The sequence below is a fragment of the Schistocerca nitens genome, chromosome 8 (genome assembly GCF_023898315.1).
Source record: "Schistocerca nitens isolate TAMUIC-IGC-003100 chromosome 8, iqSchNite1.1, whole genome shotgun sequence".
NCBI classification, from domain to species: Eukaryota; Metazoa; Arthropoda; class Insecta; order Orthoptera; family Acrididae; genus Schistocerca; species Schistocerca nitens.
Genome location: NC_064621.1, coordinates 378918090 through 379062268, shown reverse-complemented (window position 1 = coordinate 379062268; position 144179 = coordinate 378918090). Strand labels below are relative to the sequence as shown.

At 43.3% G+C, this 144179-nt stretch overlaps 1 protein-coding gene across 1 annotated transcript; it reads left to right on the top strand.

The window, feature by feature from the left end:
* The first annotated feature begins 55159 nt into the window (after positions 1–55159).
* LOC126199051 (uncharacterized) lies at positions 55160–116942 on the top strand. Its single transcript, XM_049935759.1, has 6 exons — positions 55160–55239; positions 87281–87481; positions 96048–96191; positions 105764–106000; positions 111434–111755; positions 116137–116942. The coding sequence occupies exons 2-6, from the start codon at positions 87422–87424 to the stop codon at positions 116181–116183; spliced, it is 810 nt and encodes a 269-aa protein (XP_049791716.1). The 5' UTR covers positions 55160–55239; positions 87281–87421; the 3' UTR covers positions 116184–116942.
* Positions 116943–144179: the final 27237 nt, after the last annotated feature.

The following is a 144179-nucleotide window of genomic DNA, read 5'->3' as shown; positions in this document are numbered from 1 at the left end:
TTTGGCGACATCGCAGTGAACACACATTGGAAGCGTGTAGTCGTCATCGCCATACTGGCGTATCACCCGGCGTGATGGAATGGGGTGCCATTGGTTAAACGTCTCGGTCACCTCTTGTTCGCATTGACGGCACTTTGAACAGTGGACGTTACATTTCAGATGTGTTACGACCCGTGGCTCTACCCATCATTCGATCCCTGCGAAAGCCTACATTTCAGCAGGATAATGCACGACCGCATGTTGCAGGTCCAGTACGGGCCTTTCTGGATACAGAAAATGTTCGACTGCTGCCCTGGCCAGCACATTCTCCAGATCTCTCACCAACTGAAAACGCCTGGTCAATGGTGGCCGAGCAACTGGCTCGTCACAATACGCCAGTCACTACTCTTGATGAACTGTGGTATTGTGTTGAAGCTGCATGCGTAGCTGTACCTGTACACGCCATCCGAGCTGTGTTTGACACAATGCCCAGGCGTATCAAGGCCGTTATTACGACCAGAAGTGGTTGTTCTGGGTACTGATTTCTCAGGATCTATGCACCCAAATTGCGTGAAAATGTAATCACATGTCAGTTCTAGTATAATATAATTGTCCAATGAAGACTCGCGTATCATCTGCATTTCTTCTTTGTGTAGCAATTTTAATGGCCAGTAATGCAATACTACATGTCTTCACGAATTGTTTGCAAATCGTTGGGGTGGACGCTGAGCACCCTTACCTTGGCTGGCCCGTTCCCTGGAAACAGTACACTTTCGTCTGTGGGGGAAACGGAAAGACGCTGTCGGCATGGACATACCCACTAGACCCGATTATTTGCTACATCGGATCACCGCAGCCTGCTAGGATATTTCCATTGAAATACTTGTATGCGTGAACCAGTCGTTCCATACCACACAGGAAGCTAGTATTGCTACTGCCGGCGGTCACTTTGAACTCAGCCAGTGATGGTCAGCTGTCTTGTTACTGGACAGAATCTACATTAGTAGTGTGTGTACTTATGCTGCTCTTTAGTGTGTGCTGGCACAGGTATTGCACAAGTGTCGGTGTGGGAACTTCCCAGAATACGATAACTCGGACACTTTTCACATTAGAACCCCGCCACAAACACCACTGACATTCTCATTTACCCTGCTTTTAGTTTGTTATTGTCAATAGATATTGTTCCATTTAAAAATGCGCAAAAAATAGACTTTATATATATCTTTACAATCTGATGATTGGCTAAAAATACGAGCCTCTGACTACCAATCCATTTTGCGAAAACCGCGCAACAATAGCCCTTCCCGTCTCCGCAATATTTGTGGTGCGAGCTTTAGGTATTCACCCTGTATAAGGAAGAAGTCGCCAACATAAATCACTGTTATACAACAGAATATAACATGATTTATTTGTAAATTACTTCGCAGCGTCGTCTTAGTTACATATTCGTAATTTCCTTTGGGTAAATAGATACAAACTGACAACACACTTGCACCTGGAGGAAAGCCGGCCGTGGTCCGGATTAATAAAATCAGGTATTATTCAAAATGTAACGCACTGCGCATTAAAAGAGGAAAAGATCTATTTCAGTTCGATTACTCTATAGCCGACATATCAGTGGAAACAGTAGCTACGATAAAAAACACAGGAGTAACCAGCTGGAGCGACTTATAAGTGGAGATACATTGTGAGAATGTTAAGAAAACAAACATTGGGGAGCCAAAAGTCATACGATAGCGATATGCACACATACAGATGTCAGTAGTGCCGAGTGTACAAATGTGAAAAGGCAGTGTATAGGCGGAGCTGTCACTTGTACATATGTGATTCATGTGAAAAAGTTTACGACGTAATTACGGCCACGCGACGGGAATTAACAGATTTTGATGGTTCAAATGGATCTAAGCACTATGGTACTTAACATCTGAGGTCATCAGTCCCTTGGAACTACTTAAACCTAACTAACATAAGAACATCACACACATCCATGCCCGAGGCAGGATTCGAACCGGCGACCGTAGCAGGCGTGCGGTTCCGGACTGAAGCGCCTAGAACAACTCGGCCACAACGGCCAGCCATAAACAGATTTTGAACGCGGAATGGTAGTTTCAGCTGGACACTTGGGACATTCCATTTCGGAAGTCGTTAGGAAATTCAGTATTCCGTGATCCACAGTGTCAATAGTGTGTCGAGAATACCAAATTTCAGGCATCGCCTCTCACGACGGATAACGCAGTGGCCGACGGCCTTCACTTAACGACCGAGAACGGCGGCATCTGCATAGACTTGTTAGTGCTAGCAGACAAGGAACAGTGAGTGAAATAACCGCAGAAATCAATGTGGGTTGTACGATAAACGTATCCGTTTTGACATTTGAACGAAATTTGGTGTTAATAGACTATGGCAGCATATGACCGACGCGACTGCCTTTGCTAACAACACGGTGTCGCCCGCGGCGCCTCTCCTCGGCTCGTAGTCGTATCTGTTGGCCCTGGTTGACTGCAAAACGATGGCCTAGTCAGATGAATCTCGATTCCACTTGGTAAGAGCTGATGGTAGGGTACGAGTGGGCGCAGACCCCACGAAGCCATAGACAGACGTTGTCAACGAGGCACTGTGTAAACTGGTAGTGGCTCCGTAATGGCGTATGCTGTGTTTAAACAGAATGTACTGGGTCCTCTGGTCCAAGTGAACCGATTGTCGACCGGTAACGGTTATGTTCGACGGCTTACCGACCATTTTGACCCATTCATGGTGTTGCACAAGGAGCGAACTTGTATTGTTGGCTATGCTCCATGTCACCGGACCACAATTGCTTGCGATTCGTTTGAAGAACATTCTGGACATTTGGATCGAATGAATTGGCCATCTAAATCGCCCGACATGAATCCCATCGACAAAATCGAGAGGTCAGTTGGTGCACTAAATCCTGCACTGAAAACATTTTCGCAATTATGGACGGCTATAGACACAGCATGGCTCAGTATTTCTGCAGGGGACATCCAACGACTTGCCGAGTCTCTACCACGTCGAGTTGCTGCACTGCGCCTGTCAAAAGAAAGTTCAAGGTGAATTAGGAGGTGCCCCATGACTTGTCACCTCAGTAACATTCATCCAAGAAAGAAGTGATCTACAAAACACTCATTCGATGTATTCATAGTATTGTTCATCAGCCTGGTATCCTTACCAAGTAACATTAGCAGAAGAGACAGAGAAGATCAAAACAACCGCGATGTTTTTCCTCACGGAATCGTTTCCTTGGCACAAGAGTTCTACGGAGACGCTTAACAATCTCCAATGGCACCCGCCACAAGGGGGTACACCACAGAGAGGTTAATGGTTGAAACTTCGAGAGCGTACGTTCTATGAAGAGAAAGGCCAAATATTATTTCCTCCATACGACTCTTCACATACCCTACTTTCAAAATGTTCCTAATATTATGCAGATCTGTGCAACACTTTTCTTTCGTTTGTTATTCCATTGTGCCCACTGAGAAGTCCAGCGCCCAGAATTTTTCTTACTAATTACGTAAATTTTGATACTCCTGACGAAGAAATGCTAAGAAATATGAAAGCAGAACGTCGAATGTTTATGTGTCAATTGTGATAGAAAACGATAAAAGAGTTTCCAAGCAGTGTTGTTTGTCAACATGTGGAAAAATATCAGCTTCGAATCACGTAACAATACCTCCAATGAATCCTTGCGGTTGTTGAGACGGAATGGGGTGAAATTTGATAATGTTTCACTCTTATTTACGGATGCAAATCCATACACGGAAAAAACAGCTGACTCTCTGTAAGCTTCCCACACGTGATGCACGTTCAAATGGTTCAAATGGCTCTGAGCACTATGGGACTTAATATCTGAGGTCATCAGTCCCCTAGAACTTAGAACTACTTAAACGTAACTAACCTAAGGATATCACACACATCCATGCCCGAGGCAGGATCCGAACCTGCGACCGCAGCAGTCGCACGATTCCAGACTGAAACGCCTAGAACCGCTCGACCACACCGGCCGGCTGATACACATCACTTGTATAGTACAAAACTGTCATCATGTGATGCTGAAAGGTCCTTCTATCTGTATCGTGCATTGTTCAGAGACAATCGACATCGGTTTGTGATACTAAGCTTGGAGAAAGTTCTCGTAGATCGTTGCAACAGTGGGTTCTATTATTCCACCACTACGCCAGCGTGATTGGTGAGTGAGTTTTTAACATAAGTATTTACAGTCTTGTAATATTGAAAGAAAATATTTTGCATTTTTATGCAAATTTTTTACATTTCTCGAGCCGGCCGCGGTGGTCTCGCGGTTCTAGGCGCGCAGTCCGGAACCGCGCGACTGCTACGGTCGCAGGTTCGAATCCTGCCTCGGGCATGGATGTGTGTGATGTCCTTAGGTTGCTTAGGTTTAAGTAGTTCTGGGTTCTAGGGGACTGATGACCACAGCTGTTAAGTCCCATAGTGCTCAGAGCCATTTTTTTACATTTTTCGTATTACAACATTAAAACTTTTAAAGCTTTTTGCGATGTAAAAGTCCCTTCCCTAATGATAATATATGTTATAAGACAGCAGGGAGTAATTTAGCTACATGGTAAGGAATGGAGTCATAGAGAGCAAAAATTATTTGGGAAGACAGAGGATAGACGTTGTACGACAAATGGGGATGTTGGGTCTGCTACTGTCAGAGGAAGAAATTGGCACACGTGAGGAAATCGTGATGGTATACATCAAACTCATTAGAATCATATACCAGAAAAAAATGAAACATAAGTTATCCTTTGAATTTGTGCGTTACTGTAACTCTTTTGCCCATTTCGTAGCACCTAGTGACATATCGAACATTCATTTTTGGCGCAGGTGACTGCAGCGGCTTCAAAACACAAAAGGTTAATCCCGGCTGGTAGCGAAAAGACTTCCATTCATCTATTTCAGTACCATAATCTACCACCGAATTAGTTTCGTGCTACAGAATTACTAGCTGTGGACTTGTTTCATTTCACGTTCCAAAAGGAACACTTGTTTCACTTCATTTCGTTTGACAAAATTAGACATCAGACTCTGAAACGCCCTGCGATTAATGAGCAATCCCGCAGCAGTGACTGGTCACAGCGTTTCAATTCCCCTGGGTAATTACAAGTGAACTCACGGCCACATTAGAACTTTTTTCGCGTCGCCTGCCGAGTATTCGCAATTGTGACGAATTATGCGCCCGACCCCAGGATGAGCTCAGCTACTCAGCGGCTGCAGGGTGAACGCCTCGGAGCAGGGCCCCTCAAGCGTTGCGCTGCTCGCCAATCAGCGCCTTGCACTCGCCAAGTGTCTGCGGCCTCAGACCCTCCCCTCCACCTCCCCGCCACTCATCAGTCCCCTCACCCCTCCACAAACGGCCATAGCTAATTGGCGCCCAACGGCCGTCCTTGAGCCAATAACAGGAGCGGCCTGCAGCTGCCTGTTGCACAAGCGACTTCAGGGCTCCGGTAATATTTCAATCAACTGTCTTCTCCTGTCAACCGACTACTCAGCGGTCACAGACGCACCGGCGTCGGGGAATTCCGCCGACAACCGACATCGGCCGAAGACAGTGTTCTTTTCAAATCCCATCTTTCCAAAACTGTGCGCCACTACAACTCCCAAACGCACAGATTTGACATGACGCTCGATATAACTGATATCTGTTTTCTTCGGTCTTATCTGGGGACGTTCTCACAAGCAGAACATGGACTGTGAGAAATTTTTAAGTTTACCACAAGGAAGAAGAAGTCTCCGACATCCTGCGGTTGAGAACTATAATAACAGGGATATGTCTCGGAATCTATAACCGGCATTCCTCCCAGAATCGTGGAAACGTCATGCTAACGCGTGCAGATATCTGGGCGAGACAAATTTTGTGATAACTAGGTCACAAAAACAGCATATTAAACCCGTTTTCGAATTAGAAGGCTACTGGTATGTTCAGCCTTGGGGTATAACGATTCTAAATACCACCATGTATAGCAAATTCTCACTTCTTTGTACCGCTGTTTTTTGCAAGGACGCCTTCAACTTGCGTAAGACATTGAGATCTTCTCAGTTTAATGTTTCCGTAGCCTGCATTTTGAACGCTGTAGCTGCCCTGTGCAAAAAGTACTGCCACAATTTTCGAATTTAAAGCTGAAAAAATGTACAGATCAAGAAAAAAGACTCGTAACTTTTTGCAGGCACATAATACGGAAAGAGTTGCAGTAGAGTGTATGTCATACACATCTGTGCGGTAAATGATTTGCAGACGATTAATAAGATTTTGTTTACAAGTATTTGAAAGTAGGAATGTGCAAAACCACTTCCAACTAATACTTGAGTATTGGTCGTGCGTTAGTAATTCTTACCAAGCACATTAGTGGACGACATAGAGGATATTCAGCCAAGAGCTATGCAGTTCGTTATGGGTTGCCTTAACCAGTGTAAGAACATCGCAGAAGTACCGAATACTTCCTACTGGGGCCACTGTTAGGACGGTCTTGCGCATCACTTAAATACGTGGGCTCTACAATATAACAGTGTACTTTACAAGACGAATGTGCAAACTTAATGCATCATCCACAAACATGTCATCGAATAAACTGGCTTAAATTCAGCTGTACCGGTAGTTTATTCAGCTGCGCACCATATACTCGAAAGAAATGAGGAAGTGGGAGTGGCTTGGGGTGGGGAACGGGGGAGGGGTGGGGGGAAGAGGTGGGACGACTGATGCACAAAAGTAAAAAGTAGATGGCTAGCAAAGTATGAACATGTCTAGAAATTCTAATGTTGTAAGAGAAGGAAAGAAACTCAAGCATCTCAATGGGGTGAAGCAAGTTAGAAAATCAATGGTCAAGTTGTGACTGATGGTTCTAAATAACAAAATTACACAGGTTATAGAGGATCCTATGTCAAGTAATTTGATATAAGGTACTTATAGCTGGAAAAGGATGTTTAGTTGCTTATTGATATAAATAACTTCCACTTTTTGGCAAGTATTTAAGCTCAGTAGAGGCTACACCACCTACTAATATGGGTGTTTCAGCAATGGTCGCTACCTGGTACTTCAGAACCTGGAAATCTAACCATTTTATGTATTCCACATACATTGATACGGCAATAAATCTTGAGTGAATTGGAAACTTCTAAAAGAGTGTACTAATTTTTTAAGCAATGTATGTACGTACAGTATAGTTCATGTATTTGATTACAGCCAAGTGACGGCTCGATCATAATTCAGCGTAATCGATAGTGTGATGCGACTCATAGTTAATAGAAACATGTGAAAACTTACTTCCATATACTTCACAAAACTAAAACTCAAACTTCTTGAACAACGAAGAGTTGTTATTGTTGTTGTCTTCAGTCCTGAGACTGGTTTGATGCAGCTCTCCATGCTACTCTATCCTGTGCAAGCTTCTTCATCTCCCAGTGCCTACTGCAACCTACATCCTTCTGAATCTGCTTAGTGTATTCATCTCTTGGTCTCCCTCTACGATTTTTACCCTCCACGCTGCCCTCCAATTCTAAATTTGTAATCCCTTTCTGCCTCAAAACATGTCCTACCAACCGATCCCTTCTTCTAGTCAAGTTGTGCCACAAACTTCTCTTCTCCCCAATCCTATTCAATACCTCCTCATTAATTACGTGATCTACCCACCTTATCTTCAGCATTCTTCTGTAGCACCACATTTCGAATGCTTCTAATCCCTTCTTGTCCAAACTGGTTATCGTCCATGTTTCAGTTCCATACTTGGCTACACTCCATACAAATACTTTCAGAAACGACTTCCTGACACTTAAATCTATACTCGATGTTAACAAATTTCTCTTCTTCAGAAACGATTTCCTTGCCATTGCCAGTCTACATTTTATATCCTCTCTACTTCGACCATCATCAGTTATTTTACTCCCTAAATAGCAAAACTCCTTTACTACTTTAAGTGTCTCATTTCCTAATCTAATCCCCTCAGCACCACCCGATTTAATTTGACTACATTCCATTATCCTCGTTTTGCTTTTGTTGATGTTCATCTTATATCCTCCTTTCAAGACACTGTCCATTCCGTTCAACTGCTCTTCCAAGTCCTTTGCTGTCTCTGACAGAATTACAATGTCATCGGCGAACCTCAAAGTTTTTACTTCTTCTCCATGAATTTTAATACCTACTCCGAATTTTTCTTTTGTTTCCTTTACTGCTTGCTCAATATACAGATTGAATAACATCGGGGAGAGGCTACAACCCTGTCTCACTCCTTTCCCAACCACTGCTTCCTTTTCATGCCCCTCGACTCTTATAACTGCCATCTGGTTTCTGTACAAATTGTAAATAGCCTTTCGCTCCCTGTATTTTACCCCTGCCACCTTCAGAATTTGAAAGAGAGTATTCCAGTTAACGTTGTCAAAAGCTTTCTCTAAGTCTACAAATGCTAGAAACGTAGATTTGCCTTTTCTTAATCTTTCTTCTAAGATAAGTCGTAAGGTTAGTATTGCCTCACGTGTTCCAACATTTCTACGGAATCCAAACTGATCTTCCCCGAGGTCCGCTTCTACCAGTTTTTCCATTCGTCTGTAAAGAATTCGCGTTAGTATTTTGCAGCTGTGACTTATTAAACTGATAGTTCGGTAATTTTCACATCTGTCAACACCTGCTTTCTTTGGGATTGGAATTATTATATTCTTCTTGAAGTCTGTGGGTATTTCGCCTGTCTCATACATCTTGTTCACCAGATGGTAGAGTTTTGTCATGACTGGTTCTCCCAAGGCCATCAGTAGTTCTAATGGAATGTTGTCTACTCCCGGGGCCTTGTTTCGACTCAGGTCTTTCAGTGCTCTGTCAAACTCTTCACGCAGTATCTTATCTCCCATTTCATCTTCATCTACATCCTCTTCCGTTTCCATAATATTGTCCTCAAGTATATCGCCCTTGTATAAACCCTCTATATACTCCTTCCACCTTTCTGCCTTCCCTTCTTTGCTTAGAACTGGGTTCCCGTCTGAGCTCTTGATATTGATGCAAGTGGTTCTCTTTTCTCCAAAGCTCTCTTTAATTTTCCTGTAGGCAGTATCTATCTTACCCCAATGAGACAAGCCTCTACATCCTTACATTTGTCCTCTAGCCATCCCTGCTTAGCCATTTTGCACTTCCTGTCGATCTCATTTTTGAGACGTTTGTATTCCTTTTTGCCTGCTTCATTTACTGCATTTTTATATTTTCTCCTTTCATCAATTAAATTCAATATTTCTTCTGTTACCCAAGAATTTCTATTAGCCCTTGTCTTTTTACCTACTTGATCCTCTGCTGCCTTCACTACTTCATACCTCAGAGCTACCCATTCTTCTTCTACTGTATTTCTTTCCCCCATTCCTGTCAATTGTTCCCTTATGCTCCTCCTGAAACTCTCTACAACCTCTGGTTTTTTCAGTTTCTCCAGGTCCCATCTCCTTAAATTCCCACCTTTTTGCAGTTTCTTCATTTTTAATCTGCAGTTCATAACCAATAGATTGTGGTCAGAACCCACATCTGCCCCTGGAAATGTCTTACAATTTGAAACCTGGTTCCTAAATCTCTGTCTTACCATTATATAATCTATCTGATACCTTTTAGTATCTCCAGGATTCTTCCAGGTATACAACCTTCTTTTATGATTCTTGAACCAAGTGTTAGCTATGATTAAGTTATGCTCTGTGCAAAATGCTACAAGGCGGCTTCCTCTTTCATTTCTTCCCCCCAATCCATATTCACCTACTATGTTTCTTTCTCTCCCTTTTCCTACTGACGAATTCCAGTCACCCATGACTATTAAATTTTCGTCTCCCTTCACTACCTGAATAATTTCCTTTATCTCGTCATACATTTCATCAATTTCTTCATCATGTGCAGAGCTAGTTGGCATATAAACTTGTACTACTGTAGTAGGCATGGGCTTTGTGTCTATCTTGGCCACAATAATGTGGTTGTTAGTGTGCTATATTCCCATGCGACAGCAGTGTCTTTACAAATGAACAATGCCGGTTTTCTGTGTACCCCAAGCACTCCATAGTAACTGATTTGCTTCAGTTCGCGGTTAATTCGGAATAGGACCGCCTCTTCAAATCCAACGACGAGGCTATTGGTTATTAAGGTTCTTACGGATAATATCAAAGTAATATTTTTCACAATTCTGTTGCAACCACGTCCTCCGGTGAACAATAGGAGACATAGTGTACAACAGCAGTGGCAATGTATCTCGAATACGCACGATGTATTGTGCACCATTCGAAGGAGGTGGCCATAAAAGATGTCTATTAGCAAATCATGTACATATCCATCCCACAAGCTGATATAAAATGGTTCCTGTTGTTGTTGCGTGGTATACATTTCGATAAATTTAAGTTAGAATGAAAAGCCAAGGTCGCAATAATATTCGTTTATAAACCAGTGTCGGCTTATGTTAAAACTATCTTCAGAATTTTTGGTCTCCTATTGCTGGTGTTGGCGGCTCCTCGGTTGTCTCGTGATACCACCGAGCCGCCAGGTTACTGTTTCTCCACATACTATGTTATCTAAATTTACGAGAGTTTGGTAACTCCAGGTATCGTGATTAAAACAGGCTTCCTTTGTGAACTATAACAACTGCAGCAAGTTCACCACTGCAATGTTGCGCTGGGTAATTAATTGATAAGAATTAACTGCGATTTCAAAGTCACTTGATCCCATTGCTCAACAATGTTGTTTATATTGAGGATGTTATTTCTTCTCCACCAGTACCATCGGCACTATCTTCTGCGGAGTGTACATTTCGCAGACAAGTTGAAGGGTGCTGATTCTCCCATATCGGCTCTTCGAATACTACTGTGCGCACAGGTCTTTCTCGAGAACTTTAACCAGCGCTCTGTAGCTTGAACTACCGTCTTTCTTCTGAACTGGTGACTGACATGGAACCTTCAGATCCAGTGACGGCGACCTATTTCTCACGATTATAATGACACGTGGAATATTCATTTCCGATCAGTGGTTGCTTACAACAAAACGTACAGCTTACAATCCTCTGTGGTCACTGTGAATCTGGTTGTAATGGTTCGGGATGCCATGTGTTCAACTAAATGCGAAAAGTATGTGGGGAGATAAAGTGCATCGCAGGTAACGCATTCAGTCACAAAAATTCGTGTTTTATTAAATCACACATATAAGTCACCGACCTTAAGACACAAATCATTTAACTCATTATTTTCATCTGTTCTTGTGCGAGGTGAGGCGAAATGTTTGTTCCTGTTGAAAGGTCTCTGTTGGATTCCTTTCATGTTTAATTTCTCAAATTTGTTGTCTTTTATGGAATAAATTCCTCTTCTAAATTTACTGTGGCGTTTCTGACTATCTGGGAGGAGACTGAGTAGTGGAACGTGTTACTTTTACACGTAAACAAGAACGATCTGTCACACTACTACACTTTAAAGCACAGTTTATATGTAATTCTTATATGTAATTCATGTCACACAGTCTCATACGGAACCTACATCCGCTTTCTGTTATATACTGTATATGATAAGATACTGTCATCCCCCTTCCCTTCTGTGTGAGAGGATGAATGATCGAATGCGTTTGTAGTTGCATGCTTGAGGGTAGCAGACAAGGCTGTCTGCTAGAGAACAGTAGGACCAACTTTGGAACAGGTAGCTACGGTTCCTAAAAGCAAAGAGGTTTCTATTCTTAGTATGGTCCGGTCCGTCCCTTGTCAGGTTGGTATAGGAAGCTGCCCCTCTGGCCCCTTCCGTTTGTCTTTGTGAGCGACCCTCAGGGAGCACGCTCGGTGGTAGGCAGTTGGAGAGTAGCAGTCTGGTAGTTGGAGAGTTGCAGTCTGGTAGTAGGCAGTTGGGGAGTTGCAGTCCAGCAGTAAGCAGTTGCAGTCTGGCGGTAGCGAGCGTCTGAAATGGTAAGATCTCCGGCTAAGCGCGTGTCTGCTAAGTCCGTAGGACAATGGATTTGTTAAGTTCAGCCTAACTGAGAATTTAATCACCGTGATTTCAGGTTTAGCTCTAAAATATCTAATGCTATCTTAAATTGCAGCGGAGTGTAATTCTCGTGTCAACTTCAGATTATTTTGCGGTAGTTGCTTTGTCATTACTTTATGAGTAAAGTGGAACCACGTGTTGGTCAGTAACTCTAAGATCAATCTTAAATGCGAATGCTTGTGTGATTATAACGTCTCGTCTTGACAATATTTTGAATATAGCAACTTTTATTTATGTTCAACCCACGTGGCGTGTACTTTGTGAGACCAGTACCACGTGCTTATATAACTGTTTGACCCGTCAGGTTAACAGTAAGACGTTAGTAACCAGTTCGAGGTTTTTCTTTTGTAATTTGCTTTTCGATCTAATTTATTTTTATTATCTAAATTATTGTGGAGTTATACGCTTTCTGTAAACCAAGTTGACCACGTGAAGCATGTAGTGTAATCATCAAAGTAGCCCTCAGCTATTCTTCTTGGGAAGATTTCACAAAGAGTTAATATGAATTTAGTATACCAGTGTGTGGTAATTACATGACGGACAGGATTGTGCTACGAACATTATTTCTTTGACTGAAAATTTGAATCTGTTGGTTGTGGTTAACTTTCTCTCGCATGTGTTTCAATGTTCTTTGTGTGTTGTTTTATGAATGCAGTGTTGTATCCAGTCTCCCAATCTTGACTCCATATTTTATGTGTTCAGTAAGATTCCAATCTCACATTTTCACAATCGTAAATAAGGCACCAGCTCAGTTATAACTCACGGATAATATGCTGAAATTTCAATGAACAATCTTTAAAATAAATTTGCAAATATAATCTGAATTCTTTCTTTTTATTTAAATTCTCCCTTTTTATAAATATATATTACCGGTTGTTGTATGACTGTAAAAGATTATAATCAATGTTAGTCTGATTGGTAATGTGGTAAACCTAGACTAGATACCCAGTCGTGAAACAGTTGCTTAGTAATGCAAGATTAACTTCCCCAGACAGCTCACGGCTTGTAACCCGCTTTCATTATCTATTGGCTAGCAGTAACGCTTCTTCATACCAAAATTAAAGCTAAAACGTTACACTGTTGTGAGGCGGCAGTTATATTGGCTAGGTATGACGTAGCAAATAGAAATTTACATCCTTAAAAAAATGTTGAATCCAGCGAACAGGCAGGTTCCCCTCGTCATAGCTATTTTAGTAACTTCAAAGACTTCTGTTTGCCATTTTTTTTATAAAGTCCGATCTCTGACACAACATAATGTACGTTATTTTTGGTCGCCTTATAGTATGCTGCACGCGTGAAGTGTTTGAAGTGTAGAAACAACTGTGAGCCTTGATTGACGGTATGTGCAATTACGAAGAGGATAAATTAACATTTTGTGGCAGTGAAGCGTTAAAAATGGTCTTCCTGGATCTTTTGGTAAGTTTTTCACTGCTTTTCTTGTTTCTCTTCATATTTTCGGTTGTAGGATTGACGATTTTTGAAATTTAACGTCTAAGCTTTACTAGAGCCACCCTCATAGAATGTCATCTCGCTTAAGAGATGACGTTCTCTTAATCAGAGATAGACAGTGTGATTAATGAAATGCGACATTTTTGTGACAGAAGGCGTTATGAGTCGTGCTTCCTGTGTAGCGATTATTGTCATGTTCACAACTGCATTATATGTATAAAATTAGGATAAAGTACATGGTCTCTGTAGAAAAGTTCTGTTTTAGATTTCTCGTTTTTCTGTTGACACTTGTATAGCGTTAGAGGATTTCCGCAGTAAGCTTCTTAACTTGCTGTAGCTGTCATCAACAGTGAGCCGGTCTGGATGGCAGGCCTCCAGCTAGTCCCACGGAGCTGATGACTGGCGTACGAGGGTTGTGTGCCTTCAGGGGGAGGTGCCACGCAGTCGATAATTGAACCAATTTGTGTCGCAGGATCTGCCGGCCAGCGAGTTATGGACGCAGGGGTTGCAGCCGATGGGGTGCTCACCCTCCTCCAATTTGTGTGGGACGGTGCGCGCACTTCCACCGCCCGTGTGCACTTCACTCGTTGACTTAGTCATAATCCTTTACGGTTCACTGATAATGTGGCTTTAGCTATTGTCACTGCCTTGGTGTACCCTTATCGTTCACATGTACGGTACGGTGTAATATGCACACTCTCGAGAAAGTAAAATATAACTGATAAATTCTCTACCAGATCCGCAGGCGAGGAAGCTAAGTTAGATTGTACGATCTGAAAGTAGCAGGAAGGGCCCCGCGGTGGGGACAAATTCCCGGGAGTCCGCGAGAATGGGAAGTGAAAATGAAGTTATATGGCTCATGATAGTTGCAAGGAAATGGAATTTCATGTTCATGTGAGTCGACATTGTTTTCCAGTGTGAAAATGTTTCCGATACACGTGACATGTTATATCTGTAAACTAGTATAATGAATACAAGATGCCAATGTCTCTCACTTTGGTACTCTTATATTACATTATGGCTGTATATTCCATAATCACGCGCAGTTACTTGATTTACGGCAGTGCCGAATTGACAGATAACGGGATGTGAGGGAGAACGATTTCTGGAGTGAATGTGAGGGTAATATCACGGTAGCGGTCAAACAATATATTTCGTTAAGCAATTACTTGTGGAAATTGCGTACTAAGTGACTTTGGGGTATCCACGAGGTCACTGAGTGTGATTGAGAATAAAATAATGTTAACTGTGGATCAGTCGTTTGTTATTCTGATCAACGCTATAGCAAATCTTCAAAATGAGCCCATTTAACTTCAGCGTAAAGGCGGTAACGACGTAGCTGAGCGCCCATATTCGATGGAAAATTTGTGCCATGTTTAGTACGTGTGTGGCGTGTTCAGTACGTGTCTAACCGCTGCAAGATTTCTTGATACGAATTTTTCCTCTGAGTGCACAGTTCCTGAATACGTGTCTATTCGCCCGTAGCCCCAGTGAACTCTAATGAGGTGATGCCCGTATATCTTGCATGCAAAAGTACAGGTCCACTTCCGCTGATCTACCGATTGTCGAAAGTATGAGTTCATCCCGTACAGCCGGCCACTGTGGCCAAGAGGTTCTAGGGGCTTCAGTCCAGAACCGCGCTCCTGCTATGGTCGCAGGTTCGAATCCTGCCTCGGGCATGGATGTGTGTGATGTCCTTCGGTTAGTTAGGTTTAAATAGTTCTAAGTCTAGGGGACTGACGACCTCAGATGTTAAGTACCATAGTGCTTAGAGCCATTTGAACCATTTTGAACATCCCGCACAACCTGACCCCGAAAAATGCACTGAGGCCCCAACACGCTGGAACCACGTCCTCCGATTACGTCGGCAGTTGTCCTTGAAAGCCAGTCAGTATGTTGGCCACTAGAGTAGAGGAGGCTACACGCCCAAACAGTAAGTCGATCATGCAACCGCTTCATCTGTTACCTCTAAATTATCTCTGATGACCTCACTTAACCTATGTGGGTTTTAATCCGCCTATAAATACGAGTTATAACTATTGTACATGCCTCTCCGAGTAAGTTGAAATGCATCCGTAAAGAGGACAACTTCAAGAAGCTCAGGATCTCGGTTAAGCTGTTGCAGATACCAACGTCCAAATGCAAGCTGAAGTGGATGTCGTCGTCCCAAGACCTATACTCTGGTGAGACGAAAATGTTGAAGCAGGTGTTCAAGAAATACATTAGACACTATTCACTGATTAACACCGAAAGCAGCAGCAATTATTGGCCTGTACACCTTTGCCCAGTTGAAAGCGGTCAGTAGTAAATGAGAGATGATGTGGACGCCTTCACGGTGGGACATGCTCGCGGTATATTCGCTGAGAACTACGACGATAGCCTTCAGCTACATCATAAACAAAGTGCATGTCTCGCAGTTCACTGCATGTTTAGCTATCTCTGTCATGTCTCGTGACGGTCAAGCAGGCGCTACAGCGACACACATTTTTCACTGGCATAAGGCGAACATCAGGAACTCATAACACAGCACACACATCTCAAATCAACTTTGGTATAACGATCTTTGAAGTAGGTACTCTTTGTGAGACCTGAGTTTCTCCCTGGATAAACAGTTTCCAATAACGGCCGGGTGACGCCGTCGGCAGCCGCCGATATTTCGACAGGTGCACGTCCTGTTATTTTCAAGGAGAAAATGCTAGTCTGTCCAAAATAGTTTGCGACAGTAATTATAAATAAAAGGTGGAAGAGGAATCGCGAAAAGGGAAAGTAGGATATTAGGCAGTAGAACATCAGCAAAATATGTAAGCCGAAAAGTAACACGAAAAAATACAATCAAATAGAATAAACTACAAAAGAAATTAGGAAAAAAAGACTAATGATCTATGGGTACATCCAAAGAATGAGTCATAACAAACTAATAAGAGAAATCATTCATCATTTCGAAAAATTAAAAAGCGAATCAACAGTTTTTACCTTTCTGTATAATAATCAAGTTGAAACGGGCACAAATGAGCAAGAAATTTAAGACAGGACTAAATTAAGAAGTGGGAAAGTTTCCAAGACAAAACATTTCCTTAAAGACCGAAAATAGACAGCAAAGGTGCGGAAAGAGAAAGTGGACAGATGAAGTGTCGTAGAAAGTGTGAATATAACGTGATGGCTTCAACCTGGTTCTTAGCTCGCATGTGACGGAAGAAGATGAATTGGGGGAAAAATTTACGTGCAGCAGGAGAAACAATGCTGTCCCTCTACTTGAAATAGTCTCAAGCGTTATTCTTTTGGGAATGGAGAAAGCATTCAAAGCACCTACGAATTTTTTAAGTTCTGCTTTTGTCACCAAAAGGTTACCAAGATAGGTTATAGCGTTTCTTGTATGTGACTTTCGACACAGGCAATGCTTCAAGTGCACGAGAAAGTATGGCCCGATCACTGCCGATGCTGTAACTATGGGTCCACTCTGTAGGTGGACGAAGGCAGAACAACGTGGTTGGTGGATGCTGAATCGACACAGCAGGCCTACGGAGAGCTCCGTAGTGACGAGGCCTGCGTACAGGCGCTGGGGGGAAGTGTCGTTATAAACTGAAGCCTACGCTCACATGTTTTGTAAATATTACGTGGAGTCCGTCCGCGCCCACACTTGTATGGTGACCATTCAAAAAGATCCACTGTCACCTCTGTTTTGGTTAGTATCTGAATGAATTCGACTGAGAAAGCAACAGAAGTTGCGATTTATTTTCGCCTGGCTTTTTAACCATTTGTAACTTTCAGGGATGCGTCATGAGTGGTGAATACTGAGTAAAAACTTTATTTATCTTTTTTCCTTGTTAAAATTTGCTTCTTTTGCCAAAACGCAGTAATGTTTACACGATGCCACATCACTAATATGTTGTGCAGACGCAAGTGCGAGAGAATTCTGAAACTGCAGGTTATTAAGTGAGGAACTGAAGAATAGTAAGGTCATTAGTTTGTGAGAAATCATATCCTCAATACAAAAATATACGTGTAATGACTTACCAAAAGCCACAACATTTTTCGTTTCGCTAGCTATCCAAGGCCATTAAAAATTATATTTTTTCATCAGGAATGTCAGTAGTTGGTGGAACAACATGGTAGATAATGAAGTTTTGCGTAATAACCATTTGAAAAAATACTCTCCTTTTTGCACGCTACCATTTGTCAAAATGTCGTTTCGATATCTCAGACCATTTATGAAACACGAAAAATGTTGTAGATATTTCATTCTGGCTTTATCGCTGGCGCCCGCCGTCTCAAATAAATGTGCTACATCAGATCAATTTTCTCGGAGTTGGTGACAGATAGAGACCTCAACTTGAGCCTAATGAAAAATTCATTATTTAGCTAAATTTCATGCACAGCAACAAATTATGTAATATGCACCAACGCAAAATTATAGCGAACTCTATTTGTCATTGCAAACTTTTTCGAATTTTTTGCAATGTCTTACTTATATGGAAATATCGCAATAACTATGACCATTAATGAAATGATGAGCACGTCATCATGAAGCTGACATACAAAATTATAAGTGACGCAAAAATTAAATTTTTCTTTCCCGAAAAATTTCTGTAAAATCGTTTGAAAAACTGCAGGGCGTGCACCACGATTGTGTCATCGCAGCACTTCGCCGACCGGCGGAAAGTGGCCAAACATTGTCGACTTCCCGCTCCGAACAAACGAATGAATTAGACCAGCGCTTCGGACGAAAATTGCTCACAGTGGATCGGCCACCGTACCTTGTACGGACACTACTCCTTACTCTCCATCTCTGCCCCTCCTAACGCTCTCCAAAGACCTTCAGTCCATTCACTTCAGGGACACATCCGTGAAATGTTGTTTCGATCTGCCCGCTGCTGATCTTTGATATTTTCATCTACAGCTACAGTCGTATGACGAAGGGAATCCACATCCAGTGGGGCGCGGGGTTTCACTGTCGGCGTACAGAGCCAGAGTAACGTGGCTCCGTGCGGCGTTTGCTGACGGGGAGGAAGTCGTGTAGCCATCTGGGAGCGAGACGGGAGAGGGAAGAGGCACGACGCGGGACGTACAAAGCAAAAGCTTATCCGCCGGCCGCGCTTATTGTCAGCCGTGACGCCGCAGCGGCGCGACTCTGCATTGTCACCTCACTTCCACGCCCCCCAACACACGCTGGCAATCTCACTGGTCACGCTTTTCCATTCTGCTGCTGGCCGTATCGCAGTCTGTATGCGTAGGTTGAACATAATACAGCGTGCTGCATTTGTAGAAGTTAGCTTTGCTGTCATGGCACGCACTACTATTTCTGTACATGGAACGAGCACCTAAGTGCATATTTTTCCACCAGTTGTAAACAGCATACTCGAACATTTCACCATATTTATCCACACCGCAGCAATCGTTTGTAGCAAGACGGTGTCTTAATCAAATGGGCTTATCAGCAGTTCGATGATTTCCGATTGCATGTCAATTAATTGTATTTTCCCTGACGTAACAGCCTGTCTGTACAGATTCGTCAGTTCATGAAACACATGATATATAATGATTTGGTTTTTACTTTTTGGGTCAGTGTTCCGACTAGTTTGCGACCGTCTCGAAATCCTGCACTCAATATCCTCAATTACTTTTTGCTGCATACATTCCAATCTCTAACTCAACCAATAACCGTTACTCTGTACACCTACCTCAAGCACTAGGTAAGCTATTCTCTAATGCCTTAGCTCCCCTCCTTCTAATCACTGCTTTCCGTATATTTCTTTCCTCGCCGATTCTGCCGAGAACCTCTTCGTTCCTCATCAGTTTTTCAACATTCTGTATCACCACGCCTCAGACGCTTCAGTTCTCTTCTGTTGCGGTTTTCTCACTGTTTGTGTTTCACTACCATACAATGATGTGCCTCAAATTTACATTCTCAGAAATTTCTTCCGCAGATTAAGGCCTATGTGTATTTTTAGCTGTCTTTTCTGGTTCATCCTATAGATTGTCAGTACAAAAAAAGGATTTGTATAATGTTTTCCCGAAACTGTCTGCTTAGCATTTTATTGCATTTCACACATGGACCGTCCTACAGAAACCACTGCCTTTCCTCCACAAGTAAGTTTTGGGTTACCATTCTGATCTGCATCCAAGCCTCTGAAGCATAAGTGTTAATAATATCAATAAATCCCTAGTCACTTTAGTTACCTCTCATATTTTCCCACATCAAAGCCACGTAGTAACCAGTAGTGAGAACCTGGCGATGCCTTGGAGTTGGCTTGGAAAAATATTGAGGGATTTACATAACATGGTCCGATAACAGACCAGGCTTGATTTTTGTTAGAATATTTTACTTTGTCTAACAGTAAATGACAAGCCCATTGCAACCTACACAGTGTTCCTTCCCAATGCAAAGGAGGCTAAAAAAAAAAAAAAAAAAAAAAAAAAGCTGCGTGTCGCTCAGATCGACGAAAATCGTTGAGTACTAGGAGGAAATGAGGCAGGCTTCAGTAGTTGTCTGAGGGCCCCGTATCAGGAAGCCTAACTCACGTATTGTAATTGTTATTGACACTTTCCCGTGTCATTTTATGATATGGAGGTACTAGCTGTTTGTGGACTACATGAAACAATGAGCTGGCTTATATGGACGAAAGAAAAAGAGACTTAGGTCTCACAGCCAGAAAGGGCAAGCATTTGCCATTTTATACTCTGTTAACAGTTTGGTTGTTAAGCACATACATGCCTTACGGCCTTCAAATCTTCAAAGTCATCGTCCACTACCTGTACAATTTCGTTCCTACTTCCGAGTGTTTTTTACAGATTACCAACAGCTACATATTATATCAACGCCATCTGTGCACCATCCCGAGTTGTGTCCAACTGGTCATTGTAAACGACAGTACGGTAAACCAAAAGCTGACTCAATATGCGTTCGACATAGTCGATACCAAGAATTGTCAATAAGCACCAAAAAAGCGTAAGTGACTACCGTTCAGTAACACGTCAAAGTCTCTATTTATTCGATGGTAATCGAGCTTATAATTACCATTTAAATAAATTTCTGCACCCCATGTATCTACAAATAAAGTTACAATTTCGTAGGGAAATGTCCACAGTATTACATTTAATCTTTCAAATATTGTCCTTCCTACTCAAAGAAGGATCTGTTTGACGGCTCTGCCGTTTACCTCACCAGTGATAAGCTTTTCATGGCTATCGTAACAATTTCTCCCATTCGATGATGCCTTATCTCTACACGATGATCATTCTTAGTAATCCGGAATATAAACTAATATCAGAAGTACCTGTGACGCCAGTATTCCCTCGTGTGATTTATCAAACAATCATGTCGTTTCAGCAACAGTTGAGTCAGGTGCAGTTAGATGGCAACTCTTATCACTTACGAACTCACGGTTGGTACGCATGAATACGAATTAATATTCGCCAGTAGGCTCAGTTGATTCTGAAATATAGTGTCAATAGCATTTTGAGCACACTCAAAGTAGTTTGCACCCGCTAGTGTTTTCAAACTTCGATCCCCTGTGTTTCAACAACTAAGGTAAGTGTCATGTAAAGAAAGAGTTCTAAGTCTCTCTGACGCGGATAGAATTTGAGCGGCAGTGCAGATGGACAAGACTGGGAAAGAAAATCGGTCGTATCCTTATTCTGAAGCTAATAAAACATTTGACTGAGGTGTTGAGGGTAAACTACGTTGGTTACTTTAGCTGGCCTAGGGTTTGAGTCTCGCACATTCACAGTAGGCCTACGTACAAAACGAGATGGAGCAGCTATTGAGAGAGTGAACTCTCTAAATACACGTCCACATAAAGTGATTGACATTTACATGAAATACTCAAATCACAGCAAGTGAATGCTTCGTAAGGGGAAATGAAACGCCCTATCCCGACAGTGTTAAATTTAGTGACTTGGCTTCTCTGTATTTCAGGAACCACTGAAGCCATTGACATGAAACTTTTACAGGACATTAAACTGTATGTTTTGAGTCTACTTAACTGTAATAATTGCATTTCAGCCACAACATTCGAAAATACAATTTTTTTAATAAAACGGTTAAAATTTGATGCACTTTTTTGTACGTTATTCTAAATAATTTTAATTTTACATAATATTATGTTCTTTTAATTCAGTAGACTCATGTATGTTATTACTCCAGGAAAATTTTAATTCTCTACTCGAAGTGGTTTCCGAGATTTATGGAAAAATGCAACAAAAATGTAAATTTTCAGGAACTGCTTGAAAGGTTTCAAAAGAGTGTTACTCACTTAACATATGCATTTTTTTTTTTTATTTTTAGTCACTCAGAAGCACCCTGCACCGTACTGTTTATCATCCTCCTGATCATTTTCCACTTTTTTTTTCTTCTTTTCTTCTTCCTGGACTTCTTAGTGGCCAACTGTGGTGCAAACTCTGCTTTATCAATACGAACCTTATCCATCCGTTCAAGTTCTCTGATGCGGTTTGCTCCAGGATTAATTCCCGTATGCTTTAGTGATTTCACGCTACCAAGGTTGCCATCATTAAAGGCAATAACAGCATCACTGACCCCCCACCTTAGTGTCTTCATTCCAACAAAAACATTTTTTGGTAAGCGAGTCTCTATAAGACTATTGAACGACTTATTGGGATTTTGAGTCTGACCATGCTGACACTTCTTCAGTAATTCAGGATTTGCCAGGTCTCTGTAAATAGATTTTATGATATCCATGACTGCTGCTGGGATGGAATGTTTATGGCTGCATGACCTGTTTGAGTACTGGGCATTGCGGTAATTGCACCATGACTCAGGTCCAGGAGGGCAAAGGTAGTGTACTGGTTTTTCATCAGTTGACTGTCTGTGGAGGAAGGTAGCCCATACTGCCTGCTTCATTTCCAAAAAATCCTCAGTATTATTTCTAATGGCCATCCCATAATTCTGCTGTAGTCCATCAATCATTTTGCCAGTCATTTTTCCCAAGAAAAACGTTAGCACCTCGACATACAACGCGTGTTTATGCTATGAAACGATACGATACTGTTTTCGACACTGCTGCGAAAACACACATATAATTTAACCTGTATAACACAGCAATCCACAGCCTTATATATAAAAAATTACCGATTTTATTAGATCTTGAAGTAATGCACTTAAAAATTTTAACGTTTTCAACCGGTGTGGATTATATTTACAAAAAAGAAATAAAATACTTCCAGTGTGAGTTTATAAGTGATATATACATCATTTTATTTGGAAAATTACAAATTTTATAATGAGTTAAAAATCCGAAAATGTGAAAACAAATTTTGTTTTAATTAAATTTGACACGCCCGGTTTCAGTCACCAATGGCTTGCGTTCTGCCTCCAAGGACATTGTTCTTTACGGGAGGTTAAGTAAGCCCTAATCTTCCTTCCTTGCTCAAAGTTCGAGCCCGTCGCCATAGCCGCCGCACCACCTTATCACAGAATGGGCTTTCTATACAACATAAGTTTAAACGTAATCTGCTTCGTTGCTAGCTTTCTCTGGCGCTGTGGGGCTGAGCTTAAGTTTCTGCACGAATGAGCGCGAAGCGACGTTGACTGTAACGCGTGTCGTCCTCTTTGAACTATAAATACGCATCCGAAGCGAGACTGGAAGGCACAGCAAACACGAGCTGCTGTCAGCAACAAGCAAAACCTATCTCGAACAAAACACTGCTTCATTACTTGCACCTCTACCAATAACCCAATAGTGACTGGGCACCTTTAGCTAGTACTGGCCATCACAAGGTGTTGTCTTTTCCGTCCAGTTCGTTAGGTGCACTGAAATTAAATTTGTATGTTAATGAGTTCAACCTTTGAACATGTGCTTTCATCTGTTTGTCATTGTCATATTCATGGAACAGGTCAGATTTTTTTCACTGCGACATTGAACTTCCGTTTCCAAAATTAAACATGAAGAACTCCTTTTTTATAAACCATGCTGGTTCTAGTTTCCTTTGCAAATAGTCCGCTGTCACGCCGTAATGTGCATCATGGCTTTTAGCAACTTACTATGCTTGCCTAACAAATCTGCTACAAATTTACGAAGTTGAACGGGTAGACCATGGTAGAAATTTTTTTAGGTTTTTTTTAATTGGCTTAAAATGTTACTTAGAGGGTCTATTTTTCAGATTCACTGATATAAAGTGTGCCGGAAATGTTAAAATAGGTTAAAACCGCGATTTACTGTTCGCAGACTCGTGAATCTGACCGCTCGAATGCGACCGATGTAATACTATAATAGTTGCCGCGATAGGGGTCCGGGTAGTTTCGGATAGTACGGTATCACAAAAAATGAAATGATTGTGTGGCATTGTTGGCCGGGAGGCCCCATTTGGGGAAGTTCAGCCGCCTGGTTTAGGTCTTCCTTCAGTCGACGCCACATTTGGCGACTTATGTGCCGCTGATGAGGATGAAATGATGATGAAGACAACACAACACCCCTTCCACAAGCGGAGAAAATCTCCAACCCGGTAGGGAGTCGAACCCGAGCCCGCTACATAGGAGACAAGCACGTTACCATTCAGCTGAGCAGGTGGACGGATAGCATCACAGAGACCATTGGTATCAACTGAAACACTTCCCTCAACACGATTTCTTTTTCGTAACATGATTCGTTTATAGTAAACAATCTGGAAGCTCATGCTTGTCTCGAGTCTGCTTAACTTGTCATTTCGATAGTTTTTATACAAATTAAACCGAGATTGCTTGGAAATGACAAACAAAAGGATTTATACAGATGGAAAAGTTTAGAAAAGTAATCCCAGTCTTGTAAAAAAAACGCTTCGATTGATAAGCGGACTCCAGTTGATCGATATAATTTCGTCAAAATGAGAGTATTTCCACATCGGCGAGGAAAAGGCAAACAGTATGTTGCTTTCATTGCCGATTGAGGATCTGTTCAGTTTCAGTATTAAAAAACACTTCTTCAAACTTTTAAAGCTTGTATTTTCAAAACAAAACTGATCAAGCTGGTGGGAGCTATACCTTAATGAAATACAAATACAATTACATTATCATTTTTGTAACGTGTGAGTCGATTTTTTTCTACTGCAGTACGAAAGATTTTTTCTACATGTTTTAATACCGACTTTTGGTGTACTTTTTCATAACCACTTTTAGCCGAAAAAAAATTGACTTGGGATTCAGAGTGCTCATATTTTTGGAAAAATCTTTTATATATATATATATATATATATATATATATATATATATATATATATATATATATATATATATCCCCACGTACTATGTTATACAGTATCATCAGTTTCAAAGCAGTGTTAGAAACTTTGTTCTGGATTGAAAACAGAAGCGTTCTGAATTCCCACTAACCGTCCTCGCACTCCGAGAAGGCCTTTCGTCGATGTCGTGTAGTAAACTCTGAGTGCAAGTTTCTCACTTACAAATTTACATAATACTATCTGAATCCTGTGGAATAAAGGTCTAACGTCTGTTTTGCTATTTATTTCGTATTTTATTGAAAAAAAATCATGAATATTCTTCCAAAATGGAGCTTCATCCCGATTTGCCTCCTTAAGAGACCAAAAGGAACAGTTATTCTTTTCTAGACGTCGAGAGCTTTTCTCCGTTGTTTGCGGAAAAAAAATAAAAAGTTTGTATTATTAGTAGTATTTATTGATTTCGGTCCTAAATTATCATTCATAAAATGATATGGTATCGCCTCCGTAGCTGCCTGGTCAGCGTGTTACTAACCGTGGACTGGGTGTCTTGTTGTCCTCAAGTTCGTATTGTCATAATTGATATTCCACTATTGAGACGGCTGTATGGGCACGCCTTAAATCCATTAAATTAAGAAAAAGTTGTGCAAGAAATAAGAATGTCGTGTCAGGAAAGAGTACATATTTGGGACTCTAGTACCACACTCTTGTGTGTGTGGTTCATTTGTCCCACTCTGAGGCGCAGGATAGTCGCCGATATGAGACAGATCTGACAATAGTACAATACCAGAGCAGGTACAGGTGTTTCGGAGCACACTGCACAGCGCAAATTGTTCAATATTTGAGCAGGCGACGCCCCCTACGCGACCCCAGATTAGCCCAACGATATCGTCATTTATGATCGCAGGGGAACTCAATAATCTAGACTGGACTTTGATTAGTGGAAACATGTGGCCTAGTTGGATGAACCACGTATCTTGATACACGAGCTGTATGGTCGTGTCCGGATAAAACGCCGTCCAGCCATTTACTTGCTCGACAGATGCACTTACCCAAGGGCGCAGGCCTCTGGGGACAGTTTTATGATATGAGGGACATTCAATTAGGTATCTATGGAGCCTGTGGTAGTAATCTAAGGTACCGTGACAGCTGCGAACTCCCTGAACGCTATTGTGGACCATCTCCATCGCTCCACGCTTGATGTCTTCCCCCGACAGCGACTGAATTCTTCAGCAGGATAACTGTCCGCGTCACAAGAACGGAGTTGTGCTACGATGGAGTTGTGCTACGGTGGAGTTGTGCTATGATGGAGTTGTGCTACGATGGAGTTGTGCTACGATGGAGTTGTGCTACGATGGAGTTGTGCTACGATGGAGTTGTGCTACGATGGAGTTGTGCTACGATGGAGTTGTGCTACAATGGAGTTGTGCTACGGTGGAGTTGTGCTACAATGGAGTTGTGCTACGATGGTTTGGGGACCTTTATTGTGAAGTTTGTGTCTTGGCAACCAAATTCGTCTGATCTGCACCCGATGGAACACATGTCGAATGCTATCGAGCGCCAGCTACGTGTTCACATACTATCGACCTATAAATTACTGGAACTGCATAACTTGTGCGTAGATAATTGATACCACATGGCAAGGAATTGTGGCTCCTATGCTACCGTAGAGTCGCTGCTCTGTTAGGTCCTAAGAGGGGACCAACACGATATCGGTCCTCGTTCTTTGGCACAACAGTAAATTTTAGACCTCTAGCCAGTTTCTGAACGATAGCAGGGCCTCAAGGATGTGGTGAAAGAAATGGAAAGAACGTATAGTTCCATTTTCCTCTGGAACGCAACCTCTGGCAACTGTCAGGCTATTTCATCAGTCTTTTAGCTATTTTTCCATTCTGGAAGAGTGGAGACTGGTTATCCTGAAATAAGAATTACGAACTCTCTCCTGTGCGTCATTTAAGAAAATAACATGATGGCTTCTCGTAACTTGGTTACATTCAGAGTTCCTATGGCTGTGGTACAAACAGGAACAATGTTACATAAAATACATGTTGTAACGATAGTTATCATGATTTGATTTAATGTAGATTTATAATGATCATAAGATAATATTCATATGATGTAAATACATTTAAATATATACAAAAGTAAATACAAAGCAAAAAATTTTTAGGTTATTTCAGTAATACAATGTGCGAGTCTGATTTGGTAGCAGATGTTACAGTTAAACATTGGCAACAAATATACAGACATGTGTGTCTCGGCGTCCGTGTAACTATTGCTATTACTCCTTGAATCGTTTTCTTGATGCCTGACCATGCTTCGTACAACACGCATAAATTCTCAGTGGTTTCCATCTCCTCCCCCTGACCTGCCTGATGCAGCTCGCCACAAATCCGTCGTTTGTTGGCTGTATTGCAATCTCTGCCTTCCCCTGCAGTTTTTATGTCATACAACTCCCTTTAATACCAGTGAAGCTACTTCCTGTTATCTTACCACGTGCACTATCATCCTGTCCCGTCTTCTTGTCAATGTTTTCCATATGTTCCTTTCTTTGCCGATTTTACATAGACCTTCTCATGCTTTCTAATACCAGTCACAGAGTTTTGAACATCTTTTTGCAGCACAGCACCACAAATGCATGAGAAGAGGGCTACCGTGATATTGTTCCGCAAATGAGATGGAGAATTAAGAAGTTGTCAAATGTTCAAATGTGTGTGAATTCCTAAGGGACGAAACTGCTGAGGTCATCGGTCCCTAGACTTACACACTACTTAAACTAACTTAACACTAAGGACAATATTCACATCCATGCCCGAGGGACGATTCGAAACTCCGGCGGCAGGGGCCGCACGATTAGTGACATTGCGCCTCTAAACGCGCGGCCACTCCGCGCGACGAAGTTGTCGAATCATTGTGTACGTCATATGCGGCAGAGTTCTTTTAGGACGAGGGTGTACAAAATCGTGCTCACCGGTGTGAGTATCCCATGCTACTGTAGGTCTTGCTTATGTAAGTAACTTAAGTTTGTAGCATTAATATGTGTGAGATAAAAACTATTCCATGTGATGGCGTTTTCGTAGTAAACAAAGGGAACCCATGGAAATCAAAACATTAAAAGGAAACCACTTCTCAATGTTCTGCAAAATTATATTTATTTGATGACGAACTGACTTTCGGCTTCGCAGGCCATGTTCAAGTGACAACTGAATGTCGCAAACATAGATAAACATGAGTTGCGACTTAAACAGATATTACTTGTACAGACGATACAGAAATGAAAGGTAAACACTATGTCGCTTTGTATTTCCTGTAGAAAAAATACCTGTCTAAGTCGCAAATCATGTTTTGTTTGAGTTTGCGACATTCAGTTGTCAGATATTATTTGTAAAGCCGATAAAAGGATATGTAAACAGTGTGTTATTTCTTTATCATCTATACAATTAATATCTGTGTAAGTCGCGCATCATGTTTATCTAAGTTTGCAGCAATCAGTTGTCACCTGCCTGAGAAGCAAGAATCCGGTTCGTGAGCAAATTAATTTAATTTTGCAGAACATTGGGAAGCGTTTCCCATTCTAATATTATCATGTTATTCTAAGCACCGACGGAAAATTCACTTAATGTTAAAATGAAGTCACTTTCCGAACTTCTCGTATCGTTTCTAATGTTGTCTTCAGTATTAAGATTGTTGTGATGCAACTCTCCATGTTAGTCTATTCTCTGTAAGCGTCCACGTTTCAGTTCCGTAAAAGGCTGCCATCCAGACGAATATGTGCAGAAAAAATTCCTAACGTTTAAATTTGTATTTTGTGTCAACAAATTTAACTTTTTCACAAATTGTTTTCCTTCTACGTGTAGTCTGCATTTCGGCCAGTGTCAGTCATTTTGCCCCCCAACCCATTATCTTCGGTGTCCAGATTCCTTATATAATTCCATCAGTATCACATTATACAGTTAGACTATATTCCATTACGCTTGTTTCACTTTTTTCTTACATTCATCCTGAAACCTCGTTTCAAGGCACTATCCATTCCGTTCACCTACTCTTCAAAATCCTTTGTCGTCTCTTATAGAATGACATTATCATCAAAGATTTCAGTATCTGTTCGCAAACTTTAATATCATTTCCTAGTTTCCTCTTGTTTTCCTCCACTGTTTGCTTAATGTACAGGTTGGATAACATGAGGGGGCAGGCTACCACCCTGTCTCATTCCTTTCCCAATTACTGCCTCCATTTCGTATTCTTTGATTGTTACAAGTGCAATCCAGTTTCAGTACAAGTTCTAGGTAACATTCCACTCTCCGTATTTTAGCCGTGCTACCTTCAGAAATTCAGTTTGTGTGTTCCAGTCAACATTGCTAAGGTTTCCCTAAGTATGGAAATGCTATAAACGTACTTCCGCCTTTTTGGATTTCTCCAGGACGTGGTTACAACCGTTTATTTCACTCTTCTGTAAAAATGAGTGTCAGTATTCCTCAACCATGACTTACTATGTAACTCTGATAAGATGTTAAGTGGAGATAAATATGGGGCAACTGAATTATATTGTAATATTTTTTTAAAATTTCAGTCTAATGTAGAACTGTATTTAAGATGATTACTGGTGTTGTTCTGCTTGTCACTATATTCAGGACCGTTAAAAGAAGTCAAAGAGACGCTAAGTTTGATCTTACGTAACTAAGGTGAAACATAAATACGAATTACATAACAGTTCAACATTGCAGAATAACATGTGAGTGTTGTATCTTGTGCATGCAATACAATGAGTGGAATTGTTAAGGAGTGTGGACAAGCATGTTAGGACTTGTCGACCTTTATACTTGGTCACCGTGATGAAAACGTCATTAAGTTAAAAAAGTAAAGTTATGGCCACTGTTTGTCTTTTCCTTCGGTATATGTGCATACTGGCACATCTAGAATATACACTGAAGTGATAAAAGTCATGGGATTCCTCCCAATATCGTGTCGGACGATCTTTTGCAGGGTGTAGTGCAGCAGCTCAACATGACATGGACTCATCATGTCATTGTTAAGTACACTGTAGAAACATTGATCCCGGCTGCATCTATAATAATAACTCTGTGTTCTGCCTTACGGCAGGCAGGTCTTGTCATTGGGGAAGCCTCGTCAGAGAGGTCCACCGCATGAGCGTCTAGTGAAGTGATTCCAGTGGTGGTTTCCCCTTGCCTTCCACTGATGATGATGAAATAATAATGAGGACAACACAACACTCAGTCCGTGAGCGGAGAAAATCTCCGACCCAGCCTGGAATCGAACCCGGGGCCCTTGGCGTGACAGACCGCCACGCTGACCACTCAGCAACGTAGGCGGACGATGCATCTATAGCCGTCCATAATTGCGAGTGTGTTGCCGGTGCAGCATTTTGTGCACTAACTAATCTCTGGCTTATATTCCACAAATGTTTAATGGGATTTCTGTCGGGCGACTGGGTGACTAAATCATTCACTCGAATTGTACACAAGGCTCATCAAACCAACTGCGAATACTTGTGTCAGGGTGACGTAGCGCATCGTCACCCACAAAAATTACGACGTTGTATAGGAACATGAAATCCATGAATGGCAACAAATGAAGTAGTTCAGTTGGACGAGAGGACCCAGTAAACACAGCCCACACTATTATTGAGCCACCACAAGCTTCCACCATGCCTTGTGACGACTTGGGACCATGGCTTCGTGGGGCCTGTGCCACACTCGAACCTTTCCATCAGCCCCTACCATCTCCAATCGGGACTCATCTGAACAGACCACCGTTTTCTAGTCGACTGAGGTCTAACCGATAAGGTCACGAGTCCAGGAGAGGCGCCACAGGCGATGTGCTGTTAGCAAAGGCACCCGCGTCGGCCGCCTGCTGCCATTGCCCATTAACGCAAAATTTCGGATATGTTCATCGTACGTCCTACTTGGATTTCTGCGGTTATGACGCGCAGTATTGCTTGTCTGTTAGCACTGATAACTACATCCAAAGGTCGCTGATCTCAGTGGTTGAGTGAAGTCCGCCGACAATTGTGTTGTCCATGGTGAGTAGTAATGCCTGAAACTTAGTACTCTCGGCACATTCTTAATATTGCTGATCTCGGAATGTTGAATTCCCTAACGATTGCCCAAAAGAAATATTCCTTGCGTCTAGGTCCAACTATTTTTCCACGTTGAAGGTTTGATAATTCTCGCCGTACAGCCATAATCAAGTCGTAAAACTATTCACATGAATTACAGCTCCGCCAATGCAGTGTCCTTTTATACCTTTTGTACGCGATTCTATCGCCATCTGTATATGTGAATACTGTCATCCCATGACTGTCAATTCACTATAATTTCTTCACTCTTGCATATCTCCAGGGGGCCTTGCTTTTCGAGGCTCGCGGAAATGAAAGCGCGCAGTTCACTTCTGCTGGTGAACTGGTTCCGTTGTGCAGAGCCGGTCCCATCGGCCGTTGTAAACATCGTAGTGGCGTAACTGTTTCACCGTGTATACACTGTTAGATCACAAAAAGCCGTGTTTGTCGGACCCCGTCCGTGAGGCGAACGAAATGATGTAGGCAGTAAATATTTAAAAGAACGGCCGCCAGGATACTGCGCCAACAACATGCATGCGAAAGTAAATAATGCGACTCTGTTGTCAGTAATGCTGTTTTCGTAGAAGTGAAGATAAAGATTTGAGGAGAACCGGACTTTTGCTATTTTGAAACTTCAGTGGCGGCTTTATAATGTAGCTAGGAGCTGTCCGCAGATTTATCCAAATTCTTTGAAAATGTTATTGCCTGTTCTGCATTACACGCTGGGATATCAGAATTACCATGCACAATTTTCTCAATGCCACAATGTAAATAATACCAGCGGACAGATGTCCAGAAATGGGTGGTTTATGTGCATTGCTTGATTACAAGAAGTCGAGCTAAGCCTCTCACCGGTAAAGTTGTAATCGGCCTCACATGCATGTCGTCCAATTTGAAATTAAAAACTCACACCAACAGCAGACGTCCGTAATTATTCTCCTTCACTGAAAAGCTGAGACTGAATTACTTTAAAAAAAAAACAGCAGTCTGCAGTATGAATAATGAAAAAAGAGAAATAAAAAAGAGACGCTTCAGACAAACAACACTGCCGTCTAGAACAAAAGAGTATTCTTGCACTTATATCTTTTTCTCTTTACAGCTTTAGACGATATTTTTCGCAGTCCGTCTCTCGTTTAGCATTTCATTTTGTACGACATCCTTTTCATGTTCATCCCCAAACAAATTTATCATTATTCAGGAAATGTCGAGAACAAACAGTCCATAGCTCTCGATGCACAGAATATTAATCATAATCCTGTTGTTACGTATTTAAGACCAAGAACAACTTTTATTAATTATAATTACACTGCAGGACCTCATTTTACGAAAAACCTCACTGGTCCTGTTTACGTTTTTTCACTACGAGATATCACTCTAGTCGACAGCCCATGGTTTTCCTTGAACTACTCATTCTTCACACCAGAAGGACACACCACTTTCTATCACCAATCGTCTCTTCCCTCCGCGAGTATTACAAATACGGTTGTGTGGCATGGAAGAAAACTCCTACTCATCTTTTTCTACAACACTTTAAAAAAATTTACATACATCAGACTTGATTTGGATGCTCAAAAGAAGTTATCAGCATTTCCGAGCGGACAAAAACTCGCAGCTCAGCAGGAGAACTCGCTCGTCATACTTGTGAAAATACCCGTGTTACCTTACGATAGCGATAAGTCTCTATAATGCAATAAAAGTAGCAGACCAAGTCTTCTTACGGGAAAACAGGACGAGCCACTTCCCTAGGCCAGCAGTATAAACCTTCATAGTATTTGGGTACCATTTCTGAACAAACCATTAAAGATTGAACCTTGAAACTTGGAAAGGAGATTTCTGGTAATTATTGCTTTAATCTAGCGCAATTCAGGTACATTGAAGTTGCAGAGTTAAAATGACATTTGTTTAAAAACAGGTTAAAATATAAAAAAATTAATCTCCTTTTTGAGCCTAGATAGATACACACTTACAAAGCTAGTTGTGCGTCTCTCTGTTCGTTTGTTGTCTTTGAACAAATGCAGGAAAATTCAAATCCCTGCGACACACAGTTCTGGATATAATGGTATCCATGGAACAAAATGCAGTTCTGAGAAAACTTAATTTGAAGCTTTACTTGTGTATTATTTAAAAATTTTCATAACAGTTCTTAAAATTAATATTTTCAAGCATCATATTCGGCATTACGTGAAAAGCACCCATATTTTCTTCTTTAATTCTTGGCTCTTCTTTGCTCTCTCTCCTCTTTTGTATAGTGCTGTGCAGTTCTGTCTGCTTTATGAATTGCTGAAGAATCATATTTCGTAACGCCAGTCTTGTTTTTGCACCTGAATTTACTTCTATACTCCAGTACTTCAGCTTTTCTTGATATGCCATCATTAAAACATAAGAAAGCATCTCATACACCAAATTTTAAAGTTTCATACCTACAAACTTCGTTTTTGGTAGATGATTTCAAACAAACGATTCAAAACTTTCATTGAGATTTTGAGTTTTATGATGCAAGCACTTCTTCAGCAGACCATTATTAGCAAGGTCACTCAGACACAGGTTTCATTGTGTTCAGAACTGCTAGTGATAACAACGAGTGTTTATGCTCATAACTTTCGCCGCAACATAATGCCAACTTTCAGGACCGCTTGGTCAATGTGTTGTGGGTCTTGATCAGTTGATAACTTATAGGAAAAAAATTGCTCATGCAGGTCTTCCCATACTTTCTAAGGCATTGCCACTCCTTGTTATGACTGACCGACAATAATCTGGCATTTTTCTATTTCGGAATTTATGAGATGTCCTTTTTCTCCAAGTTTTTTTCCATCTTAGCACTTGTTGCCTTTTCCCTTAGAAACCTTCTCACCCTCGAGACAAGTCTTTTCTAAACATGCCCTACGCATTCTAGAATGTCAGGGCTATATGGCTTCTGTTCACAAATTGTTGCAAAGACGTTGGTGGCACTATGGCCGAGATACGACGCGCTAGCTTTGACGGAGCGCTGAAAAGGTTTTCGTACTGCAGTCACCTCCACTTGGTCCATTAAAATTTTTTTCACAGATTTGTCTTGCTCCTGGGGTATTTTGACAAACAAACCAACATTTACTCATCACTTCCACATCTAAAACTCTTCAAGTGTCAAAAGTAGTGACAGAAACGATGCCATTGAGAGATGTTTGCCGTCGTTTCTGCCATGAGTCATAAATACAAGACGTTATTTTTGTAGACTTTTCTTCGGTGCTTTTATTTATCGCTTGCTGAATTGCTTGTTTCATTGAAAAGTCACACACGCCACTGACTGCTGAACCATTGATTTTATTATAAATTGAATTTTCGCAAGGGAGACTGAGGAACATCTAACACTGCACAAATACTGTTTCCTATCTGAATACCTTTACCCACTGATCTTAGTCCATATAGATGGTACTATATTATTGTCATATAAATTAGCTGGACCTAAATTAGATGTCATAGTCATTACATCACATTTACACGTGGCACATTGCATAACTGATTGACAATTCCCTTGCGTCGTATGTGAACTGATATATTCACTTAGTATCTTCAGTTATACAGTTTCCAGAGATTTCTGTGTTCTGAAGCTTTTTGTAGCAGCCACACGCAGAATCAGGTTTCACTTTAAAAAATATTCAGATGTGTGTGAATTCCGAAGGGACCAAACTACTGAGGTCATCGGTCCCTAGACTTACACGGTACTTAATCTAACTTAAACTAACTTATACTAAGAACGAAACACACACACACCCATGTCAAGGAGAGGACCCGAACCTCCGGCGGGAGGGGCCGCGCAAACCGCCTTACATCGTGCGGCCACTCCGCGCGGCAGTTTCACTTTCAACTTCCTTCTTGATGCACTTATGGGTTGCTTGTTTTCATCATCAGAAGCACATGTAGACAGCCACTCACTCCTCTTGTTTATTACTTGCATTGTTAACACTTTAGTACTATGAGAACGAAGTCTTTCGCGACGCCACTTATATGTAAAACGTTCTCGGTTTTGTTGCCACATCAGTTCGGAAATGACGCAGCAAGACAACCGATAATGTTTTACATACTTTAGTGCTGATTTCCTCTGAATATTTTCTTTGACGCAAACTTCTTTTACTTTCGACATTTTGCTTGGAAATACTGTGAAAATTACAGTAGCAGTTAATGTGTGCTAATAAAGAAAAGAAACAATGATCATCACGTATCGACAAACGGCTTTGAATTATATCAACTTTGTTACAGGCTGGGAAAACCGCTGAAATATAAATAAAAGATGCCAACATCTCATGGAGGCATCACGAAATCATATGCCTGAAAACTTACAGTGCAGCTGATGTGCAACGTATTGTAAAACTGCCAGTATATCGGAAAATAGTCGTCAGGAAACTGGACAGCAAGAAAAAAAAAAAAAAAAATCGTTTCTATTTCGCGCCCGTCTCCCCTTAAAAGGGTAGATCGATAATATTCACACCTGTCAGCATCTGCCTTCATTTGAATACTGCTGCTCTGGAACACTGCTCTCTCACGATCTCCCAAACCGAGAGTTATCTAGAGTTCTTGGTGAACAGACCCTCATCATATTGAGCTCGGCGCACCCGTTGGTTCCCTAGCTCTTTTTCTAACTTTTTTTTCGGATGGGGGCTGCAGCCCCCGTTTACTTTTGTCCTGCACCAGCGGTAGTACAGCAGCTGCCGACCCCCCGCCGGCCCTAAGCGCCGCGATCGAATTTCACAGCAGATTTCCCCGAACGCCTCGCCTCAAAGGGCCGGCTTTCATCTGTTTCGCGGCGTGTGTTTGCCGTAAGTGCCTAACGACGGCGTCCCGCCTCGCTCCTCAGGTTGTGCGGGATTTAGCGGGCGGGGTCAGCTCCTCGCGCTACAAAGCCGCCCGCCGCCTTGGAGTGGGCCGCGCCGCGGCGCGGGTCTGGCCTTGATCAGCTGTCCTCCTGGCACACCGTCTCTTTCCCAGGGGGCGCGCCAGGGCTGGATCCGGAGCTGCGGGCGTCCGTCGGCGCAGCGTGCCAAACTACAGGGGAGGGTACTGCGCCACAATGCACTCCTTCCTCTGTCTTCTCCACTCAACGTGTGCAGCATTACGATGGGTCCGGTTCCGTCGCGTCCCCGCCGAAGGGCCAAAGATGAGGGTTGCTGGTTTACTCTTTTCATATCCAGCTTTCTCCATCCTGGAAGCCCAAATGGTGGCTTCGCCTACATCTGTGTAGTATGTGAACAAAAGAGCGGACAGCGATGGTGGCGTGGGCGGTGGCCTTCTCCGGAAGAATTCTACGAATACCACGTAGACACTCCTTGCTTCGTAACATGTCTGTTTATTACGTCACAGTCGTTTTGGGTTCTTAATGAACTTACGATGAAAAAAAAAAAAAAAAAACTAATGGACACCGTACCTGACCTGTCCAGTAATAGCGCTGGTCGCTGTTATTAATAGGAGAATCGTCGTACGAACGTCGAAATGGCAGATATTGAGTTAACCGATCACGAAATTGAAAAGCAGCTACAATTGCTTAGTAGTGGAAAGGCGTGTACATCTACATCTACATTTATAATCCGCAAGCCACCCAACGGTGTGTGGCGGAGGGCACTTTACTTAGCACTGTCATTACTTCCCTTTCCTGTTCCAGTCGCGTGTGGTTCGCAGAAAGAACGACTGCCGGAAAACCTCCGTGCACTCTCGAATCTCTCTAATTTCACATGCGCGATCTCCTCGGGGGGTATAAGTAGGGGGAAGCGATGTATTCGATATCTCATCCAGAAACGTACCCTCTCGAAACCTGGACAGCAAGCTACACCGCGATGCAGAGCGCCTCACTTGCAGAGTCTGTCACTTGAGTTTGCTAAACATCTCCGTATGGCTATCACGCTTACTAAATAGCCCTGTGACCAGACGCGTCACTCTTCTTTGGATCTTCTCTATCTCTTCTGTCAACCCGTCCTGGTACGGATCCCACACTGATGTGCAATACTCAAGTATAGGTCGAACGAGTGTTTTATAAGCCACCTCCTTTGTTGATGGACTACATTTTCCAAGGACTCTCCCAATGAATCTCAACCCGGCAGCCGCCTTACCAACAATTAATTTTCTATGATCATTCCACTTCAAATCGTTCCGTACGCATACTCCCAGATATTTCACAGAAGTAACTACTACCAGTGTTTGTTCCGCTATCATATAATCATACAATAAAGGATCCTTCTTTCTATGTATTCGAAATACATTACAATTGTCTATGTTAAGGGTCAGTTGCCACTCCCTGCACCAAGTGCCTTGCCGCTGCAGATCTTCCTGCATTTCATTACAATTTTCTAATGCTGAAACTTCTCTGTATACTACAGCATCATCCGCGAAATGCTGCGTGAAACTTCCGACGCTATCAACTAGGTCATTTATATACACTCCTGGAAATGGAAAAAAGAACACATTGACACCGGTGTGTCAGACCCACCATACTTGCTCCGGACACTGCGAGAGGGCTGTACAAGCAATGATCACACGCACGGCACAGCGGACACACCAGGAACCGCGGTGTTGGCCGTCGAATGGCGCTAGCAGCGCAGCATTTGTGCACCGCCGCCGTCAGTGTCAGCCAGTTTGCCGTGGCATACGGAGCTCCATCGCAGTCTTTAACACTGGTAGCATGCCGCGACAGCGTGGACGCGAACCGTATGTGCAGTTGACGGACTTTGAGGGAGGGCGTATAGTGGGCATGCGGGAGGCCGGGTGGACGTACCGCCGAATTGCTCAACACGTGGGGCGTGAGGTCTCCACAGTACATCGATGTTGTCGCCAGTGGTCGGCGGAAGGTGCACGTGCCCGTCGACCTGGGACCGGACCGCAGCGACGCACGGATGCACGCCAAGACCGTAGGATCCTACGCAGTGCCGTAGGGGACCGCACCGCCACTTCCCAGCAAATTAGGGACACTGTTGCTCCTGGGGTATCGGCGAGGACCATTCGCAACCGTCTCCATGAAGCTGGGCTACGGTCCCGCACACCGTTAGGCCGTCTTCCGCTCACGCCCCAACATCGTGCAGCCCGCCTCCAGTGGTGTCGCGACAGGCGTGAATGGAGGGACGAATGGAGACGTGTCGTCTTCAGCGATGAGAGTCGCTTCTGCCTTGGTGCCAATGATGGTCGTATGCGTGTTTGGCGCCGTGCAGGTGAGCGCCACAATCAGGACTGCATACGACCGAGGCACACAGGGCCAACACCCAGCATCATGGTGTGGGGAGCGATCTCCTACACTGGCCGTACACCACTGGTGATCGTCGAGGGGACACTGAATAGTGCACGGTACATCCAAACCGTCATCGAACCCATCGTTCTACCATTCCTAGACCGGCAAGGGAACTTGCTGTTCCAACAGGACAATGCACGTCCGCATGTATCTCGTGCCACCCAACGTGCTCTAGAAGGTGTAAGTCAACTACCCTGGCCAGCAAGATCTCCGGATCTGTCCCCCATTGAGCATGTTTGGGACTGGATGAAGCGTCGTCTCACGCGGTCTGCACGTCCAGCACGAACGCTGGTCCAACTGAGGCGCCAGGTGGAAATGGCATGGCAAGCCGTTCCACAGGACTACATCCAGCATCTCTACGATCGTCTCCATGGGAGAATAGCAGCCTGCATTGCTGCGAAAGGTGGATATACACTGTACTAGTGCCGACATTGTGCATGCTCTGTTGCCTGTGTCTATGTGCCTGTGGTTCTGTCAGTGTGATCATGTGATGTATCTGACCCCAGGAATGTGTCAATAAAGTTTCCCCTTCCTGGGACAATGAATTCACGGTGTTCTTATTTCAATTTCCAGGAGTGTATATTGTGAAAAGCAATGGTCCCATAACACTCCCCTGTGGCACGCCAGAGGTTACTTTAACGTCTGTAGACGTCTCTCCATTGAGAACAACATGCTGTTTTCTGTTTGCTAAAAACTCTTCAATCCAGCCACACAGCTGGTCTGATATTTCGTAGGTTCTTACTTTGTTTATCAGGCGACACTGCGGAACTGTATCGAAGGCCTACCGGAAGACAAGGAACATGGCATCTACATGGGAGCCTGTATCTAACCTATAAAGGTTGTGCGAAAAATCTTGCTCCCCTTCTAGCAGTAATTTACCGTAGATCGCTTGAGCAACGGAAGGTACCTAACCACTGGAAAAAAGCACAGGTCATTCATGTTTTTAAGAAAGGCCGTCAGACAGATCCACACAAGTACAGACTTATATCGTTGACGTCAATCTATTGTAGAATTGTGCAACATGTTTTATGCTCAGGAATTACGACGTTTTAGGAAAATGAACATCAGCTCTGTAAAAATCAACATGGATTTCTCAGAGATCCTGCGAAACTCAGCTCGCTCTGTTCCTCCATGAGATCCACAGCGCAGTGGACAACGGCGCTCAGTTTGATGTCGTGTTTCTTGATTTCAGTAAGGCACTTGACACCGTCCCGCATCTCCGTTTAATGAAAAATATATATATACGGTTTTAGGGAGTGTCGGATCAGACCTGCGATTCAATTCAAGACTTTCTTGCACATAGAACTCAACACATCGCTCTTAACGGAACAAAATCGACAGATATAAAGGTAATACCCGGAGTACCACAGGGAAGTGTGATAGGACCGCTGCCGTTTACAATATTTACAGGGTGTTACAAAAAGGTACGGCCAAACTTTCAGGAAACATTCCTCACACACAAAGAAAGAAAATATGTTATGTGGACATGTGTCCGGAAACGCTTACTTTCCATGTTAGAGCTCATTTTATTACTTCTCTTCAAATCACATTAATCATGGAATGGAAACACACAGCACCAGAACGTACCAGTGTGACTTTAAATACTTTGTTACAGGAAATGTCCTCCGTTAGCGAGGATACATGCATCCACCCTCTGTCGCATGGAATCCCTGATGCGCTGATGCAGCCCTGGAGAATGGCGTATTGTATGACAGCCGTCCACAATACGAGCATGAAGAGTCTCTACAATTGGTACCGGGGCTGCGTAGATAAGAGCTTTTAAATGCCCCCATAAATGAAAGTCAAGAGGGTTGAGGTCAGGAGAGCGTGGAGGCCATGGAATTGGTCCGCCTCTACCAATCCATCGGTCACCGAATCTGTTGTTGAGAAGCGTACGAACACTTCGACTGAAATGTGCAGGAGCTCCATCGTGCATGAACCACATGTGTCGTACTTGTAAAGGCACATGTTCTAGCAGAACAGGTAGAGTATCCCGTATGAAATCATGATAAGGTGCTCCATTGAGCGTAGGTGGACGACGAAACTAAAATGAGCTCTAACATGGAAATTAAGCGTTTCCGGACACATGTCCACATAACATCTTTTCTTTATTTGTCTGTGAGGAATGTTTCCTGAAAGTTTGGCCGTACCTTTTTGTAACACCATGTATAAAAGATCTAGTAGAAAGCGTTGGATGTTCTTTAAGGCTATTCGCAGATGATGCAGTTGTCTATATCAAAGTAGCAACGCTCTGGCAGTTGCCCCTGAACGTAAATACCGCGCATACATAGGAAAAGACATCTACTACTGTGCAGCTACATTATTGATGAAAAACAGCTGGAGACAGCGTCTGCCGTAAAATATCTAGGCATAATTATCCAGTGCGACCTTAAGTGGAATGAGCACATAAAACAGATAGTGGGAAAAGGAGATACCAGACTGAGATTCATTTGAAGAATCTGAAGGAAATGTAACTCCTCCACGAAGGAGATCTTATAAGGCTCTTGTTCGCCCGATTCTTGAGTATTGTTCATCTATCTTTGATTCCTATCAGATAGAACTGACAGAAGAGCAGCGCGTTTCGTTACGCTATCGTTTAGCTGGCGAGAGCGCGTTACGAAGATGCTAAACAAACTCCACTGGGAGACGTTACAAGAGTGCATCACGTTGTGCATCACGGAGAGATTTACTATTCAAATTTCAGGACAGCACTTCTCAGGAGTCGGATAACATATTACTTCCCCCCACATACATCTCGCGTATTAACCACGAGAAGAAAATTCGAGAAATCATAGGCAATACAGATGCTTACCGACCATTATTCTTTCCCTCGACTATTCGCGAGTGAAACAGGGTTGGAGGGATCAGATAGTGGTACCGAAACTACCCTCCGCCACCCACCATTAGGTGGCTTGCGGAGCATGATGTAGATGTAGATCTCCACAATTCCTATATTGTTTACTAAGTAAGAACCCCTCCAGTTGATAAACCAATGACTTTGACGCGTTTCGGACAATACATATCTTCACAAGTACCTAAGAAAAAGAAATATGACTAGTAGAAAATTTCCAAAGCACTCGAAGGTTCAATTGAATTCGTCAGAATGACTACAAATTTGTTAGATTCTGACATAAAGCTGGAGACTGAGTGAATAAACACAAGCTTCATGCTGATTAAAACTCAAAGTACACGAGTGACCTGACTGTTCTCATTGCTCACTTTCATGGTACTTATAGTTACTAGGCTGATGTCTCACTGTTATTTTAGAGGTTTGTGATGTAATAGCCAAATAATCAAGACCAGTTCCCACTCTTTCGCAATCGCCAGTTTAACAAGCTATATACCAGGTCATATGAAGCAGTTTAGTGACAGGTTGTTTGTGTATTACGGTTATAACTTTTTCCAGATTTCACAGCCTGAGGTTTCAAACTATGACCTTTTGTCTCACACCTTACAAAACGTAATCCATTTTTTTAAACTGCGAAAAACTTCGTCCCCTAACGTACGTTGTGTTAAAAGGGAGCATCTAAAACATATTTACACGGCTTTCATTTGCAAATGAAATATAACGTACAATAAATTACAATAAGACCTTAATTTTGTGAATAAGCGTTTATGAACTTGCTGTTAAGATATTTGCCACTACTACAAATGATGAGAAGTTCTTCCATCAGCTTTACGGCTCGCTCGGCCAACATATCTGAGAGAGGCGCTTCAAGCACGGGTCACTCAGTTTGCCAGAGAGTGTAAAAAGCTTTTAAAGCCTTGGGGCACTTCAGTTTGGATACAGTAGCATGCAGCTCATTGTATGTGTCCTCTAAATAATGCTTATTTGAAAACCAGGGCTTTGCCCATGCAGTTGGGTTGAAGTGACAAGTAGCTTTGAGCTGATCTCTCCGCCTCGGAAGTAGAAAATGAGCAATCACTGCAGAGATTGGCCGTGAATTCCACCTGGCACTGCGAAGGGAAGGTGGCTGCTGCCATTTTCTTAGAGGCAACTTTTTCTCCTCCTGATAGAAATTATGCCCTTCAAAGAGTTGAAAAAGGCATCTGAAATCACCTCTCCATTATGGGTTTTCGTGTGTCAAAGTCTTTTCTGAACCAAAACAGCTTTTTTGTAAGTCTCGATATACTACCAAAACATTGCCAGTGAACTGGTACTTGATACCGTGTTTTTGTCGGGAACAAGTAATCGATTAAGTACCGTAGAAGCAGGTGGAGCCCTATAAACTGGTGCTCTTGTATAAATTCTTGGCTGAACTGTGTCTGGAGCCTATACCACTTTTGAGCCCCATATTGACTGTTGTTGTGTGCGAAATAATCATTTAGACACTCCTCCACGCATGCAAGAGGACTGCAGCCTGGTAAACATATTCTCAGCGACTAGTTTCCACAAGCCAAAATTCCGAAGTGCAGAGTTATTGTGGTATTCCTCATACACACCATCTGATATTCTCTATTAGTTCTCTTCCCATCAAAAAGCAAGCAGAACTCTTCTTCACCAATAAGTTCTTTGAGACGGTCCTGGATCACCCGACAACAAACCCATGATTGCGGTATTGTACGTACATTTATTCCGTCTTTAACAAAGTTTTGAATACCTTTTGATGCTTTTCTTGTTGATTGGGACACTTCTGACACCAAACTGGCTGTATATTTTGTAGGCTGATGCTTTATCTTTCATAGTAGGACAGTTTTCAGCATTAGCACCATAAGTGCTGCTGCAGCTACCGTTGTCTCCTTCAGTACTATTACTGCTGAACTGTTGCACTTGGCTCATTAACTGAGATGATGAGTTTCTTCGACGTTTTGCAGGATGGATCATTTTCATACTAGCCACTTTTCATAGTAGCTACTTACTCAATAATGTAGGCCACTCGGCTTTCTCTTTCAATTCGTTTCAAGTTCTTTGTCTTCACTGCAATGTCAGTTTCCACCCGGTTTCTTAATATCGAAAATGTGAGTAAGATTTTTTTTTTTTTTTGAGACCCTTCATTCCTCCGTTATCTATAATTTTCGAATGCTTTTATGAGTTTGTTAACCTTTGTATAAATTTGTTATACAGGAAGAAAAAGGAAGCTCAGCTTTCTCCAGAGCGTCAGTAATTCTCCTGTTATCTTGTTTATACTGTCAGCTCGCTCTCTGAGTTCGTCGTACAACCCCAAAAACCACCAATGATCAAGGCGCTTTGTACACAATCTCGTTCACGTTCTTTTTCCATCTTTGGTATGTCGGAACGGCGTTTTGCAGTTATTGTCAAATCTCTCGTACCAATATTTCTAGCCGACTGTACTGCTGCTTAGGACAGATTAGTTTTAAACGACATGTTTAAACATGAAAATAGAGTGAATGCTACAAGAAATGATAATTAAGGAAGCACTACTCCTAACAAATGTAATGTATTACTTTCCTCTACCCCATAAATGAAATTATACTGCGTGAGGGAGGTTTCTACGTGGATAGACCAAGATAATCCCAGAAAAAGTAAGTTACAGGCAAAAGTTCACCAAAAGTGTGGTGTGCGTACTGTAAGACCTTCAGTACACACACCATCAGATTATTTGACTTGTCGCTCTAACGAAGTAGGCCAGTGTCAGCAATATGTCTCGTGGTCTTATCGTGGCGTGTTTACCTTCTGCCGTTAGGTCAGACGATAGAAATGCCACTTGCACGCTTAGTGTAGCAGATTGACGGTGACCAACTTTAAACAGAACTTGATTAATTTTCACACACATTTATTAAAATAATAACAAGCGTAAAAATAACTTAACTTGGTTCTGGATGCTATTTACAATTGACAATCTGATGTACCTTTGGTCTTGGTACGTTAATCTTATTCTCACATCTCTGATACTTGACAAAGTGCCTATACATTTCTCTTCATGGCTATGTACAGGAATATAATCTTATTAGGCGCAGACTGAAACTTGACTATAGACTGGTACAGACAGATGCAGATAAATGCAGACTGACTAATCGGAGGTCTGTACACTTGTTATAATACCTCGAGCGTTCAGGTATCACTGCGCGAGTGTGATCTGCGAGGAGAAAAGGTTCTACGTTAGCAGCAATCTCATTGGCTGCGGTACATATTAATACGCGGATCGGCGGAAGCAGAATTTGGTCCGTCTCTAAGACAGCGCCATCTCGTAGTGCGGAGACGGACGAGCGCTGCGCCTGCGCTGTTGTGCTTAGCGGTGCGCGCTCTAGTGGGAAAGTTGTGTATGCGCTGACTACGCGGAACTATGTACACAACAAAAAGCAACGTTAGGAAAGTAGATATTTTGAAAAGAAAGGTACAAGTCTTAACAGTAATGTATGTTTCTCATTTCATACTTCATTGAGCTTGTATTCGTCTACGTACTTTAATAAAATTCTTGAATTGCTTCGTATATGTCTACCTCCACGCATGTAATGCATAAGTACAAATTCAGACACCTACATATGTGGACCGTTCCTGCAAAACCGAACATCTATGAAGATTCAGATTTTGAGTTATATATGAGTTGGTGTATTTTAAAATAAGAGCAATCGATTCCTCTTGTTAAAATTTCACGTAACTTAAGGTACACCGTATTAAACACTCGTGAAATACTGCAAATATTTGCAAAACTTAAAATCTACTAGACATTCTATGTTGCAGCCATTTTAAAGCAAAATTTACAGTGATTTACAGTGTTTGTAATGGTGAAATTCGATTCATTCTATTGGCAACTCTGTTTGTGACCGATCAACAACAGCAAAAGGTGTTCGTTGGCTGACTTCCATTTGTAACAAAGGTACAAGTGCAGAATTTGTTTGTTCTTCAAAGACCAAACATCAGACACAAGCATAAACATCGTATGTTAATACACCGAAGGTAAATTACTCCCTTTATTAGAACTTTATAAACGTGTATGATTATGCTATTTGGTGGTTTTTGCTTTTCAGTTGGGTCTAAAGAAGACAGATCTACATATAACGTTTGTTTAATTGACCGCTACTTATTTTAGATGGATTCAGAATCTGCTATTGAAGCATAAGTACATATAATGTTGCTGTAGAGGTTAGTGCGTGGTTCACTTGTAAATGTATCTCTGCCACAACGATGTGTAGTCCAATGTGCGTGTTTGCGTATCGACAGCCAAAAGACTATCTTCTCTTTTATACGGTAAACGGTACGCAGATGGCTGGGTATCTTATTTATATGCCATCTTCATCCGAAAAGCGCTCGATGATGGTGCAGAAATAGCAGACCGCTGTCGAGAAGGGGTCACGCTCCTAATGCGTCACAGTGTAAAACGGCAAATGTCGGTCGCTGCTACGAGTATAAATAGTCCACGGGCTCATTCAGCTAAGCATTCATGGCTTTGGAGGTTGTGGGTATAAATTGCTTTCACAGCTAGTGAGCAACAGGATAAGGATGTACATATTACGACATAGATACCTGCGTCAGAATCTAACGTCTGTAATCTGTGAAAAGACTTTCAGAGCAATTCGTCGGATGAATCATACATCGACTCCAACTAGGTCAACCTTATGACTCCGGCAGTCTTCACCAAATGCCGTTTTGCAGTTGTGGTAGGGGAGTTCAGCCCCTATCATTTGCATGCCTAAGTTCAGCGAACTATTATCAAACCCGAGGCTCTCATCACTTGCTTAGTATTTACACGAGCTACGAGGGCAGTTCAATAAGTAATGCAACACATTTTTTGTCTCGGCCAATTTTGGTTGAAAAAACCGGAAATTTCTTGTGGAATATTTTCAAACATTCCCGCTTCGTCTCGTATAGTTTCATTGACTTCCGACAGGTGGCAGCCCTGTACGGAACTGTTAAAATGGCGTCTGTAACGGATGTGCGTTGCAAACAACGGGCAGTGATCGAGTTTCTTTTGGCGTAAAACCAGGGCATCTCAGATATTCATAGGTGCTTGCAGAATGTCTACGGTGATCTGGCAGTGGACAAAAGCACGGTGAGTCGTTGGGCAAAGCGTGTGTCATCATCGCCGCAAGGTCAAGCAAGACTGATCTCCCGCGTGCGGGCCGGCCGTGCACAGCTGTGACTCCTGCAATGGCGGAGCGTGCGAACACACTCGTTCGAGATGATCGACGGATCACCATCAAACAACTCAGTGCTCAACTTGACATCTCTGTTGGTAGTGCTGTCACAATTGTTCACCAGTTGGGATATTCAAAGGTTTGTTCCCGCTGGGTCCCTCGTTGTCTAACCGAACACCATAAAGAGCAAAGGAGAACCATCTGTGTGGAATTGCTTGCTCGTCATGTGGCTGAGGGTGACAATTTCTTGTCAAAGATTGTTACAGGCGATGAAACATGGGTTCATCACTTCGAACCTGAAACAAAACGGCAATCAATGGAGTGGCGCCACACCCACTCCCCTACCAAGAAAAAGTTTAAAGCCATACCCTCAGCCGGTAAAGTCATGGTTACAGTCTTCTGGGACGCTGAAGGGGTTATTCTGTTCGATGTCCTTCCCCATGGTGAAACGATCAACTCTGAAGTGTATTGTGCTACTCTTCAGAAATTGAAGAAACGACTTCAGCGTGTTCGTAGGCACAAAAATCAGAACGAACTTCTCCTTCTTCATGACAACGCAAGACCTCACACAAGTCTTCGCACCCGAGAGGAGCTCACAAAACTTCAGTGGACTGTTCTTCCTCATGCACCCTACAGCCCCGATCTCGCACCGTCGGATTTCCATATGTTTGGCCCAATGAAGGACGCAATCCGTGGGAGGCACTACGCGGATGATGAAGAAGTTATTGATGCAGTACGACGTTGGCTCCGACATCGACCAGTGGAATGGTACCGTGCAGGCATACAGGCCCTCATTTCAAGGTGGCGTAAGGCCGTAGCATTGAATGGAGATTACGTTGAAAAATAGTGTTGTGTAGCTAAAAGATTGGGGAATAACCTGGTGTATTTCAATGCTGAATAAAACAACCCCTGTTTCAGAAAAAAATGTGTTGCATTACTTATTGAACTGCCCTCGTAGCATTGCTTTGGTGCTTTTTGACTCTTATCTGTCGAACTCTTTTATTAATCGTTGAAGCGCCGTGGTGAGGAGGTGGGGAAAGTATATATATATATATACACCCATGAACAATTGTATTAAGAGAGAAAATGTAAAATTATGAAAGGGGTCAAAAATCGTGATTTGTTCATACCACATACAGCATTCCTGAAGGCTCAGAAAACCGCAGATAATGTAAAGAAAGGTAGTCAGGCATCACAAGTCAGCCCAGGTTCCATTCTTACTCCGTGGAACTTGAAAATGAAGTAAATGTTGAACTACTCCACGTATATTCACGAAAATCTGAAACATCTCTGGCGCAAATGTGCAAAAGAAGACCATCTGAACTGAAAAGAAGTGTGGGAGCAAGAGTGAAGTGATCGAATACCTGCTCCGACACAGAAGATTCTTTGGCGATTTTCAAAGGCAAATGATCCAGTGGAGTACCGAGAAGAACGGCTTACTGCAGGGCAGCTTACTACATAGCTTTTCTATACATGTGCCAATAACCAGCCACTCCCGGAAGGCACTCAAAATTTATATATACACTTATAGTTGCAAGCAAGCAAAGTTAACACCATCAAAAAGAAAGTATCAGAAGCTGCTACCACTAGCGAAACCAATTCCAACCCAACCCCTGGAAAATGCAAACCCGTATTTTTCACCTGAAGTATTTACAAGTGCCAGATACACTATGTTATTGATCACACCATGGAAGTAATCGTGTTGCAAACGATTGTGCCAGTGTAAAAGTTCCGTAACCGCTATACAAAATACGTTAGTGCTGGTGCAAGAGCACTTATTTCTTGTAACTCTAGTTATGCATTCATTTTGAACAGGCTGAAAAATTTATTCCATAGCTGACAGTCACATGTAGTAACAAGCATTTTTCCAGAGATGTCTGCAGCCGCCTTCCTGCGGTATTGGCTGTCAACATTAACAATGTGTTCCAGTACGGCAACTGCTAAGTCCAGGCAAACTCTGCCGAAAGGCTATGTTGAATACAGCTGATTGCTCATTGTGGACTGAGCTCGATGACGACAGACAACTGTTGCATGTGGACCAAGGGCTCTTAACTGTAGACTTCGGCCACGGGTTACACCGCTACGCTCATCGCTACATCGACTAGCGAAATTGGCTGCCGTAGTTGGAGATAACATATTTGTTGAACGTTGGTTCTCTAGGAAGGATGACGTCACAGTTGCCTCCCACTATGGATGTGGCAAAGTAGTCCAGCTGTTGCAGGCAGTCTCTGTGAACTATCACTGAAGCTCATGTGGCTCCTGGTCCTGCTGCAATGTGTACTACACCGAAGACTGTCGTGATGGAGGGGAGGCATACCTGGCAGGGGTAGTAGCATGGGACACATGAGGATGTTATACCGCCAGAGCAGCGTGTAACCACAAAATACCATGATTCCACAATAGACCGAGTATTAACCTAAAGGAAATATTGCTTGAACATGAAGCATGATTTTCTTGATACAATGATTTACCAATAGCCGTATTTATTGTAGAAAATTATTTTATTTTATGAACGTCTATGTGCTACCAGTTTCGGCATCACACTGATGCCATCTTCAGGAGCCACATGTCATAGTCGTAAAATCGCTATACACGGATGGAGCCATATAATTGGATCCGTGAATCAAATCGTCATGCATCAGTTCTTGGCCTGGCCACCAAGAGCTGTTGCATGACGATTTGATTCACGGATCCAGTTATATAGCTCCTTCCGTGTACAGCGATTTTACGATTATGACTTGTGGGGCCTGAAGATGGCATCAATGTAATGCTGAAACTGGGAGCACATAGAAGTTCATAAAATAAAATAATTTTCTGCAATACATACGGCTGTTGGTAAATCATTGCATCAAGAAGTTCATGCTAGCCGTTGTCTCACGGTCCATAATGGATCAACGAAGATCAAGCATGACTTGGTTGGAAGAAAACATCATGCACAAAATATCTGGCATTATATGGAGCATACAGTGCAAAAGTAAAGACTATAGCTTTAGACTTGTTGTTCTTACTTGTGGTATAACTTCAGCAATCCCAGACAAGTAGGCGTAGTACTCAGTGAATCATTCTGCATCATTACAAGGTGTTAGAGACCAACACTGTCTGACAAGTTGAACTGTCTAGCCAGTATCACTCCCTCTAGCGTGATATGCGAAGCGGCACCAAAGAAGGAAAAACAAATCGTTTACATCTACGCCCCTCCTCCTTTCTAGGTACCAACAAGCCCGCTACTGACTTAAATAAAGGAGAAACTTCCTGTTCACAGCAGAAAGTTTTCGCTAACACGCCATAGCAAAACCAGGACAGAAATGTGGCATGAAAAAAAATGAGAACTTGTGAGAGTAATGAATTGCCTTTAAATTATATGGTCTTAAATATCAACGTCTACGTTATACTCAGCCATTAGAGATTCGCCTTGAAGAAAGTCCCCCAGTAGACTTAACCTAGCGCATCTGTGGTGCTCCTGCATATATTCTAAAATGGTCTGCCCTCCATACCGACAGGGGCGGTACTGCACTCGCATTGGGAATACTGCAGATAGTATGCCCGTCCGACGATCTAGATTTACATTTTGCATTATAGATAGCATATTAATGTACAATACATCATATATTTTGCAAAAAAAAAAAAAAGGGTGGAGTTATTTGTTAAAGAAACTATTCACATGTGAACTTTGCACGATCAGGAGAGCCGATTGTCACTTCTACACTACTACAAACCATATCGACCGCTACTCACAGTACAATTTCGCCGTCAATACTCGTATTTTTCGTGTCACCTCACCATTTCATCTACTTAACATGTCGCTCTTAATCTCCATCTACATCTGTCGCCTACATCTCTACTCTTCAGACCATTGTAAAGTGCATGGCGGAGGTTATTTCTCATTCTACCATTTTTAGAGGTGGCGGGTGTTGCTGTTGTTGGGGAGAAGTGACGAATTAAACCGGATTTATCAGTTTCGTTTCTGTACCCAACTATTCTCGAACACAGGAGGGTTCCTTTAAAAGACCACTGTTGCCTTTCTACACCATCGTTATCCAAATGGACTGGCGTGTCTCCGGTGTCTCCATTCATCACGTAAAGTGAGCCGTGTGGCGCCGGCGGCAGTTGCAGACGGGTGGCTGGTCGCGCCGCAGTAATTGACGGCCAGCGGCAGAAATCTGCTCGCGCCGCCTCGGCCTCCCTCGTAATCGCTTAAAATAGACTCCGTGCCCGCTGCATGTCAAAAGGCACACCAGGACGCGCGTTCCTCCGCTAAATGAGTGTCGCTGTGGCTTCGGGGCAGCAGCAGTGGCCTAACGTGGACAGCGCTACCCAGCCCCCCTTTTCATCTATCCTGTTTGCAGTTTATCCGCTAGTAGAACATGAACTCCAATTTCTTCGTAATCTGATCAGTATTCGATACATTGTTGCATCAATTACAAACGTTTGGAGTCAAAATAATGTAGATGGGGCAGGATCCTACACTAGTACAACTGCTAATCATAAAATTTTCACTATCGCCGCGAGGAAATTAGATTAAGTAATTAACTTTTTTGCTAGCGAGTACATGTCTGCAGTCTCGAAACACTTGAAAGCCCCACGACACAGTACCGTAGCACGCGGCTAGTGCATAAATGGCGCGATTCCTTGTTAGATTGGAGTCTTTTTCTTCTTTTTCCTGCCCTCCGTACCGTGTCTTCACAGGGTCGGCATGTTAATTATTGAATCAGGAAATGTTCGTAATAGAGGGTGACGGAATGCACTTCCTGTCGCCATCGATCCTAGAGGCTCATCCCCCTTCGGGACATACAGGGGTTGGACAAAAGTTTGGAAACACCAGAATCACTACACATTACCATGCGTAATACGGTCTAGTAAACGCTTTGCCATTCAAAAAACGTTCCAAACGTCCCGGGATGGATAAGTACAAGTGCTGAAAGAACCTCAAGGTATACCATTCTTCATGCAAAATAGTGGCAAGTTCAAGTAACGACGATGGAGTTCGATAGCACCCTTCACGCCAAAGACGGCCACAAAGGCTAAATAATATTAAGTTCTGGCGACAGTGGTAGCCAGGGGATGTGCGACAAGTCATCCCCGCGTTCATAAAACGATGCAAGCTACGTGGTCAAGGGGCCCTGTCGTCTCGAAATGCGACATCACTATTGGGGAACAAACATTGTAGCATGTCCTACGGGCCCGGGCTCGCGTCCCGGCTGGGTCGGACATTTTCTCCGCTCAGGGACTGGGTGTTGTGTTGTCTTCATCATCATTTCATCCCCAATCCGCGTAGGTTGCCCAATGTGGCGTCCAATGTAATAAGACCTGCACCAATGTGGCCGAACCTGCCCCGCAAGGGGCCTCCCGGCCAATGACGCCAGACGCTCATTTCCATCTCTATACCATCTAAACTTGGCCAGAAGTTGGAAACAGCGTTAAGTAAAAATCATCCGACAAAATGACTTCCTCCATTACTCCATAGTCCAGATCTTACTACTTCAGCACCACGGTTTCCTCTTACTGATCTTTGTATCAGTGGTGAATGGTTTTGTAATTCCAGTTCGCCCTGTACTTTCCTGCTTCAGGTTCAAATGGCTCTGAGCACTATGGGACTCAACATCTTAGGTCATAAGTCCCCTAGAACTTAGAACTACTTAAACCTAACTAACCTAAGGACATCACACACACCCATGCCCGAGGCAGGATTCGAACCTGCGACCGTAGCAGCCCCGCGGTTCCGGACTGCAGCGCCAGAACCGCACGGCCACCGCGGCCGGCCCTGCTTCAGGAACTCCGTTCGTGTTCTTTTGGTGCTGACAGCTTCTGAGGCTGCGACTTTCAGTCCTACAGTGACTTTTGCAGCTGTCATCCTCCTACTTCTTGTCACAGTCCTCTCCAGTGACCGTTTGAGACGATCAATCAACACATACTTTTGTCTGCATTGTGACGTAGCGGATAAAGCTTTCCCACTTTCTCTGCATGCGATATAAATCTTCTTTGGACATGGAAGCACCGATCACACTAGCAGAAACAATATGCCCACGTCCGATCTAATGCACACACAACTACACAGGACACTGTTCTGGCCACGACTGAGACCTGCGCCGTTTTGTGTACATTGTTCAAGTGGTGTTCGTGGTCAAATACTACAGCGCGAACTGCGATCTTGGCTAGCATCAGCACTGATGTTCAAGCACGCATTTCTCGCGACGTTTCTATATCTTCATCCAACTCCTATTGTGTTCTGCCATGTGGGAATGTGCGAACGTTTTGTAAATGTTCGGAGATCACGTTACAGAGGCGAGAAGTGGGTATCAGTACGGTATTCAAGTAGTCAGGTGTGGGAAACCGACTAGAAACTATGTCCAGGCTGGCCGCTACTCCAACCGTCGTCGTTAATCCGCTAGGTGGATTCGATCATTCATCGACGTCTCTCCCCGAAACCCAGAAACAGCGTGCTAACGCGCGCGGCTATCTGAGCGGTCCCTTGGTAAATGGTAGTATTGTAGGGTAATTCGTTTCCTACCTTTGAATAACTCTACGATAACCCGTGCTGCGTCTGTGGAAATGTACGACAGCGGAGAGCCTGCCCTGACGTGTCCAGTGTGGTCAAATAAGTGTGAATGACGAAGAACGAAGTGGCACCCTACCTGTCTGTGAATAAGTGGGAATCGCATGGGAAGGATTCAAGATGACCGACGTATCGCAATCGACGTGAAAGAGGAAAAGCTGAATATCAGTTATGGGTCGGATTCCTATATTTTGTAGCACCTTTTGGACATTACAAAAATCGCTGTCCCGTATTTCCCCTTCAAAAAGTATGCCGAACCGGGAAACTAATGAAAATGTTACTTGAGAAACATAAGCACTCTGCATTTCGTGCCTCAAAAGCATTGTTCATTCAAGACTTGAAATACTGATATATGATTGTTGGCTGTTTGCTTAAAATATTCAGTTTTGGAGCTTCTACCATCCACTTTGACGCTATATACCGTCTTCAGCTAGGCTTCTCTTTCTTTTCCAGTCCATTTATTAATTAGTTCATTAGTTTCGCGTACGTTAACACACTTTCGGCCACGCTGCAAGACTTCTCCTGCCAGTCTTCCACAAACGTCTTTCTGCGCCAGTCCTGAGTTTTCACTTTGCCTTAGTCTCATCTTTGAATCTAGATTATTATTCTTCTTATTAATCCCGTATTATTAATAATATTATTTTCTTGTCGTATGGGTCCACAGCTTATGTAATTTTCTTAAAAGACATAATCTTGCTCTCAGAATTTTATTTTACGATTGCAATTTCGGCTTTAAGCCACTTTCAAGCATCTACAAAACATAATACAACATAATCAGAACAGTTTACAGTAGGATTAACTGAAGGTACAACCAGTTTTGTAGTTTTTTAATATTCATATACTGTGCTTACAAGATTTTGATATACAGGCGGAGATATATCTCAAAATCTTCTAAGTACTGTATATGAATGTCAAAAAACCTACAAAATTAGTTGTACCTGCGGTTAACACCGCTGTAAATTGTTCTGATTATGTTGTATTATGTTTTGTAGATGCTTTAAAATGGCTTAATGCCGAAATTTCAATTCCAAAATAAAATTGTAACAGCTGAAACCAAGATATAATCGTTGAAAAAATTATTAATATTGTTATTATGATTACTATGCTTATCCCACTTTCAAGAAACAGAGCTCTGAACTAAAATCTAAGAAAGACAATGGCAAATGAACTAGAGCTAACAGTAGTATTTCGTCTTAACCTTACAGTTCAGACAAATTCGATGTTTGATTACGTGTGGAGGTAAAGCAGCACGTTAAGCAAATACAATTTGGTCACAAACTTTTCATAATGTTTCCTTCGACTGCCTATGTCAATTTCTGGTACCCATATGCTCTTGTACTCAAGCGCTGAAATCTTTTTACTTGTAATACAACTTCACAATACTACGTACCATCTCAGGTGCGAATGAAAAAAAGTATTTTCCTCTTCAGAGCTGGGAAAAAAGTGTAATTTCGGCTTGGCGGCTGCAGCGTAAAGCCTGGAAAGTAAACAACTTCTCTTGAATTCAATTTAACTCTGCGAACAAGTCGCCGCGCGATATTTTGAGAGTGGACGACTGACCTGAGTACGGTTGGGATGCCAAATGACGTAATGCGGGAGGGAAAACAAGATTGTAGCTGTTCTGAATTGAATTAGAAAATTACCCTATTTCGGTCTCTACATTCATCCCAGAACATATGATACTAGTCCATGATGACAGTTTTTAAATTACGTTTGCGGACATAATTAAAACGCGACAGGCCAATTTGACGAAGGAGAAACTCCTTAACTAATCTTGCTGACGTAGAGAGCAATATATGTGTACTGTCAGAACAAAGAAATGAATACCGCTACAGTTTCAGAGGAAGGTCTATATGTCCTAGTTTGTATACCCTTATGTGAACTCCAACAGCAAGGCGAAATTTATCCCTCTGTGTGGAATGAGAGGTCAGAACCAACATTTTAATTTGTTTAAATGTTTGTACTAATAATTATTCGGATTCGTTTTGAATTACTTAAATACGTAAAATAATGACAGGAACTTGTTTCATACAAAAATTTGACTGAGAATGGCGAAAATGTCTACTCACTGTGCATCTAGCGTCTTCTCGCCAGAAGGCAGATTGTCAGAATTACTTAAGGTCTAGAAAATCTGAGCCTTTCACTTTTCACAATTATAATACTGTTTCAGTTCAATAGCATTCTTCCATTTGCATAAGCTTTTACACAAAGAAAAACTTGGCGTATCTTATAACCACAAAGAAAATGCCTTTATAAAAATTAAACTCACTTTAAACTGCTGTGTGTACGGCAACAAGAAAGCACCGCAATGAAATCACTCACTTTCAGAGGTTTCCTTTGTAAATAAATTGTTTGACTGCTTCGTCCACTCATACGTAAAATGCTTTAATGTGGCTGGTTTTAATGGCTGGAAGTGTCACTATCTCTCGTCTGCACGCTTCTGTGTTTTGTGCTTTAAACTAAGTGTAATTTACACAATTGTCACCCTCAGTATTTCGTGTTTCTCAGCGTGGAAAAGGCGAGATACGTGAGCGTCCCTGAAAAGAAAGCACAGTGTATTGTTGACTGTCGCTACAGGCGTCGCGAACCCACTACCTCTAGTAAGCTACGTTGCCTTGTGGCAAATGGCCGGCATTTCAACTTTGTTCGCTTCGTCTGTTGCAGTGCTGGCAGAACTGCGGTCCTCTCCAAGCGAACCGATCGCTGTGGGGCACTCTCTGCGCTGCAGACCCCGCATGTGTGAGTAGCCAAATGATCTACGGCATCTTGTAACTATGTGGTCATGTGGATATTCGCGGATATATTGGTGGACATGCGGAGTAATGGATACTTTGTAGATAAAAGACCACATCGAAGGGGACGTCCGCATCTATATCTGCGAATGTCCACAGCTATTGCTGTGTGGTTAAAATTAAGCGATGATGTTAACATTACGATATGACTTATCTATTTAGGGTCAAACGATGGATAGTAATAAATATTATTATTTTAAGTAACTATTATTAACCATTCTAGATGGAGTGCTGGTATGTCACGCTAGAAATGGCAAAATTATTTGGCGGACAGGGTGGACAGCAATCTACGGTTGAAACTGTGTGCCCGACCGAGACTCGAACTCGGGACCTTTGCCTTTCTCGGGCAAGTGTTCTACCATCTGAGCTACCGAAGCACGACTCACGCCCGGTACTCACAGCTTTACTTCTGCCAGTATCTCGTCTCCTACCTTCTAAACTTTACAGAAGCTCTTCTGCGAACCTTGCAGAACTAGCACTCCTGAAAGAAAGGATAATGCGGAGACATGGCTTACCCACAGCCTGGGGGATGTCTCCAGAATGAGATTTTCACTCTGCAGCGGAGTTGTGCGCTGATATGAAACTTCCTGGCAGATTAAAACTGTGTGCCCGACCGAGACTCGAACTCGGGAGCACTTGCCCGCGAAAGGCAAAGGTCCCGAGTTCGAGTCTCGGTCGGGCACACAGTTTTAATCTGCCAGGAAGTTTCATATCAGCGCACACTCCGCTGCAGAGTGAAAATCTCATTCTCAATCTACGGTTGTTTGCTGATGCTGCCGTGGTGTACGCCAAGGTGTCGAAGTTGAATGACTGTTGGAAGATACAAGACGGCTTAGACCAAATTTACATTTGGTGTAATGAATGACAGCTAGCCCCAAATGTGGAAAAATGTAAGTTACTGCGGATGGGTAGAAAGATGAAGCCTGTAATGTTCGGGTACAGTATCACTAGTGTCCTGCTTGACACAGTCAAGTCGTTTTAATGTGTGTGTGTGTGTGTGTATATATAATGTTGCAAAGCGTTATGACGTGGAACGAGCGTGTGGAAAATGTGGTAGGGAAGGCGAATGGTCGACTTCCGTTTATTGGGAGAATTCTAGGAAAGAGTGGTTCACCGGTAAAGGAGACCGCATGGAGCAAGCTGGTGCCTCCTGTTCTTGAGTACGGCTCGAGTGTTTGAGATCCGTACCAGAACGGATTGGAAGAAGACAACGAAGTAATTCAGAGTTGGGCTGCTAGATTTGCTACCGTTACGTTCTAAAACACGTGTTACGGAGATGCTTCGAGAATTCAAGTGGGAATCCCAGAAACCAAGAAGACGTTCCCTTTCGAGAAACACTGCAGTGAAAATTTAGATAACCGGCATCTAAAGCTGGCTTCCGAACGAATCTACTGCCCAACATACATAAATACGAGAAATTAGGGCCCATGTGGAGGCATATAGACATTCGTTTTTCCCTCACTCCATTTGAGAGTGGAACAGGAAAGCAAATGGCTGGTAGTGGGACAGGGTACCCTCAGCCACGCAACGTACGGTGGCTTGCGGAGTATCTTTGTAGATGTAGAACAACAGTGACCTCAAGAGGGTAGATACTTTGTTGATATCTGCAAAGGTTTAAGATAGCAACAGACCCTTTTTAGAGTTTTTCGCAAAATTACATGTACATTCTGTTTTCGTCGTACCAGTTTCTGTTTTTATTTGCATTAACAGCTACCACTAATGCCACAAATTGGCATGAATGGTATCCGTAGAACAATCCTTCGTTTGGAATTTCACTCCGTTCTCTGACTCCTGTTGGAGCTTCACTTACTTATAAATCCGCATTGTACAAAAATAAAAACATTTCTCAACATTTCTCTTAAAAATAATTACAGGTACACATTGTAACGCTTGTTACATTAAGAAGCGTAACATAATCTAATACTGTGTTGAATTAACTTACTTTGATAAACCAACTATAATGAAAACGTTTTCAGTAAGTGACGACAACTGGTATCGACATAATTCAACTTACCAGTATGATACCAGTAGTTTCGCAGAAAGAGTGACAAAATCTCGTTCAGTAATCACGAAATGAAACTATAGCTTATGGTAGACATCAAGAATATGACAGGCTAAATGATATTAAAATGTGGTCGTGTCGGGCCTGTGCGTTCTTAACCAGTGGAGTGTAAGGAATGAGTTCCGATTTCAGCGGCTGTAAATTTAGACCAGGCGTACGTCTACCGTCAGAGCTAGAGCATGCCGAGCGGATTAACGTGATTAATCAAGTATTGATGTCCATGTATGTGAATGCGGACGAAACACTTGCGGTTGAGAAATTTATTCTCTTGTCTGTGTTGACCTCTACTTATTGCGTTTGTCACACATTTATGATGCTAGTGCTCCGAAAGATAAGGAGGGAGTACTCTTCCACAGAAGAGCTTCGTTTTATTATTTAATGCGGCACTTCAACGTGCTCAACAATAGTTTATATTGTAAGTTTTGAATTAGACCCCAAGCAGTTTACCGTCGCCTCTACTTGATTACGCTATTTATTGTTACTCATCGATATAGCGCTTTGATGTACTGCATTGCATTTTGCAATTGATCTCACATTATGTGAATGAGAAAGATGAAGGTTCGAATCTGCAAAACATCCTGTCTATGTAACAATAACACAACGTATCAGATATCGTTCAGGAAGTACAGAGAACGAAATGCAATCAATGAAATGCACCACGTGATACAAATGCAACTGTCACCCAGCGACTAACAATACAACAAACTATTGTCCGATGAAGTGGATGGGTGTTTTGGCCTATAGCGTCTCCCACGACATCTTTACTTTAGTAAAACTAACCAACCTTTCCTCTCGAATTATAGCAGAACTGTTTGAAGATCACTCTAGGATCGTGTTAGTACCAGCGTAGGTCCTCACCTTCTGACAATCCCCTGAAGACCATTTGGACCCCATCACGCGAGCCAGCTCTAGGCAGTCTCCATGACTGGAGATGGGTGTTGTGCACCCATTGATCAGGAGGGCTCCTTAATGCTTTCCATATTTTATGGTAAGTTCTGTGGGACGAAACTGCTGAGGTTACCGGTCCCTAGTCTTACACATTACTTAATCTAGCTTAAACTAACTTACGCTAAGGACAAGACACACAGCCGTGGCCGAGGGAGGACTCGAACCTCCGACGGAGGCAGCCGCGCGAACCGTGGCAAGGAATTTGCCATATGAAGACGCATCACCTCTCTCAGGGCGAAAGAGACTGCTACATGCTATTATAGATTTGTGTCTGTAGTTCAACTGCTCAATAGTGTAAACCTGAGATCGATTATTATTAACACATTATGTTACTGTAACACAACAATGTAGCAACTGAAAACAAGGCCCCAGACGTGGAAGCGTCCAACACGAAAAAAAGAAAGAAAAAGCAAACGCGGAGATTTTCAAATTAAATCTTGTCTCTTCTGTTTCTGAGGAAAGCACCTAATAAACTCCTTGTAACTTGAAGGGAAACTGGCCGGAAATGGGGCAGCAATTAGTCGCGACGATGGTTAAGGAAAAATCCCGGCTTTCTTCTGGAGTGACTGATGATAATTACAAAAGTTCACTTCCATAAAGTACATCCAAAAAGAAACGAACCAGAGGGTGTGAAACGAAAACCGCTGAAAGTCTCATACTGTATTTGTCTCCGGAAGGAGGTGCTGTTTCCAAAGCCCCTCTAGACGGACACGGACACCATCCACATGAAAGAACGAGCACGCAGATGCATCGACCGTCCTCCAGCAATTAGTTGTGTTGGAAACAGCGAAATGGAAGATTAAGAAAAAGAGAAAAGACGTTAGCTGCTTTTCCTGACGGCGGAAGAAGAGTTAGGAACGGAAATCCATCGAAGAATGGCACATGCATTTCCGTTATAGGGTCATGGCGTGGCACGAGCGATTCAAGGAAAGTCGGATGTCGTTGACCGATGACACGCGAGCTGGAACGCGACATCGCGTTACTAAAGCTATTGTCTAGCAGGTGAATGCCTTCATTATTCAAGGCCGGCGAGCCACCAGTAGCAGCTGTTGCCGAAGAGGTCGGACTGACCGCCAGAAGTGTTCACGTCATCATTAAGGAGAGACTGAAATTTAGCAAAGTGCCGACAACCTTGTAGGTGGGGCAACCGCAGCTATGAGTAGTCATATTGAGGTATTAATAACCGCTTCAGCTGTATTTAGTGTTTCACTATTGAATCACTGCCGGTTTCCTGGCAGTAAAAGCCACATTTTCAGGTGAGTGTCTGTATAACAATAAAGCCAAATGGTTCAAATGGCTCTGAGCACTATGGGATTTAATTCTGAGGTCATCAGTCCCCTAGAACTTAGAACTACTTAAACCTAACTAACATAAGGACGTCACACACATCCATGCCCGAGACAGGATTCGAACCTGCGACCGTAGCCGTCGCGCGGTGGCAGACTGTAGCGTCTAGAACCACTCGGCCACCCCGGCCGGCAATAAAGCCAGAAGGAATAACAATCCTGAGATATACACTGGTGTGGTACACTATTTTAAGATTTTTTTTAAAAAAAAGAACGTTAAAAACATTTACGTGATGTATCAGAATGTTAGTACTCACATGACTAAAACATTCGAGAGGAATTTTAAACTACTTAAAATATCATAAAGTTTTAGGGTTTATGCAATGGACTCTGCCGGCAGATCTGTTTCGTTGCCGTAATATGCACATGATGATCCTCTTTTACACTTTAGCTTTAGCATAACTTACGGGCGTTATTAACTAAAAATATGTCAGCTGTCACTATCATATAGATATTATTCGTTGTTCTCATTTACCATTCGTATAATCCCCGCGTCCCCTGTAAGTGGTTCCTTATGGATCGGAGAAGCGGTAAGTGCCCTTTTCAGGTTCTGCTTTTCCGCCGATAGCTATTTACTTGACGGTTCTGCCTATGTAGAATATCCCTCCATTTTGTGGCAACCACTTCTTGGGTTCTTCATTCTGGCCCAGAATGAGGTCTTAATAGTTTTCATTTATTCTCTCCTTACCAATGGATCACTATGGTACGATTTGCTTAGGACCTATCCAATATATTGGAATACGGCTGTTTCATTCCATGACATATCGCCTCTTAGCGGTTCTTTTGTTGTGTCAGACAACGAATGCTGGATAAAAAGATTCCGGGGTTTCCCGCTCTAATGTTTTACTCATGTGAATACTAACATTTTCGTATACTTATGTAAAAGTTTTTAATACTTTTAAAAAAACTTTAAAATCTTAAAATAATCTACCATACCAGTGTACATCTCAGGGTTGTTATTCCTTCTGGCTTTATTGTTATACAGATATTCACCTGAAGATGTTCGTTTTAGTCCCACGAAACCGACAGTGATCCAACAATAAAGGTCTAAATAAAGCTGAAGCGGTTATCAATACCCCTGACTAACAAAGTGCGCCCAGTAGGTGCCTCACAGTCTTCAACTAGCACAGGGAACATGTCGAAAGAGACTCTCTCTCTCTCTTGAACATCTGCAGCACTATGCCAAGGAAAGGACTGGATTGCAGTCACGAGTGGCCGGAGGAGGTGAGACATGTTGTCATCTGTTCGAACCCTAGTCAAAACCACACAGTGGCTAGCGGAAACATGCAGGGTGGACACCACACAAAAAAATTACGCAAGAACACGAAAGAAGACTCTGAGAAGCAAAAGACTCACCTCGGACGAGGGCGTCATGCATTACTTTCGGAACTGGTTCAGGAATTTTAAGAGACGATCTTCCAGCACCTAGTGCCGCATTGCGACCAGTGCTTTAGCAGTGCTGGGGTATTTTTTAAGTAAAAACACCAGTTTACGTTTACATACCTCCGGTTTATGTTTCCTTTTCTATTTTAAAGCTTCTCACAGGTTGAAAATTTACAAGTAAAATTACAGTATGCACCTCAGATGAATTTCGGTGAGGGTTAATGCGAAGTGTCGGGAAACAGTGCTTCACTTGTGTCCTCCCTGCAGTTGCCAATGGTCAGTAGTATTTGCCGTCCGAAGAATATTGCCCTCCTGTAGTAGACTGTCAGCCTAGCTGTGTAGTGTTTGCCGGCCGGAGTGGCCGAGCGGTTCTTGGCGCTACAGTCTGGAACCGCGCGACCGCTACGGTCGCAGGTTCGAATCCTGCCTCGGGCATGGATGTGTGTGATGTCCTTAGGTTAGTTAGGTTTAAGTAGTTCTAAGTTCTAGGGGACTTATGACCACAACAGCTGAGTCCCATAGTGCTCAGAGCCATTTGAACCATTTTTTGTGTAGTGTTTCGTTGTTCACATTCAGTCAGTATATACACTAAAATAGCAGTTAATAGTGCACACTTATTTATATCAATGCTTTATTCATAGTAGTATCTGTGTATACTACAACTATAATGCGTTTTTTATAGTAAAAATCGCATTTTATTCACTTAAAGTTTCGATGCATTGTCTCTTCAGTTTCTAGCTTACGAGAGAATTTGTAGTCTCCTTATAAGTTCCACACGAACTTTAACTTTGCCTCCCTTTTTTTTAATTAACGGCATTGTGCCGAAGGTGAAACTTCTTGTGAAACATGTATACATGCATGAAATACTGACTGAAAGCAAAAAACACACGAAAAACGCCCGCATCTGTCATGTGTTTTAACTGAATAAAACGACGGAGTGTCGCGGCGAAAAGAAAAGAATGTACTCATTTCAACACTTGCAGGCTCAGAATTGATAAGCGGTTCATCCAGCAGCTTCTGTTACCATGACCACACAAATGAAAAAAAAAAATTGATTGTTATTACCCTGGGCGTATCAGTACGTAGAAATGGTACGGTGATTTAACACATTTAAGTCATATTCACGTAAATTAGTCAGTCATACAGTTGGACTGACGGTTTTAGAACGGTGCGTCACATTCTGGAGTAGACCACATCACAGTGCCAATTCGACTCGCTAGTATATTAGTATCGTGCACAATCGTCTCAGCTGGAGAAAGTGCATATTATATTGTTACTGTGCAATCTATTACTAGTATGCTACCTTGATCTGCCAGATTCGTTATAATAACTGAGCCGAGAAATGATCGTGTTCAATATTGTAATATGGACAAATCCTCGTTCACTTAAAGAAATACGAGTTACACTATGTGATGAAAACTGTCTGGGCACTCCCAACAACACACGTTTTTCATATTAGGCGCATTTTCCTGCCACTTCCAGCCAGGTACTCCATATGAGTGACCTCAGTGGTCATTAGACATCGTGAGAGAGCAGAATGGGGCGCTCCGCACAACTCACGAACTTCGAACGTGATCGGGTGATTGAGTGTCACTCGTGGCATACGTCCGTGCGCGAATTTCCACACTCCTAAACATCCTTAGGTTTACTGTTTACGATGTGATAGTGAAGTGGAAACGTGATGGTACACGTACAACGCAAAAGCGTACATGCCGATCTCGTCTGTTGACTGACAGAGACCGCCGACATTTGAAGAGGGTCGTTATGTTTAATAGGCACACATCTTTCCAAACCATCACACAGGGATCCAAACTGCATCAGAATCCACTGAAAGTACTATGACAGTTAGGCGGGAGGTGAGAAATCAATAATTCAAAAAGAGGAAACTGTTATGTAGACAGGAGTGACACCACCGGCAGTCGACCATTGGTGTAAACGCCCAGAAGATAACCCCTACGTCGGTTTGAAACCGGTTGGCGGTATAATAATAATAATAAATGCGATTAAGACTCTTTTTGATTTATTGATTAATCATACTTAGGTTAGTTAGGTTTAAGTAGTTCTAAGTCTAGGGGACTGATGATCCCAGATGTTAAGTCCCATAGTGCTTAGAGCCATTTGAACCATTTGAGCCCCAATTTATAAGTGTAACATTTGAAATGTTGGCTAGGAAACAATTTAAACGAAGACTGCAGAGGAATTAAAACCTATACCGAAAGCGTACGTTTTACAGTAACGGATTTTATCAGTTTTTTCGGATGATGGAACAGATATAGCACGTTCCATCGCTCCTGTGCGTTTCATTCTATTGGCTTAAACTTTACAGTTCTGTTGAATGAAGACTGGTACGCAGTCAGTGGAGAGATTTGGATCTAGTGACCTAGCGATAAATTGCGTGTATGGAATCCGTGCCGTCGAGGGATCGAATTCCGGATGGATCACGTAAATTTTCAGTCTGCCTTTAATTTAGCATTCACTTCACAACGATGTGAGAAGTCACCACAGCATCTTCGGGTTCCACATTAAACTGTAAGTCCCCTTGCCCGGTTGAGTAACAGAGAGCCCAGCGAAGGAATCCTTGATTTCAAAATTAAATATGAAATCTTAAGTACAGCTGAAGGAGTTTCATTTTTAATAAAAATTATACCAGCTAACTTCCCACCACCATCCAATTTTAATACGGATGTACGAAGATGAAATACAGGGCGAGTCAGGAGGAAAGGCATGTGTGTTGACGTGTGATTCATTACTGACCTATTCCGAATGGTTTCCGAGATAGAACACTTTTAGTGTAAATTTTTATTTATTTTCTGTATCATTCATTGTCATTGTTTACTACGTACCACAGTAATATATAGGAGGTTGAGACGAACATTTTGGTACAGGACTCTTGTGGTGTATAAAGTCGAAAAAGTACCTCAAACTGGCCTACAAAAAGTACCTAAGCTACAGCGCATGAGCGTCGCGCGAGAATTTCAATATTCTCGCGATCTCCCCACGCAAACTGCTAGTCCTAGGAAAAAAAAATGAATAGGATCTTTTTTGTGGTAAATTTAATTTCATTTGTGTATTGAGACACATTTTCAACGGTTGTCGAGTTATTAAAGATAAACATACAAAAGTGAAATTAAACGTGTTCTATCTCGGAAACCATTCGCAATAAGGCGTATGTCAATATGAAATTTTTTGTTCAGAATCACTAATACTATCGCGTCTCAAAGCATGTACTTTTCCTTCTGACACACCCTGTATATCGAAATTAGTGGGCAAGTGCTACACACGGGCTGATTTTTGTGAGAACATTATGAATTTTGTACAAAGGTTATACAGAAGTTCCGAAATACGAGTAGTTCGAAAACCTGCTAGCAGATGGCGTCGCGACACGTAGTGCTATAAATAAAGCGCCGCAGCTCACAGCGATCAGGTATACCTCGGATACCTGAAAGCAGGTTGAAATCATGTATTCCTTTGAATAACTTCTCTTTCTGGTACTGGAATACCATAGGTGAGGAAACAGTCCTAGGGCAACAAGATGCAGTTTTCAAATACGACGTAACGTTCCAGAAGGGCCTGAACCATTTGCAAACTCTCCATCTCCTTCCAAATTAGAACTAGTGAGGCAGATCATCTACCGTAGTATCGTTAGCCACCTGACAACTGTGGATACTCCTTGAAAGTATCGCCAGGTTTATGAAATTATTCAGGAAAATCCTAGGTTATCCGTCCAGAGAATTGCAGCAGAGACTGGGTTGAAGCGTTCCGGCAGCAGAAAATACTGAGTCTAGACATATTTCCATTCAAAATTCAAATCCTCTAGACAATACTCTCTACGAGTTGTTCAACAGAGTGCTGATTTTTCGAACAAGATTCTCATAGTGATCGATAATGAAGGATTTCATGCTGGCTGCATCTGGCTCTGAAAACACCCGCTTGTGTGAAGCGAAACCATTGTTATCCCAAAGTTCCTTTGGGCTGCGATATACAGTAGATGCATTACAGCGCCTTTCTTCGTGCGAGAAACTATCATCAGTAATCGTTACGTAGCAATTTTGGAACAATCTGGGGAACGCCCAGGCACCAAGTGCGCTATGCGGGATGGAACCAGACCACAGTGCAACGAACAGGTGTTACGTTTTCTAGATGAATACTTCGGGAGCAGCCAATGCTTTGGATTATTGTAGATTTACTGACGCAGGGACGAATTGGTGTCCATATTCTCAGATATGGCTTGTGACTTTTTGTGGGACTCACTGCAATGTACTGTCTACCAGAACCATCCTACCACGCTGGACGAATCGACGACGTGTGTGACATCGGAATCCATTGTCGTTGAGACACTACGGTATGTGATGGAAAATTTCATTGTTCGTCTGCGCCACCTCTGTAATACGAGTGGTGGAAATTTCGAAAGGACTACGGTATGATTGCAAAGACTAATTGCAAACGACGTGTTTAATTAGGCACGCTGATACTATACGAGCTGCTCAGCATACAACGCCATCAGTTTAGCAGCTTTTCGAACTATTTCGAAACTTCTGTATAACTTCAGTATAAAATTCATACAGCTTTCACAATAAACATAGCATTTGCTGCACTCGTCTATGGTCTTCGACATATTTATTTTTAAATCAAGGATATGCAACTGTAGAACATTACGTACATTCCAGCTGCGGTCAGGTGTCAGTAGTACGTCCTTAAATTGAAATAAGGTGAAGCACATACGCTGAACTGTTAATGAAAATTTGCAGTCCATTATGATGCATTTGCTAGTGAGAACTTGACTTTTCTCCGAAAATAAACATAAACGTCTTTGGAATGAATTTTACTGTGGAGACGATATCTGCAAATATTCACGAAAGATAATACTGCACTGGGATCAGACAATATTCTCCCCCGTTGCGCTGCTGGCCGATGCAAGGCAAGGTATGTTACCAAGCATAGGTATTAAGGTATGGTATAATCGTATAAGCATCACTGTAGCCTACTTCAGTCTGGAAGAACTAAGGCGCTATATAAGATGGGAAGATAAAGTAATGATAGAGAGACGAATAATGCCTCTATCCTGTTTGTGTGCAAAGCGATGGGCAGGAGGATTAAACAAAACCTAATATGGAGAGTTGAAAATCACGACATTCTTCTATAGGGTATACACAGACAGGCCAACAATTAGGAATAAGCAATTCTCACTACGGGTAATTAATTGTTTGCTAGCTTTTTATGCGGATCCTCTTAAAGATTGTGACCGTGCCCTTCTGTCATGTGTACGCGAGCACGAGAAATTGATTGGAAAATGGTTTATCACTGAACAACCTATTTCTAATCATTTCTGAACAACCTATTTCTAATCATACGCAGGGACGATGCGCAACACGACCATACACTGATGTCCTTGCTTTTGTAGGGCTGCTGACGTTTTGCTACACACTCTTGATAAATGTCAGTATAAATGGATTAGAAGCTATATGAGTGCACTGACGTCACCTTCTACAAATGGCCGTCCAGTGGAAGCCAGCGAACGAGGAGCCGCTTTATCTCAGGCGACACCCTACAGGGAGCACAGTGTCTGCTTGACTCTTTAGTTTTAAGAATCACATGCGCTACGCCGGAATTAGAGAACTATTCGGCCAAATGTTTGCAGCGTCACATACTGAGATGTCTTGTGGTTGTAGTAGGCCCACAAACCTGTCCTTATTTGCTCCAACTTTGAACATGGCTGACGTTTGCAGTAACCGTATACACAAATTTGAAAAAATATGTAAAAATCTGCCAACTGGTTGCATAGATTTTCTATGTACCTTGACAAGGTTTCGTCACCTCTAAGGGTGACTTCATCAGAAGGTAAGGTAATTACATGAAGAACAAATTGTCAAAGATGTACAGTGATTTAAGAGCTAAGTTGCTCAAGTCCTACATTAAAATATAAGACATAATGTTCTTCAAAAGTCAAACATTAAAACATAAGTAACACCGGTGCCGGTGTTGTGTGAGGAGAATCCTGTGGCCCTGAGAAACGATACTATTTTGTGAAGAAATAGTACCGGTACTCGTCTTTTGCACTATGCATCCGATATCGCCTTGTATCTTCTTTACTCCGACAGTTTTGCTTAATTTGTTGTTCTAGATGAAAAAAAGTTTATAATTAAATTTACTGCTTGTAATTGTGACATTTATCAGATTGTTGTTGTTATTCATACTGGTTGCTAGTTATTTACTCAGTGTATCTTCAACACGAATTCCTTTATACATACGAAACCTTTTGCGTCTACCGTACCTTCCACCAGATCATCATTTTCCATCACGACAATGTACCAGCACACACCTAAGCAGTTTCGGTCGCAAAATTAATAGAAACAGGATTCCATCCCAACCCATTTCACATCCGACCTATTCTCCAGACTTGGCTCCCTCGGACTACTAATTGTTACCCAATTTGAAGAAATGGCCGGTGGGACAAAGATTTTATTCAAACGAGGACGTGATTGCAGCAACTTGTAACTATTTTGCAGACTTGGACAATTCCTATTATTCGTAAGGGATCAACAAATTAGAACAGCATTGGACGAATTGTATATATGTAAAAAGGAGACTATGTCGAAAAATAAAAAAGGTTTACCATAAACACGTAAGTAGATTTTTATTTTTGCACAGACTTTCCAAACGCCCCTCGTAGACTGCAGCATTATTTAGAGAAAATAAATTCTTTGCTGCTCTTGTATGAATATACTGTACGAGGGTTGGAACTTTAATAGTGGAAACTATATATTTACAGTTCGTATAAAATAGATACGCGTTCCAAAGTATTACTGACCTTCAAAGTAGTCACCAGTATTGTGTAAAACCCGTTGCCAGCGATGTGGAAGTCGTAAGATACTCTTAGCAGTGACAATTGTGCTGACATTTCGAGCGGCGCAATCAATTGCCTGACGAATTTGTAGCAGCTCTGGAGCAAATGCCGTGAAGTGTTTCCGTTGTAAATGTTTTATGATTGACAGTGGCCCAGTGAGCAGCACAAAAGAGACACACACAAAGAACAACCACAGACATAAAAATTTTAAACTAGGATAGCCACAGCTAAAGTACTTATACATAACTGATTGGCCAATCACACAGTATAAAGCCGGTATTAAAACTGTTAAAATATAGAACTGAATGAAATTTCCAATAGTCCGCAATAGCTGTATTTACTGGAGTCGATGGAAGAGACAGTTTTTTTTTTATCGAAACGCAACTTTAAGTTGTAGCGTCTGGTGTACCTGTATATCTGTACGTAAACTTTTATAAATTAATACTTTGGTAATGGAGAAGTCAAGATATCTGATATATTTTAGAGTACTGAATGAATAGTTTTAACCAAGGAAGAAAATATTTTGTATCAGATCAGGAAATTAGGTTTGGACGACATGCACCCCACAAAGCTCAGTGTGTCCTTATATAATTAATAAAATTTGTATTTCGAACCAAAAGATAGTTAATTACAATGCTATGTCATATGATACTGGGGGCTATAGTAGAATGCCGCAGAATAACAGTTGGCGTGGCTGAGCCAAGGTTTTCAGCCTTCTTAAGTTGGTAAAGAGCCTCATTAATGATGAATGTCCAGTCTATAACGGCGGAGAAATGGAATCGGGAATGAGGAACTGATCCTTGACTAAAAAACAATGAAGCAGTAACTAAAATAAAGATATTGGGAGAGTCCCATGTAACGTAGAACAACTGAAAAAATGGGACTGACCTGTGTAAAAATCATGGTGAACCATCATCACATTACCAATTAAAATACATTCCTACGGGCTTGTGTCATACAACGGACGATGAGCCTCGTAAATGTCATCCAGTCTCTAATCGACTTCAATAAATACAACTATTGCGGACTGTTGGACTTTTCATTCAGTTTTACATTTTAATATTTTTAACATCTGTATGTAAACACCTGTAGTGTACTGTATGAAAGGTCAGTCAATTACGCACAGCTGCAAAATATTTACAATCGGCTCTCAGATCCATTCAGCTATCGGTGATCTTTTCTCGTGAGTGCTTTGAAGGAGTATTGTCTTTTAACGTCCCGTCGACATCGATGTCATTAGAGACGGACACAGGGTTGGAAATCGTTCTCCCGAATGTGGGCCCAGTGCGCTAACCACTGCGCCACCTCGCTCGGTGAGTGCTCTGATAACTACTGGCTTGCGGAAAAAATATAGTGTCTTTAACTGTTACAGGTACAAACGAGAAAAGTGAGTAGAGGTCAATTAAACAAGCAAATAATCACTGTAAATATAGGTCCGGAAACCAGTGGTTTCCCCGATATAATATGATATGACCGAGTACGCGAACACCTTGCAACGGATTCCCCGAGCATACAGACTGCAGATATGCACTTGAGGATAAACACATTACTATTAATGATCCATATGGTCACCGTTCATATGAAGGCAGCGCCAGCACCTCTGCTCATCGATTCCTAAACACGTTCAGAAATTCCAGGAGTGTTCCGAATACATTGGCGAAAATCCGCAATGCGCTCTCGGAGTTCATCCAAACTATCTACAGGTCTGAAATACACAAAATATTTTACGTATTCCGAAACAAAAACAAACGTATAAGTTCTTTTCGTGTAAACTGGGAGCTCATGGTGTTGGCGCGTCAGGCACGATACAGCTGTTGTGGATTTTACCAGTACTTAGGTATGTGGCTTGAACAGTTTATCACTTTTTTTAATTTACGTGTCATTTACGGTGTTTCGAAATAAACGCACCGGTCATTTTAAGAGGCTCGGAACACGTATTTATTTGCTACATATATTTGTAAACAGCAAGTGCTAATAGCTAAATTTTCGGGTACAGTATAACTTCGGTTCGTATTGTAAGAGTTTTGGGACATGGTCGTTCATATGTAAAGGAGACCGCATAGGACACTAGTGCGAACTATTCTTGATACAGCTCGAGTGTTTGAGATCCATAGCAGGTAGGATTAAAGGAAGGCATCGAAGCAGTTCAAAGGCGGGCTGCTATATTTGGTTTCGGCAGGTTAGAAAAACACGCAAGTGTTACGGAGATGCTTGGGGAATTCAAGTAGGAATCTTTGGAGGGAAGGAGAAGTTCTTTTTGAGGAAAGCTACTGAAAAAATTTAGAGAATGGCCATTTAGAGCTGACTGAAGAACTAGTCTCCAGTCAGCAACATATATTTTCGCAAGTACCCCGAATATAAGATAGAGAAATTAGGGCTCATACACAGGCATATTAGACAGTCGTTTCTCCTTCGCTGCATATGCGAGTGGAACAGGAAAGGAAATGACTTGTAGCGCTATAGGGTACTCACCATACAGTGGTTTGCAGAGTATGTATGAAGATGTAGAGGTAGATGATAAATTTCCAACTTATGGTTGCGTGAAGGATTTCCCAGTTTTGGAATCCTGAAGAAGCTCACACGTGGATGCCGATTTGCTCTGCACGCAGAGGTACACGCCTGGGCTCTGTTCCAAAGGCAACAGTTAACTTCTTTTCGTGAGGTTAGTGACCGTCTTGCCTCGCAGTGAGGTAAACAGTTATGGCTGTTACTTTTGAAATAATACCTATCTGTCTCGTTTTCATATGACTGCTCTACGTACAGTCTTATTAGTCATCTTCAGCGGTATACACGGACCTGAATAGCTTATCGAAGACAGTCATCTTGACGTTTTTGTTGTTCACTTACAATGAACTAATAATTTCAAGTGAGTATACTAACAGCTATAACACTGCGTAGATATAAGGTGTAAACGTCAATGTCGCCGAATTTGAACGAAGAATCGCAATAAGAAACAAATGAGGTTCGAAAATTTACTTGTAATTGTTCGAAGCATTGACAGACGAATCTACATATGGAAAATAAATACACAACAATAAAATAAAAGAACTGGTTGTAGTAATTACTTACACACCCAAAATATCTTATAAATGTTTAGATTTGTAAAAAACTTATTGAGGGGAAGCAGCAGCTAACCAGTCTCTATTCTGATGGCTTTTTCCAGTTGATCCTTCCACCGGTAGAATGCCCCGTCCGTTCTTTGTCCGAAGCAGTTGGTTGGCAGGAATCTATTGTCAATGTCACTTGTGCGATGGGTGTTCAATAAGTAATGAAATACTTTTTTTCTCTGCCAATTGCGGGTGAAAAATGCGGAATTTGTTGTGGGACATCATTGAATGTTTCCACTTCAGCCCCTGTGGTTTCATGAAGTTCCGACTGGTGGTGGCGCTATACGTTTCTTTCAAAATGATAAGGATGTGGCGTTGCAGGTAAAGGGCTCTATTGCTGTTCTTTGGCGGAAAACCAGAGCACCGCAGATATTCATAGGCCATTCCAGGATGTCTACGCAGACCTGGCAGTGAATAAGAGCACGGCGAATCGTCGGGCGAGGCGCCTGTTCGATCTCCCTTGTGTGGACTGAGTCCTGCAATGTTGGAACGTGCGGACACTCTCATTAAAAGTGACTGACGCACCACAGTCAAACGTATCGCTTCACGATTGGACGTCTCTGGTGGTGGTATTGACGCACTCGTTCGACATTTGGGATACTCGAAGGTTTTTGCCCGCTGGTTCCTCACCGCCTAACAGAAGACCATAAAGAGCAACGAAGGACGATATGTTCTGGCCCAATGAAGGATGCACTCCGCGGAGAACAGTACTTGGATGAAGGGGAGGTTACATATGTAGCGCCAGCCGCTGTAGCCGAGCGTTTCTAGGAGCTTCAGTCATGATCCGCGCTGCTGCTACGGTCGAAGGTTTGAATCCTGTCTTGGGCATGGATGCGTGTGACGTCCTTAGCTTAGTTAGGTTTAAATAGCTCTAAGTCAAGGGGACTGATGACCTCAGATGTCAATTCCCATAGTGCTTAGAGCCATTTAAACCATCAATTGAACAGATGTAGCCGGCCGAAGTGGCCGTGCGGTTAAAGGCGCTGCAGTCTGGAACCGCAAGACCGCTACGGTCGCAGGTTCGAATCCTGCCTCGGGCATGGATGTTTGTGATGTCCTTAGGTTAGTTAGATTTAACTAGTTCTAAGTTCTAGGGGACTAATGACCTCAGAAGTTGAGTCCCATAGTGCTCAGAGCCATTTGAACAGATGTAGCAAGACGTCGACCAGTGGAGTGGTATCTTGGTGGCATATAGGACCTCCCAGAAAGTTGGCTTAAGGCTGTCGCACTGAACAGAGATTGTGTCGAAAAATAGGGTTTTGAAACCAAAAGAGTGGGGGATAATATGGTATACTGGAATTTTGAATAAAATCATCTTGCTTTCTCTAAAAACTGTTGTTGCGTTATATGAATGCAGAGTCTTGCAGCGATAACATTGAATAAAATGTTCTCGGGTTCCCAACCGCGTCAATTGCTTAAAACTACACGAGCTTTCGGCCAAGCACTCCTTGGCCTTTCTCAAGTGTTACAACTGCCAGTGGGCTGTTGGTGCGCCCATATATATACTAGCTGCCGGCTGTGACGTCACTGGTACCCGTAACATTGCCATATATGGGCATGTTTTGAGTCGGCGTTTGATATGCCCTCTTCAACCGCGCGATCGCTGGATCCCATGCCTCCCTGAGCTGCAAGCCACCGTCTCTATTCAGGGTGTTTGTGGTAATTTTTATTTCAATAGCTTCCTTTATTAAACTGTCCAAAAGCCGTTAGTGCGAGCCACGACAGAGGTATCGTCAAATTTTATGTGGTGACCGTTTTCTAACGCATGCCGCCGTAATTATGGAGTTCGAGGACTATGATACGAAGATCTGTGCGCTACTGAACGAAGATACTTACCGGAAGCGCCCACGCGACCCGACATCAAGAATAGTAAGAAAAACATCAGAACTTCTTAAGCGATCTTCAGTGGAAGACAGTGTCGTTAAGAATCTTCTCCCACAGCCGCCTAGACCACCTACTGCTTATGGTTTACCGCAGATACACAAGGACGGGACGCCATTTCGCCTTATTGTGACCATAATAGGTTCTACAACATACAAGCTGGCGAAGTACTTGGCCAAGCTCCTTTCTGCGAACATCGTATAAAAAACTCAGCAGTCCTTAGTAAGGATGATATTATGGTCAGTTTTGATGTAGTGGCGCTGTTTACGAATGTGCCTATCAAAGACGCTTTGGACCTAATTTCCCAGTACTTTGTAAGTGACTTGGTCGAGCTATTTAGGCACACTCTTACGTCCTCCTATTTCGTGTACAACGGCCGTTATTACGACCATACGGACGGCGTAGCAATGGGTAACCCGTTGGCTCCAGCTGTTGCAAACCTCTCCATGGAGAATTTTGAGGATATTGCCATAGATACTGCGCCATTGAAGCCGAAGTGTTTCTATCGATACGTTGACGATACGTTCGTCATTTGTCCACACGGACGCGAGAAATTAGGCGAGTTTTTGGAACACCTCAATGGGATCAACAGTAATACCCAGTTCACCATGGAGGTGGAAAAAGATAATGTATTGCACTTCCTCGACGTCCTTCTCCACCGTAAACGAAATGGGTGCCTTGGCCACATCGTCTACAGAAAACCCACCCACACAGACCTGTACCTGCACGTCACCAGCCTTGATCATCCTGCACAGAAGCGCACAGTATTACAAACATTGGTGCATCGTGCAACAGTAATATCAGACGACGACAACCTGCCCCACGAACTGAGCCACCTACGCAAGGTTTTCAGGAATAACGGCTACAGCGCCCATCAAGTGAAAATAGTGATTTAAGGGGGAAAATATCAGAATAAGGCCACCGACTAAGAGCAGGAAAAGAAACTTGAATTTGCTGCCATTCTGTGGCTCTGTGTCGTGCAAGATAAGCAGCCTGTTGAAAAGACACAAGATCAAATCCATCTTCAGGCCACCAACGAAAATCCGTCAATTACTGAGACCAGTTAAAGACGCAGTAGGCCTCAGAACACCTGGAGTCTACGAAATAAAAAATGGCTCTGAGCACTATGGGACTTAACTGCTGAGGTCGTCAGTCCCCTAGAACTCAGAACTACTTAAATCTAACTAACCTAAGGATATCACACAAATCCACGCCCGAGGCAGGATTCGAACCTGCGACCGTAGCGGTCGCGCGTTTCCAGACTGTAGCGCCTAGAACCGCTCGGCCACACCGGCCGGCTCTACGAAATACCTTGTGAGTGCGGCCAGAAGCACATGGACAAACAGTGCGCACTGTGGAACAACGCAGGAAAGAACATGAGAGGTATTATCGCCTACGCTATCCAGAGAAATCTGCGTTAGCTGAGCATGCGTTGGAAAACGGTCACCACATAAAATTTGACGAGACCTCTGTCGTGGCTCGCACTAACGGCTTCTGGGAAAGTTTAATAAAGGAAGCTATTGAAATGAAAATTACCGCAAACACCCTGAATAGAGACGGTGGCTTGCAGCTCAGCGCTGCGTGGGATCCAGCGATCGCGCGGTTGAAGAGGCCACAACGAACGCCGACTCAAAACATGCCCATACAGGGTGTTACAAAAAGGTACGGCCAAACTTTCAAGAAACATTCCTCACACACATAGAAAGAAAATATCTTATGTGGACATGTGTCCGGAAACGCTTATTTTCCATGTTAGAGCTCATTTTATTACTTCTCTTCAAATCACATTAATCATGGAATGGAAACACACAGCAGCAGAACGTACCAGCCTGACTTCAAACACTTTGTTACAGGAAATGTTCAAAATGTCCTCCGTTAGCGAGGATACATGCCTCCACCCTCCGTCGCATGGAATCCCTGATGCGATGATGCAGCCCTGGAGAATGGCGTACTGTATCAAAGCCGTCCACAATACGAGCACGAAGAGTCTCTACATTTAGTACTGGGGTTGCGAAGACAAGAGCTTTCAAATGCCCCCATAAATGAAAGTCAAGAGGGTTGAGTTCAGGAGAGCGTGAAGGCAATGGAAATAGTCCGCCTCTACCAATCAATCGGTCACCGAATCTGTTATTCTCGTCAGCCCACACATGTTGATTGTGAAAATATACAATTTGATCACGTTGGAATGAAGCCTCATCCGTAAAGAGAACATTTGCACTGAAATGAGGATTGACACATTGTTGGATGAACCATTCGCAGAAGTGTACCCGTGGAGGCCAATCAGCTGCTGATAGTGCCTGCACACGCTGTACATGGTACGGAAACAACTGGTTCTCCCGTAGCATACAGTGACGTGGTCAACGTTACCTTGTACAGCAGCAACTTCTCTGACGCTGACATTAGGGGTATCGTCAACTGCACGAAGAATTGCCTCGTCCCTTGCAGGTGTCCTCGTCGTTCTAGGTCTTTCCCAGTCGCGAGTCATAGGCTGGAATGTTCCGTGCTCGCTAAGACGCCGATCAATTGCTTCGAACGTCTTCCTTTCGGGACACCTTCGTTCTGAAAATCTGTCTCGATACAAACGTACCGCGCCACGGCTATTGCCCGTGCTAATCCATACATCAAATGGGCATCTGCCAACTCCGCATTTGTAAACATTGCACTGACTGCAAAACCACGTTCATGATGAACACAAATCTGTTGATGCTACGTACTGATGTGCTTGATGCTAGTACTGTAGAGCAATGAGTCGCATGTCAACACAAGCACCGAAGTCAACATTACCTTCCTTCAATTGGGCCACCTGGCGGTGAATCGAGGAAGTACAGTACCTTTTTGTAACACCCTGTATATGGCAATGTCTCGGGCACCAGTGACGTCACAGCCGGCAGCTAGCGTATGTAAGGGCGCGCCAACAGCCCACTGGCAGTCATAACACTTGACAATGGCCAAGGACTGCTTGGCCGAACTCTCGTGTAGTTTTTTAAGCAAGTGGCGCGGTTGGAAACCCGAGAACATTTTATTTATTGTTGCATTACTTATCGAATGCCTCTCGTACATTTCTCTTTAGAAATACGGAAGTGATGGAAGGGTAGGTAGCACATCCGCTGTACGTTCTCGGAGATTACACTGCGAGTGTTGAGGAGTACGCGAGCGGCGGGCGGACGAGAGCACAGAGGGGGGCGTGTTTACGACTGGCGGCGCGGATCTCGAGCCGTTAAACTAGTGGCCAGCCGAGCGCCGCTGCGGACGCTCGAACACGTGTCGCCTCGGACGGACGCGCCGCGACTGCGACGCCCAACACAGGGCGTCTTTGATGGCGGCCGGAGCACGTGCCCTCACAAAATAACAGCACTGGCCGGCCGGCCCGCGCGGCGCACCCAGAAAATTACTGGGGCGATGAAAACAGAAGGGGCGGCCCAGCGCGGCCGCCTCGTCTCAATACGCCCTCTGTGTCCGTCCCCGCCGCTGCTGCTCGATTACCATCGCTAACGACCGGGTATGAGCGGAACAGTCCCGCCGCAGCCGCAGTCGTGTCCTCGTGGTCGCCCCCGACAGTTTATAAACGCCGCTCGCGGCCTTTGCGAAATCTGCAGTGCTTTGTGACGGACGCATGAGACACTAAACACAGTGGGAAGTGTTACACAATGAACACATCGACCGATCGCTACCGAACCGATAAACCATTATTTCCGTGCTTTTGGAACATGTTGATTAGCGTTTCATCGTTATGCAAGCTTAATATCAGTGTTTTCAAAACAGAAAAAAAGATATTCGTACAGATCATAGAGCTTGTTTTGGGTGAAGTGGGGTTTGGGTTGGACGTCTGCGAGTATGAGCTTGCTTCAAATGAGGAGCGCCGGAACAGAAACCGACAATCCGCATTTGCTGTTAATACAGAAAGTAACAAATAGTGATCTCAAAATGGCTCCACAATCTACAAAAAGAAGAAACACACCATAAAACACTTTATGTCGCGTTGTGCTGAAAATTATTTTGTGGCAGCATGTATCATTACTCCCGTATCTCCCCCCTGCAGTTCAAACACGCGAATATAGCAAAAGTGGATATATCGGGTTTTGTTCCGGCGCTCCTCAAATATCCTTTTATTAGCAATAATATACTGCGACATGAAAGCGAAATTCTTAGTTAAAATGGGTACGGTAATATGACAATTAACAGAAATTTGTTGTTGTGGTCGTCAGTCCAGAGACTGCTTTGATGCAGCTCTCCATGCTACTCTATTCTGCGGAAGTCTCTTCACTTCCGAGTAACTGCTGCAATCTTCATCCTTCTGAATCTGCTTATTGTATTCATCTCGTGGTCTCCCTATACGATTTTTGCCCTCCATGCCTCCCTACAGCACTAAATTGGTAATCTCTTGATGCCTCAGAATGTTTCCTACCAACCGATACCTTCTTCTGGTCAAGATGTGCTACAAATTCCACTTCTCCCGAATTCTATCCATTACCACTTTACTATTTACGTAGTGTACGCATATAATCTTCAGCATTCTTCTGTAGCACCACGTTTCGAAAACTTCTTTTCTTGTCTAAACTACACTCCTGGAAATGGAAAAAAGAACACATTGTCACCGGTGTGTCAGACCCACCATACTTGCTCCGGACACTGCGAGAGGGCTGTACAAGCAATGATCACACGCACGGCACAGCGGACACACCAGGAACCGCGGTGTTGGCCGTCGAATGGCGCTAGCTGCGCAGCATTTGTGCACCGCCGCCGTCAGTGTCAGCCAGTTTGCCGTGGCATACGGAGCTCCATCGCAGTCTTTAACACTGGTAGCATGCCGCGACAGCGTGGACGTGAACCGTATGTGCAGTTGACGGACTTTGAGCGAGGGCGTATAGTGGGCATGCGGGAGGCCGGGTGGACGTACCGCCGAATTGCTCAACACGTGGGGCGTGAGGTCTCCACAGTACATCGATGTTGTCGCCAGTGGTCGGCGGAAGGTGCACGTGCCCGTCGACCTGGGACCGGACCGCAGCGACGCACGGATGCACGCCAAGACCGTAGGATCCTACGCAGTGCCGTAGGGGACCGCACCGCCACTTCCCAGCAAATTAGGGACACTGTTGCTCCTGGGGTATCGGCGAGGACCATTCGCAACCGTCTCCATGAAGCTGGGCTACGGTCCCGCACACCGTTAGGCCGTCTTCCGCTCACGCCCCAACATCGTGCAGCCCGCCTCCGGTGGTGTCGCGACAGGCGTGAATGGAGGGACGAATGGAGACGTGTCGTCTTCAGCGATGAGAGTCGCTTCTGCCTTGGTGCCAATGATGGTCGTATGCGTGTTTGGCGCCGTGCAGGTGAGCGCCACAATCAGGACTGCATACGACCGAGGCACACAGGGCCAACACCCGGCATCATGGTGTGGGAAGCGATCTCCTACACTGGCCGTACACCACTGGTGATCGTCGAGGGGACACTGAATAGTGCACGGTACATCCATACCGTCATCGAACCCATCTTTCTACCATTCCTAGACCGGCAAGGGAACTTGCTGTTCCAACAGGACAATGCACGTCCGCATGTATCCCGTGCCACCCAACGTGCTCTAGAAGGTGTAAGTCAACTACCCTGGCCAGCAAGATCTCCGGATCTGTGCCCCATTGAGCGTGTTTGGGACTGGATGAAGCGTCGTCTCACGCGGTCTGCACGTCCAGCACGAACGCTGATCCAACTGAGGCGCCAGGTGGAAATGGCATGGCAAGCCGTTCCACAGGACTACATCCAGCATCTCTACGATCGTCTCCATGGGAGAATAGCAGCCTGCATTGCTGCGAAAGGTGGATATACACTGTACTAGTGCCGACATTGTGCATGCTCTGTTGCCTGTGTCTATGTGCCTGTGGTTCTGTCAGTATGATCATGTGATGTATATGACCCCAGGAATGTGTCAATAAAGTTTCCCCTTCCTGGGACAATGAATTCACGGTGTTCTTATTTCAATTTCCAGGAGTGTACTTTACGAATTGGAGCAGAGAATCACACTGAATAACTGAGACCAGCGCTACCACCGTCTACGAAAGCAGTGCTAACGAACAACTACACAGTGTAACTACGACACCGACAAACGAACGCAGTACAATCCAGAATATCCTGTGAAACTTTCCAGTTTCCTCTGTATCTCTTTTGTTACGCAACCTTCCCTACTACAATAACCTATGAAACCTTCCCTTAGGATTTCTATCTCTTGCTTAATAATAACAAATGAAATCTTCTCTTTGAAATTAATTCTGTTTCTCAATAATAATAATTGCAATCTTCGCATACAAATTTAAATGCTGCTTATTAAAAGTGATTTGCCGATTATTTCGACGAAACATAGAATGTGTCGTCGTCGTGGCGCTCAGTCGTTACCTGCAATAACCCCAAACTGTTCCTTACCTTTTTTACTGTTACTGGATCGCCATCAACTGCGACATGAATATACTTACTCTGTTTTACTACACTCTATTAGCTGCTGGTGGGCTGTCATAATAAGTGGCTGTATTGATTACCAAAGCTGACGTTATTCTTCAATAGCAAAGCTGACGTTATTCTTTAATTAATTTGACTGAAGTTACATAAATCATAGTTAAACTGTTCCTTGATAACAACAAAATTTTGCAAAGTTTTACGTTGATGGTTTTTTGGGATGGATTATAATCAGTAATGCAATACTGCTGGCAAAATTAATTACATTCTGAAAACGATTCCTCACATATTTACTGTTGGTAATGAAATGATTTTACAAACTTTCAAATGGGACTTACTTTTTACAATAATCTTACAACTAGCATTGCGCAAACATACCTTCAGTAGTCGTTAGTTTCTCAAAATAATAATAATAATAATAATAATAATTCAGTAATATTAGTTCCTCTTATGATAATAGTTAGCGGATGTCTCTGTACATCCGTTTATAATCTCTTGTAAACCATAGCTGGTGGCTGGCAGGCTCACCGCTCCTCTTAACCTCTCGCTTCAGAACTGCTACCGACTCGCATCACATCTCGCTTACTACTGACTTCCTACGAACGCTAAAGTGCGGTCTCTTCCGCCAACAATGCTTTCTGGTGCAGACAATCCCTGCTACCATTACAAAATGTATCAATGCGTGGTCTTCGAGCTCTTTACCCCACGCATTGTACTCTACGTGATTCCGTGTGAGCTCCGGTCTTCTTCCATACATTAGCAAAACACACTATCTCTCTCCCAATAGATGACTGTGTGCAGATAGCCATACTGCGCATGACCATTGAGATCTCCACACTACACTGTCTGGCTACGCAATGTCCTCCGCTCCTAGGCGCTACAGTCTGGAACCGAGCGACCGCTACGGTCGCAGGTTCGAATCCAGCCTCGGCCATGGATGTATGTGTTGTCCTTAGGTTAGTTAGGTTTAATTAGTTCTAAGTTCTAGGCGACTGATGACCCCAGAATTTAAGTCACGTAGTGCTCAGAGCCATTTGAACCATTGTCTTCCGCTTAAGTATCATTTACTTGCTAAGCATCAACAAACTCAACTGACCAATCCAAATCTCCGTTACCTTCTGCAGACAGTCCCTTACCTAGCCACGACGGTAAAAAATAGGCCCGGATGGCATGCGAACAAGGCTGTGACGCAGCCCCACGCATTGTCCCCATCCTAACCAACTGTTGTGTGGGAACTACGTCATGCCTTTCGCTGTGGCCGACATGACCTGACAGCGAGTATGTTTCTACTGGGTGACAATGGCCGCCCTTAACAGCAAGACAAACGAAGACGTTATTGCAAATACTTCATTGGGAACGCTTGAGACCTCTGCAGAAGAGCCCTAACGTAGCTACTAATGGTTTTCATCTTTTGTGACCCTTCACGAACTACATAGGAGGGCAGTAGTTCGAAGATAGTGAGACTGTAACATGAGCGGTCAAATAAGAACGAGACCTACCAGAAGAATACTTTACTGCAATAGATCGAAGACTTGTTAAACGATATGGCAAGTGTTGTGTTCAAATGCGTGTGAAATCTTATGGGACTTAACTGCTAACGTCATCAGTCCCTAAGCTTACACACTACTTAACCTAAATTATCCAAAGGACAAACACACACACCCATGCCCGAGGGAGGATTCGAACCTCCGCCGGGATCAGCCGCACCGTCCATGACTGCAGCGCCCTAGACCGCTTCGTTAATCCTGCGCGGCGGCAAGTGTTTTATGTACAAGGGGAGTTTTTCAGTGTTATACTTGTCGCGATGGTGACATTACCCCGTTTCTGGCATTCTTTGTAGACTTATCGTCGTAAATACTCTTCAGGTCAAGCTTATTTGACATTTAAAGTTCCATTTGGGCCACTATATTAAGTTCCACAGAAAAATTGATAACAAACTGTGTTTAACAATTAGCGAATCCGACGAGATACTATGTAGAGGCACTCAAGAACGGCTGGTAGACTGGTCGTGCCTGACAGAGCGATTCGCGGATGACGATGCTGAAAGAGTGGCACGGGCATTCAGTGTGGGGGCGTGGACTAGAACAGCTAAGGAGTAGGCAGCCACATATAACCTGGAGATAGAGTTAATTTTGCAGTTGCAGATGATAACGGTATTTGAGCTTGTACTATCCCAACTAGGGAAGTCGCAGCAGTCTTTTCGTATGTGAGCTAGCTCCTGAACTTCGAAATTGTCCCACTTAACCCGGCAAGCATTGTGGGAAACCGTAGACAACTGGCACGCATTTATGACGTGGTTCACATCCGGGAAACGCCCTGCATATCTTTGTTAGTAAACGCAGTGCAGCCCGTAAACAGGAGGGACTACGAGGCTCAGCACGTTGCGGATGGTCTGTTCTCCTCTTCTAAGTTATCCGAGAGCGGCCAGTTTCGAATTATATGGAGACGAATGCTGAGACCTGCCACACCATCAGATCCCCAATGGTTCAAATGGCTCTGAGCACTATCGCACTTAACATCTGAGGTCATCAGTCCCCTAGAACTTAGAAATACTTAAACCTAACTAACCTAAGGACCCCACACACATGGATGCCCGAGGCAGGATTCGAACCTGCGATCGTAGCAGTCGCGCGGTTCCGGACTGAAGCGCCTAGAACCGCATGGCCACCGCGGCCGGCAGATCACTAATGGACCTTTCGTTTTTCGATAGGTTATTAGATACTTCTCCATGTTATTATTTGTCTTGTTTGGAGTCCTATCGTAATAATGATGCGGAAATGACCACTTTAAAAAATTGGCACTCATTACTGTCTTCACTGTTCATTGTCGCTGATCACCTGAATATCGATGAAAGTATTAAGTACATTTACTGTAAAATAGACTGTCTGACAAAAACAGTTGCGCACACCCAGGAGGAGGAGGAAACTAAATGAAACCTCATGGATTGAGAGAGTACGTAAAGCAATTTCAGTGGTTGCAAAATCGTGTCACTTTTACCAAAAAAAAAATGGTAGTGTGGGCGCACTTATCAGTATGACGTTGCAATCCCTCTGCCCTGGATGCATGTACTGATTCAAACGCGACGGGAGTCATAAACCTGTCTGCGGAAGGCTGGTCCACAACTGTAACGCATCCTTCGTATCCTGGATACTGACACTGGGGCAGCCAGCCGAGTTGGTCCCACACAGGTTCTATCGGGGACAGATACGGGAAACTTTCTGGCCGTGGGAGAACCTCAACATCCTGCAAACGTTGTCCTGTTGAAGAATGCCACCACAATACTGTCGCATGGGAAGTAACACAAGAGGACACTGAATCGCCGTGACGTACCGTCGTACCGTCTGGTTTCCCTCAATCACCACCACCAATGCATGACCTGGAATGCCCATACCATGACACCAGGAGTAACGACGCTGTGCCTCTCCGAAACATCGGAACAATCGAATCGAACCGTTCCCCAAACCGCGAAGACGCTCCACGTCGGTGGGTATCCATATTACTCCGAAGGATTACAAGATCCGACAATACGGCAATTATCGCACTATCAGCTTAACAGCTCACACATTTAAATTGCTGAAAAGATTAACATACAGAAGAACGCAAAAAGACTGAGGATCTATTACATGACGACCAGTTTGGCAGTTTTCATGCTGCAGTTGATAGTGGAGTCAAGACTGGAGAAAAATCGTGATACTTTCAAAGGATCTGTCGACCTGGAAAAAGCATTCGAAATATAACGTGGTGCAAGATGTTCGAAATTCTGAGAAAAATAGAGGTAAGCTATAGATAAAGACATGTAATATACGATACGTACAAGAACCAAGAGAGAAGAATAAGACTATAAGCGCAAGAGCGAAGCGCCCACATTAAGAAGGGTGTAAGACAGAGACGTAGTTTTTCACCCCTAATGTTCGACCTCTATATCGAAGAAACAATGACGAAATTAAAGAAAGGTTCAACACTGGAGATAAAATTAAAGCTGAAAGGGTATCACTGATAAAATGAGAACAGCGAGGATCTTAACACCAGCTTTGATAACCACGAAGTTGAAGTAAAGGAATTCTGGTATCTAGGGAGCAAAATAAGCAGCAACGACGGAGCAAAGAAGACATAAAAAGCAGCAAGCACAACAAACAGGTCATTCATGGCGAAGAGAAGTTTATTCGTATCAAACATAGACCTTAAATTGGGAAACAAATATCTAAGAGTGTACGTTTGGTAGGCAGCATTGTACGGTGATGAAATACACTCCTGGAAATGGAAAAAAGAACACATTGACACCGGTGTGTCAGACCAACCATACTTGCTCCGGACACTGCGAGAGGGCTGTACAAGCAATGATCACACGCACGGCACAGCGGACACACCAGGAACCGCGGTGTTGGCCGTCGAATGGCGCTAGCTGCGCAGCATTTGTGCACCGCCGCCGTCAGTGTCAGCCAGTTTGCCGTGGCATACGGAGCTCCATCGCAGTCTTTAACACTGGTAGCATGCCGCGACAGCGTGGACGTGAACCGTATGTGCGGTTGACGGACTTTGAGCGAGGGCGTATAGTGGGCATGCGGGAGGCCGGGTGGACGTACCGCCGAATTGCTCAACACGTGGGGCGTGAGGTCTCCACAGTATATCGATGTTGTCGCCAGTGGTCGGCGGAAGGTGCACGTGCCCGTCGACCTGGGACCGGACCGCAGCGACGCACGGATGCACGCCAAGACCGTAGGATCCTACGCAGTGCCGTAGGGGACCGCACCGCCACTTCCCAGCAAATTAGGGACACTGTTGCTCCTGGGGTATCGGCGAGGACCATTCGCAACCGTCTCCATGAAGCTGGGCTACGGTCCCGCACACCGTTAGGCCGTCTTCCGCTCACGCCCCAACATCGTGCAGCCCGCCTCCGGTGGTGTCGCGACAGGCGTGAATGGAGGGACGAATGGAGACGTGTCGTCTTCAGCGATGAGAGTCGCTTCTGCCTTGGTGCCAATGATGGTCGTATGCGTGTTTGGCGCCGTGCAGGTGAGCGCCACAATCAGGACTGCATACGACCGAGGCACACAGGGCCAACACCCTGCATCATGGTGTGGGGAGCGATCTCCTACACTGGCCGTACACCACTGGTGATCGTCGAGGGGACACTGAATAGTGCACGGTACATCCAAACCGTCATCGAACCCATCTTTCTACCATTCCTAGACCGGCAAGGGAACTTGCTGTTCCAACAGGACAATGCACGTCCGCATGTATCCCGTGCCACCCAACGTGCTCTAGAAGGTGTAAGTCAACTACCCTGGCCAGCAAGATCTCCGGATCTGTCCCTCATTGAGCATGTTTGGGACTGGATGAAGCGTCGTCTCACGCGGTCTGCACGTCCAGCACGAACGCTGATCCAACTGAGGCGCCAGGTGGAAATGGCATGGCAAGCCGTTCCACAGGACTACATCCAGCATCTCTACGATCGTCTCCATGGGAGAATAGCAGCCTGCATTGCTGCGAAAGGTGGATATATACTGTACTAGTGCCGACATTGTGCATGCTCTGTTGCCTGTGTCTATGTGCCTGTGGTTGTGTCAGTGTGATCATGTGATGTATCTGACCCCAGGAATGTGTCAATAAAGTTTCCCCTTCCTGGGACAATGAATTCACGCTGTTCTTATTTCAATTTCCAGGAGTGTATGAAGTGCGTGAAACTCGAAACAGAAGAGAATGGAAGCATTTGAGATGTGGTACTATAGATGAATTTTAAAAATTAGGTGGACTGCTATGGTAAAGAATGAGGAACTTCTCCGCAGAATTGGCGAGGGAAGGAATGTATGGAAAACACTGACGAGAAGAATGGACAGGATGACAGGACATCCGTAAAAATATCAGGGAATCACTTCCATGATACTAAAGCGAGCTGCAGGCAGTAAAGTGTATAGGAAGACAGAGATTGGAATACATCCAGCCAATAATTGAGAAAATGAGGTACTGCAAGTGATATTATGAGATGAAAAGGTTGGCACACGAAAGGAAAGCGTGGCATACCGCATCGAATAAGTCGTAGACTGACGACTCAAAAAAAAAAAAAAAAAAAACCAATGAAATAAAAACATAAAAACCATGAATATGAAAGCGTGTTTGCCCAGTATAAACATGTAGACTGAAGAATTTACACTGTGTGAGCAGAAGTATCCGGACATCCCCTAAAACATACGTTTTTCATATTAGATGCATTGTGCTGTCACGTTCTGCCAGGCATTCCATGTCAATGACCTCATTAATTAGATATTGTGAGACAGCAGAATGGGGCGCTCCGCGGAACTCACGGACATCGAACGTGGTCAGGTCATTGGGAGTCACTTGTGTCATACATCTGTACGCGAGATTTCCACACTCCTAAACATCCCTAGGTCCACTGTTTCCCATGTGATAGTGAAATGGCGACGAATAGGGACACGTACAGCACAAAAGCGTATAGGCCGACATCGTCTGTTTACTAGAGCGACCGTCGACAGTTGAAGAGGGTTGTAATGTGTAATAGGCAGAAATATATCCGGACCATCACACAGGAATTCCAAATTGCATCAGGATCCACTGCAAGTACTATTTCAGTTAGACGGGAGGTGACAAAACCTCGATTTCATGGTCTAGCGGCTGCTCATAAGCCTCACACCACGCCGACAAATGCCAAATGACGCCTCGCTAGGTGTAAGGAGCGTAAACGTTGAACGATTGAACAGTGGGAAAACGTTGTGTGGAGTGACGAATCGCGGTACACAATATGGCGATCCGATGGCAAATGCCGGGTGAACATCATCTGCCAGCGTGTGTAGTGCCCACAGTAAAATTCGGAGACGGTGGTGTTATGGTGAGATCGTGATTTTCATGACTTGTTGTTTTGAGGGGCACTATCACAGCACAGTCCTACATTGCTGTTTCAAGCACCTTCTTGCTTCCTACCTTTGAAGAGAAATTCGGGGATGGCGATTGCATCTTTCAACACGATCGAGCACCTGTTCATAATGCACGACCTCTGGCGGAGTGGTTACACCACAATAACATCCCTGTAATGGACTGGCCTGCACAGAGTCCTGACCTGAATCCTATAGAACACCTTTGGGATGTTTTGGAACGCCGACTTCGTGCCAGGCCTCACCGACCGACATCGATACCTCTCCTCAGTGCAGCACTGCGTGAAGAATGGGCTGCCATTCCCCAAGAAACCTTGCAGCACCTGATCAACGTATGCCTGCGAGAGTGGAAGCTGTCATCAAGGTTAAGGGTGGGCCAACACCATAGTGAATGCCAGCATTGCCGACGGAAGGAGCCACGAACTTGTAACTCGTTTTCAGCCAGGTGTCCGGATACTTTTGATCACATAGTGTATGTCACCACTAGCAAACTCAACGAAGATCATAAACCGACTGTTGCCATTTTAAGTGTCATGGATAATAATATTCTCTCATTGCTTCCACTTATGTTGCAAGAAGAGGCTAAAGAAGGAGCGCATTTTGTTGGGCTATACAGCGGAGAGTAGCATGAAAACGTGTCCACAGACGGATACCTTCGCCCACCAGAACAGGGCGACAAACAAACGCTGTATTCCATACAGAAGACTTTCCAAGAGATGAAGGTACATGTAGTCTGAATGATTACAAAGGCTTTCCAATGGAGCTTTCACTGTCCGCCATAGCTCATTAGTTGTGGACAAGCATTATAATGTTTTCTGTGTTTCTGCTTCTTCAGCAGGCATTTCATCCCTAGGAGGCGTCACCATTCTTAAGGAATTACGAGTGGTTGATATCCTTTGGTAGTGTGCAACAGATTCCACTCTAACGAATTACAAGCATACTCATCTGTGTGTAAATCGTTCGTAGGCCACATATGCGCAAAGCGACAATCTTCTCTGTGAAGAATCCACTTGTCACTGATGAGAAATGCGCGCAGCTACTCGCGCTAAACGTAGTCGACACGCCACCTCTGAGAAGAGCTGCTTGTTGCAGGCTGGGACGTGTCGCCAGCTGTGTAGGAATGCCGCAACATCCCCGCCGCCTCCACCTCGCGGCGCCTCCGCCCCCGGTGCGGAATGGCTAACACGGCTGCTGGCGGTTGTGGCGCAGCCCGGAGGCAGTGTCCGCCCACGCATGCCCTCCAGCGCTCCATCGCGGCGCAGCAGCGCCAAGCTCTGGCCGACCCTCGTGGAGGTCAGTGGATTCAGACCGAACGGCCTGAGTGACCTATTCAGTGCACCTACGCCGGTAAACTTATCGTCCATTGCGATAACGCGGATGCACCCTATAGGCCACTAAAATTGCTACACCAAGAAGAAATGCAGATGATAAACGGGTATTCCTTGGACAAATATATTATACTAAAACTGACATGTGATTACATTTTCACGCAATTTGGGTGCATAGATACTGAGAAATCAGTACCCAGAACAAACACCTCTGGCCGTAATAACGGCCTTGATGCGCCTGGGAATTGAGTCAAACAGAGATTGGATGGCGTGTACGGGCACAGGCTGCCCATGCAGCTTCAACACGATACCACAGTTCATCAAGAGTAGTGACTGGCGTATTGTGACGAGCCAGTTGCTCGGCCACCATTGACCAGGCGTTTTCAATTGGTGAGAGATCTGGAGAATGTGCTGGCCGGGGCAGCAGTCGAATATTTTCTGTATTCAGAAAGGCCCGTACAGGACCTGCAACATGCGGGCGTGCATTATCCTGCTGAAATGTAGGGTTTGGCATGGATCGAATGAAGGGTAGAGCCACGGGTCGTAACACATCTGAAATGTAACGTCCATTGTTCGAAGTGCCGTCAATGCGAACAAGAGGTGACCGAGACGTGTAACCAGTGGCACCCCATACCATCAAGCCGGGTGATACGCCAGAATGGCGATGACGAATACACGCTTCCAATGTGCGTTCACCGCGATGTCGCGATGTCGCGATGATGCTGTAAACAGAACTTGGATGCATCCGAAAAAGGCGTTTTGCCATTCCTGCACCCAGGTTCGGCGCTGAGTACACCATCGCAGGCGCTCCTGTCTGTGATGCAGCGTCAAGGGTAACCGCAGCCATGGTCTCCGAGCTGATAGTCCATGCTGCTGCAAACGTCGTAGAACTGTTCGTGCAGATAGCTGTTGTCTTGCAAACGTCCCTATCTGTTGCCTCAGGAATCGAGACGTGGCTGCACGATCCGTTACAGCCATGCGGATAAGATGCCTGTCATCTCGACTGCTAGTGATACGATGCCGTTGGGATCCAGCACGGCGTTCCGTATTACCCTCCTGAAGCCACTGATTCCATATTCTGCTAACAGTCATTGGATCTCGACTAACGCCAGCAGCTATGTCGCGAAACGATAAACCGCATTCGCGATAGGCCACAATCCGACTGTTATCAAAGTCGGAAACGTGATGGTACGCATTTCTCCTCCTTACACGTGGCATCACAACAACGTTTAACCAGGCAACTGCTGTTTGTGTATGAGAAATCGGTTGGAAAATTTCCTCATGTCAGCGAGTTGGAGGTGTCGCCACCGGCGCCAACCTTGTGTGAATGCTCTGAAAAGCTAACCATTTGCATATCACAGCATCTCGTTCCTGTCGGTTAAATTTCGCGTCTGTAGCACGTCATCTTCGTGGTGTAGCAATTTTAATGGCCAGTAGTGTAATTCGTTCAAAAAAATGGTTCAAATGGCTCTGAGCACTATGGGACTCAACTGCTGAGGTCATTAGTCCCCTAGAACTTAGAACTAGTTAAACCTAACTAACCTAAGGACATCACAAACATCCATGCCCGAGGCAGGATTCGAACCTGCGACCGTAGCGGTCTTGCGGTTCCAGACTGCAGCGCCTTTAACCGCACGGCCACTTCGGCCGGCAATTCGTCCAGAGACCGCAGTGAATCATTAGTCAGTAACATACTAGATGCCCATAGAGAACAATGAAAGAGACCTTGATTAGATTCATACTTTCTGAATTCTTATCTAGTCATACTACAAGCCATAGCTATTGCAATAATAACTGTATTACTATTAGACAAACAAGCGCCACTGTAGCAGAAAGTGACATTACTAGAAAAAGAGGTGTGTGTGCTTATCGTGCCTCACTGAAGCGCAGATATGCCCTACACACAGCTGAGAGTGTTTACTTCTGTAAAGGGCGATTAAAAAGTTTCCGTTCGAAGGCAGTACAGTCCATAGTCGATATACCAGTCAGACATAACTGTATAAGTTAGGAGGTGTATTTTCCAGTAAAGCATTGAGGCAATTATCGGTGCACCATGTTTAAGATATCGTTTTGATACAACTCTGTGCTCTGCTGCACATCCGCGTCCGACAGGAATCGTCGACCCTTCAAGGCCTTTATTAAAGGACCGAAGACGTGGTATTCAAATATGGAGAGATCAGGACTATAGGACATGTGCTTGAGTGTTTGCCATTTGAGTATGCCAATAGACTCTGGCCTCCGACTTGTGTTGAATCGCAACCAGCGCGGAACGTAGCGCACAATTGCACAAATGTGATTTTCAATAGACATGCTGCCCCATACACATCTTTCTCCGGCGGATGTCTACCGGTGTTTGTCCTTCGACAATCAAGAATAGAATAACAGCACGATGGTCTCATTTGGACACATTTGGTAACAACGCCGCAATAGCTCACGTTTCCACATTTACCTCACACACGCCCGAAACGTAAGAATGCGACACAATCCCTTTCCCACATGTCAGTGTTTATGTACCGCATCAGAGTCGCACTACGTTACACATACGCCATCAAACGCCCTCAAACGGAAACTTTTTGATCGTCCATTATACTGATCTAACAGAGGAATAAAACGTCACGCCCTGGCTCACATACTCAAGGTGATCTACCAAACATACATTTATTTATGAAACAACATTTGTGATGATCTACAGCATTAATACATGGAATGTCGTGATAGAAAATAGCAGAGATAATAGGGGACGTTAATATTAGCTCATGTGACCAAGAACTAAATGCTCGCAATGTGTGGAACAGGTGTTTACTGAGGTACAACCCGCAGAAAGTCGTGCATCTATTGGAATTACCAAGCAGCAAGGAAACAGGTAGGGAAAACATGAAAGAAGGACCGCGAGAAAAAAGGATGTCCATATGAGCCTTTATACAAGTTCAATTCTTAGTTTTTCAAATGGTTCAAATGGCTCTGAGTAGTATGCGACTTAACTGCTGAGGTCATCAGTCCCCTAGAACTTAGAACCACTTAAACCTAACTAACCTAAGGACGTCATACACATTCATGCCCGAGGCAGGATTCGAGCCTGCGACCGTAGCGGGCGCGGTTCCAGACTGTAGCGCCTAGAACCGCTCGGCCACACCGGCCGGCTGCAGGCTATTGCTAGGAACCCTTGTACAACCTGCAGGCAAGTGTGTCCGCCGACATGGTGTAAGCTAAAGTATGGTTACATGCATCGTGTATGACAATCCACGATGCGACATGTGAACGCGTGCATTGCATCCCATGGAGGCCACTCTGAACCTCTGCTGTGACGGGGGTGCGATGCAACTCTGCCACTGTAGTTCTGTGTTCAGAACGATTTTTTGACGCACTCATACCGTCCATTTCCGGACACATGTTCATAGGAATTTTTTTTGTCCACTTCCAGTCAGGAATCTGTCATTGCAGTTTGTCACTTATATTAATGTTCATCCTGCGTAGACAGTATTGTATGGAACTAATATGGCAATATACACTGCAGTTGTTTATTGTAACAGCGATGATTCTATTTTCATAAATATTACGGTCAATAAACAAAAATAAATTTATATTTTGGTCATACTGACCCCAGTGACACTCAGTGCAAAAAACCCTGAAAAAATTTTAAGCTGTTGTCAATATAAAAATGAACGAAACATCACTCGATTTAATTGACTGAGTCATATATGTTGAAAATAACTGTTTTGCAAGCAAGTGAGACATATACTTCCAATGTGCTTATGGAGACATATTGACCCCAGTGATTCTAGGAGGGTTAAAAAGCATAATTCCTCCCTTGTCCATGTGATAGTCATGTGCTGATGACTATACTACACATAAATAAAAACTTCAATATTTATGAACATTTTATACAACAGAAAGGAAAGTTCCAAATCCAGTCAGTAAGAACATGAGATAGTAAAATTTCACAAAATCAGACTCACTCAAAAGAGACAGTGATCTCTTATTTACATGACACAGAATATTGTAGAATATATTTTGATTAATTTAATGAAGAACTACCATGACCATTTAAAAATCACTAACGTGAAGAAGGGATATTAAGATACAACATAACTCGATCCCACTACCCATTGTTTCATAACTCGGCGCCTCCACCGACTACACCACGTTTAACAACAAACAGCCTTGTACTTTATGTTACATTTTTCTGAAAGGTTTAAAGGTCGATATATTATTAACTGACATTTAATCATAACAAATCCTGTCAACAACGACGCATTTTTGAAGAATCTTCAATGTACTGTTTGCTTAAAACTCAGTAGTCTCATAACATGCGAGTTATAACAAAATACGAACATTTTTCAACCTACCCTCCCCCCCCCCCCCCCCCAACACCACCACCACCACCATCAATCACCAATATGACGTTTCACGGCATTTTATTACAACAAATCGTACCAATAACGACACGTTTTCGAGAGATCCTCAATGTACTCGTACTTAGATACGTCGTATGTAGATAAGGTGTAACTTAAAATACAAAACCCAAGAAATATGGGTTTCAGCTGAAAATGGCGAATGCGTTATGGCATAGACAGAGTTGTTTCATCTTGTTGGTTCGACCTTTCGTAACACATTGCCGAAATATCGCAGAACGTATTTTGCGTTTCACGCTAGGCAAGAGCTTCTTTAAGTAACAGGAATTGACGTCAGAATACTAGTACAGCTACATATCACCGTCAGATAACACACCTAGTGTGAGGACGGTTTGAAGTAAAATGAACTGTGCAACGTGTGTAACCTCAAGTCTCAAAGACGTGCCAATTCTACACAGATGAATTGTGAGTGAGGCAAAGAGCTGTTTCATCTCTACACTTCGACATATTAAAGCTGATCCTCTCCTCCGTGGCTCAGAGCATCCGTAGCGACCCCCATAAGAATACGCGTGGCTGCAGCCAGAATACACGCACTCTTGGTGACGTGGGGCGCGCGAGAGAAATGACGAACGCACTGTAACAATGGTTAATGGGAAACGTTTAGTGGTGGACGCAAACTAATTTTCTGCACTGCTACACACGTAAAATCAGTCTAAATAAAAGTCGTCGGCCTCGCTTTGACACATGAGGCAGGGCAGAAACTTTCTAAAGTCAAGATCGCATATATATTTCTTTACTTACAAACAATCGATTTCGACAGACATTGTTATCATCTTCAGGTAGTTTCAAATGGTTCAAACGGCTCCAAGCACTATGGGACTTAACTGCTGAGGTCATCAGTCCAGTAGAACTTAGAACTAGTTAAACGTAACTAACCTAAGGACATCACACATACCCATGCCCGAGGCAGGATTCGAACCTGCGACCGTAGCGGTCGCTATGTTCCAGACTGTACCGCCCAGAACCGTTCGGCGACTCCAGCCGGCCATCTTCAGGTCTTCACAAATTTATATTATTAAATGACCTGAAGATGGCAGCAAAGTCTGTTGATAGCAGTTGTTTGTAAATAAAGAAATATTTATACCAAGTACAACAGATAGCTCCTTTTAATTTCTTATTGTGAGAAAATTCCACCGTGAGAAAGGGTTAAGGTTCACACTATTCCTACACTAACAATTGGAGATCCGACCACTGGACTGGAATAATAGGTGTACACCACTAGCAGTTCATAATTCGCCTTCAGCTGACTCCTAACACACACTGCCGATAGTCTTCACAGCAGCAAAGCAATAGTACTATCTGATGTGACGGTAAAGTCCATCGGCCTTGCCGCGGTGGTAAAGCCGGTACCCGCCAGACCACCAAAGTTAATCGCTGTCGGGCATGGCTAGTTCTTGCATGGGTAACCGCCCGGTCTACCGAACGCTGCCGGCTAGCGGGTTTCACTCAGCCCTTGCGAGGCAAATTGAGGAATTGCTTGATTGAGTAGCGGCTCCTTTCTCGTAAACTGACAACGGACGGGAGAGCGGTGTGCTGACCACATGCCTCTCTATATCCGCACCCGGTGATGCCTATCGTCTGAGGAAGGGACGGCGGTCGGTCAGTACCGTTGGGCCTTCCTAGGCCTGTTCGGACGGAGTTTACTTTAATTTAGTTTTTAGATGTGGCGGGACCAGAGATGGCTAATGAAGACAATCAGACATCTACAAAAAGATAAGACTATCATCAGTTTGTTTACATGATGTACCCCGAATAATTTAATTACACCTAACTTTGAATGCTGTAGCTTCTTCTGTGGTGCAGAGGTATACACAATGACACTAACGTTTTTTTGATATAAACAAATACGCCGATAACCTCAACGCTGAGCGCTCGTAAGCTCCATAAAGGAGTAGTCTTTAAGGCTTACACATTCTGAGAGTCTCTGAATATTAGTAATGCTAAGTAGCGTGGTGCTAAATCGGTGTATTATCCTCAATGCAGTCTTTGGTACTAATGTGGATAAAGCTTAGTTGCACAGAATATGGGGTGAGGCTCTGAAATGCAGCTGCTTAAAACATACGAGCTGCCCAATCAGAAAATTGAGAAGTATGTGGTAGGTTCCTATGGTGCCAAAATGCTGAGGTCATCGGTTCCTAGGCTTACTCACTACTTAATCTAAATTAAACTAACTTATGCTAAGGACAAAACACATACCTATGCCCGAGGGAGGACTCGAACCTCCGACGGGTGGAGATGCGAAAACGTAGCAGTCAGTGAAGAAATTTCAGTTTCAAAGTGATATTGCAATGCCTGTGCTATTCGAATGCATGCATGTCCGAAAGACATTTGGAATAACACTGCCACTGCAATATCATATTTATCCGCCGACACCGGGCAAGCGACTTTCACATGAAGTGTCTCCCCTGTATGGGAATATACGTAATGTATGTACGAGTATAGGTTGTAGACACATCGCAGACGGCATATGGAAGTTTGGGTCTGGCCGTGAACCGTGCTCGGATAGCCAAATGGTAAAGCGATCGCTCGGGATAAGCGGGAAGTCCGCGAATCGCCATCTGGAACAAATTTTCGACAGCACAATTCCCAATATAGCTGCATCGTGTGACTCCACCTCGAGCCCATAGCACAACCAAATCAGAAAAAATATGCATTACTGAAAGTGGACAGGCTTTTTAGTGCTGATTGCCAACGTCTAACTTTCCGGAATTGTACACAGTTCATTACAGTCGCACGGAGAAGGTTATCATACGATGTCTTCGTACTTCTTTATGTACCAGAGGTGAAATGATGAACGGTCTGTTGACGATATTTAGTAACTCTCACTGCCTGTTGAGAACAGACCTTTGGCGTTTTGTACAGTGAAAATGGAAGGGCTCGCCAAAATTGTGATCAATTAATATAAAGAACTACCTCTCTCGCTGTCTCAAAATTAATTTCATACCTGTTTGTGTACCATTATTATTATTATTATTATTGTTATTATTATTATTTTCGATTATTCCCATTTAAAGAGAGCGTTTGAACTTGAATTCCTTTACGATGATTGTTTATGTTTTTTCTGAGCCCAAATTTTCTTCGTGTGTTCACTGTCTTGTTTCTTTCGCTCCGCTGTCCATTTTCATCCTGGTCTCTTCTGTGTTGTGGTGTCCAATTTATGTTTCTTGATGATGTTCCTGAATTGAGTTGTATTTTCTGCATCGTTTACTGTTATGTATGCTTGTCTGAGGTCCTCTTCAACTTCTTTTATCCATTTTGTTTTTCCCCTGCCTGAGTTGATGACTTTAAAAATTCCCTTTGAAATTCTGTTTTCATTCATCCTGTGGATATGTCTGTAGAACTGCATTCTTCTTTTCCTTATTGTATCCGTATTCTTGTCTGTGTATTTATGTAATTCTGATGTTGGTCTCTTCTCCCAGATTCCTTTCTCTCATATCGGGTCAAAAATTTTCCTGAGAATTTTCTTTTCTTGTTTCTCTATTTCTTTGATTTTAGTTTGGCCACCTATTTGTGTTGTTTCAGATGCATACAGTGCCTCCGGAAGTACGACAGTGTTGCAGTGCCTCAATTTTGCGTTAATGGATATGAACTTTTTGTTATAACAGTTCTATGTGGGTTTATATGCTTTCTGTAGTTTTTTTTTTCTTTCCTCATTGACCTTTAGGTTGATCCCTGATGGCTGAACGATTTCTCCCAGGTACTTAAAATGTGGTACTTGTACGAGTTTCCCATGGGTTGTCACAATAGGCAATTTGTCTCGTGGCACTCTTTCTATGTACTGGGTTTTCTCATACGAGATTTGCAGGCCAGTTCTTTGTGCAATTTCGTGTAACTTCTCTATGGCGTTAGTGGCTTCTTTTCTATTATTTGTGAGGATTGCAGGGTCATCAGCAAAAGCTAAACACTTGACATTGAATCTATTATCTTTTATAATGCCCATTTGTGTACCATTCTTTTATTTTGTGTTTTGTGTGGAGTGTATGTTTTAAATGTGACTGAAGCTTTGTCATCTAAGCGACGCCGGCCACGGCTGGTAAACTTGACGAGTGGCTGGCGCTTGTGATTGCAGTAGTGCTGTGAGGCGGCCGTCACAGTCTGACCATGCGCTCCCTGTCACAGGTTGAGGCGCCTCCGCCGTCCAGTCCGGACGAGGCGGGGGTGGTGCTGGTGGACCCCGGCGGGTCCGGAGGAGTCCCTGGCGTCGACCACCTGCCAGACCCGGCTGTTGTCTTCCGTGGCCGCGGCGCCAGCTACGAGGTCACGGTCAGTCCTCCACAGTCCCTGATTTCTTCATGTTCTATACTATCCATGACAGTTATTGTATAACGGCCAGTATCACTAACTAGACGAGTGGTAGTCAGCCAGACTGCTATCGCCCACTAGCGGGCGTTCCAGCCCTCATGGTGGGCGGAAGGTGGTAGGCATTTTGAAAACATTACCATTACGGTTTTGTAGAATTTTTTCATGAAATATTGAGTAATTATTGTTGCATGCCTTAACTTGCTGTAACTTGGCTTTTATAAAGTAAATTTACTTTCCTACTACATAAATCACCATTCCTGTGGAACCAGTGGTCGGTTAGAAAATTTTGCTAGTGTTAATCACACGAAAGTGGGCTTTAGGTAAATGAGGGTTGACTGCCCCCTGAACTAAACCACATTCTAAACCATATTTTATTTGCTCGGTCCCCTTATCTCCAATACGAGGATTTTATGAAATACATGTCCCGACGAAACTGACTTCGTATCTGATAACGTCGACTCCAGGGACCAAGGTACTCATTTGATTCCATCAGTTTCTATGAAACAGGCAACCATTACCGTTCCTGCGAGATATGTTCCTGGAATGTACAATTCAGTGTCCTAAAAGAAGTGTTCAGAACCATACGGGGCATTTCAGAATCTTTGAATCAAACGGCTAGAGGTGAGAGATCACTTCAACAGGAACAGCTTCTCCGACAGACAAAAATGTCCGCTGATGCTTCACGGCGACGCGAGTCGTAGTCGTCTTTTAGTATCCACCGGCCCGGGGAGCAAACTAGCTGTGTCTACTAACCACGTGCGTTGCGTAGTACCTACCCCAGTTAATTTAACAGTATTTTCAACAATGAATCCTTCAGAATGAGTGTATCTAAGTGGAGAAAAATATTTTAATATCTAATCTGGAAAATTAATTTTGATGCACCTACCTCCTTTCATACAGACTAGATGAATGGATTATAAAGAACACAAAATGGGCATGCACACCGGTGAGTGTCTATTCCCGGGCACCTGTAAAACAGGCATGGGAAAACCGATACTGGTACAATAGTTCCGAATAACCGGTGTTTTTTTGTATTGTTTAGCTCTCGGTTGTAACTAATGTTTTTTTGTTTTTCTACTAGTTATCGGGTACAAAACCTAATTATCAATAAAGAATCCGGAAAAGTCCCCCATTCGGATCTCCGGGAGGCGGTTACCAACTGGGAGGTGACCATGAGAAACAGACTGAATAATCAACGAAAGGATAACGCCCTACGAAGCTTGAACTGGTAGGGAAACTAGAAAATTGTAAGAGAGAAATGGAAAGGCTCAATCTAGATATAGTAGGTGTCATTGAAGTGAAATGGAAAGAAGTCAAGGATTTAAGGTTGGATGAGTGTAGGGTAATAACAACAGTAGCAGGAAATGTTATAACGGGAGTTGGATTAGTTATGAACAGGAAGGTAGAGCAGAGAGAAATACTGTGAACAGTTCAGTGATAGGGTTTTTCTTATCAGAATCGACAGCAAACCAACATCGACAACAATAGTTCAGGTATACATGCCGACGTCGCTAGCTCAAGATGAAGAGACAGAGAAAGTATATGAGGACGTTGAAAGGGTGATACAGTACGTCAAGAGAGATAAAAATCTAATAGTCACGAGGGACTGGAATGCTGCTGTAGGGAAAGGAGTAGAAGAAAAGGTTACAGGAGAATATGGGCTTGGGACAAGGGATGAGAGAGGAGAAAGACTAATTGAGTTCCGTAATAAATTTCAGGTAGTAATATTAAATCAAGAATCATAAGAGGAGGGCGTATGCTCGGAAAAGGCTGGGTGATACGGGAAGATTACAGGCAGATTACATTATGCTTAGACAGAGATTCCGAAATCAGATACTTCATTGTAAGGCGTACCCAGGAGCAGATATAGACTCAGATCACAGTATAGTAGTGATGAACAGTAGGCTGCAGCTTAAGAGATTATTCGGGAAGAATCAATACGCAAAGAAGTGGAATACAGAAGCACTAAGAAATGACGAGATAAGCTTGAAGTTCTCTAAGGCTATGATACAGGAATAGGGATCAGCTCAGTAGACAGTACAGTTAAAGAAGAGTGCAAGTCCCTCATACACGTTGGAAAGGAAAACATAGTACAAAGAAGGGAAATGGGAAGAAACCATGGGTAACAGGAGAGAAATATTTCAGTTGATCGATGAAGGGAGGAAGTGGCAACAAAACAACTATTCGAGTTGGTGTCTAGAATATATGAGTCTGGCGACATACCATTTGACTTTCGGTAAAATATCATCCCGAAGGCTGCAAGAGCTGACAAGTGAGAGAATAATCGCACAATCAGGTTAACAGCTCATTAATCCAAGTTGCTGACAAGAATAATATACAGAAGAATGGAAAACAAAACTGAGGATGTGATGACGATCAGTTTAGCTCTACGTAAGGTAAAGGTACAAGAGAGGCAATTCTGACGTTGCGGTTGATAATGGAAGCAAGAGTAGAGAAAAATCAAGACACATTCATAGGATTTGTCGATCTGGAAAAAGCGTTCGATAATGTAAAAGGGAGCAAGATGTTGAAAATTCTGAGAAGAGTAGGGGTAAGCTATACGGAGAGACGGGTAATATACAAAATGTTGAAGAGAAAAGAGGGAGTAGTAAGAATAGGACAACAAAGAACGAAATACTCGGATTAAAAATGGTGGAAGATAGCGATGTAGTCTTTCCCCTCAACTGCTCAATCTGTACATCGAAGAAGCAATTATGGAAATAAAAGGAAGGATCAGGAGTCGAATTAAAATTCACAGTGAAAGGCTATCCATGATACGATTAGCTGATGAAATTGCTATCCCGAAGAAGAATTTGAGGAAGAAATTTCTAGAATGTACGTCTGGAGTACAGTTTTGTATGGCTGCGAAGCATGGGCTGTGAGGAAACCGGAACACAAGAGAATTGAAGTGTTTGAGATGTGGTGCTACAGACGAATGTTCAAAATTAGGTGGACTAATAAGGAATGAGGAGGTTCTGCGCAGAATCTAAGAGGAAAGAAATATGTGGAAGACACTGATAAAGAGAAGGGACAGGATGATAGGACTTCTCTTCAGACATGTAGGAATGACTTCCATGGTACTAGAGGGAGCTGTAGGGGGAAAAACTGTAGAGGAAGACAGAGATTGGAATAGATACAGCAAATAATTGAGGACGTAGGTTGCAAGTGCTACTCTGAAATGGCGCATCAAACCAGTCAGAAGACTGATGACCTAAAAAACAAAAAAAGATTCGGATTGTCCAAAGTATTATGATCTTCGATTACAATATTTCTCAGCAGATATCAAAATAGAAAACAATAACAGAATACTGGTGACTTGTACTATTCAACTACTTACCCCTTTTCGAGAAAAAGAAGCTAAAAGTGAACATACTAATTTTTTCCTTCATTTGCTTATTTAGTTTATACACTGGTGTCCAAAATTATGCAACAAACGGAAACTTTTGAAGATTGCGTTTATGTTGCCACAAAGCAGAAACAATGTAAAGAATACAGAACGTAAACGAATACAACATGCATAACGGTAGACAAAAATATTATTCGTTTCTTCCAAATAAGGGTTTTGGACACAATTCAATTCTGACAACTGGTTAATGTGCTGAGTAAGGAGTGTGATCACCTCTGGCAGCAATACAGGCACGAGAATGACGGGGCATCCTGTGAATGATGTCATCAGTCTCATTTTGAGGCAATAACACCCGTTCCTCCTGCAGAGCTGCTCATGACTTGGAGAGTGCTCGGTGCAGCCCGTCAGCCCGTCCCCCCCCCCTCCCCCTGTGCATCCCAGATATGTTCAATGGGATTCAAATGGGAGAACCTACAGGCCACCCCATGAGTGAAATATCTTCAGTTTCCTAGAAAACATCAACCTACCGTGCTCAATAAGTTCGAACATTATCGTCCATCAGTGCGAAGTTAGGTTCCACAGCACCTCGCAACAACTGCACATTAGGCCCCAAAATCTCGTCATGGTACGTGACAGCAGCTAAACTCGGCCGATTCACCAGTACAATTTCGTGAAGAGGTGTTCGTGTGGTTAATGTAATCTCTGCCCACACCATTAGGAATCCTCCTCGATATCGGTCTCTTTTTACAGTGTTTGGGTCTCGAAATCGAGTTCCACGTTCCCTCCAGATGCGAGTCCGTCGAGAATCATTCCCCAGACCAAATCGGGGTTCATCTGTGAAAAGAAAATTGGAACACTCTTCGACCGTCCAGGTACCACGTTGACGACTGCACTCTAGACCTTCCGTGAAGGCGCGTCAGAGGCACGCATACAGCAGGGCTCCGACAATAAAGGCCACTCTGCCGAAGCCTACTGTACACAGTTTTCCTCGACACAACATGTCCAGTGGATGCCGCGGGGCCAGATCCAGTTGGCGTGCAATACCAAGGCGGTACCGTACCGTCGTGTTCTGACGTCACAAATGGTCGGCCCTCCACTGGTCTTTGGTATAGATTTTCGATCTCCATAAACCGTCTTCATATCGTAGGAACAACAGAACGATTCACATTAAGCCGTCGGGCCACATCAGTATGCGACTGTCCTGCTTCCTATGTCTCTCCACCTCAGAGAGGCTGGCAGGCGTCCTCTCTGTGCCATACTGCACAGTCTGTGTCTGTACACAGCAGTTGTGGATGAGGGACTACCCGGGAAACACTACTCTATTTGATAGGTGCCCCGACGTCATCGTTGGCGTAGTTGTCCGTTGACCGGAATGCAACTTTCTGTGCAAAACATGATCGCATAGGTTTCTGTTGACAGTTTATAATGGCTCTGAGCACTATGGGACTTAACTGCTGTGATCATCAGTCCCCTAGAACTTAGAACTACTTAAACCTAACTAACCTAAGGACATCACACACATCCATGCCCGAGGCAGGATTCGAACCTGCGACCGTAGCGGTCACGCGGTTCCAGACTGAAGCGCCTTTAACCGCACGGCCACACCGGCCGGCTGACAGTTTATATGATTATACTGTTAATTAGACACAGCACGTGGAAACAGCGGTTCGTTGCTTTAATTTTAGACACCAGTGTGTATTAATAACCTATAAAATTTTATTCTGTGTATCTTGAAAATGAAGGAGTCAAAGTTCTTCAGTTTTTGTTCTATTTCTACGTTTATTACAAGAAATAACAGGAATAAAGAACCGAAAAACCGGTCATTTCAGAAACCAATTGTTTCGAGCCATTTTAACAGTGAGGTTCATGTGGCTTTAAAGAAAAAGAAAAAGAGTCAATTTATTCAGCAATAACCGCAATTCCTACTCTGTGGGGCACAACCAAAACGTAACGACGCCATAATGACGCCTAGCGTCTCCGGGGAACGTCAGTGAACATTTTGTCTGTAGAAAGATTGTTCCTCATACGTTACCTATCACTCCTAACCTTCTGTTTCAGGAGGAATGCCATACACTTGAGGAGTCATAGCATCAATTAATCAGAACAGGAAAAACTGTATTATGGGCAAGTTTAGTACAAAAATTTCGGCCGAAGATGGATAGCGAAATTTGCAACGAATCAAAATATATTTAAAGCAAAGATTTCCATTATTTTGCTATACTTAATATGACAGTAGGGAAATTTCAGGTTTGATACGTTGCCAGTACTGGGTTTTGTTTCTTGAACCTAATATATTCTGACAACGCTTTGCTACTCTCAAACAAACGAAGCTGTACCCGTTAATTTGAGATTCGCAAGGCATTGTCAGAAAGCAATATGTTTAAGCAACAAACCCAGTGATGACAACGGATCAAACCTGAAACTTCGCAATACTGCTGCCATATTAAGCATAGGAAAATGGCAGAAACCTTTAAGTTAGATATATTCTGATTCGGTTCATATTTCATTATCCATCTTTCGGCCAAATATTCTGTATTAAACCTGCCCATAATACAATTTTTCCCCTTCAGATTGGTCGATTCTATGACTCCTCTAGTTGAAGAAGATTGGTGTACTCCCATGACTAGTGAAGCGCACAAGTGTTCTGCTGTCAAGGCGTATATTGACGCCATTCCTCACATTGAATAATTTTCATTCCTGCTATGTGGTTTCTGAGTTTAGTTTGAGACATTAGATTTTGTGATAACGTTTAGTCTTTGAACCTTACTTTACTTTTTTTTTTTGGATTCACTTTAACTTACTAGTCATTAATCCATTACCTTCGTAAAAGATGCCGCCACCGTATGAGGATAGTACTCTCAACTTATTTTTCTAGATTTTCCGCTTTGAATACCGTAACTGTACTGTCCCAACCAAAGGTCACAGGTACAAGTGTAATTGACATTAATCATAAAGGCTTAAGAGTTGCTAAAAGTTACAATAATTCTTGCAGATTTTACTAACGCAAGAACATTTTCTTTGTACTTTTTACATTGGCATTGTCGTACTTACAGAAATAAAATTCCGTCTCACCAGAAAAACTGTTGTAGATTCATTCGTAGATATGAGCCAGGATGAGTGAAATTAGAGCGTAGAGAATAGCCCACTCTTTCAGAATCATAATATCGTTGTACTGTTAGAATAACAGCCACGATCAACATGACAAATATTTCCAGTAAGCTGTAAATGATTGTCGGCTCCAGTTTACAATACTCCGAAGTAGATTACTAGATTCAGTTGATACTCCTACTGGAAAGGCAAATACCTTTGTAAACTAATGCAAAACACGGAGATTAGCGTCATTTATTTTTTTCGAAATAAATAATATTAACAAAGCTTCATATTTTGACTGGATGCTGCTTGTAGATGTAGTAAGTATTAGAGACGCAAATCTCAGAAAAGCTTCTCTGGATGTTCAAACCTCGATCTGGAAGAGTTAAAATAACGTAACGCTGAATATATATACGAGTCACAGTATTATTTTGAAAAAGAATGTTTTTGAATACATCATTACCATTGTGATTCTATTTCACTAGCCTAATGAAGGAATACGATACGAGCGTCGCGGTCCGAGACTGGACAATTTAAATCCAGTTTGATGGTGTAGATTCAGAATCTCTGAGGTGGAATTAAATACTTTCAGAAAAGGATATGGAAGAAACGAAGAAGAATGAATAGCGTTTAACGTCTCATCGTGGAAAATGGATGAAGGCTTTCGGAATATACAGGGCAATTTTTTTCACCGTGTGCAAACTCCAGGGATTGATCGATGAGAGGGTACGGAACAAAAAAAGTTCTAATGAACTTACGTCAGGAAATGCGTGGTTTCCGGTCTAGAAATCATTTATACAATCATACTTTGTTACAGAGACTGCGGTCTAATACGTGCTGTACCATGTAGCCACAGTTACTGTATGCATGTTTTCCATCTAGAGGGTGGTACTGTTCCTCATACGTCATGTCCTAGCGCCCTCTGCTGCCATAGTAACTGGTAATGTTGTGTCAGACTCACTTCTTTCTGACTCACCTTTTAGTGGAAGTGATACAGCATTGCACACAGTGATTCCGTATTTGAATCGAGAGCTTGCCGTCGTGGGGTTTACTTACAGAAAGGCAAATGGCAACAGAGATTGCATCAGGAGACCTGGCCCTGCCGACAACAAGCACAGCATTGAATGTTTGCCACAGTGTTTCGTCGTTTGTCTGAGAGAAGAAAGCAGAAAGCAGGAAATCATGAAGGACGTACCGAAACGTTCGGGCACCAGGCTGGGAGGAAAACACTGTGGAAGGCGACCGCCGTGTTAATAACATGCAATTGGCTCGCCAGTACAGGACAAGCCAGACGACCGTATGGAACGTTCTCCATGACAACTGTCACATCCTTGTCACTTAAAGCGTGTGCAGCGATAAACATCGGGAGTTGTTTTTTCACTGGTTTGTTCAACAGGCAACCACGGTTGCGGGATTTATGTCATCCATCTTGTTCAGAGACGAGGTCACCTTTAAGCGGAGTCTGAGGCATTGAAGAATATCCAGTTTGAAAGTGGAGGGGAGCACAGGTGTAAAAACTCAAAAGGGAGACGAAGGGTGGAACGTAGTAAGCATCCTCAAATACATGCAGGATCCAGTAGTTATTCAGAGATGAATAAGCTTGCACAGTACTGACAGTTGTTGAAGAGTTGCATCAAACGAGTCTTCGAAATGATGGCAACAATACCAGCAACTGCTCTTCACTCGTATTTTGAAGTCAGTCGTCTCTGTTTGACGTGATGTGTCTTCTGTGCAGAGAAAGACCTGCACACAGTATGCAGAATAGCAGTCACCGACCTTCGATGGATGCTGACGGCAGGACCTCTTCGTTAACTGTCAGTGTGCTACATTACATCATAACTGTGCGGGGGACAATTATGCTTTCTATTGACCAAACGTTAGTCTCACCTCGTGTTCCATTGCCATGTTACTGCGTCGCCTTGCTGTCTGTGGCACCGATCGAGGTAGCGCAGTGGCTAGCACACTGGACTAACATTGGGGAAGACGACGGTTTAAACCCACACCCGGACGACACCCAGATTTAAGTTTTCCATGATATCCCTAAATCGCTCCACGCAAATGCTGGGATGGTTTCTTTGAAAGGGCACGGCCTATTTCCTTCCATATCGCTGGCGCCATCCGAGCATGTGCTCCGCCTCTAATGACCTCGATATCGACGGGACGTTGAAACCAATATTCCTTCCTGTTGACTGTGTCTTACATCAACCGCACGCACAATACTGTGGCGGTAATACGCCATTATGGCTTCTGGTGTCGCATTAGGACAAACATCATTCAGAAACGCCGGTCAGTCGATTCACTTCCAATTCCAAAGCTTGACTTCTGAAAGACATTGTGATTCCTTACGCAATTTTTTACTAACAGTAACTCAGCATCGTCAATTATTCGTTCGACAGATTCTATATATCTCTTTCTTCTGCTACAGGTTTTAATATATCTCTTTCTTCTGCTACAGGTTTTACGCCTTCACCTCCCTCAAGTCGTATCATCCCTTACCTTCTTCTTATACATGTTTTCCATGTGTTCCTCTCCTCACTGATTCTGCGGCGTATGCTTCAAATCCACCTAATCTTCAACATCCTTCTTTAGCACCGCGTCTCAAATGCTTCGATTCTCTTCTAGTCCGGTTTTGCCACGGTCCATGACACTTCCCAACAATGCAGTGTCCCAATCGCACGTTCTCAGAAATTTGTTTCTCAAATTAAGGCCGATGTTTGACATTAGTAGACTTTTTTGCCCAGGAATTACCTCATACTGCTATTATAAAACGATCTCCAATGTTCACGGCCATTTACAAACCTTTAAGTAAACAATAAGATAGCCACATATAACCTTACTCAACAAATGCGGGTTGTGCAGCTTAGTACTTCCAATCATGACTTGTTTTCAGTGGACTGTAAGTTGCACATCATCTGCGTCTTGCGTACATAATTGCTCAGATTTTACTCAACAGCGACGTACATTTTCTGTTACAGATTTGTCAGGCTTGAAGTCAAGCTTGACTGTCTAAAATGTCAGTCACGCTGTTCTCAAACAACTCAGCTGTTGTTTTGCGACAGTCATATTTTAGCTATCTGTGTGTTTCCATTGTTTTCAGTATGGTGACGTCTGGTCTGTAGGCGTGGCGTCAGTAACACAGCAAGGCGTGCTAGTCTTCGCAGAGCTGTCATGGCGGGCCCCGGAGGACGACATGACAGCGGCTTGGCGGGGCGGGGGATCCCCGCTGTACCTGGTTACGTGGGAGGTAGATGGAGGGGGAATCACCGGCAACCTCTACACAGACTCCTCCTGCGTCACGCTCTCTCTCTGGGCAGACACTGTCTTCCACATACAGGTTAGTTTTCCGGACAATTTTCGTCTCTACCACTGACTGAGCCACTTTTCTCAGGCATCTGTCATTGGAAAAGCAAAACAAACTTCTCGTAAGTAGTGCAAACAAGCCATTTAGAAAATGTCTGTACCTCACTCATTGCTGTCTATATATGTCCGATGCTGAATGCTGCAAGAGTACAGGTATCGAACTAGATACACATCCAAATATAGATTCTACTGCTTTTCAAAGGTGAAGTGATGCTAAGAAAAGTTTTTTTTTTCTTTTTCTTTTCCTTTCTGTACTTCGTAGTAAGGATAAATATGATGCCGACTTCGAACTCATTATAGACAAAACACTTGACATGAGTAGAAGAAAAAAAGTGTTAGATGTAATGTCAATAAAAAAATTATTTATTTAGATTGACATAGTGCCGTAATCGATTCAGAGTAACTGCGTATTGCGGGATTGTTCAAGATGCTACAAATGGTTAAAATGGCTCTGAGCACTATGGGACTTAACATCTTAGGTCATCAGTCCCCTAGAACTTAGAACTACTTAAACCTAACTAACCTAGGGACATCACACACATCCATGCCCGAGGCAGGATCCGAACCTGCGACCGTAGCAGTCCCGCGGTTCCGGACTGCAGCGCCTAGAACCGAACGGCCACGGCGGCCGGCCAAGATGCTACAGCTAAGTCTGAGAAAGCCACACTGACTGGAAGGGCAAACATACCCACACTATGGAATAATAAAACCCGATTTGGTGTGAAAACAAATCATTTAATCTCTTCGTGGCTTCAGAATACTTTTCAAATCTGAATATCATGATGGCATGATACACGTAGTGAGATTCAGAAATAAAAACTCAATTAATGAAAGCAGAATATTATTTTAAGACAATAGCAGACAATAAAGAAAATGAAAAACCTTAAAATACACTTAGCTTTGTTAACTGAAAAACTATAAACAGAACTACATCTGGAAAAAAGCGAAAAAGGCTGAAGCTTAGTATGTAAAAGAAATGCATTGCTTTAAGTAAACTTAAGATAGTTGTCGCTGTATGGTTTCATTAATTATTTCAGGTAGGGAATTAGTTTTTGGAAATTTGGATGTGCCACAATAGCTTGTTCACTTATTAGTGAATCCAGGAGTGGATGAGAGGGTGGGGGGTGGGGGGGGTTCGGGGAGATACGGAAGTTGGAGGAGACTCCATGAGGGTGAGAAACAGTATAAAAATGGTTCAAATGGCTCTGAGCACTATGGGACTAAACTTCTGAGGTCATCAGTCCCCTAGAACTTAGAACTACTTAAACCTAACTAACCTAAGGACATCACACACACCCATGCCCGAGGCAGGATTCGAACCTGCGACCGTAGCGGTCGCGCGGTTCCAGACTGTAGCGCCTAGAACCGGTCGGCCACGATGGCCGGCTGAGAAAGAGTACGGGGGAAGTAATTTTCGCCATCATGCTCAGTGCTGACAACAAACATACGGTTTTTGTGTCGCGCCAATCTACAATGTGTGGTAGAAATGTGACGCCCACAAGTGATAAGATTGCGTGGAAGCAATTGTCTGCAGAGTCGTTCATTTTGAATTGTGGTACTTACTTGCAGTACTAAATTAAGCTGGTTCTGATGAAAATGTTCAGCGAGTAAGAGAAGAACGGCTTTTAAAATATTTAACTTTTACGTCACAAGTAATATAGAACATTTTAGAAAGAGAGTGAAAAATAAAAATGGAGTTCAGTGAACTAAAGTCGTGAAATCAAACAAAAAATCCGAATAAAATGTAGAGAATAAATCAGACTTCAAAATCAGTAGTGGTCAATTTTAAAACTTAGCCCCCATGACGATATTGTCTACGCCAGAACAAGAGGAATCATTTCGGACCAAGGCAGGAGCGACTAATGAAAGGAGTGATAGGAGGGTACAATAGGGCATTCTTGTGTCCTGTGTACCGTTCGAAACAGACACTATGCGCTAAACTCATTTTCGTTAACATTATACATATGCTACTATTATCAGTTTTCTATCACTTTAAAAATAAAGTAACGTAAGAGAATAATTTTAGTTATATCTGTGTGTGTTTTGTTGACTTGCACATGTACCACCTGAATGTTCTTGTCCCTAGCTACTGACGGATAAATATTCACAAGCTTTCGGCCTCGTGCTCCTCGACCATTGTCGACTGTCATCTCGTCTTTATATACGCGTGCTCCTCCCTGGTGCCCATTCCAGTGTCACATAAGACTTTTTCGGGACCCGGCCAGATATTCAAAAGAGAGACTAATTCGATATGCATGTTGTGCTGGTTGAAGACCGTGAGACACCCATTGGGGGCACACTTTGCGAATTTCCATCTGTTCGACGTGAACGTTTTCAGCGCTCGACCTGCAGCAGTGGCTGCTACCCAGACACACCGCTCCTGAATAATGAGGTGTGTTGTGTTTTCTGGTGAAAGCTGGTTCAGCCTCGGTGCCAGTGATGTGCTTGTGTTGTTTAGAAGGAGGCCAGGTGACGACCTGCAAACCAACCTGTCTGCGTGACAGACGCGCTCTACCTATACCCGAAGTTATACTCTGCGGTGCAATTTCGAATTACAGCAGGAGCACTCTCGTGATTATCTCACGCACCCTGATTGCAAAATGGTTCAAATGGCTCTGAGCACTATGGGACTTAACATCTCTGGTCGTAAGTCCCCTAGATCTTAGAACTACTTAAACCTAACTAACCTAAGGACATCAAACACATCCATGCCCGAGGCAGGATTCGAACCTGCGACCGTAGCGGTCACGCGGTTCCAGACTGAAGCGCCTAGAACCGCACGGCCGGCCCCTGACTGCAGATCTACACGTTAATCTGATGATTCGACCTGTTTTTCTGTCAATCACGACCATCATTCTACGGGATATTTTCCAAAGACGTAACGGTCGCCTACAAAAGGCAGTTGTAGCCCAACATGCTCTACAGAGGGTCGACATGTTGTCTTGGTCTGCTGGACCTCCTGATGTCTGAAATCGAGCACATACGGGATATCGCCGGCCGAAGTGGCCGTGCGGTTAAAGGCGCTGCAGTCTGGAACCGCAAGACCGCTACGGTCGCAGGTTCGAATCCTGCCTCGGGCATGGATGTTTGTGATGTCCTTAGGTTAGTTAGGTTTAACTAGTTCTAAGTTCTAGGGGACTAATGACCTCGGCAGTTGAGTCCCATAGTGCTCAGAGCCAAGCCATACGGGATATCATAGGACAACAACTGCAGCGTCGTCCACAACCAGCATTAGTCGCCCCTGTATTGACCGACCAAGAGCAACAGGCACGGAACTCCATTCCACAAACTGACATCTGGCACCTATACAACACAATTTATGCTCGTTAGCACGTTTGTGTTTAACATTCTGGTGGTTACACCGATTATTAATGTAGCACGATTTCTCGTTTGGAATGGCTGATCTTGTGGTTACATTAACCTGTGATGCTCCAGTGTTGATCATTTAAAAATGTTACCTAGGCAAATGTATTCTCGAAATTTCATTTCTCTACAATAATTATTTTTCGGTGTCACAGTTTCTATTTCCAACGGTGTATTTGGAAAACAGTGACGATAATATGCTAAATTCCCCTGATCGCTTGTAATCTTACTCTCCCACATATCACCATTGAAATTTTCTGTCCCGGCACAAGTTTTGCAAGCTTCGAAAGGAGTAAGATATACAAAAGAAAAACTTTTTACTTATCTTCGTTTTTTCTTGTTGTTGGCTCCAATTCTTGCGTGCAGGGCTACATTCTTGAGGATGAAATTTTGATTTACTGGGTTCCAGAAAACTAAATAACAGATGAAGTATTAGCAGTTGCTACGATTTATTTTATTTTATCCCATTCTTCTATATCACACAGACTTCACAATCTCCATTTTCATACAACCATCAATTACATTGTCATAGACAAAATTAAAAAACACGTGCGTTCCCATCAGAGGCATGCCCACTCCTAGCCACATTCTGCGGTACTCACAATATTCCAAGAAGTTTACAAGGCGAAAGAGTTTACACACTTCCTTGACAAAAGAAGAATCATCACCAAGTTATATCATTATTTTATAAATCAATCCAGAAATAAATTTTATAATTATCGTCAGACTGTGCAATTAATAATAGGAATTTTAACTAAGCCACCTATTTTGTAATTTCAAATATTTATAACAGAAGAGCGATTCTAGCTGTAGGTACAGAGTAGTAAGAAATTGATTTCTTTTTTACGTATTTTAGCCCGAAACATAAGATATCGTATACAAAATCACACACATTTCATTCAGTTAAACAGCTGATATAACGTTCGCCTGTACAAGAATTGATAGTATACATGGTATCGGTTAGTTCTATTAAAAAAAGGTTATGTTAGAAAAGGGTGTCGCATTACACGCTGAAGTACAGGGTGATCAAAAGGTCAGTGTAAATTTGAAAACTTAATAAACCACGGAATAATGTAGATAGAGAGGTAAAAATTGACACACATGCTTGGAATGACACGGGGTTTTATTAGAACAAAACAAAGTTCATAGTAGTCCGACAGATGGCGCTGGACAGTAAAACTGCTATCGTGACGGGTGAGAGGTACGCCGATATGTTACAGAATCGCATCATCCACAGCCTGGCTGATAAACACCTGCTGGAACGTACAATGTTTATGCAGGATGACGCTCCACGCTAGACGCGTGAAAGATCTCTTGCGCGCGTCGTTTGGTGATGATCGTCTGCTCAGCCGCCACTTTTGTCATGCTTGGCCTCCCAGGTCCCCAGACTTCAGTCCGTGCGATTATTAGCTTTGGAGTTACCTGAAGTCGCAAGTATATCGTGATCGATCGACATCTCTAGGAATGCTGAAAGACAACGTCCGACGCCAATGCCTCACCATAACTCTCGACATGCTTTACAGTGCTGTTCACAACATTATTCCTCGACTACAGCTATTGTTGAGGTTGTTGAGGAATGACGGTGGACATATTGAACATTTTCTGTAAAGAACATCATCTTTGCTTTGTCTTACATTCTTATGCTAATTATTACTATTCTAATCAGATGAAGCGCCATCTGTCGGACATTTTTTTGAACTTTTGTGTCTTTTTTTTGTGTGTTCTGATAAAACCCCATGTCATTCTAAGCATGTGTGTCAATTTGTACCTCTCTATCTACATTGTTCTGTGATTTATTCAGTTTTTCAGTTTTCAAATTTACATTGACTTTTTGATCACCCAGTATGTAGTGTGTATAGACACACCCGTTACTGTGGGGTCCACTCTTCCTAAGGGGATCATAGATGACTGTCGCGAGATACGATCACCGTGTACAGGATGAGGCGCCGTTGCCAGTGGTAGTTCGGAATTTGAGGAGTGGTTATTCATTTTCACAACAGGAATTGACCTCCGTACAGTACCTGTAAGCGGATCACTGTTACAGGTGGAGCTGGTGCGTCATTCGGTGGCCATCAGCCGCAGCGGGCGCCTGCGCATAGACACGGCGGGTCACCGCAGCGAGGCGGCTGGAGACGGCGGAGGCGCCGGAGAAGACGACGCCGACGCAGACGTCGACGCGCCGCTGGTGGAGCGGCTGCGGCCGCGCGACGCGTGGTTCGTACCGGTGCTGCCCAACGCCGCCGTTGCCGCAGCCTTCTTCGCTGTGGCCTACTGGCGCGTCAGGCGACGGCACCGCCAGGCGGCGGCTGCCAAAGCCGCTACCGTCAGCAACCCACAGTATGGCACGGCAACTGTGAAGCCTGCCGGTGCGTAACTTTCACCCGTTTTAGTGCAAAATACACTTCTTTCACTGTGTGTTGATATCAACACGCTTACTACGCGTTCACACTCTTCGTTTGCTCTATTGTCTGCCCACTCACAGCCCTCTGTCATATCTACCTTTAGCTGGAGCACTACTATCCAAACAGCGTAGCAGAAATATTCGTTCTCAACAAAGTAAAATCCTCTCTGTATTACTACACAATATATCAATTTCTTCAATATCATTTTCTACATCAGGAATCCGTATTTGGAACGATCTTCCTCAATAAAATCAGCGAAACTAAATTTCTTTCCAAATCGAAAAGGTAGCTGATGGTCCACCTTGCACGATATATTGAAGGTCTTAACTTTATTGTGTTACCGAGAGCTTGCACGCATTTAAATCTGCAGTTAAGAATTATTAAACTTATCTGAAATAATAACTCACTCCCCGTCGTAGGCGGCTGCTGGCACTTCTAAGACCTTTAGTGCAACGTGCTGTGACGCACACCGCGGAGCCTGTACAACTCGATGCCCCTAGCGAGCGCCGGTGACGTCACTGAAGGCAGCGCCAAGGCCCATGAGGAAGAGAGGCCGTGGCTCGTACGTGGCACGTACGTCACAGCACGTGACACTGCAGGTCTTACGAGTGCCAGCAGCCGTCGCCGGCTGGGAGCGAGTAATTACACTCCTGGAAATGGAAAAAAGAACACATTGACACCGGTGTGTCAGACCCACCATACTTGCTCCGGACACTGCGAGAGGGCTGTACAAGCAATGATCACACGCACGGCACAGCGGACACACCAGGAACCGCGGTGTTGGCCGTCGAATGGCGCTAGCTGCGCAGCATTTGTGCACCGCCGCCGTCAGTGTCAGCCAGTTTGCCGTGGCATACGGAGCTCCATCGCAGTCTTTTAACACTGGTAGCATGCCGCGACAGCGTGGACGTGAACCGTATGTGCAGTTGACGGACTTTGAGCGAGGGCGTATAGTGGGCATGCGGGAGGCCGGGTGGACGTACCGCCGAATTGCTCAACACGTGGGGCGTGAGGTCTCCACAGTACATCGATGTTGTCGCCAGTGGTCGGCGGAAGGTGCACGTGCCCGTCGACCTGGGACCGGACCGCAGCGACGCACGGATGCACGCCAAGACCGTAGGATCCTACGCAGTGCCGTAGGGGACCGCACCGCCCCCTCCCAGCAAATTAGGGACACTGTTGCTCCTGGGGTATCGGCGAGGACCATTCGCTACCGTCTCCATGAAGCTGGGCTACAGTCCCGCACACCGTTAGGCCGTCTTCCGCTCACGCCCCAACATCGTGCAGCCCGCCTCCAGTGGTGTCGCGACAGGCGTGAATGGAGGGACGAATGGAGACGTGTCGTCTTCAGCGATGAGAGTCGCTTCTGCCTTGGTGCCAATGATGGTCGTATGCGTGTTTGGCGCCGTGCAGGTGAGCGCCACAATCAGGACTGCATACGACCGAGGCACACAGGGCCAACACCCGGCATCATGGTGTGGGGAGCGATCTCCTACACTGGCCGTACACCACTGGTGATCGTCGAGGGGACACTGAATAGTGCACGGTACATCCAAACCGTCATCGAACCCATCGTTCTACCATTCCTAGACCGGCAAGGGAACTTGCTGTTCCAAAAGGACAATGCACGTCCGCATGTATCCCGTGCTCTAGAAGGTGTAAGTCAACTACCCTGGCCAGCAAGATCTCCGGATCTGTCCCCCATTGAGCATGTTTGGGACTGGATGAAGCGTCGTCTCACGCGGTCTGCACGTGCAGCACGAACACTGGTCCAACTGAGGCGCCAGGTGGAAATGGCATGGCAAGCCGTTCCACAGGACTACATCCAGCATCTCTACGATCGTCTCCATGGGAGAATAGCAGCCTGCATTGCTGCGAAAGGTGGATATACACTGTACTAGTGCCGACATTGTGCATGCTCTGTTGCCTGTGTCTATGTGCCTGTGGTTCTGTCAGTGTGATCATGTGATGTATCTGACCCCAGGAATGTGTCAATAAAGTTTCCCCTTCCTGGGACAATGAATTCACGGTGTTCTTATTTCAATTTCCAGGAGTGTATTTTATACGAGTTTAATAATTCTGATGGGCGCGTTTAAATGCCTGCTAGTTCTCGATAGTGGACGACAAAATGTAAACCTTCTGAATTAAATACTTCTTAAATAAGTGTAGACAGATCGAGAGCTTTGTGTGGAGCCAAGCGTTCCCGAAGTGTGGCGGTCAACCCTACTAGTGTAACGTCACAAATTCGTTGGAGGCCCTGTATACCTCGTTGCCCCAAGATAGCTCGGCTATATAAGGACTGCAGCAGCAGTCTGACGACAGACACCACTTCACAATGTGAGACAGGTACTCCTCCGAAAGCTCGCCTATTTTAAATCTCTTAACGTGACTGGAAGACAGAGAGAACTTTATCAATTTATTATTTGTGTCTGTAACTATAACTGCCCTCACAAAAATATCTTAAATGTAAGCAAGTGAAACGCAACTATGCCTGGAAATAAAGAATGTTGTGTTATATTTTTTCGTAGTTCCAAGTGTGACATAAGAGGGATTCTCAAGACCATAATATGCTCAGACTAAATAAATGGACAAATAGTTAGTGAAAGAGCACGTTTGTCGTCGTCATAATCTATTGCAGTCCACAGTACGGGACTTCAGATGTTCATCGTTAACATATTTATTTAATCTTTCTCTGGCAAAACGAGCCACCCACGAAATGCAACTTGCTTAAAAATACATTCTCAATGGGAACTGTGTATCTGGAACTTCTTAAAGCATGAATCTCACCAAAAGACTCTCCAGCCAGGAACCTCTTCGATCCGTTTTTACATTCCGCGCACTAACTGGGACTCGAAGCTAAACACTTGTGCCACGCTAAAATTTCTTCTCCGGGTGCGACTGCTGCTCAGCGCTTCTACGCCGACTCATACTGCACTGTCGTTCTCCTTCCTTTCAAATCAGCCCTCCCCCCGCCCCGCCCCCTCACTTTCTCTCCTGCCCCCGACAAAGGTTGGAACTCTGGTAGTCCTTGAACAGCGGCCCTTACTGTCCACCATCACATGCTAATGCGATCAGGTTCTATATGTTAAACTGTTGTATCTAGTGATACAATGAATTGCAGGTTTTAATCACACTCAAATAAAAATAAATCAGTAATAACTGTAAGCTTACCTTCTCATTATCGGTCTTCTGAAAGTAGTAAGAAACCGACCTGTTTTAATTACTTCTCACTCGCGTATTCCAAGCATAAATGGCGCCTGTCTTCTTGTTCCTGTTTGTCGCTTAAAGGAATCAAAAGAGGGCAACAGTAATCGGAAGTCGTCATGTTTATCACGAACTTCAAATATTGAATGTGTACGATTACCCGTCTCGCACAGTTACCTAGCTGCCCCTTAAATCCTTAAAAAATCGGAGTTTCTGAGCGAATCAATTTCACATTCAATGAATACACAAATATAGTCGGGGGAGGGCACATGGTTGACTCGATTTACTGGAACAATCGTAATACGATGTAATGCAAAAAAAAAATGGTTCAAATGGCTCTGAGCACTATGGGACTTAACAGTTGAGGTCATCAGTCCCCTAGAACTCAGACCTACTGAAACCTACCTAGCCTAAGGAGGCAGGATTCGAACCTGCGACCGTAGAGGTCGCGCGGTTCCAGACTGAAGCACCGACAACCGCTCGGCCACACTGGCCAGCGATGTAATGCATAAATGAAAGAGATCGCTTACAAATTGCTCCTTCCAACAATTCTTGAAGTAGAAAAGATTCGAAGATGAGCTTCAGGATCGTCACGGTTTCGTTTATTTAGCGTGAAATTACTACTTTTTGCAACAAACGTCTCGCCTAACCACCGCTGTAAATTCAGGCACTTACTGAGTGATTTCGTCTTGGTCACCACAGCCTCGATAAATTTAAAGGACATCGTTTCTGTATGGCTATTACTTAAAGTTACTACTTAGTGCCAGTAGGTAATTTCGAATTGTGTGCTCCTTCTCAATTGCTCAGTAGGTACTGAGGCTGTCGTGTTTACAATAAGAGCCTTGAAGAATAAATATCAGTCTCACAGTCAGGATTACCTAGTTTTGCTTCAGGCGTACTTTTTCTAAATCGGATAGGAGGAAAGGAAATAATAGCTGTGTACGCAGTACTCTTTGCCACACGCACAGTGGCTTGCAGAGTACAGATGTTGTTGATGTTATATTAGTATTTATAAGTAATGTGGTCTACATCAGTACTCAGATTTCAAAATGAACACGAATTTCTTCTGTTTTGCAATGTCTGTTGTAGATTTACTCCCGTTCAGCTGGCTGATGATCGCATGACTTCATTCTTGTTCCAGGAGCAAAGCGGTTGCCGGCAATGGGGCCAGATGACTTGTGCGTCTGAAGTCAGCAGAAGAGCGTGCACAGGATCAGTGCATAGTCACCTCGTGATACTCATCCTCATCTAGTCACTGTTGTAAACCAGTAGTCCTAGCTTTTTACACTTACATACTCCTTTGTTACTTATAAATAAGGTGTTACTCTATCCCGTGAGCAACTAAAAGCGTATGGACTGCTGTGCTCATTGTCAGTAAGATAACTCTGGCGTTATGTATACATCCCTACGTATGTTGCATACGCTACGTGGTAGCACCGCGTCAGGGTGCAACTCAACTTGTGCAGCGGACACCTGCAGTAACATGCCCAAATTACTGAAGTGGTGACGTTGGCGAAAAACTGCATAAGATAAAACTAATTTTCGTTTTACTGCGAGTAACTGAATGAATTATGATGAGAAATTATATTTATCGACTGTAGTGTCATCTGAAAATGAAGCAACCACTTCTAGGGCTATTGAATTCACGATCAAATGGGCAAGTAGGTGGTAGTGAATTCCACTGTCACAATATGTTGACGATCGCCAGTGACGTAACTTGCTGCTTAATATGAAAGTCAGTGAACAGCACTTAAAATTTGTGTACTGTCCGAAACTAAAGAGATAATGTGTCTTGAGCAAGTGGGTTGAAACAGGAAAAGAGGCAGCCAAATGACAGGATTTGTTTTTAGCTGCTGGGCGTACGCAGTCAATCGGGACCTTGTTCGAGCATCAAAATCGTTCAGTGAATTGTTCAACTTATGATAGAAAGCAGTTGCACTAAAAAAAAAAAATATATGTGATGGAAATTATTCTCTAAAGTCCACACCTCACACGCTCTGTGGCTTTCTCACCAGAAATAAATTCCTTGTAAACTATGCCACAAAACGTTGCAATTAATACCGCGTCGAAAATACCTAAATTTGTCAGGATCGTTATATGAAAGTTCTGATTTCTAGAAAACAGTCACTACTTTAGAAGCTTCAGAGAAACTGCAGGCCTTTTCTTAATATTTTACAGTTGTTCCAGGGAAGCCTAGGCTGCTCAAGGGAGTAGGTGACGCTGTTTCAGTTTATAGATTTTTATGTGACTGTTTCCTCTTTTCGATGCGGTTCAATGGTATATTTGCTGTTTATGCGTAGTTGTTATTACCAAGCACTGCATTCTTCAGTCGTAAGAATTCAGTAAGCTACTGGCGTTGTGGAGTATTAAGTATAACGAGAGTATGCAGCTATCTACAGCTCGCTTTGAGACACCCTTTGAAACAAGTTCCCACGAGAACAAACTGTTGTATTTTACCGCCTGCGTTGGAGAGACAGTTACAAGTGAAATGAATGGCTTGTATATATAAGTCACAAAATAGTAAACAGAAACGAGAAACTATTTTTGGACAGGGAATATTTAAGGAGAGGTGGACCCTTTCTATTTACACTCTGAAGTATGAGCTGAAAGCAGCTTTTAAAGTGAAAATTGACAGTATTCATACTATCTGTAACATTTTTACTTAATCCCAAATTTAGAAAAATACGCTAAATGTTCAAGTACCAAGGAAATTTCCTATAAACTGAAGATCTTAAGACATTTTTTCACGGTGATTTTGGGTGTAACAAAACGTACTTTACAACTTCAATTTTCTTACAGCATCGGAACTAAGAAATGTGTACTCGTGTATAACTAGCTGAAATGCCAAACATACAAAAAGATTTTTGTTCGGCGATTGCAGTATGTGCTCCTTTGTGGTACGGGCAACTATACTGAATGTAACATGTTTGTACCTACAGTGACAGTGGTTTTGTCAAATCTTAGTTCGAATGCTGTGACATATTAAAGTAAACAATCTTTGACACATGTTGTAGTGAGAGAACTGAAAGGCAGCATTGTTGTACAGTACTTGAATTGCCCATGTCAACACATCCTGTTACATTATGGTATCCTTAGGAACCATTTATAAATTGACCTATTTGATAGTAATAAGACCAAAGTATTAAAATGTAAGCTCCTTCCCAAATTCTTATAATTAGGACAATCATAGGAATCCCATTTCATATCACTAATGATAGCTTTTTCTAAGATAGTCTTTGAAATATGTATGTTCAGCTGTCATAAACTACAAGTTATTCCTATTCTCACACAAAGTATGAAATTGGATTTCAGGATTGTGGTATGTTACATTAACAGTTAAGAGGCAAGGGCCAAGATATGGATTTCATGAAGAAAAGCACGGTAATAGAGATACTTTACAGTAACAAAACAGTTTAAGCTGATTGTGATGTCAACAGTTCCATGTTTCAGTGATTTGTATATTATTTTTGTATGAAATATTCCCTAACTAACCGCTTTACTTGTTTGAAGACTGTACGAAATAAATAATAAGATACCTTCAAATTTGTATGGCATTATTTATTATTCCATAATTCCTGGTCAAATAACAACGTTCCGTTGGAAGCTCCAAAGCCATTTCTGCTTTACTATAGACATAATACAAACATTATCAAATGTTTCTTCAATTATTGAGTCCTACTCCACCCATTACCAAATTTACTATTCAGAGTCGTCAGGAAAGTTATTAGAGAATTAAGCTTTCTTCTCTTACTCAGAAGCCATAAAATAGCCTGGTCACCTCTTTTTATATTTTAAAATAATGACAATAGATGGAATAAGTGCAGTCATTGGGCTAAGAGTAGCATTGGGAATGAAAATTTTGAATAATGAACTGAACGACATGAAGTACTACTCAATGGTTGATTTGGGGGGGAGCAGACCAAACTGCAAGACCATTGGTCTCATTGGATCAGGGAAGGATGGAGAACGAAGTTTGCCGTGCCCTCTCAAAGGAATCATCCCGACATTTGCCTGAAGCGATTTAGGGCAATCACGGAAAACCTAAATCAGGATGGCCGGACGCGGGACTGAACCGTTGTCCTCCAGAATGCGAGTCCAGAGTCCACTGCGCCACCTCACTCGGTCATGAATTTATGATATATCCTGGTATATATATTTACACGTAATAACTTTTGAACAAAATTAATAGTCCATTAAAATACTCGGTGTAAACTATATTTGGAGTAAGTATTTAGTCTTTGTGTACTTTTTGTTTTTCAGTTTCTTTAAGGGATACAAATTTGTTAGCTGTTTTAGGTATCGTTGAAAAGGTTACTTGCAACTGTCTGCGAGTGAAGACGGGATTTCGTAAATGCAATCCTGCTCTTTGAAATGTTTGTCACTGCGACTTGTTTATAGTGATCCAAATGTAATTTTAATAGTCAACTGCCTTTTTGTCAACTGAAAACGCATGATTTAATCGGATGATGAACATGGTCACAGTTATTATCTATGACATTACTATGTACAAATTATCCATTTAAAAAGTACTTTAAAACAAACAAAATGGTAAATGTAATAAGATAATGTGAAAAGGGAATCTGTTATTCGTGATTAATCAATTACCTGCGTAAAATATAGGTAAGTAGGTAGGTATCCATGATGGTGGTGGTGGTGGTGGTTAGTGTTTAACGTCCCGTCGACAACGAGGTCATTAGAGACGGAGCGCCAGCTCGGGTGAGGGAAGGACTGGGAAGGAAATCGGCCGTGCCCTTTCAAAGGAACCATCCCGGCATTTGCCTGAAACGATTTAGGGAAATCATGGAAAACCCAAATCAGGATGGTCGGAGACGGGACTGAACCGTCGTCCTCCCGAATGCGAGTCCAGTGTGCTAACCACTGCACCACCTCGCTCGGTTCCATGATGCTCTTTTGCCTATAACAGTAAAAGTCTCTCTTATGTTAACCTTTTCCATAAATGGTAAGTTTTAGCATATAATCGGTACACAATGTCAGAAACCAGTTAAAAACATTTCTAACGGAACCTCATCCAGAAACGCACCCTCTCGAAACCTGGACAGCAAGCTACACCACGATGCAGAGCGCCTCCCTTGCAGAGTCTGCCACTTGAGTTTGCTAAACATCTCCGTAACGCTATGACGGTTACCAAATAACCCTGTGACGAAACGCGCCGCTCTTCTTTGGATCTTCTCTATCTCCTCTGTCATCCCGACCTGGTACGGTTCTCACACTGATGAGCAATACTTAAGTATAGATCGAAAGAGTGTTTTGTAAGCCACCTCCTTTGTTGATGGACTACATTTTCTAAGGACTCTCCCAATGAATCTCAACCTGGCACCCGCCTTACCAACAATTAATTTTATATGATCATTCCACTTCAAATCGTTCCGTACGCATACTTCCAGATATTTTACAGAAGTAACTGCTACCAGTGTTTGTTCCGCTATCATATAATCATACAATAAGGATCCTTCTTTCTATGTATTCGCAATACATTACACTTGTCTATGTTAAGGGTTAGTTGCCACTCCCTGCACAAAGTGCCTATCCGCTGCAGATCTTCCTGCTAGCCGGACGGCCGTTGGCGCTCTCCTGCCTGACGCTAGAGGGTATTGCCCGCTTACTCTGTACTCAACAGTTTAAAGCAGCGGTCATTTAGATTAACATTGTGCCCCACTACGGTCGAAGGTTGAAGAAAACTCGCGGTAAGTCCAATACGACACACAAGAGTAGTAGTTTAGTCCAGTTTCTGGTTACTGTCGCTATTTCATACAGTGTATTATATTTATGAGTTTATGTAGAGGGATAAACTTCATTTCAGTCCGAATCTCGGATATAGCGATTCTGGATTGACAGCATATACAAAAAATTGCACAGCCGTTATCAGGAAAGCTCTGTATACACACATTTTCTGGAGTTTCCCTGACTGCGTTCGTTGAACCGCAGCCTCTCCTGAAAGAAGCAGATGAATGTTTCATGTACGCTATAGTAACATACACAAACTGGCCACATTACGCAAAGTGAAATAGATAAGACGGCCACACTAGATATGTCAAGAAAGACTAAATACACGTATAGAGGTTATAACGGACAATGTGGCGAGCAATTTCAAACGTTTATTTCTGCTTTAATTATGACGTCGGCTTTGGTTTTAGTTTAAATAGAATTATTTACAAGGATTGGACAAATATTTAGAAACGCGGAGAGAACTACACACTCGACATAAATGAAGATGTTAGCCAAGCCTGTTGGTTGCGCTTTTGTATTTAACCACGATCGGCACCTTATCAGTGTCCACAATACGTTTACAAGTGTCGTTCTGTGTAGCTGTGAGTGAATCGTGTTGGAGCAAAGTGAATTCGGACGTGGGCAAATTGTTGCTGGTGGTGTACTGGTGGTTTCGGTAACCAAGACAGCCGAATTGTTTGGTGTTTCAAGAGGCGCCGTATCAAAGATATAGCACCAAAGGTTTATAACGCCACCAAACGTGCTGGCAGCCCGACGACACTTCCGCGTTCTTGAGCACAGATCAAATTTAAGAAAGTGACATGAGTATCATGGCACGGCTCAAGACTCTACACGTATTGTCAAAGTCTTCTCCAACGCCTGCTTCCATTGCCATAGAAAAGTGGGTAATTTCCAAGAATGATTGCCTATCGAAGACGCGGGGTCCAAACGATACATATTGAACGTGATATCGTAAATCGATCATGCGACTCTGGTGGTGGGCGTTATGAGTATGTTTACGGTGGTCATTACAGCAACGACAAAAAAAGAGCGTTACAAAAATACTTGTAATTGCAAAGGAGACGACTTACCTTACTCGTCGTCAGTGTTGTCGTCATGTGAAAGTCCCTTACAGTGGTCTGGATGGATAATTTGGAAGAGTCGAACCATGTATTCTTCCTGATACTCGTTCGCCCGCAATGAAATTTTAAACGGTATTTCAACATCGAAACTGCTCTTACGAAGTTTTACACACTTCGCACCACCACAGTCTATACAGTCCCTTCTTTCCTCGTCCGCTAGCACTCCATATTTGTGACAAAATGTCAAACAATTTTCTACTCTGAATAAACACGGAATTAGAATTTTCCATGTTTGAGAATCAGCCGAAGAAACGTCAAGAACACCAGACATACCACTCACTAACGACATAAATCGTCTGGGTTTTCCTAGCAACTCACAAATAATTCACAGAAGTAAGTAATTAAGAGTAACTAATGGAACGACGGAAAACTGATAAAAATAACGATCACCAATAATTGATCACAACGCCCGCCACCGGAGTCGCATGATCGATTTACGATCACACGTTCGATATGTATCGTTTGGACCCCGCGGCTTCGATAGGCGATCATTCTTGGACATTACCGAAAAGAGTACAAGGGGAGGGTAAAAATATGGAAACACCACACCACAGCATATGAACAAGCTAAGTTGCAAGAAAACCGCTGCCGTGGAAAAGAGCCTCCGATGGATAAATATAAGACTTGTAAGATTTTCAAGGGAATCTCATACCATTCTTCCTGCAAAATAGCGGCAAGATCAAGTAACGATGATGAAGGTGGGTAGTGATCACGCAGCCTTCTCTCCAAAGGAGACCACAAAGACACCGTAATACTGAGATCTGATGACTAGCTTGGCCAGGAGAGATGCGACTGCACTGTGTGCGATCAGCGGGGCTTCGAGGCAATGGAGCCGGGGCAAGGTTTGCGGCGGTGAGACTTCTGGGTCGAGTTGTGAGGCGCCGGTAGCGACGTTGTACTGTGATGCGAGACGAGCAGCACACGTTCTTGCGGACGCGAGGAATCATTCCTCATCGGTGTCCGGGCTACTCGCGTCTTTCCAGTGGAGTTTCCAGCCGTCTTCTGCTGCGGTTCTCTTGCTGTCAACTGTGCCTCTTACTTGGATCGGCGAAAGCCACGGCAGCCGCTTGGGTGCCAGAAAATCTCTCCAGGACTCACGCGGTAAGTAGGTTCTTAAGTACTGCTTGGTGATTTGTAAGCCGCTTAAATTGCCAAATTGATGGAGAACAACTGATGTTGGTGTGTCGGCAAATCGTTAGCACTTGGGGAGAAATTGTTTCTTTCATCCCTCTTACTGGTCGTAATTTTGTTTTTTGTTTTTCTTAAGAAATTGACTGTTAAACATAGTGTTCTGCTTATCTTCTTGTTTAAGCTGCTGGACAGTTCAGTCTAATCAGTGTGTTTGCCTTGGCCGTTTAAGACCTCTTTGTGAAAATTAAAACGTGCTAGTGGTTATGTTTTGCACTGAAGTGAGTTTCTTCCCAAGTGCTATGTTTTACGAGAAGAGGTATTTTGTAAAACAGGGTTGTCTGTTACACGAGGAAAGCATATTGCAGTGTAATTTAACTTTGGTATCGTGGGGAAGCACGTTAGCTCTTGTGTGTTCACGCACGAGGAGCTTACGTTACTGTTCTAAGCGTATTGTTTACTCTCATTCGCTTGGGAGGTGCTTACTTAAGTTGGATTTCGTAGCCTCTCTACCGTCCGCCCATTATGCGTCTAAAATCTTACATAGTGTTTTAATACAGTATTGCCAGTGTTTAAAATTATTTACTGTGTCTTATAGAAGGAGGAGATTTCAGTTCTCCCAAGATTTCCTTCGTTGTAAGACATCCTGATATTTTTTGGAGGGTCAGGCAGGGGAGGATGACGTCAGGGTGACGCTGTTCCTCCTGTTCCTTTCACACTTGTAAAATTCAAGCCACACTTCACAATCTTGAGGCTGCGGGAAGTCAGTTTCTCTTATTTGGCATTATCTCCCACTTAAGAACTCAGGAATTTATTTTTAAATTTTGGCTGTAGTCATTAAAGTCTCTTTCCTGTTGATTAATTTTTTAAGGCTTGGTTGAATATTTAACCCGTCGAAGTTTTTTTCTGAGTTAACGCTCTGTATTTAAGTCCTGAATTATACAATTAGATTGTATATTATTTTGAAACTCTCGAAAATTCGACATTTGAACCGTGTCTTTTTTTAATTAACTTGATATGCTCTAATTGTAACACTTGTGAGTTTAACAACTATGTTGACATGTATGAACATTATGAATGATGTTCGATCCCTTATTTCGCAGCCCTTCCTTCTAGACTAACCAAACCACAAGAAGAGCGTACAAATCTCAGCAAATATTTTCAATTTAACAGCGCCACAAAGTACGGTCTATCATCAGAAGAAGAGGATCCAATAAACGTTTGTTCTGAAGCATCCAATTTGAGCAAATATGTAACTCATGCATGGTTTTTGCGTTTATTATTCTTATTGTCGTATGAACAGTCAAAAATGCTGACATTTTGGCCTGGTACATTTTAGAAAGCAGTTCTGAATGGAAGATGGCTGATAATTAGTAACGTAAACACATATAATTGAAAGTACACATAGAAGCAAAAAGACACAGTAACACAGGTTTGCAAACGATCCTTCTGGAATATAACTGTGACTTTATAATTACCAGTCACCACTGATATTGCTGTAAACGCCTCATGTCGGGCGATGGTGTGGTCTTCGTTTACATTTTCGAGATATGGAGCTGTGAATAGAATGGACGCCACACTACACTACTCAGAGCACCACTTAGCCTTTGTGAACTGCCTGCGGAGTGTGAGTTGTGTTGAACAAGTGTTGCTGGTAACATTAAACTTTGCAGTAACGAGGAGTATGCGGAAATGCATTTCATGTATGGTAGGGCTAAGGTAATGCAAGGGAGTCTGCGCACTTGTACTAAGATGCATACCCTATTTGTAGGCATCCCGAGAATCAAACTTTTATGAGGGTGGATCAATGCCTAAGAGAAACTGTGAGTTTTGCACATGCTGCTGGAGTTGGTAGGGCTGCACGAATTACATCTGTGCTAGCAGATGTGGTGGTGGAAACAGTCGAATACCCTCCAGGAATCTCGTCAAGGACTGAGGCACAGTAGTGTTTGGAGAATAGTGCAGTGCAATGCTATGTACCTATGTACCCGTATCATTTATGATTTCAGTATCTTAGTGAGGCTGACTTTGCTTGTAGAATAAAATTCGGTTAGCAGGTGAAACAATAAGCTGTAGGCAACCCTACTTTTGGCAAAAATATTTTATTTACAGATGAATCAGTTTTCACTCATGATGATGTGTTTAATTACCCCAGTTCTCATGTTTAGAGTCATTTAGACTCCACTCCATATACTGTGCATGAGTCCACACCAGGACATTTCTCACTGAATGTTTGGTTTAGTGGTATTTGGTGACAATATTACTGGTATGTACATGTAACCAAACGAACTCAATTGACAGAATTACCTACACTTTCTGGGGCATAATTTTGCAACATTGCTTGAAGATGTTCCCTTAGAGTAACGCCAGAATAAATGGTTCACGCACGCCGCAGAACCAGCACATTTTGTTGCTATGGCGAGACGACATCCAACGTGCCAATACAGTCAAAGATAGATAGGGAGAGGAGGACCTATACCGAGGCCTCCAACATCACAGCAACTGAACTCCATGTCTTTCTGTGTTTGGGCCATCTTAAAGGTGTAATGTACAACCACTTGATTAAAATAGTTGACGAACTGGAGCTGGGACTTGTCAATGCTTATCGAGAATTTCCAAATGATTCAGAAGTATTTGAAAGGATCGAAACTTACTGTGGCAACGAATACAAGACTGCTTCCGGGTACCTGGACAAAACGTCTCACACCACCTTTAAGCACGAGTACAGTTGTACAACTATTTTCAGGTTCATTCAAAATACCTTGTAAGGTGTCAGACAAATACCACACCTTCCATTGAATTCCTGAAACAATTCCAGTTAAATCGATAAGTCACACGACATAGTTATGTGAAAACGTTCGAATTTGTTTGATATGAAAATCGAATAAACAAGCTGACATCTCATGAATATAAACCACTCACACTATCATTAGGAATTGCACACAAGTAATTTCCCAAACCCAAGCTACGAGACACAGTTCTGAGGAAAGGAGAATTTTACGATGGCAACACCCGTCCCAAGTTTGGCTGAAACCATCAAAGCGGGAGTTGCAGCGGACGCAATGCGATAAATTAGCCACTGTGCAGGCCGCCAGCAGAAACCCAACTTGTTCCTGGAAGACACCTAATAAATCTAGCTTTTAACGACGACGACACTTCAGAAAGTCTTTCTACAGGAACACGGCTGGAGATGGCAGATAAACGTCCGAATAAACCCCACTCAAAACACTGTTGGCTCGCTGTGGCCACCTGCGTTAAAAAGCAACTCTGCCCTACGAAAGAAATGGCGCCTTTGATAGGCTACAGAATCTCAAGTGGGTGGATTTATAACAAGTATGAACACTCTGATTGGCCAGAAACAAAACACATGGCCACCAGCTTTGAAACAGGCAAAATGCAGACAGCAAAATTCGCTCTTCTCTTGCAGCAAATCGTCGAGTGTTTGAGCAAAGCAACTCGCGCCACTCTGAGATGAATGTGAGAGTAATTATATAAACACCTGTTCACATGCTTCTCTTAACTCTCAAGGAGTTTAAACTGCAAAGTCTCCTAGTATGGAGAATTGCACCGAGCACTGGCAGTTAACGCTTACGAGCGGTTTGAAGGCAACAATGTACGCCATATTCCAGACAAATAGCGTGCACCATGCCAATTAACTTAGCTAGGGAAGATTAATATTTAACGTTTAAGAAAGATTCAGGACACATTTTCAGGTCGACAGCACCACGATGGCAGCTACAGCAGTTGGCTACCAAAGGTAAATAAGCATTCCACGCCAGAAAGTAATACTCAATTTCTACTCAGAACTGCGTCGTCTTGTCTCTCCTATATTTTCCATACATTCAACTATGCCCTGTAGTTAAACACATTCAAGATTGTCAGGCTTAATTGAAGCAGAAACATGAGATATCCGACTTAACGAAAATAATTAATCAGCCACTGTAGAGTGCTTTATATTCTGAAGTTATTGAATTGTTTTAATTGTGTACCTTCTTTGATTGCTCTTTACTGACCCCCATCCATTACTTGGTTATTTTAATTCTGAACTTATTTCAATTGATGTTTCTGGTCCCAACTGTATTTAATTTTTTTGCATTCTATTGACCCCCAGCTATGGTTAACGACCAGCTTACTATTAAAGAATTCTCGAGATAGGAATTGATATTAACAGTTTGGGAATCCCCAGAATATAAATGTTTTACCATCCTGTATGTATTATAATTATGATGTTATGTCATGAAGTCATACTGAGAGTAAAAATAAACCCCTATAATAAAAAAAATTTAAATTACTATTTGAGAACAAGTAGTGGAGCCTTTAACCTGTACACTAAGTTCTGTAGGCGTTAATATCTCTTCTACAGGGAGTGTAGTGGAACTGACATTCAGATCATTGTCTGATTACAATATTTCCTGTACTGCTGCACTCACCTTGCAGACCATAGGTTCAACACTAATTCCCCAAACCACTCACAAAGCGTCCTAGCGCAACTGTGGTAGGATGGTAGATCAGAACCAGTCTCACACAGAATATACATTTCTAACATAGTGTTTTTAATAACTTCTCTTACATTGTAGAGTAGTACTACTTTTCCCTAACTGTGATGACGTTACACAGAAGCAAGTGAATGGGGTCTAGTAACTACAAAGACGCAATTATATCGCAAACGATTCGTTTGCGGACTTAAGATTACGAGAACTTTTCTGCTTCTGGTATCATGCACACTATATACCACCCAGAAAGCTGAATTTCACCTGGTCCTATCGCAGCACAGACCTGTGATATGTGGCATTTCACGTCTTCGAAAGTCATTGACGTCTCCTTATATACCTCTTGCTTTAATACTTTTTTTCTCACACTCTTGAGCTCGATGACTAACGCCCAGTGACCGTGCTTCTCATTTAATACCCTCAAACGTCAGACTCCATGACTTTAAAATGTTCTGTTATGAAAGGCATTATTTTTGCTGAATTTGCAGTACATTCGTCATGTTGGTACGATATGGATTATTTTATGTCCAGAGGGATTTCTCCCAGTAACTACGACAGCATACATGTTAGGATGTGGCCATTTAGAGCTAAATAAATAGCGCACACAGATGTTTGAAAGCCCACACCACATGTTGATAGACGAGTGTCGTTGCTGATTCTCATATCTCACTCACTGTGGATTTTTAACTCATCATTAGTGTGTACTGGCTGGCCGCTGTGGCCGAGCGGTTCTAGGCGCTTCAGTCCGGAACCGCGCGACTGCTACGGCGCAGGTTCGAATCCTGCCTCTGGTATGGACGGGTGTGATGTACTTAGTTAGATTTAAGTAGTTCTAAGTTATATGGGACTGATGACTTCAGTCCCATAGTCCCATTTGAGCCATTAATGAGTATTGTGAAGAGTGATCTGCTTCATCCTTAAAAACATGTTTGTATAGAAATGCTGCATCCCTTTGCAGTTTCCGTAGACACGACACGGAAAACAGTAACCGATTTTGAAACTCTTTTTCATGAAAAAATGTAGTGAAATGTGGAAAGGAAGGAATCCGATGGAACGTACGTATAGTATTCGCAACTGCTGCTCTGTCCTATCCCTGTCGCACAATCAAGCTGTCTCGTTGTGACATGCGTATTGTGTGTCAGCGCTTGCGCTTTTTGCTATTCTCGCATAAATTTTTGTTGTTTTTCGTTGGTCTCTCTCTTTCGGCACCCACTTTCATGAATTTATTTTTTTAATGTTTGTAAAGAAAATTCGCGAGGATTTCGCATGGTCAGGATGTCTTTCAGCTTTCAATCACTCCTCTTCTCTTATCCATAAACGAAAACCGTGTAAAGATTTTGATTGTCGTATACACTGTGAAATGTGAATAACATTTAGATAATGTTGCCTGGTCGCTGCAACAGCAGAGGACAGACTGGTGGCTGGTGGGCTTCAGGCGTACATGTAGAAACACAAACCGCACATTTCAAGCACAGAGAAGGGCACTCGTATGCGCAGGAGGGGAAATGCAAAGGACTGGAAGAGCGTTACAGTGCAGCGGATGAGCAAAAGGTTTAGAGGCGACACGAGGGTACGTAATGAAGTGTAAGCGGGTTTGTTTTACAAGCGCAGCCGTGTGAAACGAGCAAATTGGTCGCGAACAGTAGCTTCACTGTCAAGAAGACGTTCACAGATCTTTCTAGTAGCTACAATTACAAATTACAAATAATACAATTCATTGCTTGACATAATGCTACGGACAATTCACTGCCATTGTTTCCAGACCTAATAAAACTACTAGGATGTGCTCCGTCCTATGTTTCTCCATCTTCTGCAGCTGTGTCTGTTTCACTTCCACTTGCAGTATCAGTTGAATTATTTTCATCTTCACTGTCGGAATCAGTACTGCTTCCATCACTAGGACTACCATTATCCGAGTCCGCACCACTCTCTACATTTAAGATAATCTCCAGTACTTGTCTCAGTAAACCTTCACTTGAGATGTACTACTCTTCAATTTTCTTTACGTGCTCACAGCGTTTCTTCCAGTCATCCTCTGTTAAAAAAGCTATTTATCATTGGTAAGTTTTAGAAAAATATCTATCCTGAATATCACAATAAGTTCAAATGGTTCAAAAGGCTCTGAGCACTATGGGACTTAATATCTGAGGTCATCAGTCCCCTAGAACTTAGAACTACTTAAACCTAACTAACCTAAGGCCATCACACACATCTATGCCCGGACTGAAGCGCCTGGAACCGCTCGGCCACCACCGCCGGCACAATAAGTTCATAAACGCCGTTCTTGACGCTTGTCCGCATCAGCGTTATGGGGTTAGTTTCTGGGGGATTTTGAGGAAGATGCAATAGAGTACGAACATGTTCTACATCTACAACTATGTGATTACGCTGCTATTCACATTAAAGTGCCTGGCAGAGGGTTCAGTGAAAAACCTTCAAGCTGTCTCTCTACAGTTCCACTCTCGAACGGCGCGCGGAAAAACGAGCACATAAATTTTTCGGTGTGAACCCTGATTTGTCTTATTTTAGAGTGATAATCATCTCTCCCTCTGTAGGTGGGTGCCAACAGAATGTTTTCGCAATCGGAGGAGAAAACTGGTGATTGAAATTTCATGAGAAGTTGCCGTAGCAACGAAAAACGCATTTGTTTTAATGCTTGCTACTCCACGTATAATGTCTGTGGCACTATCTCCCCTATTTCACGATAATACAAAATGAGCAGCCCTTCTTTGTACTTTTTCGATGTCATCCGTCAGTCCCATCTGATGGGGATCCCACACCTCACAGCAATACTGCAGAATAGGGCAGACAAGCGTGGTGTAACCAGTCTCTTCAGTAGACCTGTTGCACCTTCTAAGTGTTCTGCCAATGAATCGCAGTGTTTGGTTGACTCTGTCCACAATATTAGTTATGTGACCGTTCCAACTTAGGGTATCTGTAATTATAATCCCTAAGCATTTAGTTGAATTTACAGCCTTCAGATTTGTGTGACTTTTCACGTAATCGAAATTTATCGGATTTCTTTTAGTACTCATGTGAATAACTTCACACTTTTCTTTATTCAGGGTCAATTGCCACTTATCGAACCATACAGATATCTTATCTAAATCATTTTACAATTCGTTTGGGTCATCTGATGTCTTTAAAAGACGGTAAATGACTGCATCATCTGCAAACCATCTGAAATTGTTTCCTATGTCGTTAATATAGATCAGGAACAATAGAGGGCCCATAACACTTTATTGGGTAACTCCATATATTATTTCTGTTTTACTCGATGACTTTCCGTCTATTACTGCGAACTGTGACCTTTTTGACAGGAAGTCACGAATCCAGTAGCACAACTGAGGCGATATTCCATAGGCACGTAGTTTGGTTAGAAGACGCTTGTGAGGAACGGTGTCGAAAGCCATCTGGAAATGTAAAAATATGGAACCAATTTGACATCCCCTGTCGGTAGCACTCACTACTTCATGAGTGTAAAGAGCTAGTTGTGTTTCGCAAGAACGATATTTTCTAAATCCGTGTTGACTACGTGTCAAGAAATACACTCCTGGAAATTGAAATAAGAACACCGTGAATTCATTGTCCCAGGAAGGGGAAACTTTATTGACACATTCCTGGGGTCAGATACATCACATGATCACACTGACAGAACCACAGGCACATACACACAGGCAACAGAGCATGCACAATGTCGGCACTAGTACAGTGTATATCCACCTTTCGCAGCAATGCAGGCTGCTATTCTCCCATGGAGACGATCGTAGAGATGCTGGATGTAGTCCTGTGGAACGGCTTGCCATGCCATTTCCACCTGGCGCCTCAGTTGGACCAGCGTTCGTGCTGGACGTGCAGACCGCGTGAGACGACGCTTCATCCAGTCCCAAACATGCTCAATGGGGGACAGATCCGGAGATCTTGCTGGCCAGGGTAGTTGACTTACACCTTCTAGAGCACGTTGGGTGGCACGGGATACATGCGGACGTGCATTGTCCTGTTGGAACAGCAAGTTCCCTTGCCGGTCTAGGAATGGTAGAACGATGGGTTCGATGACGGTTTGGATGTACCGTGCACTATTCAGTGTCCCCTCGACGATCACCAGTGGTGTACGGCCAGTGTAGGAGATCGCTCCCCACACCATGATGCCGGGTGTTGGCCCTGTGTGCCTCGGTCGTATGCAGTCCTGATTGTGGCGCTCACCTGCACGGCGCCAAACACGCATACGACCATCATTGGCACCAAGGCAGAAGCGACTCTCATCGCTGAAGACGACACGTCTCCATTCGTCCCTCCATTCACGCCTGTCGCGACACCACTGGAGGCGGGCTGCACGATGTTGGGGCGTGAGCGGAAGACGGCCTAACGGTGTGCGGGACCGTAGCCCAGCTTCATGGAGACGGTAGCGAATGGTCCTCGCCGATACCCCAGGAGCAACAGTGTCCCTAATTTGCTGGGAGGGGGCGGTGCGGTCCCCTACGGCACTGCGTAGGATCCTACGGTCTTGGCGTGCATCCGTGCATCGCTGCGGTCCGGTCCCAGGTCGACGGGCACGTGCACCTTCCGCCGACCACTGGCGACAACATCGATGTACTGTGGAGACCTCACGCCCCACGTGTTGAGCAATTCGGCGGTACGTCCACCCGGCCTCCCGCATGCCCACTATACGCCCTCTCTCAAAGTCCGTCAACTGCACATACGGTTCACGTCCACGCTGTCGCGGCATGCTACCGGTGTTAAAGACTGCGATGGAGCTCCGTATGCCACGGCAAACTGGCTGACACTGACGGCGGCGGTGCACAAATGCTGCGCAGCTAGCGCCATTCGACGGCCAACACCGCGGGTCCTGGTGTGTCCGCTGTGCCGTGCGTGTGATCATTGCTTGTACAGCCCTCTCGCAGTGTCCGGAGCAAGTATGGTGGGTCTGACACACCGGTGTCAATGTGTTCTTTTTTCCATTTCCAGGAGTGTAGTTTTCTTCGAGGTACTTCATAATGTTCCAATACAGTGTATGTTCCAAAACCCCTACTGCAAATCGACGTTAGTGATATGGGCCAGTAATTCAACTAATTACTCCTACTTCCCTTTTTGGCTATTGGTTTGACTTGAGCAATTTTCCAGTCCTTAGGTACGGATCTTTCTGTGAGCGAGCGGTTGTATATAATTGCTAAATATGGAGCTATTGTATACTCTTAGAGGAACGTGATTGGTATACACTATGGATCTGAAGGCTTGCTATTATTTAGTGATTTAAGCTGCTTTGCGACACCCAGGATATCTATTCCTATGTTTCTCATCTTGGCAGTTGTTCATGATAGGAATTCAAGAATATGTAATTCGTCTTCTTTGGTGAAGTAGTTTCGGAAAATCGTGGTTAATAACTCTGCTTTAGTGGCACTGCCATCAGTGATTTCACCGTTGTTATCGAGCAGTGAAGGTATTGATTGCGTCTTGCCACTGGTGTGCTTTATGTATGACCAGAATCTCTTTGGGTTTTCTGTCAGATTTCGAGACATAGTTTCGTTGTGGAAATTATTGAAATCATTTCGCATTGAAGTACGCACTATATTTCGGTTAAAATAATGTTATATAAGAGCCCTGGTCTCATTTGTTCATTTTCACAAATCAATAGAACTGGTCTCAGCATGTTTCAACGAAAAGGAACTTTTTTTTTAACAGGATATCATTTCTCTCCTCAAGGAACTTCCGCTTGGACCATGAGTCAGCAGCTTTTCATCAGTTGAGGAGATCATGTTGTTGTGATATTCCCCCTTTTCTAGCCATGTTTAAACTTTACGTGGTCATTAAGTACAAAACCGCCCTCCCTTCGAACATGTACGATGGTAATTCTGCTTCCTTTCGAAACTGGTTCCAACAGACCATGCACTGAAATGTGACTTCATTCGTACTATATTGTGTGACAAGTGTCAACAAATGTCTCATCGACACAGATTACTGGACGACACTCATGTCTGTACTTTCGGATACTTTTTTGAGCACGAATTCCTTTATGTGATACTGTTTTGTTGCTGGAGTACTTTTCAGTTATTCGCCTTCATCCACCTAAATTCTAGACTGCAAAAAATGTTGTTAAAAGGGTTTATACTCCCTTCAAAATCTGTTAAGCTCCAATTTTCTTTAAACTGGGTCTTCTTTTACCCGTCATGTAGAAATTATTCAGCACGTGGCCAACAGTTCGCTAGTTAAAATTGTATAAACTGGCCTTGCAGGACCTTCTGGGCCTTTCTCACTAGGCGTTGATAATGACAAGTATTCTGCTGCCTGGACTCTTTTCGGTTCTCTCTTGATTCGGTGGACAGAAGCAAACAATACCCCAGTTGCTCCACAGATGTGGATTTTAGTTTCAATGGAGCACTTAGAAGGCATGTTTCTTCATAAACTGGTGGATATTTGCAACAACTTTTCCCTTTAACTTTATTTGTACTTGTGGCATCCTCAACTTGAATGCTGTCTCCTGGGGTATTTTATTACTAACTGAGCGTCAGCTTGATACGATCGTAACATGTCCGACGCTGGTGATCGACTGACTGCTCATCTTGTTACTCTGTTCAGGTCAGAGTTAAGTGTTGTTTGGTCGTGTAGGACTGACCTTTGTCGGACCACTTCTCCTGACGACGAGACAATGGTTTGTGGTCTTTCCCAATGCACTGGGGACAAAAGAGATAAAGCCGTTGTCATAATTCGTCAGCTCGTAGCAGAATTAAACACTATTTGCTTACTTAGGAAAATTCGTCGGATACTCCGCTATAAGTGAGCTGAAACCGCGCTCCTCTATATTTACGTCTTCTGGATACATTTGGGGTTCTTGGTTAGCCGCAGCAGCCTGTATAAGTAAAAAAAAAAAAAAAAAGGATCAAATGGCTCTGAGCAGTATGGGACTTAACATCTGAGGTCATCAGTCCCATAGGACTTAGAACTACTGATACCTAACTAACCTAAGGACATCACACACATCCATGCCCGTGGCAGGACTTGAACCTGAGGCCGTAGCGGTCGTGCGGTTCCAGATTGAAGTGCCTAGAGCCGCTCGGCCACATCGGCCGGCTGTATAAGCTATGATCCTCGGCCTGGAATCTCATTGACTGTACTACGGTTACCTTCAGTGATGAGTCCCGCTTCGAACTGAGGCCGATGACCAGGGAAGACATATCTGGAGGCAAACCTAACAGCGTTGGGATACCAATCTCACTGCCGAGGAATGACGATCTGTGGTGCAATTTCATTTCATGGCAGGGCCAGTTTGGTTGCCATCCGCGGCACCCTTACAGAACAGTGGTACGTCGATGGTACCTCGATGGTACGTCGACGTTATTCTACGCCCCACTCTCTTGCCCTTCAAGGCAAGGCATCCTCGGCTTACGTTTCAGCAAGATAATGTCCCACCGCACATGCCGAGAATTTTTACTGCTTCTAAACATACGTAGATATGTGGTTAAGCTGGCTAGGTCGCTCTAAAAGTCATACAGCAGACGAAGAATAACTTTATTGATCACAAAGTACGCATGACGCATTTCGAAATTATTTCCATCTTCACGAACCCAAGTGAAAAACTTGCACAACGACAAGAGCATTATCAGTTGCGTACGTAACAGGAGATGATAGACTACTTTTATGTTGCGCACACAACGCTCTTGCATTTCTGCTACCTCTGTACTTGTGTTTCTGAATATGGAAATAATTTCGAAATGCGTCTGCACATTTTGTGATCTATAAAATCGTTCTGCACCTGCTGTACGACTTTTTATGCGACACAGCCAGCTTACCTACAGATCTACGCATATTTAGTGGAATGACCGATAGCGTTCTACGTGACTTCATGTCACACCGTGATTTATAATGCCTGTCTTCATGCCTGCCAGACCCTACCATGGTCAGCCTTGCCCAACCGTGCGTTGGCCGGCAAGGCTGCCGGATGTCTCACCATTTGAGAACGTCTTTAGCATTATGATGGATAGGTCTCTCCAACCAGCTCGGGATATGGACAACCTAACGCACCAATTGGGCATAATTTTGCCAGATATCTCTTAGGAGGACATCCAACAATCTCTCAATCAATGCCGACCCGAATAACTGCTTGGTTAAGGGGCAGAGGTGGACCAAAGCCACATTGTCTTGTTCAATTTGAATAATCATCCATTTTCTGAAATTTTAACCATTTGTTTGTCTGTAAATGTGCATCACATCTACCTATTTCCGTTCTATTCGGATTATTCCTTTCTTATTTTTAAGAGTGTATTCATGTTCAAGTGCCGATGCTCACAATCATGTTCCTACGAACTTGTGAAAAAATACAATCACAACCTCTTGAGATATTTCATTAAGATAAACTTTAAATTCAACGAAGTTCTACAGTGAAGTTGCGGTGAATCTGTGGTCAGACATAGGCCCTGTATAGTACGAGTGTTTGTAGGTTAACTCACGCAGTGCCGGAAGCTCCGTAGGCCGGAGTTGGCCCTTCACGAGTCGGCTTAGTGGAATACGTCGCAACAGGTGGAAGCAGAGGCGCACGCGGCCGGCGCACCGCTTTGTGGCAGAGAGATGGATCCAGCGCGGCCGAGTATTTCCGGAGTGGACCGCCGCCGACGCCGACGTGTTTTTGGGCCGTCAGTCAGTCTGTGGGCTGAGAGCCACGGCGGGCGGGCGATGAGTGCAGCTTGTGTTGGCTTTGAACCAGCAACACCTGCCACACACGTCGACCAGACCACCCGCCTGGCAGCACGCGAGACGCAGAAACACATAGCTGGAGACATCCTCGTGACTGTGTAGCAACCTGCACAGCAATAGTAGGAGAAAGGAGGTCTCTCTCTTACCCTCTGAGATTACGATCAGCTGCGTTATTCACCCAATATGAACACGTTAAATTAAGATGGCAGTACCACACGGCTAGGTAATGTACCGATCGCTGAAATTTCCTGGCAGATTAAAAGTGTGTGCAGCACCGGGATCGAAATCTGGACCTTTGCTGTTCGTGGCCAACTGCTCTACCACCTAAGCTAACCAAACACGACTCACTACTTGTTCTCACAGATTTACGCCCACACGTACCTCGTCTCCTACCTTTCTAACTTCACAGTTTCAACCTACCATAAAGTTACCTATCTGCGCACTATCAGCTACAGAGTGAAAATTTTACTGTGGACCCACCGCTTGTTTTCTTGTACATAAATAATGTCAATAGTTTATTTTGCTAAGATTTTGTATTACAGCCAAATTTACCAGGAACTACCAACATATTTTATAGCCAGTTGTTATGCTTCGATTACCAGCGCAATCGTTATAAAAATGATGCCCCTCTGACAATTATTTAATACTGAGGTGACAAAATGCATGGATACCTCCTAATATTGAGTCGGACCTCATCTAGGCGGATGTAGTGTAACAACTCGAATTAACACGTACTTAGAAAACACGTTAGAAGTCCCCTGCAGAAATGTTGAACTATCCACAATTGCGAAAATGTTGCCGGTGCAGGATAATGTGTACGAACTGACGTCTCGACTATATCCCAAAACTTTTCGATGTTATTAATGACGGGCGAACTGGGTGGCCAAATCATTAGCTCGAACTGTATAGAATGGTCTTCAAACCAAACGTGAACTGTTGTGGCATATTTACATGACACTGCTGTTCGAGGGTATGTTGTCCATGGATGGCGCCGGCCAGGGTGGCCGAGCGGTTCTAGGCGCTACATTCTGGAACCGCGCGACTGCTACGGTCGCAGGTTCGAATCCTGCCTCGGGGATGGATGTGTGTGATGTCCTTAGGTTAGTTAGGTTTAAGTAGTTCTAAGTTCTAGGGGACTGATGACCTCAGAAGTTACGTCCCATAGTGCTCAGAGCCATTTGAACCATGAATGGCAGCAAATCGTCTCCAAGTTGTCGAACGTAAACGTTTCCAGTCAATGATCGTTTCAGTTCACCAGAGAAACTGGTCTAGTCCACGTGAAGATAGACCACCCTATTACGCAGCCACCACCAGCTTGGACAGTGCTTTGTTGAAAAGTTGGGTCCGTGGCTTCGTGGGGTCCGCGCCACACTAGAACCCTAGAATCAGCTTTTACCAACCGAAATCGGGACTCACCTGACGAAGTTTGCCAGTGATCTAGGGTCCAACCGATATGGTCATGGGCACAGGACGGATCGACGTGGCGCGTTGGCTAGCGCAATGGACTCGCATTTTGGAGGACGACGGTTCAAATCTGCTTCCGGCCATCCTGATTTAGGTGTTCCATGATTTCCATAAATCGCTCGAGGCAAATGCCGAGACGGTTCCTTTGAAAGGGCGAGGTCGATTTCCTTCCCTTATCTTCCCTTGTTCGAGCTTGTGCGCCGTCGCTAATGACCTCGCAGTCGACGGGACGTTAAATACTGATCTGCCCCTCCTCCGAGCCCAGGTCACGTGCTGCAGGCACTCACGTCGGTCGTCTGCTGTAACAGCGCGCTAGCCCTACATTTCGCTGCACTGTCGCAATTAATACGTTGATTTTTGCGGTTATTTCGCGTGGCTTTTCTTGTCTGTTTGCGCTGGAAACTCTACGGAAACGCCGCTGCTCTCGGTCGTTAAGTGAAGGCCGTCAGCCACTCCGTTGTCCGTGGTGAGAGGTAATGCTTGAAATCTGGCGAAATGAAATGAAATTATCGTATGGCATTTATTGGTCGGGATATCTCCTTTGAGGTGCGGCCGCCGTATTGCAAGTCTTTTTTAATTGACGCCACTTCGGCGACTTGGGTGTCAATGATGATGAAAATGATGATGGAGGACACACAACACCCAGCCCCTACCGGGAATCGAACCCGGGCCCTCTTCCGTGGCAGGCGGTAAAGCTACCGTTGCGCTACGGAGCCGGACTTGTAATCCGGTATTCACGGCATACGCTGACGCTGTGGTAACGATTCCCCAAATGGAATGTCTGATTCGTGTAACTTCAGCTGCCATTTCACGTTCAAAGTCAGTTAATGCCCTCATGCGGCCATAATCACGTCGGAGACCCATTCATATGAATCATCTGAACAGAAATGACAGATCCGTCAATGTACCGCGCTTTTACACCTGATATACGCGACACTACAGTCATCCGTACATGTGCTTATCGCTATACTGTGACTTCTGTCAACCGAGTTTAACTACAAATTGGGCAACGCCATCAACTGATACGTACGAAACACAGGTCGCAGTCCATACATTGAGTATTTGCACAATTTTTGATTAAACAGTGTGATCGAAACAAGAAACTAAATTCATGCATCCAGTTTCATTAGTTTCTGTTCTACCTGTGATTGCTATTTATGAAGGTACGTTAGTCTACACAAACTATATTCTTTGATGCCCGTTTATTACTATTGTAGAAAACTTTTACACTATGGGACAATATATTTGTGACATGGGAATGGGTAATGGAGAGAAAATACAGTTCATTGCCTTGAGACTCACGTAGTTATTGATAATTCTCGGATAGTTCAGCCGTACGAACGGCAGCTAAACAGCGCCTTCAGCCGAGATAACTCGTGCACTTAAATCATTTTAGATTTAGCACGAATGCATACTTCTTCACGCAATGAGAGAGAAAGATTTGTTTCGTTCAGTATGTACACAGCGCATAGCACGGTTACAACACGAGCTTTAACGGAATAGGAATTATTTTGTACCGTAGTCTTTTTGTCAAAATCAATTTATTTGCTAAGATCGCTATTTTAACAAAATTTCCGGATTACTAGTTTCGGCAATATGCATTGCCATTTTCAGATGAATATAATTGGAGAGTGGTAGTTACACTACACAATGCTTAAACCTCTTCATCACATTAGGACTACGTTACATGCATAGGGAAAACGAGACATTAACGTGACATGCCAGGTTTGCTATCATAATGTATGTACCGTGTGTATAATAGCACACGTGGCATGTCACTGAAATGTCTCGAATTTCTTACGCATATTAAATAGTCCTTATGTGATACAGTGGTTTAAGTACTGTGTGGTGTAACTACCACTGCCTGGTTTTATGGATCTGTATCTAAAGATGGCAGCACATATTGCCAAAATTAGTCACCCAGTAACTGTGTTAACATAGCAATCTTGGCAAATAAATTCTTTTTTCCATGAATACTACAGTACTAATTTATAGATCGCCTCCTGCTATGAATGATTATGTCAGGTAACCATAGTAAATTATGTCATTCATATACGGCTAACTTACAAAACTATGAAGACAATATGATGAGTCGGTGACAGCAGGAGCGTCCACCAACGGGAAAACCCGGCTGGTGATAACAGCAGACGTAGCTTACACCTTTACGCTTATGATAACAGAAAAGATTTACTTAGCGGAAGTTCCCGACATAAACTTACATTAAGACAAAAATGTTAGCGAAAATAGACAGAGATCAGTCCAAAAGGTACGACCACCTGGTTAACAGCAAGCTGGTCGATATTTGGAACGCAATATAGCTGCCTTTCGGCGTGGCATAAATTTGAAAAGTCCTTGGTAGATTTCAGAAAGTATTCGACACCAGGTGAACACACATAGGTTACGAAATTCCCGTAAATTACGGGTTGCTGATTTGTAAGCACGTAACTGGCGCCTGATAATGTCCTAGGTATTCTGTTGAGTTCAAATCAGGCGAATTTGGTGGAAAGACATCAAGACATCACGTCTACTACTAAGCGCTTCAAACCACTATAGCATGATTCTTTCATTATGACACGGACAGTTACTCTGTTGGTAAAGAAATCAAGCATGAATAATGGGATACAGATGACTCACAATAATGTTCACGCAGTCCGCAGTCATAACGGACTGCCTCAGATTACTACCAAAGTTCGCATGTAAGCCAACATGAATATCCGCCATAACCAGGGCGGTTTTGGAGGGGGAACGCGGGTGGACGGCGTTCCCTCACTTTTTTTCCGAGGGATACACTGTCCCCTTACTATTTTAGATGGAGAATATTTTCTTATTACAGTAAAACTCTCTCGATATCTCTTCAACATAAATTATCTTCGATTCTGAGTTACAGCTCATATAAAATATTAGCTGTAAAGTCAAATGAGCATTGATAAACGGCTCAGACAACAACGCAATAACAAAAGAAAAACATAAGGCGCGTGGGGTCGGGTATCCGCGCAAAGCAATGAAGGAGGTTCGGCGTATCGCGGATAGTGTGGACTTCAAACCTTGCTGCTCTAAACAACAATGGTAAGTTCCGGCAATTTCGGAACATCAAAGGAAATGATTGCTTTTGTTTAGACGTATTTCTTGTTCTTCATTATTATTGACATATCCGCGTGCACACACTGGAGCATTGTTGATTCTATAGGCCGATGTAACGACGTATGGGTATTCGGAAACGAAAACCAATTCGTGGCGATGTAAACGCAGCCGCGCGAGCTCTAACGTTGCTTCAAATTGCGCGGGCGCCTGAAGGTTTATAACACAACATAGATTATAGACATTAAAAATACATGTAACCTATGTCCGTCCAGATGAACAATACAGTTTCGTGTAAAAATATGAGGTAAATCGGTCAAGAACTTTTCCGATATTTTTGGTAACAACATTTTCTGTTTATATATATATAGAGTTGTTATGTGTATACATCGCAAGGAATTGTACCGTACGAGCAACAGGGTATTTCGTACCAAAACTATTGATTTTCATTCCTGCTCCGTTCACCTGTCGGCCATGGGAAAAATTCGTATACGCCTCTACTTTTCCTAATTTCTTTTATTGTACTCTCATGGTCCATACTTGAGATATGTAATGACGCAACAGAACTATCGCATTGTCTCCTGATTTCTCCATGTGGGCTTCGCAAGAAAAACGTCGCCTCACTCCCTAAGATTCCCATTTAAATTACACGACGTTTTGTATTGTCTATACCGACCAATTGCAATCCTAACAGGGAACTTCTGTAGTAAAATGAAACCCAATGAACAGAATCACGTAACACTGAGCTCTTGTAATTGCAACGCTCATTACGACACTGTAGAAAACACCACACAGCTGAATTACTTTGCTTAGAAATCAGCAGTGTTGGGGAGAGAAACAGACTGTGGCGGATTTACATACAGGCCCACTAGGTACGGGCCTAGGGGCGGCACCTTCAGGGGGTGGCAGTTTTTGCTCTGTACTCATTTTAACCTTTCACGTTTTAAAATAACGGCGCTTACAAACGACAAAAATTTTTAATATTCTTAAACAACTTGCTAGTTTAAGTAATCCTTAAGAACGAAACTCGGCAATATAGGCTTGGAAACATATATAGTTCACTTGGTGCCAGAATGGAAATTTAACATTGGGTTTCTGTCTGGTATCATCTTCATGATTGTTCAAAATATTTTGAAGTAAGCTGTCAGGACAGCACGCAATCTACAGTACAATGTATGAAACGTAATTATTCCGAGAATGTTGTCGGCTTCTAATTAACTCTACCATATTTTCCCTGTGACAATACCGGGATCCCTGAAAAGCTGTGATAAATTAAACATCAGTTTCTTAAATACTGTAACATGTGTGGGCTTCAGTATGTAAAACCCTACTCTACTTAAATGTCTTGTAGCAATTACGGGGAAGTGTCAAATCAACCCTTCATTACTGTCATTAATGTAAAAGCTCTGTGGTCTTCAGTATCTGAACTTCGATTTAGTTACACCCGTTCAACAAAACGTGTTGATACTGGGAAAGTTTTACATTTCTAAACACATGTTTATACGAAGAGAACATAAGCAGAATATCTAATAATGTGTGAAATACACTTCACAACATTTTAAAAATATTATTTATTTATTTACTAAGTTACGTTTTTCGGCCAAAAAAGAAGAAGAAAGCAACTTTCGTTTGTCTCATTTATTGTCCTGCCGTCTGCAGGATATCGAAGTTCCCATTCTGTGCAGTCTAATACTGCGTGGCATTGCAAATTTTATATTAAACTTCTTAACTAATCTTTAATTCTTCGAGGAAAGGTTATTTTTATTTTATGTTGGAACAAAAGGTGCATTTGCGTGTAGAAATAACGGAAGTGTTCACACAAATTACGACACACCACATCAACTGCCAACAAGACTACGTAAACATTGTAGTCTGTCTTCTATGCCCACAGAAACAGCTAAAATGTAATAAAAATAAGTAGGATAAGAGTCGATCCAGCACATCTCACTGCAACAAATTGTAAAAATTATTTGCTTTTTAAAGACAGTGTCAAGAATATTCAGAACATATTTGCGTCCCAGCTAAAATTCCGGCCACGGGGGAAACAGAAGCCAAAAAATTGACTGTCCCGTCTTCTGTACGAGACGAACTACAGCGGCAGGTGTGCTTCTACTGTTCACTGACAACAGAGAAACAGGCGACGATGAAATTAAATTAATCAGCATTGTCGTTCTTTCGTAGCACAGTTATGTCGAGTAATCCGGGTGGTCAGTTCATCGCTCCATGTTAAAAGGAAAAATCTTTGTGCTCGTGTGCCGCGTTTAAGGTGAAACGCTTTGTGCTCATGTGCGGTGTAGTACGATTGCAACTTGATACGGTCCTTCTTTCTTTCCTTTTACAATTTTTTCTTTTGTTTTGACTGTTGGTTGACAATTTCCTAAGTGCCTTAACATGAATAACAATGAAAAAAGCAAACGTGCAAAATTAAGTGGGGCATCATTTCGGTAATTATCGAAAGATAAGGCACTCCTCTAAAAACGCTTGGCCGAGGAGACAAAGTTTCTGCGAAAGATGTAGCTGGTTCGGCTTCGAATTCAGGTAGTACGGATGATATTTCTGGCACTGCAGCTGTTGTAAAAGAAGTAAATACAGAAGAAACAAAAGTTAAAAATAAATAAAAGCAAATTGTTCCTCATTTAGAGTTTCACGAAAAACTAAGTGTCGAGTTAGACATTACAGAAAGAAATAACCTCGTTAGTGATGATCCTGTGTCAATGAATCAACAAACGACATTCTCTTACAATGTGGCATTAATCAAAATTTTAACTGTGATTTTCCTAATTCAAGAAGGTCAATAGGCGATAAAACCAGATATCTGAACAAAAATTTATTTTACCATAAACTTTTAAATAGTGAATCAACTTTGATGGAGTTTCTCCTGTAGCACCGGTGCTGTTTTTTGTGTACCCTGTAAATTGTTCGGAGGTAAGGCCGTGATTGCTACTATTGGTATTGCAGATTGGAAAAATATTGCTAATATTTTGTCTCGTCATGAGAATTCACTTGAACACAAAAGTCACATGGAACAATAGTTAATCATTTCAAGACATATGATGAGGCAGAAAAAAATGTACTGGCACAGTGTGTTGAGAAGGGTGTTTGCATTAGTGAAGAAGCTAACAAGTCGTTGCCTTCCCCTACGCGGACACGTTGAAAGATTGCATTCATTACATAATGGTTAATTTATGATGTGTCTTGAACGTATAGCCGAGTTTGATCCTTTTCTCGGAGAGCACATTGAACGGTACGCTAATCCAGGGCAGGGACATACAAATTATCTTTCTTCAACAATCTGTGATGAAATAATAGACCTTCTTTCTGAATGGATACAATGAATTATAATAAGCGAAATAAAACAGCCAAATATTTCTCTATAATAGTAGATTCTACTGTGAGTATTTCACATACTGATCAATTATCTTTCACATTAAGATTATGAACGAGAATGGTGAACCTGTTGAACGTTTCCG

Excerpts from the sequence above, each read along its gene's own strand:
- LOC126199051 (XM_049935759.1), top strand. The coding sequence starts at position 87,422 with ATGCCCTCCAGCGCTCCATCGCGGCGCAGCAGCGCCAAGCTCTGGCCG. Across the intron at positions 96,192-105,763 it reads GCGCCAGCTACGAGGTCACG|TATGGTGACGTCTGGTCTGT; the intron begins GTCAGTCCTCCA and ends CATTGTTTTCAG. Across the intron at positions 106,001-111,433 it reads ACACTGTCTTCCACATACAG|GTGGAGCTGGTGCGTCATTC; the intron begins GTTAGTTTTCCG and ends TCACTGTTACAG.